Source organism: Ciona robusta, chromosome 2, assembly GCF_009617815.1.
Source record: "Ciona robusta chromosome 2, ASM961781v2".
NCBI lineage: Eukaryota > Metazoa > Chordata > Ascidiacea > Phlebobranchia > Cionidae > Ciona > Ciona robusta.
Window position 1 is genome coordinate 1402276 of NC_143236.1, and position 135981 is coordinate 1538256.

General features: G+C 37.2%; 24 protein-coding genes and 4 non-coding genes across 34 annotated transcripts in view; 16 read left to right on the forward strand and 12 right to left on the reverse strand.

Moving 5' to 3' along the window:
• The first annotated feature begins 634 nt into the window (after positions 1-634).
• LOC149739602 (exostosin-like 3) lies at positions 635-11647 on the forward strand. The gene is made up of 19 exons (XM_089873442.1): positions 635-859; positions 1072-1215; positions 1392-1488; positions 1776-1874; positions 2149-2258; positions 2335-2417; positions 2681-2821; positions 3284-3523; positions 4088-4182; positions 4619-4694; positions 5234-5372; positions 5673-5910; positions 6243-6430; positions 6761-6999; positions 7488-7669; positions 8292-8494; positions 9011-9155; positions 10315-10443; positions 10791-11647. The coding sequence occupies exons 1-19, from the start codon at positions 765-767 to the stop codon at positions 10998-11000; spliced, it is 2853 nt and encodes a 950-aa protein (XP_089729568.1). The 5' UTR covers positions 635-764; the 3' UTR covers positions 11001-11647.
• A 2188-nt stretch (positions 11648-13835) lies between these two features.
• On the reverse strand, positions 13836-17016 carry LOC149739603 (sorting nexin-5-like). Its single transcript, XM_089873443.1, has 9 exons — positions 16876-17016; positions 16539-16643; positions 16380-16478; positions 16098-16304; positions 15673-15862; positions 15533-15614; positions 15180-15396; positions 14556-14690; positions 13836-14424 (listed from the first exon to the last, which is right to left on the reverse strand). Exons 1-9 carry the CDS (start codon positions 16876-16878, stop codon positions 14359-14361), a joined length of 1104 nt encoding a protein of 367 aa, XP_089729569.1. The 5' UTR covers positions 16879-17016; the 3' UTR covers positions 13836-14358.
• Positions 17017-18476: 1460 nt separating this feature from the next.
• Positions 18477-29591, reverse strand: LOC149739604 (protein Wnt-4-like). Its single transcript, XM_089872950.1, has 6 exons — positions 28286-29591; positions 24488-24676; positions 24101-24174; positions 19806-19945; positions 19589-19726; positions 18477-19266 (listed from the first exon to the last, which is right to left on the reverse strand). The coding sequence occupies exons 1-6, from the start codon at positions 28375-28377 to the stop codon at positions 18808-18810; spliced, it is 1092 nt and encodes a 363-aa protein (XP_089729076.1). The 5' UTR covers positions 28378-29591; the 3' UTR covers positions 18477-18807.
• A 2430-nt stretch (positions 29592-32021) lies between these two features.
• Positions 32022-34652, reverse strand: LOC149739605 (vesicle transport protein USE1-like). Its single transcript, XM_089872956.1, has 8 exons — positions 34462-34652; positions 34327-34379; positions 34150-34228; positions 33991-34078; positions 33624-33691; positions 33357-33403; positions 32940-33075; positions 32022-32414 (listed from the first exon to the last, which is right to left on the reverse strand). Exons 1-8 carry the CDS (start codon positions 34564-34566, stop codon positions 32232-32234), a joined length of 759 nt encoding a protein of 252 aa, XP_089729082.1. The 5' UTR covers positions 34567-34652; the 3' UTR covers positions 32022-32231.
• Positions 34653-34658: 6 nt separating this feature from the next.
• LOC149739606 (ubiquitin recognition factor in ER-associated degradation protein 1-like) lies at positions 34659-36209 on the reverse strand. The gene has a single exon (XM_089872951.1). The coding sequence runs from the start codon at positions 35995-35997 to the stop codon at positions 35050-35052; it is 948 nt and encodes a 315-aa protein (XP_089729077.1). The 5' UTR covers positions 35998-36209; the 3' UTR covers positions 34659-35049.
• Positions 36210-36344: 135 nt separating this feature from the next.
• LOC149739607 (UBX domain-containing protein 1-like) lies at positions 36345-39004 on the forward strand. 2 transcript variants are annotated; one of them, XM_089872952.1, is made up of 7 exons: positions 36345-36525; positions 37055-37194; positions 37510-37603; positions 37813-37932; positions 38088-38331; positions 38462-38645; positions 38705-39004. In XM_089872952.1, the coding sequence occupies exons 1-7, from the start codon at positions 36476-36478 to the stop codon at positions 38749-38751; spliced, it is 879 nt and encodes a 292-aa protein (XP_089729078.1). In that variant the 5' UTR covers positions 36345-36475; the 3' UTR covers positions 38752-39004. The 2 variants fall into 2 exon arrangements, with proteins under 2 accessions (XP_089729078.1, XP_089729079.1); XM_089872953.1 differs by lacking the exon at positions 36345-36525 and adding an exon at positions 36623-36929.
• Positions 39005-41058: 2054 nt separating this feature from the next.
• On the forward strand, positions 41059-46299 carry LOC149739608 (sialin-like). The gene is made up of 11 exons (XM_089872938.1): positions 41059-41297; positions 41415-41605; positions 42270-42373; positions 42851-42980; positions 43044-43227; positions 43537-43652; positions 43784-43942; positions 44156-44288; positions 44785-44932; positions 45192-45285; positions 45735-46299. Exons 1-11 carry the CDS (start codon positions 41183-41185, stop codon positions 45891-45893), a joined length of 1533 nt encoding a protein of 510 aa, XP_089729064.1. The 5' UTR covers positions 41059-41182; the 3' UTR covers positions 45894-46299.
• Positions 46300-46533: 234 nt separating this feature from the next.
• LOC149739609 (nucleoporin Nup37-like) lies at positions 46534-53616 on the forward strand. Its single transcript, XM_089872960.1, has 11 exons — positions 46534-46866; positions 47863-47996; positions 48194-48377; positions 48790-48988; positions 49292-49427; positions 51104-51180; positions 51423-51529; positions 51773-51918; positions 52286-52489; positions 52859-52999; positions 53299-53616. The coding sequence occupies exons 1-11, from the start codon at positions 46650-46652 to the stop codon at positions 53410-53412; spliced, it is 1659 nt and encodes a 552-aa protein (XP_089729086.1). The 5' UTR covers positions 46534-46649; the 3' UTR covers positions 53413-53616.
• A 562-nt stretch (positions 53617-54178) lies between these two features.
• Positions 54179-59640, forward strand: LOC149739610 (uncharacterized). Of its 3 annotated transcripts, none has more exons than XM_089872944.1 (13): positions 54179-54284; positions 54439-54523; positions 55254-55374; positions 55551-55678; positions 55742-55791; positions 55872-55975; positions 56273-56361; positions 57635-57746; positions 57811-57920; positions 58075-58127; positions 58213-58322; positions 58548-58606; positions 58946-59640. In XM_089872944.1, exons 2-13 carry the CDS (start codon positions 54446-54448, stop codon positions 59159-59161), a joined length of 1230 nt encoding a protein of 409 aa, XP_089729070.1. In that variant the 5' UTR covers positions 54179-54284; positions 54439-54445; the 3' UTR covers positions 59162-59640. The 3 variants fall into 3 exon arrangements, with proteins under 3 accessions (XP_089729070.1, XP_089729071.1, XP_089729072.1); XM_089872945.1 differs by having other exon boundaries at positions 54273-54291; XM_089872946.1 differs by having other exon boundaries at positions 54273-54523; positions 59007-59640.
• LOC149739611 (purine nucleoside phosphorylase LACC1-like) lies at positions 59635-61916 on the forward strand. The gene has a single exon (XM_089872943.1). It carries the CDS (start codon positions 60205-60207, stop codon positions 61456-61458), a length of 1254 nt encoding a protein of 417 aa, XP_089729069.1. The 5' UTR covers positions 59635-60204; the 3' UTR covers positions 61459-61916.
• On the forward strand, positions 61916-66823 carry LOC149739612 (uncharacterized). Its single transcript, XM_089872936.1, has 13 exons — positions 61916-62154; positions 62238-62415; positions 62518-62602; positions 63390-63548; positions 63769-63855; positions 64064-64211; positions 64563-64828; positions 64922-65010; positions 65136-65312; positions 65570-65775; positions 65913-66040; positions 66217-66336; positions 66492-66823. The coding sequence occupies exons 1-13, from the start codon at positions 61986-61988 to the stop codon at positions 66741-66743; spliced, it is 2064 nt and encodes a 687-aa protein (XP_089729062.1). The 5' UTR covers positions 61916-61985; the 3' UTR covers positions 66744-66823.
• A 447-nt stretch (positions 66824-67270) lies between these two features.
• On the forward strand, positions 67271-72050 carry LOC149739613 (liver carboxylesterase 1F-like). Its single transcript, XM_089872937.1, has 9 exons — positions 67271-68072; positions 68180-68375; positions 68554-68750; positions 69316-69479; positions 69733-69884; positions 70211-70432; positions 70631-70784; positions 71265-71514; positions 71707-72050. The coding sequence occupies exons 1-9, from the start codon at positions 67915-67917 to the stop codon at positions 71867-71869; spliced, it is 1656 nt and encodes a 551-aa protein (XP_089729063.1). The 5' UTR covers positions 67271-67914; the 3' UTR covers positions 71870-72050.
• A 955-nt stretch (positions 72051-73005) lies between these two features.
• Positions 73006-76238, forward strand: LOC149739614 (chemokine-like protein TAFA-2). 2 transcript variants are annotated; one of them, XM_089872959.1, is made up of 5 exons: positions 73006-73345; positions 73613-73781; positions 74041-74190; positions 74560-74675; positions 75301-76238. In XM_089872959.1, the coding sequence occupies exons 2-5, from the start codon at positions 73676-73678 to the stop codon at positions 75325-75327; spliced, it is 399 nt and encodes a 132-aa protein (XP_089729085.1). In that variant the 5' UTR covers positions 73006-73345; positions 73613-73675; the 3' UTR covers positions 75328-76238. The 2 variants fall into 2 exon arrangements, with proteins under 2 accessions (XP_089729085.1, XP_089729084.1); XM_089872958.1 differs by lacking the exon at positions 75301-76238 and having other exon boundaries at positions 73015-73345; positions 74560-74831.
• On the forward strand, positions 74372-74444 carry Trnam-cau (transfer RNA methionine (anticodon CAU)). Its single transcript has one exon. It is a non-coding gene; the product is annotated as a tRNA-Met (tRNA).
• LOC149739616 (uncharacterized) lies at positions 76237-83455 on the reverse strand. The gene is made up of 13 exons (XM_089872939.1): positions 83266-83455; positions 82838-82870; positions 81637-81657; positions 81543-81572; positions 81293-81310; positions 81192-81206; positions 80930-81123; positions 80090-80250; positions 79740-79978; positions 78756-78889; positions 78012-78138; positions 77136-77246; positions 76237-76791 (listed from the first exon to the last, which is right to left on the reverse strand). Exons 1-13 carry the CDS (start codon positions 83384-83386, stop codon positions 76568-76570), a joined length of 1428 nt encoding a protein of 475 aa, XP_089729065.1. The 5' UTR covers positions 83387-83455; the 3' UTR covers positions 76237-76567.
• A 4672-nt stretch (positions 83456-88127) lies between these two features.
• On the forward strand, positions 88128-91232 carry LOC149739617 (uncharacterized). The gene is made up of 6 exons (XM_089872955.1): positions 88128-88298; positions 88375-88521; positions 88750-88884; positions 89342-89548; positions 89932-90036; positions 90450-91232. Exons 1-6 carry the CDS (start codon positions 88215-88217, stop codon positions 90534-90536), a joined length of 765 nt encoding a protein of 254 aa, XP_089729081.1. The 5' UTR covers positions 88128-88214; the 3' UTR covers positions 90537-91232.
• A 587-nt stretch (positions 91233-91819) lies between these two features.
• Positions 91820-94220, forward strand: LOC149739618 (ileal sodium/bile acid cotransporter-like). 3 transcript variants are annotated; one of them, XM_089872949.1, is made up of 10 exons: positions 91820-92156; positions 92228-92315; positions 92592-92710; positions 92768-92948; positions 93022-93137; positions 93214-93302; positions 93369-93492; positions 93648-93795; positions 93848-93941; positions 93988-94220. In XM_089872949.1, exons 1-10 carry the CDS (start codon positions 92096-92098, stop codon positions 93988-93990), a joined length of 1023 nt encoding a protein of 340 aa, XP_089729075.1. In that variant the 5' UTR covers positions 91820-92095; the 3' UTR covers positions 93991-94220. The 3 variants fall into 3 exon arrangements, with proteins under 3 accessions (XP_089729075.1, XP_089729073.1, XP_089729074.1); XM_089872947.1 differs by having other exon boundaries at positions 91826-92156; positions 94007-94220; XM_089872948.1 differs by having other exon boundaries at positions 91843-92156; positions 92783-92948; positions 94007-94220.
• A 384-nt stretch (positions 94221-94604) lies between these two features.
• LOC149739619 (large ribosomal subunit protein eL21-like) lies at positions 94605-97553 on the reverse strand. The gene is made up of 5 exons (XM_089872957.1): positions 97413-97553; positions 95532-95695; positions 95260-95351; positions 94795-94945; positions 94605-94728 (listed from the first exon to the last, which is right to left on the reverse strand). The coding sequence occupies exons 2-5, from the start codon at positions 95679-95681 to the stop codon at positions 94639-94641; spliced, it is 483 nt and encodes a 160-aa protein (XP_089729083.1). The 5' UTR covers positions 95682-95695; positions 97413-97553; the 3' UTR covers positions 94605-94638.
• On the reverse strand, positions 95596-97406 carry LOC149739620 (uncharacterized). Its single transcript, XM_089872940.1, has one exon. The coding sequence runs from the start codon at positions 97157-97159 to the stop codon at positions 95792-95794; it is 1368 nt and encodes a 455-aa protein (XP_089729066.1). The 5' UTR covers positions 97160-97406; the 3' UTR covers positions 95596-95791.
• A 2188-nt stretch (positions 97554-99741) lies between the features above and the next one.
• On the forward strand, positions 99742-110198 carry LOC149739621 (uncharacterized). The gene is made up of 23 exons (XM_089872935.1): positions 99742-100943; positions 101006-101140; positions 102773-102866; positions 103303-103698; positions 103789-104177; positions 104239-104571; positions 104634-104795; positions 105834-105941; positions 106037-106150; positions 106210-106347; positions 106411-106515; positions 106577-106721; positions 106790-106882; positions 107037-107194; positions 107463-107607; positions 107733-107827; positions 108118-108228; positions 108299-108473; positions 108529-108648; positions 108710-108949; positions 109207-109299; positions 109365-109656; positions 109713-110198. The coding sequence occupies exons 1-23, from the start codon at positions 99899-99901 to the stop codon at positions 109881-109883; spliced, it is 4857 nt and encodes a 1618-aa protein (XP_089729061.1). The 5' UTR covers positions 99742-99898; the 3' UTR covers positions 109884-110198.
• Positions 109988-113144, reverse strand: LOC149739622 (uncharacterized). The gene is made up of 10 exons (XM_089872942.1): positions 112804-113144; positions 112428-112557; positions 112087-112233; positions 111759-112003; positions 111575-111701; positions 111382-111516; positions 110963-111069; positions 110727-110847; positions 110580-110668; positions 109988-110512 (listed from the first exon to the last, which is right to left on the reverse strand). Exons 1-10 carry the CDS (start codon positions 112861-112863, stop codon positions 110408-110410), a joined length of 1266 nt encoding a protein of 421 aa, XP_089729068.1. The 5' UTR covers positions 112864-113144; the 3' UTR covers positions 109988-110407.
• A 470-nt stretch (positions 113145-113614) lies between these two features.
• On the forward strand, positions 113615-120679 carry LOC149739623 (cation channel sperm-associated protein 3-like). Its single transcript, XM_089872291.1, has 9 exons — positions 113615-113849; positions 114103-114265; positions 114739-114870; positions 115021-115155; positions 115409-115591; positions 119456-119623; positions 119793-119866; positions 120135-120311; positions 120551-120679. Exons 1-9 carry the CDS (start codon positions 113683-113685, stop codon positions 120630-120632), a joined length of 1281 nt encoding a protein of 426 aa, XP_089728417.1. The 5' UTR covers positions 113615-113682; the 3' UTR covers positions 120633-120679.
• Positions 115717-119315, reverse strand: LOC149739624 (mediator of RNA polymerase II transcription subunit 24-like). Its single transcript, XM_089872265.1, has one exon. The coding sequence runs from the start codon at positions 119196-119198 to the stop codon at positions 116298-116300; it is 2901 nt and encodes a 966-aa protein (XP_089728391.1). The 5' UTR covers positions 119199-119315; the 3' UTR covers positions 115717-116297.
• Positions 119919-119991, forward strand: Trnav-cac (transfer RNA valine (anticodon CAC)). Its single transcript has one exon. It is a non-coding gene; the product is annotated as a tRNA-Val (tRNA).
• Positions 120419-120491, reverse strand: Trnav-aac (transfer RNA valine (anticodon AAC)). The gene has a single exon. It is a non-coding gene; the product is annotated as a tRNA-Val (tRNA).
• Positions 120680-120710: 31 nt separating the features above from the next.
• LOC149739627 (uncharacterized) lies at positions 120711-125468 on the reverse strand. The gene is made up of 8 exons (XM_089872301.1): positions 124564-125468; positions 123969-124092; positions 122520-122679; positions 121893-122003; positions 121732-121821; positions 121547-121661; positions 121311-121391; positions 120711-120973 (listed from the first exon to the last, which is right to left on the reverse strand). Exons 1-8 carry the CDS (start codon positions 124619-124621, stop codon positions 120711-120713), a joined length of 1002 nt encoding a protein of 333 aa, XP_089728427.1. The 5' UTR covers positions 124622-125468.
• Trnal-uaa (transfer RNA leucine (anticodon UAA)) lies at positions 122904-122986 on the forward strand. The gene has a single exon. It is a non-coding gene; the product is annotated as a tRNA-Leu (tRNA).
• A 698-nt stretch (positions 125469-126166) lies between the features above and the next one.
• Positions 126167-135981, reverse strand: part of LOC149739629 (uncharacterized) — an 11457-nt gene continuing 1642 nt past the window's right edge. The window contains exons 1-5 of the mRNA XM_089872266.1: positions 132554-135981; positions 128432-128572; positions 128218-128363; positions 127849-127980; positions 126167-127742 (exon numbers count right to left, since the gene is read on the reverse strand). The exon at positions 132554-135981 is cut by the window's right edge and continues 1642 nt beyond it. Of these exons, the coding sequence (XP_089728392.1) occupies positions 127218-127742; positions 127849-127980; positions 128218-128363; positions 128432-128572; positions 132554-134318 (2709 nt within the window). The 5' untranslated portion in view covers positions 134319-135981 and the 3' untranslated portion in view covers positions 126167-127217. The remainder of the gene's footprint in view (positions 127743-127848; positions 127981-128217; positions 128364-128431; positions 128573-132553) is intronic.

Sequence of the window (135981 nt, forward strand, 5' to 3'; positions counted from 1 at the left end):
CAGCGCTTTAAACAAATAGAAATGTAATCGTTAATTACTCGCTAATTAGGCGATCTTATGCAATATGGTTTATAAAACTATGCTTAGTTCAAAATACTTTATAGAGTACAATCATTTAATTAAAGTTTAAGGTGCATTTTGAATTTGGCGCATTTGATCATTTGATTATGTGGTTTCAATTCTGAAAATTTAGGCTAAAAATTCTAAATATATATTATTATTTGATTTCAATCAAGAGATTAAAGAATAAATGCTAGAATTAAAAATTGAGGTAAGTGTGGAAAAAAGTCGTCCAAAAAACAACAACAAGAACAACTGTTCGACGAAAAAGATCTATATGACCACTAACGTGCTCAATAAATCTTTAGGACTACTAACGTGCTCAACAACTATTTTATGAAAAGGATCTAATGTACTCACGTGCCCAATGAATATTGTGATCGAGAATCGAAAGGAAGTTTAAATTGTGCCCAAGAGTCAAATATACAATAAATTATGCCTGAGAGTTAAATGTATTCAACAGAATATGCCTGAGAGTTACATATTGTAACATATATACAAAAAAATCATGCCCAAGCTTACGTGTTTGGTGTTTTAGTATCTACGTTAAATTATTGGTTTTAATTTTTTAACCGATTTAATTGCCTTAAACAAAGGGTGGTTCTGTCATACTAATGTCAGGAGTCTCAGGATTATGATGCGTGTTCGTGCAATACTTTTTAATCAGATAGTTTGAATTAAATCTGTAAACTTTACCATCTACTATGGTTTTAAACCACAACAAAGACCTTAGCTGGATGAAAATAGCTGGCGCAAATATTTCAACATCATGTTCAAATGTCGGACGAGAATTTAAAAGGTAAGAGCAGATAGCTTCATCTATAAAATAAAATCAATTATATATATATATATATATATATATATATGTGTGTGTGTGTGTAACTATTTGTTAAAAAATAAAATGTTAGTTTTTTATTATTTGTGAAACCAAAGTGTGTAATTACTAATTATTATGGTAGTTTCATATGTCGTCTAATTATATGCTTAAATAAATTACCTCTCAATTTTCAGGTTTCTTGTCAGCGCAAAACCTTCAAGACTTGCGTTTATTTTCATCTTAATATTACTACTGTTTCACTTCATTACAAGCCACCTTAATTCACAACTTGGTCAACTTTATTCGAAGACGGATTCATCACCTGACACTGCGTACAGGTTTAAAAACATTTTGCTTGTGTTTATTTCTTTTAAAATAATCGCCGTAGCACAGTTGGTTGGTGCGTCTGCCTCGAACCAAAGGGTAATGAGTTCAAGGCTTATCATAGGCATATATGACTGCTGCAACTTGCTATAAATAACAAACATATTGTTTTAACTTATTTTATTTCTAGGCTGCGAGATTTAAAACACATTGATGAATTAAAAAGAATCAAACGTTCAATTTCAAATGAGTTGAGAAATTTGGAAAGTAAAAGAAATCGAATGCAGGTTGATTTGGTTTTTTCAACTGTTTTCTCACTAACTGAAATTAATTTTTAGTTCAATACATTTGAAATAAGTTAATTTGGCATACTTTAGTTAATTTGGCATTCCAGGGTTAGATTTCAATAAAACATCTCCCTTTTGAAACAGTGTTAATTTTGCAACTACCCAATTGCCTGGTGCGTAACCACCAGATCTGCTCAGGTTGAACTCAATTTTAAAATAATAAACACAATCCCTTAAACCGATTCAAATGTTGCCCAATTTATTTATAACCAGTTTATCTTGTTAAGGATGAAATTTTATTGCAACAAGAAAGACAGATGTCGTTTGAACAAACTGTTAAAAAAGCTGAAGCTGAAGTGGAATTGTTAAAAAGAAGAATTATACAGGTACACAGGAAAATACCAAGTATACACACTACACTAGATCTATGAACATAAGTGAAATATTAGACAAGAGTTTCCTAAACTATGTGGCACAATTTTATTATTTCAGCATCCTCTCTACACAAGTTTTTTTTTTGTTCGCATGCTCCTTTAACTTTTCATATATGTTTATATATATAGTGGTTTCTTACTTTGTAAAAACATTTGGCATGAGTTGATTTTAAACAAAATGACACATGATTTCACTGTCTTTTGTAAAATTAATTTGTATATTCAGTTAAAAACTGAGCAAAAAGAAGTTGAGAAGCCAAAGATGGCTGCACCAGCTCGTCTGCTGGCATCGGAAGAATCTAATATTGTTCTTACACCTCCTACGATGCATTATAAGTATGATAATTTTTAAAAAATAATTGAAATGTAATCTATATATAATAAGTGTGAGTGTTAATGCTTCATACTGCAGATGCCAAATGCACAACTGTTTCGATTATTCAAGGTGCTCACTTACTTCCCAATTCCCAGTTTATGTTTATTCAGAAAATACAGGTGATTTGCTTACATCTATTTACCTCTTCAACCTAAACCTTTTATTATTTAACGTAAAAAGATATAAAAGTTTACATTCATTTCGCTTTGTTATAATTTGCTTCTTGCATTTTACCGACTGCTTTCCTAGCAGTAGTTTGGTAGTTTTGCATGAATATATAGTTTATAAAAATGGTATATCATCCATCATAGTGTGTTGTTTGCAAGTTCCTTTAAGTTGCCATTTCATAATTTACTGCTTGCATAAGCTCTGTTTAATTTAGGAAATTCTCCATTCGACGTAACTTCGTTTGTCAAAGAATCAACAAGAGTTGCATTCTCTGCGAGTCACTATCTCACAAATGACCCAAACACTGCTTGCTTGTATATCGCTGTGCTTGGTGAGGTTGAAACAATTGCTGGTGGTGAGACGTTAATTTATGTTTCTACTTTGATAAAAAGAAGTCGTAACCCCAAAATTTCGTAGCATTTTGGGGTTTAATCTAGAACAGCGGTTCCCAAACTTTCCTTAAAATTTCGCCTGGTGCACCCTTTGCAATTGTTTTGATTTCACAGCCCTATAAAATCAAAGAATGCTATAGGAAAAATGTAAAAACCACACTAATGAAAGAAAAGGCAAAAACTATCAAATACAGTTAGCTGTTTAATGGGATGGGTGCACTTGTTTTGCTGCAATTAACTCATCAATGTTTGGGTTGGTTTTGAATCACAATCATTGCTTCATTGCCGACCATCTGAAACTGCTGTAGGAACCCCAGTTGGTCCGTGGACCTAAGTTTGGGAACCGCTGATCTAGATCATAAACTTATGTTTCTACTTTGATAAAAAATGAGATCTGTAGCATTTTAAATCATATTTTTCACCAGCAAACGCTAAACCGGGGATTTCAACTGATTCAATCTCCAACTGGTTCAGATCCCTGGCATACTGGCGTGGTGATGGTAGAAACCATCTCCTCGTGTATTTCTCGCACCATTCAACCATCCAAAACCCACTGCTTGGTGCAAATACTGGTCGGGCAATTGTGGCACAAACCAACTTTGAACGGAACCAGTTCCGACCAAGCTTTGATGTTGTGGTTCCCTTCCTTCCATCTGTTAGAACAAGTCAGTATCCTTATCAAGAATGGGTCTTAATTAACTTTGTAAAAAATATTGCATTATCAGTCACATTTCTAAAACCCCCTGAACCTTTTTAAAAGTGCAACTTTACTTAGTGCTTCTGTTCGTTCAACCAGACACCTTCCCAATTTCAAACTGAACAAGACAAACACATTTAATTTGTAATTTACTTTGGTTAATAAGAATGCATGGATGTCCTAAATGACAAACGTATAGGAAAACTCAGGAAAGAATTCCTAAGTAATATAACAACTTTAAGGTGGTGATACAGGAAAAAAGTAGGAAATCAAATTGTTTTATTCTCTTCAGCTCTTAATGCTGTTTTCTGTTGTAATGCCAATTTAACAAAACCTTATCGACAAATTTTAATAAAACCTGGTATTCAAACATGTCCCATGCTGTGGCACAGTGGTTTAGGCCCCTGGACTGTTGGACAAGACACCTAACGGGCGTTGTTTCTAAATCCTTGATAAGGACATCACCCAGAAAGCATAGAGTAGAATAGAAATTCAGTCATTATGTTTAAAAATTGTAATTTTACTCTTTCAGCCATTCCTCCTCTACCACGTGATGCAGAGTCAGATTTTGAGAACAAAGATTTTACAAATTATGATCAAAAGTTAGAAGATGTTTTACCACACATGGTTAGTAATGTACATTGTTAATCTTTATTCTTATCTCATGTCAAATATATATGTATAACAAAAAGTGGATGTTCATTCTCTTCTCCCCAATTTGTTTTAGTAGGAAGTCAGCAGGTATTTTATAAAAAATGTTATTTGTAATTATGTCACATTCTTTTCTCCTCGTATCACTCGCATGTAAAATTTATTATTGATAATTTTTGGTGCAGCAACTAATCTTTAAAAATGTGTCTAGGTGCTGTAATGTGGTAGCACTTTCTCTTTTAATAGCAGGTCTGCATAATGTGCAGAAAAGTAAAAACTAACAAAGTTGGGGCTGACCACAAAATAAAAAACCACTATGTGTAGTAAAGTTAGAGATACTAGAAGTATGAATTCAAGATTTGTGCATTTTATAATCTGCAACCTGTGAACCATAATATTAATATATTCTCAGATTCCAGCTATGAGAGAATATACTTTATCCTTCCAAGGTCAGTGGGCAACAGATTACAATCAAGAAGCTGATGATGGTATGTGCTGTTCATGCTATGTATACATAATCATAACTTTTAATACATATATTTCAACTGCCAATGTACACAGTGAGATAAAGGTGTTTAACCCTAATTATATCATTACCATAACATGCTTGTGTTTTGTTACAGAAATTGTGTGTTTATGTTATAATGAAACAAGCCTATAGTAAGGATCTGGTGCTCCAACATATTGTATAATAAAAAAAATATATATATATATATATTCCGCATAAATTACAATGTCAGTCTCTTTTTCAAATAGAACTATGGGGTATATAAAATATACATACAAACTTATACTAAGGATTTGATCTACGAAAGCGTAACAGACAAAAACCAAGTCCAACCAATTGTAAAATAAAATATATATATATATATATTTCCTAAAATTGGCATCTTCAGTCTCCTATTCATATAGAACTATATATATATATAAATAAATATACAAGTCCATAGTAGTTTAGTTTTGTTCTTGGCAATGCCAAAGCATTTAAACCACCACATTCTTGACACATAATATCAACTTTCCACAGGCTTACCTCCAAGAACTGACAGTGAATTCCACGCACTGTTGATGGAGAATATCAATTTAATGACAGAATCAAAAATTCATGGAACTTTTTTCCTTCAAACTCAATGTTCAGAAGAAAGATTCGTCACTCCTGGTTATAGGTGGGTTGTTACCTTTTTTAGTTTTATTTGTCTTTATGTAATATAGCTGTCATATGTACAAAAATAAATGTATACAATTATATTATTTTAACTTTTGTTTAATGTTTGGTTTATTAAAGTTAAAGAAATGACCATAATATTTGTAAAAATCTTACCATGTTCATATTAAACTTTTGAAACGTTTATAACCCTATTGCAGACTGAAATATCTCATTTTTTATCTGTGATTTACGAATGCTATTGTTTAACCAAAATTCACAAGAAAAACATTAAAATATTTAAATTATTTCTTTCTTAAAGTTCGGAATGGTCTCTCTGTGGCACGACAAGTGATCGTCTTTCTGTCCTATCTCGATCCACGTTTGTCCTCCTCCTCCCTGCGGAAGATCACTCTGTTCTTCTTTCAACATCCATCTTTATGACGAGGCTCTCAGAAGCTCTTCAGTCTGGAGCAATCCCCGTCATCCTCGGGACTCATGTCCTCATGCCACTCCATGAGTTTATATCTTGGGAGAAAGCTGCAATAATCTTACCACAGGTAAGAGATGTAGACCGAACCAAGGATTGTTTAATCAAATGTAACTTAGTTGAACATAAATTATAGAGTTATAAAACAATGTTTGGTTCAGTTCATCATGAATTGAAACATGCCAATTTAATTACATATACAATAGGCAAACATAATGAATCTCTGTTTTGTGTTTATTTACATAATTATATGGAAAAGTGTTTACATTTAAGCTGTAAACAACTATCTTAAACATTATTTTTTTAAATATTATAATCTTTAATTAAGAAAATAGAAAGATTTAAAAACTTGGTCATTTTTTTGATTTTCCGTATTAAATTGCTCACAATCTTATCCCCTAGGCACGAGTTACAGAGCTTCCATTTCTTCTCTCTAACATCCCACATCCGGAAGTCATCTCCCTCCGAAGGCAAGGACGATTTTTGTATGAAACTTACTTCTCAAGTCAAGCACAAGTTGTTGAATCACTGCTGGCTGTTGTTAGGACTCGACTGCAGATTCCACCAATACCTGTTGCAGATGTTATGAGGTAGGAAATGTGCGGAATTGGAGATGCTTTGTAGATAAATTGCTTGATATAGCAGTTTAGAGGCCTTATTTTTTGATCACAGTATTTTATTACATTTAGATCACAGTATTTTGCCGGTCCCTTTAATTAGTGCATATCCGCTATGTTCATTATGTAGTGAATATTGTGAACATAGCGAACATAGTAAATGCTGTGGACATAGTGGACATGCACTAATTAAAGGGACCTGTATTTTACTAATTATAAAACTGCAAGTTTTCTTCTTACTCTACGCCCAGTTAAACGAAGAGAAATTTCGAAAAACTAATACTAAGGATTTCTTTTCACCAGTGATGTGGTGCCTCACTCAAGTTACCCGGTTGAAAACCATGAAGTATCGCCCGGTGACGCTGAAACTGAGTTCGGTATGCCTCCTGTTGAGGAAGCAACCAGTTCACCAAGATTTACACGAAACTACACGTCTGTTACGCTTGATACGCATGAGATGTGGAACAAAATACCTGGACCCTTCCATCTCTATCCATTCACTCCCAATGATCGACTTTTACCAACCGACGCACAGTTTATAGGTGAATTATGGCATTTCTTTATTACTGTCCTAAATTAAAAAGTACATTTTTTGGGGCCGAAGCTTGTATGTGGTTGACATTTTACTGTAGAATAAAAAATGTGTTGTGTCAAACTTTAGCTCTTGTTGTGTGTTTTATTTAAGTTCTAATCAATTTCACTAACCATTGTTAAATATTGTGTCTTGGTTTATATAGAAACGTAACAGTTTTGATATCACATTCCTCCAATGTCCAATCCAAGGGTCACTGGCACTACTTGGTAGTCTAAATTATCAGCCACATAAAAAAATTAAAATTAAAAAATCCTCCAAAAATTATCGCTTACAAAGTAACTTCTTGGTAACTCACAAGCTGGCAAGAGGTGTATGAAACAAAACACCCCTGTTTAACGAATGTCGTTTTCAGGCAACGCAAGGATAAAAAAGTTACATTTATTTATTCACATCAGCGTTTAGTCAACCCAATGTTTATAATAAAATCACATCCAGGTTCCAGCAATGGATTTCGTCCCATTGGTGGTGGGGAAGGTGGTACAGGTAAGGTATATCAGGAATCATTAGGTGGCAACTCACAATGGGAACAATTCACCATTGTAATGTTGACTTACAAACGAGAAGAGGTTTTACTACAAGCAGTGGAAAGGTTGATAGGGTTGCCGCATTTAAACAAAGTAAGATTATGCTCTAACTGCTGCAACTGTTATGTTTTGTTATTTGAAGTTTATACTGTAGTAGTAAGTAGTAACAAAAAGTAGTTTGCAATATGATTTGGTTGTGTCAACTACTACAGTTACAAAATGTTATGTGATACCTAGGTTTAAAAAAAAACAAAATCTAGTTAGGTATAAGACAGCTTGCTGTTATTGCCTAGTTTGAATGTAACTTACTTTATCCTCGCGTGGCCGGAAAACGACAGTCGTTATCACACGGGTTTAACACCTCGTGCCAGCTTACGAGTTACCATGTATGTTACTTTGTGGGTGATTATTTTTTTGGGAATTTTTTCATTTTTTTTATGTATGGCTGATAATTTGGACAACCCATTAGTGACCACTGGGTTGGAGCAATTGTCGTTAAGTGTCTTGCCCACACATACGCCCACAATGGTAGCAGCGACGAGCCTTGAACCCATTACCTAATGGTTACAGGCAGGCGCGCTAACCACTACGCCACGGCGCCGGACTAGTAATCAAAACATTTGCAAATTCGCAAATTTATGTTGTTTTTATACAATCTTTATTATTGTACACTTTCGTTTCGCAAAATAATTTACCATCTACACCCCCTTGTTAGATTGTGGTAGTTTGGAATTCCCCTGAACCCCCGGGGCCAGAACTTCATTGGCCCGACATCGGGGCATCGGTCGTGGTCGTTCATCCAGAGAAAAACTCGCTTAACAATCGATTTGTTCCATGGTCGGAGGTAGAAACAGAGGCGGTCCTCTCCATTGATGACGACGCTCATCTTCGGCATGACGAAATATTATTTGGATTCAGGTGAGGAGGATGAGAATTTATTGGAAGATTGATTTGTATAGATTCAAGTCACTCACACCAACTATTATATTATTGTTTAATTTTTTTCGACCTGCTTTAATCCAGAATGCATAGTTTAATGGGGCATACTATTACTACCTTAAATTGAAAAATTTGTATAGGAGTTGTTCAATGTAGTAATAAAACACACTTTTCTTTGGTCATAAACATTTTTTCTTTTCTTAAGCATTGTCCTTGTTGCACTGAATAAGTTACTTCAGTGCACCAGTTCGTTTTTCAGGCAATTTTTAGAGGTGGTTTCAGTTTTTAAAACTTTGGTGGTACCTTTAGATCACATTTAGGCCCTTTAAAATAACCATGTGGAACATGTTTTATGGTGTTCTTTCCGATATCCTTATTTCACATTAATACAAAGCTTTAGAACGAAATGAACAGCGTTAACTAACTATTCTGTAACAATACCATATTTTTACGGGCTGTTATAACTCTTTACTTTATTCTCATAATTTCCACCAGAGTTTGGAGAGAGTCTCGTGATCGAGTAGTTGGTTTTCCCGGTCGTTTTCACGCATGGGATCCAAGGAGTGGAGGCTGGGCTTACAACTCCAACCACACATGCGAACTATCCATGGTTCTCACGGGAGCTGCTTTCTTCCATAAAGTAAGGTTTGAGATCGCGCCGTGGTTTAGTGGTTTAGGCGCCTGCATCGAAACAAAAGTGTCCATGGTTCGATGCTCGGCAGCGGTACTAAAACTGATCGGTGTATGTATCCCTAGACACTTAACAAACACTGCTCCAACCCAGCGGTCACTAATAGGTTGTCCAAATTATAAGCCATATCAAATAAAAATCATACACAAAGTTAAAAAGTATGGTAACTCGTAGGCACACAAGAATAAAAAATGGTGCCAATATTACGCGTTTGACTGCAACGCGGTGTCATGGCATCGGTCGCAAAAAGGTCTTAAATGGGCTTTCCAGGTGTTGGGGTAATGGGCCAAATATGGCCTAAATCCCAGGTTCTTGAGAAGGACCTCAACCATAAAGAATAAAAAAATAATAAAAAAAAGGTTTAAGATAAACATACATAACTGGTTAATTATCATTTGTGAAAGGCTTTATGTAGGAACTAGTTATGTTGGGAAATTTCATCAAACCTTTTTGGCCTAAAAATTAAATCATCATCAAACTCCATAATTTTTCATTGACCAATGTTGTCCAGCACTAATGCCCACACACCAAACACGGGGTTTTAACAACCATTTTCAAGACTTCTTACTGGTGCCACCAAATTAAGTTTGGACATTCTCCTGTTACGGAAATACAATAAAAAGAAATTGAAATTTAAAAAAGTTTTAATATTTTCAAAGAATGCATGAACGGATACTAAACATGACAAAAAAATTTAAAGCCCCAATCTCACTGAGTATTATAGCAACTAATCTTGAACATAAACTTACAAAGATTATTTTAAGCTTTTACATTATATTTTCATCAAAACATTTTAAAAATTTTAAAAATTATTAACTTTAATAAATAATACTAAGTATAAATATGAATATTCTTCATCAAAATGTAATTAGCTGGCATGGTAGAAGATTGTATAAATGTTTTTAATAACGAACTTATATTTAATATTTTTTAAACTTAAACTTTATGGTAGAAGTAAAATTTACAAAAAACTTCAGCGTTTGTGCATGTAAGTTGTGTTGGATGTGATAAGTCAGCTTTGGTGTCCACGGAAATTGAACCTAATAATACAAAGAAAACGTGAACAAGTGTCATAACCTTAATAAATAATAAAAACACCAAATCTTAGTATTACATGTACTTGTACACAAACTGGATGCCGGCTGCAGTTCGTGCAATCGTGGATGAATATATGAACTGTGAGGATATCGCCATGAACTTCCTTGTTTCTCACATCACGAGAAAACCTCCAGTAAAGGTAGCTTTTTTCATAATCAATAAAATACAAATAACACCCTCTGTATTAAAAATGGACAAAATGTATTTGGACTTCTAATTTGAAATTCAAACTCTGAAACAAAGTGCACTGGAATGCCCAGAGCTGCTTTAATTAGTTGTTTCATTGTATGGACAAATAAAATTATATGCATGGACAAATAAATATTAAAAAAAATAATAACAACTATATGGATAAAAAGCAACCAATCTCTGAATTATGGATCGCAATATTTTGAATCTGTGAAACTGTAAGTCAATTGTGTTTATTCCGTTGCATGTGTTTGATACTTTCTGGTGTAAATCACATTAACTCCAATCAAATCCTAGGTGACATCACGGTGGACTTTTCGGTGTCCAGGTTGTCCAGTAGCGCTCTCACAGTCACAAGAACACTTTGATGAACGGCATCGTTGTATCAACCAGTTTGTTAAAATCTTTGGCTACATGCCGCTGGTGTACACGCAGTTTCGAGTTGATTCTATTCTCTTTAAAACTAGACTGCCGCACGATAAGCAAAAGTGCTTTAAGTTCATATAACCAAAATAGTTCTGCCATTCTTTTTGTATTTATATAATGAGAAGTTAAATGCTGCCTTTGTGACTGGGGCAGTGCAATTGTCAAAAACCAACATCTATAGTATATACTATTATCCCCTGACGAAGCTTTGCCATCTTTCCCCCACTATATACATGCCACTGTGTCATATACACCTCGCAAATCTTTCTTCGCGTATAACTAACATATTGTTTGCACTCATCTTATTTTTCCCAAATCGAAAAACTGAACACACACAGAATTAGTGAAACATTTTATTTTCCTATTTTCTTCTGTAAAATTTCCTTTTAGTTTCAAATGTCCCAATCATCAAATCATTGTTTTTTTTATATCTCGTATAACCTAATCAATGTAGCAGTAACGTCACGCGCTATGTTACGTTTCGTGAGCGCCACAGAGGTTCTACGTTTCAAAGAGAAGTGCTTTTCCTTTTACCGAGTGCTATAGGCTACATCCAGTATTTTTACCAATACTCAAAATATGATGCAACTTTGTAGCAAACTGGTTGTTCCCATTAGTATCGCGTTCTTCCTCGTATGTAAGTATTAGTATTAGCACGAAAATGTATTTGTGCATTCTCTGTATACGATATATATTGCTTTCTTGCATTAAAATGTTTCTACATTTTATTGACGCGTATGCATTACGACGCTCGGCAACCGTAAAGCATTGTACAAACGCCAGCGGAAATGCGTTTGAAACGATGTAAAATTTGTGTTTAGCGTTTCCTGTATTAAGCGATGCGCAGCAGAGACAGCAACAAGAAAATATAATTCAGTACGTAGAATACCGCTGTTGAACAGCAGTTTTAGCAAAAAGATGGACATCGATTCCCCCAAAAGACCTCGCAGGTCTTCATCTGATGAAAACATAAGACCGCCGAGGAAAATACTTAAATATGACGAGACAGATTTAGGAATGAATATTGTGCAAAATCAGTCTGATCAAGACGGAGACGAAAATCTTTTTTTTGAACACGATACTTATCAGTCGTTAGGTGAACACGATAGTGATGCTGACGATTGTTATAACGAAGTAATCGTCCATGATGATGTTCAAGATCAGGGTTCACCTTGGTGCATTGATGTTTCGTTATCAGAAGGCGATGGTTCGAACTCATCTGGGTCGGGAGAAAGCGAAGACGACTCTGACGTCACTATCACCCCGGAAAGTGTTTCTGACGACAACTTGTTAAAATGTTTCGAAGACGCAATCGCCAAGTACTCCACTGACGACAACGACTGCTTACAAAAACCTACCGACGACGAATATACTTTAAACAATGATGCAGTTTGTGGAAGAAGAAGAAGAAAGAAAAAACAAGTCCGTTTCCGTGACCCTTTAGATGACAACGGTGAAAAAGATTATGATAATGAAGTGTTTTATAATTACACCATAGAGGAATCTTTTAGCAACAACAATGATGATTTGATGCTTTCGGACAGCTTGGACGTTACACCGACGACCGAGGAGGAATGCTTCAGATACCTGGATAATGTTATCACGGAGGATTGCGCTCAGGAGCCGATGGACTTAAGTGAGGGGGCAACGGGTCGTGAAAGTGATGAAGAAAACGACACGTTGTCTAGTAATGTGATCTCTATTGAAGATGTGGTGGATGATGCGGGGAATGACGTTATTGATGAAGATGTAGCGAATAACTCTGCGGTGGAAATGGTGAACTATGGGGTTGAACTTGAGAACCTTACGAGCTGCATTGACAAAGTACAAGAAAATAAAGATGCGGATGAGGAATTGTGGAAGGCTAATTTCATTCCTAAGTTTAGACAGAACATCAGGAGTCCACGCCGCCGGATTTCTCCAAAGATGAGAAAACTGTTGGAAGAGGATGCTCTTCATGGGGATGAGGAAGATGGTGCACATCAGGAACCCGGTTTTAGTCCTAGACCACGACCGAGGCGAAAACGTCCATCGTTAGAGCAGTTTATCAGTTTTTACAGCGACCATGCCTACAAGGAGGAAACTGCAGGGCACAGTTTTCATGGTGTGGATAAACATGGAGATCAGGTTCTTATAAAAGACATTAGAGAGGAAGAAGACGTACATGACGTAAATCCAGTTGCCGATGTATCATCTCCTGAAAGCGAAGTTATTGACTTAGTAACGGACGATACGTTTGAGTGCGTTGTTCATGAGAGCGTCCCTGAAAAACAGAGTGTTGAGTTTGACCAAGTGGAAGTTTGTGTATCCAGTGACGATGAAGTGGAAGCGACGAAAGACAAAGAAAATATAAAAGTAAAAGAATCAACCTCTTCGGAGAATATCGAAAACAAAGACTTTACCACCGTTTCTCGTAGCAAAGAAAATAATTCAAAGAATCCGTTTATAAAGTTTCTCAGTACTTTGGCGTGTTGTTTCATGTGCCCATCCTCGTACTTTGTACAGTATAACTAATGCTTCGGCTTGTATTTGTGTTTCGCGGCTGTTTGTAATATAATCTTTATCACCATCGAAAACAATATGCCTGTTCTTATGTATATTTGCTTAGTAGCGTCGTTCACTTTGCGAACGTGCTCCCCTGGGAGTCACAGCTGTGACCATGCACGCAAGTTGTGAATCTTTACGCCTCAACAATCGTAGCTTCGTCGAACTTCGAAACCTATATATGTCGACCACACATAGCTAAATACGGTAATCCACTGGGTAATTTTGACAATTTCATTCACCCACAAAGTAAAGTTGCATTTGGCGCACTCGTGGTCGCAGCAAACTCAAAGCAATCTAACGTTTTAATTCATGGCATGTGCTTCTAATATAGTGAAAAATGCAGTTATCCACAAAATACAAGAAAACATACATAGTGGTATGCGGTTTATTTCAAACGATAGGCACAGATGGATCGTGATATATTGCACGTTGTCAGATCAAGCAGCGAGGTGTTATTATTTATTAAAATTAAACGAAAAACAATCATTCGTTCCGCTGGTAAAATATATACGAAGTTCAGGTGTATGAAATTAAACTGCACGCAAATTTATCACTTTGAAAAATCTGAGTTGTCAGAATTATGAATCAGTGTAAACATAACATATGGTGTGTAATTATGAGGTTGAAATCAGAGCATTTGGTGTAATACTTTATTTATATATGTAATGAAGGCTAAAACATGGATGCATTTTACATTGGGTTACAATTGCATATACAGGTCACTGATTGTCAGTTATGAAGTCATATTTGAGTTATTACAACTACATGCACAATAATAGTTAGCTGGGAAAAGTGCGGTGTAATTTGGTATATATTAAATGAACTGAAAATAGTAAAATTAATAGAATACAGATGAAACTGAAGTAGCAGGGCATATAGGAATATAATGCTGTCAGATTTGCTGAACACGCGAGCAAGATTTGGTGAAGACAGCTACTGCATCACGAGAATTTTTAATCTGTGGTAATGGTAAAGATATGGTCTTATGTAAAAAATGTAGTGTATATATTTTATTTTACCATTTCAAAACTCTGAACCCCCTCAATTAAAATTTGGAAAGGTCGAAGATACAGCACCACATGAACTAACCTCTGAATCTGCAAGAAGAGTTAGACCAGTTTGCATTGCCAACACACGCTGTCTGTTGTAACGCTCAAGTTCTGGTTTAGCCAGTGATGTCATTACTTCCAACTCAGTTGCCAGTTTCTTCATTGCTTCTTCCGCCTGATTTATGTTTGTCTCATTAATCATGTGTCAAAGTGGTTAGCACGTCTGCACTAACCCAGAGGTAATGGGTTCAAGACTCGTCGGTGCTATTATTGTGATCATATGTGTCTTTTGGCAAGACAATTTACAGCAATTGCTTCAACCCAGTGGTCACTAATGGGTTGTCCAAATTATCAGCCATACATAAAATAAAGTAAAATTCCCCCTAAAGTTACATACATAACCCAGGAGGTGGCACGGAGGTGTATGAACATAACTCTTGTGTTTTCTGGCCACACAAGGATAAAGCAAGTTACATTTACCAACAAAAAATTTTTTGTGGATATGAAGTTATGAACTATAGTATAAACGATGAATCAGAAGCAGCACATGAAGTTATGTTTAATATTACATAACTACCAGCTCCTTATTATAAGGATAACTAATGGTTGTCAAGAGTACGGACCAAGGTAAAACAGTTAAAATAATGTATTTTACTTTGCTAACCTGTACTTTTTTAGGAGGTTTTGCTTTTTCATAGATTTTCTTGGAGTTGTCAAGTTCAATAGCTTTATGAACTCGCTTCTGTAGCATATCATGTTGAGATTGAGAATATCCAGCGTACAGATGAAGCGTTGAACCAAGTGTTCGCTGGCTGTTTGTGGCGTTGACGTTATGTAACTCAATGGCGTGTTGTACAGCTTCATTTAGAGGTGTAAGCAACCTGAAAAAGTTGAGTAGTTTGTTTCTTGGCTTGTTTTTACTTTATCACACTGCTGTGATGTATAAATCCTCTTATGAAGCATATATGATAGCATATAAGTTAGACATAACATAGCATAGTAATAAATAAAACTCACGTGGTAGAAAAAACAGGGGCTGCACAATCTGTTGACATCTGTTGCAAAACGGAGTAGATTTCAGCATAGGCGTTCGTTATTCCTAATAAAAGCATTCAATAAAACACAAAATTGACCAAGTGAAAACAAGATTGATTTACTGTACTGAGTATCCACAATCTTCTGAAACGCATGTGCTGCCTGCTTCATGTTCTTGATGTTCTCTGTATTGCTTACTCTGGTTTGCTGGAAGCTCTCATCACTGTCTTTATAGTTTGAAACTTTTATGTCATCCACTACCTTAGTGAGAACTCCAAAAATTCCACGTCGCACCTTAACTCGTGCTGGTGCCTTTAAGTTGGTTGAATATTAAATTTCTGAATGATTGTCATACAAACTAAACAGTTCAACTACAATTATTGAGGAACAGTATTTTAAAACATGAACATTACTAATGGGGGGAACTCGTAAGCTGGCTTGCAGTGTATGAAACAAAACACTTGTGGTATAACGACTGCTGTTTTCCAGCCATGTGAGAGTAAAAATTTACATACATCAGATAGTTAGACATTATTACTATATATACCTCTTTTTCACGAACAAATTTCTGAAGAACTGCTGAATTACCCAGGCGTGGGTGGTTGGTCAAAAGATTTAGAAATTTTTCATAAGATCTGCAATTAATCTCATAATCATCTCCCACTAGAACACTAGTTTTTGAACCAACTTGCTTCTTAGTCTTTTTCTCTGCAGCTTGTAGGCTGGTTATCGGTCGTTCAGGTAATGGCGGAAACTGGTTAAATGTAAAAACATTTTTGGACTTGAACATTGAAAATTGCTTTCAATGTTAAATTTTCATGTTACTTACAATCACACTTGCAACATTTTCCATAGTTTGTAAGCAGTGTAGAAGCCAAACAAAATCCTCATGAACTCGTATTACTACATTAGCTCGCTCTTCTCCATTCTACAATAAAAACAATGTTATTACCTTTCCAACGCATGCCTTACCATTATGACTTTATACCTTTGTGGATTCAACAAAGAACTCCACAACTTCCCCATTCTTGGCAGCACTGATAACCTTTACTGTAAATTGAGGCTGGAACTGTTTGGCAACTCCATTTTCAGTCTGAGTTAAAATGCAAGTTTGTTGATAACTCATAGGCGTTTATTTAATATCTCATAAATGTTAAGTAACATACAACACCAATAGAAAAATGCATTAACAGTAACTCCACATATCGATTTTGTGTATATAACCTGGTTATAACAACCTATGTTTGGTAGCCACTGGAATGGGTGTATTACGAACAAAGAACATAACAGCCCAATGCTTGACAACCATGTAAGTAACTACCTACCATTGCAGTCGTGACTTTATATTTCTTTGCGCTTAAGTTAGTATTGTTCAAATGCTGTTATCACAATGTACACCTTGCTTTTATTTTCCAATATTACAAGAGACCTTTAGAACCGAAACACTCTGCATTCAGTTATCCAATGACAAACTGACGTCATATATTTGTACCTATATATAATCTCGATTTTTAACAAGAAAGCACAGTTCTAATGAATAAGCACGAATTAATAGTGTTTTTTTATTAGTCACCATTTTCTTAAGAGACGAAGTTGTTTTAATACGTACCCCCCTTAAAGGATAATCGTTAGATCGTTCGTGGTTTAGATTAACCACCTAACGCACAGTTGACAGACAATATAAACCTTATTTCTAGACTGCAGTGAGATCTGTAGTCTAGTGGTCTTTATCGTCAGTATATACTATCTTGAAGCTTAATATTGTACCCTTTTTTATTTATACCTGTAAACAAATCCATGGAAACAGTTACTGTGTTGCTAACGGGTTTCTGATGTGTGAAAGTTTACTTTTCCTACGAACTTTGAGATTATACTAATTATTCACTAATTATGCGGTTTGAAATGTAAACATTTTATTCATTGGCACTTCTGAACATATTTTAGTGTATAGGGCAAGATGTGACGGGGTTGGTATAATAGGATAGCCCACCTTTTTAAAATCTTGTTTTACTAAGCTATATGTATTGATAACAAATGTTACATATTGTTCGACAGTATTTTCACGGCACAACAAAGGGCGCGGTAAAGGCTATTAGTGTTGTTAATAATTAAAATTTGGTCTTGAATAAATACATCATTTTCCAATAATTGAATAAAAACATTATAAAGATATGATCGTTTTAAACGCTCTATGAATCATTTTACAACTGCCGAAATTTTGTAGTTTGCGATTTTGAATCACCAGTCCAGTATGCCTATAAAGTTAAATAAAATATGCTGTAATATTTTTTACAGTTTGATTTTTTCTTATAAATTCGTTTTAGCTTCTGTTAAAAAAATTAGATATGTTCATGCAAAAATATCTGCAGGGGTATAAATGGCTTAAATTTGGGATGAAATAAGTTCCCCTCACCCCACCGTTGTTGTCACACCTTACCCCGCTTCGTAGTTTTGTAGATTTGTAGCGACATAATTGATAGTTTTGTTTTTAATTCAATTATTTATACATCAGTGGTAATTCAACGTTAAAATACTGATTTTAAAGAAGTGGCTTGTTTAAACTAAAGTGTAGCAATGCAAAAAATGTATATGCTGCATTCTAAGTTATTGCCAATTTTTGATTACAAATCCATTATCAATTGAACCGTTCAACGCAATAAAAATGATAACACTAACGTGCCCAACAACATCATAAAAACCATTACAAACCATCATAACTTTGTAGAATGCTCAAACTTTGAGTCCACATGAGTAAAGTTTGATATGTGCGTAATTACTTCTTCGATTGGAAATTCTGCGGGTGAACTTAAAAACCTAATCAGTCGTGTAGCCGAAGTAAGCGGTCGCTGTTTGCGAAGCAATTTTATCGCCGGAAGTAATCAACTTGGTATGTGCCTCTCATACACAATTTCTCACAAACGCCAAAGACAGGGAACATAACACATTTTACTACGAACATAAATACTGTTGATGCATATCTATAGACAAACATATAAGAAGCAGTGGAACTATAAAATCAAGAAATGCAAAAATGGCTATCAGAAGAAAGATGGCGCAAGTACAATTGTTTACAGCAATATACGACACTGTTTCAACAGTTATATGTGCATTGACATTCGGGGCTCGTAATATACTTGAATATGTTAATAGAATCTTGCTTGTGAATCTTTGTCGACGTTGACACCTCGAACCTTGTCACCACTGAGTCGTGTGTGGTGATCTTTCAAAACATAACTTATGATGAAAAGAACTTGACGTTAAGAGCAATACGAAAGAGTGACACGTTCCCTACATTCTTGACATTTCACCTGACAGCACCACTCAAACACGCAGTTGCACCCGTAAGGCCTCATAAAGGTCTCGACATGATAGCCTCTATCACAACACATGATGCCGCAGTGATCGTTAGCAATGCTGGACTCGTTGCATACGCGGCCTCTGGTGCCGTAAGAGCCGCGCTTCAAATTCGGTTCGCAAAAGTTGGTTTGACTAGGTTTAGCATAGACGAGGTCAAGAGCGGTCGGGTTCTTGTGCTTTTTGTTTCTTGGGCGCAGAATTCCCTTTCGAATTCTCGCCTGTACGGAGCCGTCGAAACGTTGTTTTATTCTGTGACTGATGAACCTCAAAGTCGGCATCGACCTCCAACAAACAGTTTGTGCGCACGATCCAGTGATGCCGTGGCATTTGCATACCTTTCTCATGTTGCTAGTGACAACCTAGAAAACACATTAGGTAAGCATAATCTCGACATGTTTCTCGTTTACCTTATTTGTACAGCTAAAACAAAGCCGAAGTCTAACAAACGCGGTTATTATAGCAAAATAATAAAAGAGCAGACTAGATAAAATACCACGTAACTCAAGTGTTTTAAAGTCATGTTTATAACATTTGTGTGACTGGCTTTGGCATACGAATAAAGTCCATGAAAGTTGTGGTTAAACAACCGCATGGTGTCGTAGCGGAGTTAGATTCTTGCAGCCCAAACTGTACAAACCCCAAACAAAATCAACTTAAACAACTTATATATGAACCGTTTACCATTCGGCCAGCTTCGCTGTTGTGTTTTCGCAGTTGCTTCTTCATGGACTTGGCCGTGACTATGTCGCCATCCAGGAAGGATCTAGAAATCTCATCTCCAATCTTGACGTCATCGGAGCAACCTCCCCATACAAAGTTCTACATCCAATAAAATGACATTTAAATTTTCTGTGTGAGTGTAGTTTAGGTTGAGTTAAATTAAAAACAACAAATGTACCCCGCCGCGTTTTCTGTCGTGTGGATTAATCTTCGCACATCCACATTCGGATAGCATTGCACCGTTACTGCAGGCTCTTGTTATTTCGTAAGACACAGCTGCTGAAAGGATTGCATAAACGAACGCTTTTTCTCTTCCACCTGAAGAATACAAGCAATTAGGATAAAGGGTATTTACATAATTGTGATTTTATAGAATGGAATCTATACAAGTGGGATACAAAGTTTTTATGCGTCAGTATTTTTAACCAAAAGAGAAATCTAATCGCGTTGATTTGACCACTCGAGTCTGTGGTTTTAATCCGGATATAATCGATGAGCCGTAACAAGTGTGTTATGTACTTGACCCTGGCGGTATAACCACGTCCAAGTAGGAGTTATTCCAAGCAGCCAGGTGGATTACCGCATGCGCACGAGCGGTATTGGCGCTTCTAAAATACACGTCATTCTACGGGTGAATTCCTACGTTTTTCGGGCAGGTGGGAAAATAAGTGGAAGTCGGGCTTATAAGTTTAATTCTCTCTTCAGTCCAGTGTGACTGCGCGCACCCTAACAACGACATAGTTATAACGACCTGCGAGGTGAACTTTAAATTCTACCCGAGTCAAACCACAACCTTAACATTCCTTATTTTGAATTCCAAAGATATCACTCTTATATTGCGTTTAAATATAAATATTATCAAGATCATATGGTTTTGCAACGAGTAAAAGTACATGGTGGGAAATTAGTAAATGTTTCATATAATATCTGTACTCTTTCAGCTGCCGTACCAAGTTTGCACATTGTCACTAGCACTGCTGGCTGCGGTCCATGGGCTTTTAAATGATTGTATATAATGTATAAATGAACCGTTAACTGACCAAACAATTATACCAAATACAGTCATATCCAGGAATATGTACTGATCCGATCACACATAATATCAATCTATATAGCGTGCGTTCTAAAAAGGCAATGTCTTGAGAAAAGTGAAAGCGGTAAATCTAAAGCTTCTTATATGAAATACGAAACTTTTGCTTGCACTACAAAAGGCACGGAAATGCATTATATTGTGTTTAACCAAAGAATGCGAAAAGCGTTAACCCTTACTCGGGACTTGACTTTTGGCACCTGCTGGGAAGTCAAAGGCGATTCCATTAACTTTAAGTGTTGCCATGTAAAAATCCTTATTTTAATGTTTTATACCAAGTCAGTTTTTAGTTTAATGTTTTATAAAACGTAAACCTCCTTATATATGCGTTTACCAGTCTTCATTGAGCGTATGTAAACGGAATTATATTTTCAAAGGTTTGCATTTTTATTGTTACTATATTTTGCGCAACACAAAACCTTGCCGATAAAGGCAAGCTTTGTTAAATACCCGTCTGTCTTCACGTCGCTGGATCGATCTGCCCCCTGACCCTTAGAGGCCGTTAAGGTTTCAGATTTTTGGGACGATAGCCGCCATTTCAAAGAGACCAAATCAAAGTACTTTTGTTGACAGTTTTTAATCGAGCGCCATTTTTTGCGCTGGCCATTCTCTCTTTCAAACCAGAGCAGGGTAACACGACTGGCCTGTTTTTTGGAAAACTCGTGGGTTTTGCAAAAATAACCACGATCTTAAACGAATTTCATACCCCTTGCCTTGTGTGGACATAACGTTATCACGTTACTATATCGCTGGTGAATGTAGTCAGATCAACTCAGATATTCCGTTCGCGTGGCTGTATTGTTTACAAGGATTAATCCGCACTGCAAGTGAACGTGCGTTCAAAGGCGAGGCCGGACGCAAGTTGGCAGCTCGCCACAATGAAATCGAGATCGAAAGAGCGATGGATTCGCTCGTGATTGATTGCGCGGCCACCCGCTCGCGTGTCGCGCCTGACAGCGGAATTATTTGCTCACCATTGCGGCTCTTTGCAAGTGGTCTGGATTGAGGATGTATTATACGCGAGAACCCTGACCAGTGAAAGGCTAAACCCGCATCAGCCTCAAGTAAGCCTGAAGATTGATGGAGCTAATAGGAAAGTGCATGGGTGGGAATAAAAGGCGCTGGCACACCGCCTGACAAAAATCGTTGTATTCCATGTAGTTTATAAAGGCAAGATATTTTTAACACACCGCAACTTAAACATTGATGTTTTGTGATATTTTTAGAAAAAAAGCTGTGGAGTTACCGCAATCTGACAATTACTCTCGGAATAAAGTAAGTCGGTGCTCCTTATTACCAGTATGTGATTATACGCCAAAGATTGATTACATCAAGGCGTCAGCGAACGAGTCAGTAATCTTTGTGCGTCCCGACGTACGATATTTACGTAAGGTTCCTCACGCCGGCCTTTCCAAAACCCACAGTGAGCAAACGCTGTAATTGTATTACGGTTCATTGTGACGTAGTCGGCTTCCGTGTGACGAAACAATGAAACGTGGGAGGGGTTAGGAGGGAAGGAGGAGGTTTTCAGGGAAAGTTTGTGCTGTACTGGTGAACGTACACCTCAAAATCTGGTCGATCCCGATAAACGAAAAGTCACGTCAAGTGCGCGGTTTATTACGGCCGCATTTAAAACGAAACAATAAAAACACGGTTTACATATTTTGTTCCCATTTGCTAAGAATAAAAAGACAAAAAAATGCTGTGTTTTACATTTCAAAATTGCTTGTCAGCTTGAACTAATACTGTCGAAAACAGCCGTTGGGAAAAATATAAATATTGTGCACAAACCTTAACCGTGAAGAGCCGGTTTAAACAATTTTAATTCGAAAAGCGGAAAATACCGATGTGGGCAGCAGTAGTACCAGCCATAAGCAATCCATGGAATTGTTTTTCACGGAGCGGTAGTGACTCGGAAGATAAAGCTGTGACCCGTCACCAAAGATGCGGTTTAGGGGTTTGTAGTGGGTTGCGGCTTACATTAGAGGTCGTGGGTCACAATTAATTTCGGGCAAAATAAAAACCACAGGTTGCGCTACTTTTCCTTTAACGTGTGAAGTTACCGCTGATTAGAATCTAATGAGGGTCGGTTAGACTGCCGATGCCGCAAAATATATACACATATCTGCTTGCCAGGGTTAGACCGCTACTGTTTACAAGAGCAGTTAATTAAAGGCGTTCCACTAGGCGTAGAAATCAAGTTCTTGCCAACGTTCACGCTTGAAATCAGGTCTAATTTTCGTTTATTTAAACCATAATGTCAACCATGCGATCCAAATTAGGAAACGCCTTTTATTTTTGGCCGCCAAATTTGGGGTCTGTACTGTTAGACTAGCAAAGTGAACAATGGGCGACACGCCAATGCAAAATTGATCATTATCGTGAGAAAGTAACGCGCGGTTTTTACGCCACAGTTAATCTAGTACAATATCTAATATATAAGCAACTGCTACCATAAGATATTAATTTTCAGCTACACAAGGTAAGCGTTTTAGGCACTGTCACGCGTTTAAACGTCAGCCGACAGTTTGATTGGTGTAATGTTTCTAGTCTAGTGGCATTGACAAACCCTTGAATTCGAGTGTTATCCTGCAAAACGATACTGTAACGAGTTGGGAACTTACACGGCGAATATTGGGGCGCAGGTGAGACGTTCAAGTGCAGGAAACGGACCTGTGAGCTTTATTCACAGTTTGTAAACATGGGGTCTCTAGTGCCAAAACATTCTTGCGTCACGGAACTGTTCAAACCTAAAGTCATGAATGTTCAAACGCTCGCCTAATATAATCTGCTTTTTTATGGTAACGGGACATCGGTCATAACAATTTGTAATAAGCGAAGACTTTAATCAGACCACAAAATGTTTGTTTTTGATCCCACGGTTCCCGTTTGGTCTGTGTTGACATTCCGTAAAAATTATCGTTCTTTGTGGATGCACTTATGTCATTAATCAGGCAAGGCTGGAAACGCATCTCATACCGTCTGCTACAGCTATGTTAATTAGTCGACTTCCAGAAGAGCACGCAAAGATATGTATGCGTGCCAGCATAGAGCCTTTCTCCTGAAATTACTCGGTCACTGGAGCACTTGGTTTTTGTAATGTGTCATATTTCAAATAGGTGTGAGCTTTAGAACTTCAGGAGTTGCAGCTTCATGAAATGCTATTAATCTTACCGTTACCTGCTACCACACATCCTAAGCCTTTGTTGGTGGTTGGGTGTACCCGTCACCCCTAGACAACTTTCAACAAGCATGAGTTCGCGTGCCATAAAACATTTAATCAACGTTCAAGCGCAAAGTATTTGTTGGCGTTTCGACCACGGTTTGAAATGTTGAAACCACTTTATTCTCTACAGATGAATAAAACACATAAACATACATACGTGCTTTGAGAATCGGATGAAAGGCGTGTCTTCCTGGCGGTCCAGGATAGGTGGAACAATTCCATTTGCTGTTTCTACAAGTAGATTTTGATAAATTACTTAACTAATGGTTAAGAGAAAATGAAACGTTGAAACACTTATTGGTAGTTTATTTAGGTTTAGAGCAAGCACATGTTTAAGGACTTCACGACCGCGAGAATGTCACTTTCGGGCATACAAGGGTGTTGGGTTATAATGGGCAAAATCTGGCCCAAATTTCATAAACCTCACCCACATAGAATAAAATAAAAGCACATGTTATGTTATGTTATAGTGTTTTAAGCACGAGTATGGGTTCACTCATCAGATACCACACTTACAAAAGCATTTTTGTACACCATGGCTCACCTGAATTGGTACTGGCATTCCCTGATTCCCGATTTTATTCCATCACTAATTACTGCCATGAGTGTTGGTTGGCGTAAACAGCGTTGGTACTGGTATGGCTTGAGGTAGCGCAACGAATCGCAATAAACTTTTGCACCTCTTGCGCTCGTGTTCTCGTACCTTTCCGTCATTGGGGGTACCGTTAACAGCCTGAGAAACAGATCATTGCTAAGTAAACATACAGTAGGATGGGGAAAGATGGGACATTTTTAACTCTATTTTCTCGTCCCATTTAGTAGTGAACAAAGAATATTCAAAGAAATATGAAACTATGTCCTCATGACTCTCATAGACCGCTGTTGATTGTTTAAAACACAATCAGAATATCTGGATATTATGTGCTAAAGGTGTCCCATCTTCCCCCACCCTACTATATATTTTACATTGCAAACGCCTACAGTCCCCTTTACACATAGATTTATTTGTAACAGATTTATACGATTTAATGGTAAGTGTACATCGGTAATGCGTATACCCCAACACGGAACGTATATGCATTATGGTAGGATGAGTTCTTTATTTATACGTCCTTCAAAAAAGGTGCAAAAGTTATCTCTCGCGAAACTTTCATAATGATTGCGTCACTTACACGTTCACATTTTAAGGACAGTCTATAGTAATATTTATATACAACAAAAGTTTGTGTTGGTTGAATGTAACATTGTCTTGCACCATCCAATCTATAATGCTAAATTTCAGGGCATTGTCAGCTAGCACTGCCTAAACCATTCCGTTTAAATACCGCGCGTCGATTTGGTTCTGGTATAATAGGCAACCTGCGTTTGCAACTATATATACAAGTTGAAGATTCAATTGCCTATGTGTGTATTTTTACTCTACGGCAAACAATGAAATAGTAGCGTGCGTATACAGTTGGTTTTTCTCGGTCTGAGTCAGTCCGGTGTTCATAAATTCACTCTTCGTTTCCGCCTTTGTAGCTCGAAGCCGTTTGATCTTAACGGGTGTAAATCGCTGCCGGATAAATAAGGCGAATGTATCTCCTGTCACTATGCGCGATCGATTCAGCAAATTACAAGCAGCGCGAGTGTACCCAGCAGTGTCGCGGCGACCACAAAATGTTTCATCTCGCGGCTGGCTCAAAGCAAACGCCGCCAATTAACGACACTCGCCGGGTCTTGCTCCTATTTTTGCTGACGTAACTCAGTTGTCGTTTTAGACCAGCTGGGAAATTACAAACCACAGGAATTCAAATGCGATTCATTTTTTATGAGAAAAAAAAAACAATTTCTAATCGCTCACTGCAAACGACCAATGTCACCAACATAGGTCTAGCAAATTATAGGAATGTTTTTAATATGACATATATATTCCCACTTGTTTATTGCCTTAATAGCAAATTTAATATGCAAATGTTTTATTTTTCCTGGGCAGCGCAGCACGGAAAAATACAAAATCATATTACAATTATAATCTAAGGTTATGAGTATTCGTTGATGAGACAGTTTGTACGTCTGCCAGTTGCCACAAAGAGACGTAAAACTCAAAGCGTTTCATCGTTGTTTATCTCGTGCAATAAAACTTGATTCGATTTCCCACATCACGAGGCGCTGTGTCGCAGTGTGGTTGCTGGTGGTCTTATTTATGGCGGTTGTATAAAATGCGCGTAAGAACACCTTCAACAACGACGGGGGCTCGAATTATTACCTTGTGACAGCCGTAGCTAAATTCCATAACGAAATATGTTTATCTGTTTCTCAAATATTTCTCAAATAAACCAAAGAAGCGACGTTTTCTTAGTTTTTGATATAATTTTTCGTTATAGTAATTACATCACGTGCTATAAAGATCCATCAAACGAAACTACCTCGGTGATTCATTTTTAGGGGCATGAAGTGTATTTAAGGCGATGGCGTCACTTTGGGGTGATGGATTGCCGGTCAGTGCTCTCTATGACGGACATCCTTTTCGTATAATGACGTCAGAGATTGAGAGTTTGTGTGCCGTTACCATAGCAACGCGAATGACGTTTTTGATGCCGTTCTTGAACATGGCCAGATGATCAATCTACGTCACAATTTATGTAAACGCATCAAAAGCGGTCGCGATCGATTATGACGTCATGGTTCAGTATTCTCGGCACAAATTACGAATTAGGACTTGGATGTTTCCTTGCACGGAACCTTGTCTAGGGAAACGCATCACACCCCTCAGTTTGGTTATCTCTATTCCAAGAAGGATTTCGCCACAATTTTATCGACTCGTAAAGTTGCCAGACAGTGGACTCGGTACAGCAAACACTTGGCAGGATATGATGTCTTGGTTAAACACATTATGATACCCTAAAAGCACACCCACGTATAAGATACGTTTTTAACCTCTGCGAAACTCTAAAATTTTACAGTTAAAACTATAAAATGACGCTAAAAGGAGGTGCTGTCGTCGGCCGAAACGGAATTCTGACACCGCTGCCCTCACGTTTACGAGTTGAATGACCGGTGTAGCAAGATGGACGTTTTAATAGAATAATATATTCACCTTATAAAAGCTTTGTTCAGTTTAACTACGATCTGCAAACCAAAATTTCGAAATTACCAGGGCTCTTTGTCGGTAAAAACGAGTTGTTGCTAAGAAATTTAGTCCAACGCAATGGGACAGCTTACACTTACATACGGTTGGGGGTGGTTGTGTTTGGTCGCTTAAGCGGATTTGAGAGGTGATGATAAGAACCGTTTAACGTGCCGCGCATACTTCGCGTATGAGCGAGGCCGAGACACGACGGTGTGACGAGGCGGCGAAAGACGGCCTGAAATCCGGCCACTTGTTTTTCTATCGCCGGCGTAGAGAGGTGGAGTTTGCGGTAATGAGGCGCAACTCTGCGGCACCAAATCTGGATCTTAGAATGTGCAAACGTGTTGACAGTAGGACTTTATGTTCGCGATCCTCGTCTGTGCGACCACGCTGATCAGAATCTAGCATTACCCGTTTTACTAGAAACATTTGAAACTGTATAAAAACTAAATATAAAGAGCGTTGGCTAAACGGTTCTTCAGACGGGATGCCATTAGTCTAATTGCACATGTTGAAGATGTTCTACCCTCGCTTATTAACCCCGCCACACGGGGCAATGGTTTACTAGTAAACAAGCATCCCAAACCCTTAACTCGATTAGGCCGGGCGACCACCGTATTTGGGAGCGTACGACCGAGATTAGACGCCGCTAATGACCGCCTGGGAGGTGGGGACAGCTGGCCGAGACCAGTACGTGCCTTCCCATACTTTCGGGGTCCAAAGAACAAGACATAGAGTCATATCGTCTGTCCAGCAGCAACGCGACCCGACGTTTGCCCGCGTTTTTCGCCTTTGAACTCTTAGTGCTGACCACGTTATAAGGAGCAACGGAAATACAATGGGAAACCAGATCGAGTCTCTGACTTTTGATCCTGGTTATGAGAAAGAATGCGGCGTGTTTGCGGCTCGGAAAAATGCATCGCGAATTGGACTCTCACGAAACGCGTAAAGCTAAATGGTTGGAAAATGTTAAATATACCCCGAAGATTGGCAGGCCATTCATTTTACTCAGTTATAAGTTTTTGTAGTGGTTTGCCCCCGACAAAGCGATGTATACGGGTTATTTATTGCCTATTCAATTCCTTATAACTGATGAGACTGCTTCATTTACTGTTGAACTAACAAGCGATAATAAGGGTGATGTAAATTGCATTGTAAACATACTATACAAATTACTGACCACAGCAATGTGATACAATGATTAACACGTTTACAATATAGGTAACTTACCACCACGCGGCGCTGGCCAGTAGAGCACTCCAACTCCACATAAAATATGCGGTAAGCACGCTGCTGACTCTTGGACGTCTTGAAAACCTCATATTCGAACTTTAATTAAATACAGCAATCCAAAATCATATATTTCGAAAGGAAATTAAAAACCTTAACTGCAATAAATATCTGCATTAATTAAACTATATGACTATACATAAACAAAAAAACTGTAATATTGGCGACGCCTGCATTTTAAAACGATGGGAACTTTTTCTGCAGCTAGCTTCCCCCCCCATGCATGCCGCAAGCATCTATCGTCTCTTCGTCGAATCTCGGCCAGCTGTAAATACGGGAAGCGAAACTGGTGACATTAACGTATACCGCAGCGGCTGGTAAATTTTCGCAGATTTTTTACGCTCTGTCTAGTCGCTGGTAGTTTTTAACTTACAAATCTCAAATTGGATAAAAGATTAACATGGATTTATTTAAATTTAACTACATAATTTAAATAATATGCGAATTCCCCCGTCGTGAAAATACTATCATATTATTTACCGTTTAATTTAGAAAATAATTCAACGTAAAATTTGTATCAGTGAAAAATGCGAACGAAAATTAATACCTTGCTGACATACTCACACAACAGCCGCTTACTTCGCGAGTTAATCAAAACACATTGGTTTGTACGGTAGCCGGTGATATAGCTGATTGTTAATAGCGGGTACATAGCAACTTTGCCGTTTCCTCATATCCATGCACGAACTATTTGGTTAAATAGTGGTACACGCGTTTTCTCATGGCGAGCACATGTATCTGTATAGCTTATACTAGAAAATTCCGGCAACGGTAAACACTTTAAATAAAACCGCATAGCAGACTTGGGAAGCACCCTTGGTACTCATTTGGGTCAACGGAATTTATACATGAAGTATAAAATATGCTATTTAGGAACCTTTCAAAACAAGCCAAAAAGTATATCGCCAGTTAACCAACCATGCACCGAGCTCACTTTAGAAAAAAATATTAGTCATGTATGTCCTGTCTGTTCTGTCTACCCTAACTCGTGAACCCTACCTTGAATATGACAGCGTACTTGATAAAAGCGACTGTTGGATCCATTAAGTGCATAATTTTAATATACAGGATTAATAGCCTCAATCTATTTGCTAAAGTAACTCGTATAAATTGCGAGTCAACCTACGCTCTGACATCGATCAAATAAAACAAATTATAAGCGAGCTTAACTGCATTGCTCTGATAGGACAATAGTCTGTTGTCGGTCGTCTAAATTCCTTTGCTTTTCAAGTCTAAACAGTTATCTACCTATATAGCTCTGACCGTGAGTCTCAGTTTATAAGTTTGTGACTATAGTTAGTATAACATTGGCGAAAAGAGACTATAAACTGCAAATTCAAAACTTTATCGAAAAATAATATCCATACAAAACTATTCCGGCGAACATTATTCGATCTATATAGGCGCTGCTCCCGGAGCCCCGCTGGTCGAACAGACAGTCTTGGCTTTTTGCGACCCCATTAAATATCCTACAAACGTCTTGGCGGAACAGACTTTATGAGGTTAATATTTTTTCTTCGCCATTTTTACATTCGCCGGGCATTTTTCGCCTTTGTTTAAACAGTTGAATGACGGCGTTTGAATTTCGTGTTGCTAATTTCAGAACACAATTGAAAGCCATTGGTAGCTTAAGGGAGTCGATTTGACTATTTGCTTAATACAAATGAACTTTTCAGTGTCAATGTTGTAATAGAATGCTCAGTGTGAGATTATGTGTAATTTGTATGTTTTACAAGTAACTCGCGTTATTTGGTCTCTTTGTACATTTGGTTGTAAAACTTAAGTCATGATAGCTTTGGAGAAGCATGTGCTGAAAATGACTGTATATAATATTTGTTTTTTTACGGCAGTTTGTGATCGTAACGATGAGTTTACTTTGTGTATACCAATCAGAGAAATGACTCGTACACTGCCTTTCTGAAAGGGCGATATCAGAGCGCCAAAGCGCTACATGTGTTTTATTAATCATGTTAATCATCGCCGCCAGATGTCCCCGTTGTAGACATTTTATTTGTGTTAAAAATATTTTTGTCTGTGAAGACGTAAGAAGCTTATAATCATGTCTATATTTGGTTGTCGAGACAAACACTAGCGGTTTAACGGGTTACACTGGATGGTCACGTTTTTGATCTATAAACCATGTTTCCGAAGCTTATGTAAGCCTAAATCGTCACGAACTTGAGATCTCGTTATTAATTCACGCCAATTGTAGACGCCTTGCGTCGACTGTAACGTACGTCTGCCGAGGATTAAGTATATCCTCAATAATGAGCGCGTAACAGCATGTGAACACCGGGACGTACGGATCGACCAGGTGCCATAATGGATAGACAATAGAGCTGAAATATAGTTGGAAAATTGACCCCAAGGTATTCAGTTAAACAAGCACGTTCAAGGTATGGAAATGCCGTAATGGGAAGCACGGTGGATGAATGAGAAGATCCCGACTCACTTGGAACAAATGCTGCGTATTGTAGTCCGCCGACGTTGACGTAATATTGAAACCGATTATGTGGTTTTGGAATACATTAGGAGACGACGAGCGACAAAAGACGGCGCGCGAACTAGCAATTGTGACGTCACGGGTTGCGACTTGGGTCGCGTGCTATGATTGGCGTGGACCTTTCACTTGACATGTGCAGTTCACGCTATGGAAGGGTTATGATGCTTGTAAGTGCCCTAGTGACGTCTTGCTTGCTGCTGCGGTTGCATGGTGAATTACTAATGTACAATAGCGGCGAAGAATGGCAAACTTTCTGACGTATATTTTAGCTGGCTTTAAAACATCGAAGCCCATTCTGAAAATCTTCCATTTGGGTGCTGGAATTCTGACCACTTTAAAAAATCAACGCTCTTCTGTGGTCTTTGTCTGTAGCATAATGTACCACAACAATAAACCGCGAACGGATTTTCCCACGATTTAGTAGAAAGTCAGTCACGAATGACACTGGATTCCTGCCACAGAACCCACGACCCATGTCCCGTGCTTGCTTCTACGTCAATTGTAGGAAAGGGTGACCTATGTAAACGAACAAGGCGACATTGTTGGTAGGTTTCGTAACTGTCGTAGTGAATATGTCGGTTTGCATAACACAGTGGTATTAATCACGACCCAAAACGACGTTAGGTTATAGTTGTTGTTTCAATCGAACTGACGACAAAGCACTTACTTTATACCTTAGGGGTGCTTTCAATCTTGAACGGAAACTAAAAGCTAACCATTGTTCATTGCGTCGTTTGTGGATGACGTATGGTCTTAAAGCTGAAAAATATCTCTCGCGAGATGGTTTTACAATTCATCATCCGTGCCTGTCATTCGGGCAAAATGCTGGAGTGATTTGCACTCTTACTTTGGTCGCATAGTTGCTGTCTATTCATTGCCGATCGGCTGTGGCATCAAAGACAAGAAATCGACATGAGACATAATAACTCTCCACGCAGAAAGCGACCCGTGTTACAACCCACAACAACAGCAGGAAATTCGGATTTCAGCAAACTCGGCAGTTTGAAAACTTCCCACGTCCAAAAGAAAAACATAAACAACACACAGGATCAAAGAGCCAGTACACCGGATGGTGTTGAAAAACAAATAATAACGCGTGTGAGTTGAAAAAAAAAACAGTCGCGAAGAATGCACTGGGGTCCCAGGCAGGATTGTATAATACAAAACACTTAGTTCATCTTCTTTCACATTTTATTCGTCATAGCGAACCCACCAATATCAGATAACCAAATAAACCAATACAAAACATAGATCCACGCAAAGAGTGTTGGTATCTAAATAGAGAACTTTTATTGCACAAAACCAGAGCTTGAATTGCATTTTGTAAAAACCTTCACTGTACAAACAAAGATGAACATCCATCGCTTCCTCTTACACCAGCATTTATCTAGGTTTTGGAAAAAAACGAATAAAAACGATCATCGTAAAGAAAGTGGCGCAAACAATTGCGAGTGATATCCACAGCCACCAGTTGGTGCCCTTGCGCAGGTGAGCTTCCAGACGACTGGACTCGTGTTGTAGTTGACTAATATTAGAGTCAGCATTCTTTGCCGATTGTTGCATCACCTGTAGAAAAAACATTGCTTATGTATATTTGTTCAAACTATGTTTTTATATTCAAACAAATCTTTATTGTTCAAACAAATCAAGTTTTGTTTATGTTAAACAATATATTGCTTCAACCTTTCAATTTTGAATGAATGTAACTTACTTTATCCGCGCATAGCCCGAAAAGGACAGTTGTTATAACACGGGTGTTCATACACCTCAAGCCAGCTTACGAGTTGCCATGTATGTTACTTTGTGGGTGATTATTTTTTTGATACTTTTTATTTTTTTATGTATGGCTGATAATTTGGACAACCCATCAGTGACCACTGGTTTGAAAAACTGCCGTTAAGTGTCTTGACTAAGGACAAATACGTCTATAATGGTAGCAGCGACGAGGCTTGAATCCATTACCTCTGGTTTACAGAAGCTAACCACTTTACCACAGCCCTAACATTTTTAATTTTGTTTAAAAATTACAAAATCACTTGAGCAACAAACAGTGATATTATATAACAGACACCTGTCACACATGGCAAATACCTTTGTATCTTCTCTAATGATGTTTCCTGACACAGTAATGTTATGCCGTAGGTTCCTTGTGAGTGAAATTATTTCTTCTGCTATGTTTTCATGAACCTGCTCATGGTGTTTCAACTCTTCATCTACGTTTCTTATCCTAGGAAAAAAAAAAAAGTCGAGTTACTTGCAATACAAATTTTTATTAAACTTTTGAGGAACTGTAGAACCAGTGTATATAGAGGGGTGAGGAAAGATGGGACACCTTTTCATTCTATTTTCCCATCTTATTTGAAAGTAAACAAAGAACATTCAAAGAATTATAAAACCGTATCCTTACCACTCCCGTGGAACGTTATTAAAGGTGTCCCGTCTTCCCCCATCCCACTAAATATTTAGTTACAATATTAGGAAAACTACTTTGAAGCTTCAATATCTTACTTTCTCTTTCGAAGGTTGTTCTGATCTGAATTTGTACTATCATCACTCTGAAATGGCATGGTTTGTTTAGTAATATATATTCTTTATTGTAAGTTTTTGATATTAGCTAAAACACACGGCCAACCTTTATACTTGGAAAGTGTTCAGTCTTAGTTTAGAAGTATGTTTGTCTAGTCATGTTTAGTCGCAGTTCAGAAGTATGTTTGTCATCTTATTAATTTATATCACTCGTTATGAATCTTACACACTAACATCACCACATATTACCTTGCTGAAGAGTTCTTTTTTCATTTGAGAGCGATATTGAATTGCTGCATTTTGCTTGATCTGTTTACCTGTTTTACAAAAACAGGATAAAGAATATAGTAGGGTGGAAATTTTTTTTAAAATATTTATCAAATCGTATCCTCACGACTCCCATAGACCATTGTTAATTTTTAAAACATGATCAGGATATTTGGGTATTCTGGGCTAAAGGTGTTCCATCTTCCCCCACCCTGTTATATATTACAACGTTACAGTTTATATTTCAAGATATTTTTATAACAAATTGTCAACAATGGCACTTATAATTGTACAACAGAGAACAGACATGCTTGTGGGTAATTAACAACTACATGAACATAATATTTACCAGTTGGAGAAGCTACAAGACTTGGTATTGTTTGTTTGTCCGATGGAATCAGCATTTGGTTGGCGAATGCTTTTTCTGCAGCAGTAGACTAAACGCAAGTGGAATCAGGTATTGTATAAAGTTATTTCTAAAATTTAATCGCTGCAATTTATATCTTACTAAGGTCTTGGTGCTCAGAAAATCCTTCAGAAAAGCTATTTTTTTGCTGTATTCTTTTAACGTTTCTTCACTTGGTTTTCTTTATTTGAGGAACAAAAAAGTCAGTTTTAAAGCATGCTTAGCATTAGTAAAACAAGCTGTATGGTGTGCACTGGGCATAGAATTGCATATTTTTACCTTTGTGTTTCCTTTTGTAGATCTTCCAGGTAAGTTTCCAGGCACTCCACATACTGCAACAATAAAACAAAACATGACACATTAATCTATTGAAGCAATTTTGATAAATAATTTTTTTAACAATATTAACTGTACCTGTTTCAACCTCCAGTCACCTTTCACATTCTCAGCAGCTTTTACTTCGCATCGGGCGAGCAAACGAATCAAGTTGATCTCAGTCTTGCTTCTCAGTGCAGGCATGGTGGGCAGGTAACTATATTTGCATGTTAAATCTACCCTTAATACTGGTGTTCTACAATGACAGTAAAAAACTTGAAGACAAATATGGTAACCTGTAAATTTTAATACAGGAAATAAGAAACCAGAGTAGTTGTAAATAAAACTGTGACATTATGTCAATTTTAGGAAACTAAGAGAGTTAACAAACTATGAAGATAACCACTTAGAACCAGCCATAAGATATAAGCAACTGTTGAAACACAAACATATAGGCAATATTGCAACAAAACACAGAATTTGTACATTTAAAAATGAATTGGAAACTAACTAACCGCTATGTATTTAGATACATTAAAGTACGTTGTTTTTAACCTTAATATACCCATGTTAACATGGTTAAGTGTGTAGATTGCACACCTACTGTTTATTCCATACATGCAGAAGGGTGAATATATAAATTATAGAACTTTCAGGATTTATTCAGTACATATATATTTAAAATATTTAATTGTTTTTGCTTTTCTTTTTTCTTATCTTTTGTCCGGTGCCACTAAAGACTGCAAAATCATTTGACGTATCAGTGTCAGCTGTTTGCTTTTTTGGTTCATTATTACGAATAAAAGTCAATTGTCCGAACTTCCACTTATAATTTGGAACACCACGTTCGATGTTGCTCACATCAATCTCAACTTTCTTCTGCCTCGTCCTTTTCTTCTTCCCATCCAAGCGATTCCCAGTTCCTTCAAATGCAGAGAAGCCACTTGTCTCTTTCATGTACTCCTCTATTGCTTTTTTCATATCTGGTGTCCCAACTATCATATCAGACTCCACCTGTTTTGGCTTTGGTACTGGTGGCTCATAACCAACGGGAGCATCAAACTCCAAACTGATATCACACTCAATGATGCAAACAGCATTCTGGGGCCGAACCTCCTGCACACAAAGTTCATACTGTCGACTATTGTACTGGATCGCAATCATGTCCGATTTAGTCAAACAAGCAAAGTTACGAAGTGCATTTTCCAGTACAGCTTTTGGATTGGAAATATCATGAAAGTCAGTGGATTGTGGTTGAAAGCGAGCGTATGTGGCGACTGGTAAAGTGCAATTTTCCAGCTGAACAAGATCTCCTTCTCCAAGGAGTAAGTTCTGCATCATCCAATAAGGAAGATAAATGACTCCCTCTTCTGCAACAAACTCGAGCACACCACAATGAGTTGATCTACCCTTGGGTGAGTTGGTAAGCTTAAACAACATTGGATAAGAGATATTTAACCGACTCAGTTGATCAAGAGCTGAAGGCGGCATAATAATCTTACCCCCTTTTTGTATATCTTTACTTTTTTGATCTGACAGTGCCCCAAAGCTGCTGGAGTAACATCTGTAGCCATTACTGAAGGTATTTGGCCGTCTGGCCCCCATGTTAAACTCATTTAGAAAGTCTTGCAACATAGTAGTTATACCTTTATTTAACTTAGGTGCTTAATTATTTAACAGCTATTGTATAATTTATCTAAAAACGACACAACAAGAAAAGATAAAGTTTTAAGTCAATCGGACTTACGGCCACGTCAATTATTAAACAATGGAAAATTCCTCACAGTCACACGTATTATGTACAAAAATCTACAAAAGGCACACGGTCGTTTTTAATAGATTATAATATAAACAATAGCAATGGTAATATTAAAAGCCTTATATAGAAACCTCTGTAATGTCTTCTTTGTAGTTACTACGAATATATAACTTCCCTTCGCCATGACTTGATTTTCTCTTAAAACAATAAAAGTGTTGTTTCTATGTAGATAGGTTATTTGCGCTTTAGGGAATTTTATCAACCATATGTACGTATGTTTTGTTTTGTAAGCCCCCAAAGGCCGTGAGAAAAATACAAGTAGGTGTTTTTTAACATATCTGACCAATATAAACAATGTCAGGAGTCGAAACACTTGTGGAAATGGGTTTCTTACGAAACAGAGCGTAAGTAACATGCTTAGAAAATGTTTTGTGTAAATGTTTTAACAATAAACCTTACGGGGGGTTGGGGGCAATTTTTGTGGTGAAAGTACAGGAGTTGTAACGTGTGTATAAATGCGGTGGCACAAAACAACGAAACCTGCTTTGTTTTTTACTTCTTGTTTGCTTTTTTGTGGTACTGTGTTTCTGCAAATAAAACCCCCAACCTCTGACCAATTGCTAAATCTGTAACATAGAAATACACATTCCATTACCTAAGAAAATAAATTAACATTAGTTTTATTCATGATGGCCTGTGTGAAGAATATTTTGACACAGCTTGTTTTATTATAAATACCAGCTGTACAAAATTGTACAGCTGGTATTAAGGAGACATAAGAAACATGTGGAGATCAGAATTTGTACAGGTATATTATTACCAATCTTCCACGCTTTCGTTCGCAAAAAAACAAAATGCCACCTTTTTTACATAATCCCAATTTTCTTATTTTACCTATAACTCATCTGTATTCCGTACAATAACATATTCCAGGGAAAAGGCTTGGTTAAAAATGGGAGATCGTGGAGTTCAAGCAGCAATGGAGTGGTTGTTGGAGCATAATGAAGATCCTGACATCGATGAACCGTATCAACCTCCTCAGGGCCGCACTCTTACATCAGAAAACGAGTCAAGTAATAATAATCAGCATCATAGACAATATACTATTTTGATTTGAACGAAATTTCAAGTGACATTGAAAAGACACAGTTTAACTAGTGGCTGCACTGGTTGGCATATAGTTTATATTAATCCACTGTAAAATTTGTCTGTAAGGACTTGTATTTTAGGCTTATTATAATTAAGACTTATGAGATCCATAGTTTTTTTCATCAAGTTTTAAACAAACTGTTTTATTAATATTTACAGTATAAAATGTATAACCCCTTTTCCCTACAGATGGCTGCAACATTCTTGTTTTATAAGCTAATAAATTTTAACAAACCCAGGTACTTCCTTGGACACACAGCCCTCAAGTCAAGGAGATGTTGCTGAAGCTAAACCAGTTTTAACGGAAGAAGAAAGGGAGGAAAGATTGAAACAGTAATCTTAATGTTTTATATTTTTATAACAACAGAAGCTTCTTTTCTATGTTAATTTCAAATAACTGTTCTATCTAAACTGCTACTTTGTCTCAAGTCATAGATTGATAATTGTTGGCGATCCATAATCTGTACAGTGGAGTATTACTTATGTAAATTGAATGTTTTGATTTTATATGGTGTTAACTTATTTTACTCACTTCTGATTAGAATTCAAGAGAAAATAAAGCAGCGTAGGCAGGAGACTGAAGCTGAAGAGAAGAAACGACAAATTGAAGCTGAAATTCAGCGTCGGAAAAGTGGTCAAGATATCAGCAAAATTAAAGCAGAGTCGGTGTTTTATTTTTTTATATTTGCATTTAAATTAATGTCATTTTCAGTAGTTTGTCTATTAAACATTGGTTTTCTATTATATTTAATTCCGTTGAGGCCCTTAAAGGTATAGTTTGTAAAATTGTATGTACTATGTAACATATGTATCATAGCATACAATGGAAAGAAGCACAAAAACAAGCCGAAGCAAGAAAAAGAGAGAAAAGAGAAGACATGATTGCACGACAGCGAGTAAAGGAGCAAATTGCGATGGATCGCGCTGAGAAGCTGGCTCGAGAAGAAAAGGAGAAACAGGAAAGAATGCAAGCATCACCTGGTGTGTCTGCATCAAATACAGCCACTACTGCCACTTCTGTAACTCATATCAAAAAGGAACACACTCACGCAAGGTTACAGGTAATTTGTGTTAAAAATTTGTGACAAACTTGTGTTAAGAATTTTTTTATGAAACAAATAATAAAGTTTTTACTTTTAACTTTATTTAAAATCTACGCAGCTGAAATAACATTGTTGCCAATTTGTTAAGATACGTCTACCTAATGGAGGTACTCTTGTGGAAAAATTCTCGGCAAAAGAACAATTGTCTGCTGTAAAGTTATACATTGAATTAAACCGGAAAGATGGGGATGTTACTCCTTTCATGTTAATAACAGCATTCCCAAAGAAACGTTTTACTGAGGAAGAAATGAACATGTCCCTTGAAAGTCTTGGTAAGTTGTTTATATTAATAGATTGCACTCAGTTTCTAAGTTTATCTTGTTTTATTCAGATTTGGCGCCATCAGCTGTGTTAACTGTGGTTAATAAAGTTCAATAATAAACTTTATCACATTTTGTACAAAGTTCAGCTACACATATGTTACTTCAATATATAATAAGGAGATTTTCTTTTTAATTGAAAAAGCTATGTTACTTGTGAATTAAACTACAGAATATAAGAGATTTTTTTTAATATTAGACAGTACTAAACTTACTATAAATGTGTTTCGAAAAATTTATTAAACTTAATTGGATGTTTACAAGTTATGTGTGGCTTCCCCATTAAATGTTTTTAATACAGGAAGCACTTACTTTCACTTGACTGGTGGTCAGGGGTGTATCCAGGAATTTTAAAAGAGCGGGTCGGCAAGTTTTTGCTTAGAAAATAGATGCGTATAAAACATTACGCTCTCGATAAAAACATACCCTGACTGATTTAAATAATAACTCACATGGCAGGAACGCGTAAGATTGGTTTTAAACTACAATAATATAATTTCTTTACTATTTTTAGAAGGAGGTTCCTAATTTTACAACAAAAAAAAATTAACTTTTTTTAATTTAAAGGTGATAGGTTCCGTGGGTTATTATCTTTTTTGTGTGTTTTTTATCCCTTTTCTTATGGGTGTCTGATGATTTGGACAACCCATTATAGACCACTAGGTTGAAGCAATTGCTGTTAAGTGACTTGCTCAAGGGCTGGACACATAGGCCCATAATGGTAGCAGTGAGGGACCTTCAATCTATTACCTCTGGGTTACAGGTAGGTGCGTTTTTTTTGCCACGGCGCCGGCCGATTGCTGAATTGACACCTATGCCAACTTTTATGAATGTAGACGAGACAGATATAATGCATAGAACTGCATTTCACACAATGCTTCATTATATTTTTTTTATAGTATCCACAATACTGATGTAGGTGTGCAGTTGAGTAAACAATGGGCAATAAGCTAATATACAAAAACTTTTAAACAGTGTAAAGTATTCTTTGTCAAGCCTGTGTTTTTTTCGTTACAAATCAATTGTATTGCACTGGTCTGATTTTAATAAGCATTCAAAATTCTCTCCAAAAGGTTTATTTGAAATATGACAGAAGTGGCGTAGACTTTATAAGAATGTAGGGTTGCGAGGTTAAAATGTGTTAGCTGGAAGTCGGTTTGTAAAGCACGTAAAATCATGCGTTGTGGTAAAAGTGTCAATTATTACTATACTAATTAGTTTAAGACGTGCTTACTAACTAGATTTTGATCTCCTGTTTTTGAGCACGGTAGTGGTCATATAGATCCTATTTTCCCCTATAACAGTTGTTCTTGGCTTTTTGGGCACGTTATTGGGCACGTTATTGAGCACGTTAGTGACCATATAGATCCTTTTTCGTCGAACAGTTGTTCTTGGCGTTGTTGTTGTTGTTGCTGATAGGGTTATTATTTTCCGCACTTATCTTAATTCTCAATTCTAGCATTTATTCTTTATTCTCTTGATTGAAATCAAATCATAATATATATTTATAATTTTTAGACTGAATTTTCAGATTTAAAACCGCACGATGAGCGATTAATTAACGATTACTTTACTCATGCACTTTACATAGCGGAAACACTCTCTGGTTATTTTTTTGGCGGGGAACGACGGCACGTGTTGTATCCACAGAACGATTCGACTGAATCAAACTATTGGCATTTAAGTGGGGACAGTAAATGCACTACCCTTATACCGTATTATCATTAATCGTAATTGAAACATTATTTTTAATTCAACATTATATGATTAATATTAACTTCTAACATTACCTAATTACTGCGTGATTACAGTTTGTCAAAATTCACGAAAACGTTTTTAAGCGACGACAGCGTTAACTAGTGTAGGTTTACAAGTCAACGCATGGTACAGGAGTTGTACAAAGCGTTTTTACACATATTCTTTACCAATCACTCAATCCTCATACGTCATAAGTTTCATTAGTTATAATACATGTATAAATACATTCTGCCTACTGCTCCACAGTCACCAATGACGATTAGAACCCGTTTTGTTGGTTACTTCAGATTTGTTTTTGATCAAGCCGACCGTTGTAGTAAACGGATTAATTAATATAGCAGGGTGGGGGTAGATGGGATACCTTTTCATTTTGTTTTCTCTTTTCATTTAGTAGTAAACAAAGAACATTGAATGAATTATAAAACCGTATCTTCGCGACTTCCACAGACCGTTGTTAATTGTTTAAAACACGATCAGGCTATTTGGATATTATGTGTTAAAAGTGTCCCATCTTCCCCGACTCTACTATATTATGCTAATTGGTTTAAAACGTGCTCATTCATTAGATCTGTGATCTCTTGTTAAGTTTTTTTGTCAAAATTCAGGTTTAGTGTTTTGGCAGAATGCAGGCAGGATTTTAAAAGGAACCCGTACAGTAAGCAAATGGTGTTTTGCACTTTTGCAGCACGTCGCGAGTTTTTAAAATACGACTAATTACAAATAGTTCAAACATGACAACAATATCAAGTTCTGAAGAAGAGTCAATAAACACGAGTACGAGTACCTCACCTATCTTGAATAGCAATGAGAATAGTAACAAGGAATATTTTAAAAAACCTCCAACGGGTGAGTACTTTATGAGTTGTATAAAAAGACACTGGCTAAATATTCTTTTGATTTTCATTAATAAATTGCTAAGAGCACATGCATTTTGATGTTTAATTTGTGATACTTTTATTTTAGTTAAAACATGGCTATCAACAAGATTCTGTTTGGCGTACCTGGCTTGTTTCGGCTTCATGAATGTATATGCACTGAGGGTGAATCTTAGTGTTGCCATTCTTTCAATGGTCAACTCAAGTTATATGGAGAGTCACACACACAACAATATCAGTGATGCATGTCCTGCATCACCATCTCACAAGAATTCAACGGTCAGCAGTCTAACCAGCCTTTGTGTTTTTAAAAAGGGCAAATATACTCCACTTAAGTTTATTTTGCAACTTCGTATATAACATAGGTGGCTACTAGCAACTTGCTAGTAGTGTATGTCTGTTCTGTTTGTAGGGTTTAGTGGTTTACTGGTTAGTATATTATATTATATTGTAAACGCGTGCTCGGGATCGTAATTTATAGAAAGCTTTTAGTCTGTGGAATATGGGGTATCTAATAAAACTACGGGTTCCAAGCGGTTGCAGATATTTCGGGTATTTCGACCAAAAATGCTACGCGGCCATGTCTAATAGATGTCAAATGACATACGAGTTTAACAAACCCAACTTTTGGCAACCTGTAATTTTATTAGGGACCCAAATGGAAGATGCACATATAATTTTGTTTACAAACTTTTGGTTCTGCACGCCATAAGTTGTCCCATGTAAGCCAATCGGTTAAATAATGAACCAGGTATTAAAACCAAGTAGGATTTGCTAATGTGACTTGAAAATGACATGCTTTGCACACAAATTTTTAATATTAGCACCCGCTCGAAAACATATGATCTTGCTCCTATTAGATTTTCAGTTACTGTCATATTCTGCAGACTGGCCTGGTGGTGTAAAAGTAACTAAACTACTTTGTATTTTTTCCCATAGCTAGACAGGAGAATTTAACTGGGATGCCCACAAAAGATCTTTGGTGTTGGGAGCCTTTTTCTATGGATATATTCTCACTCAGCTACCAGGAGGCTATCTTGCAGGCAGGTGAGTTTGTCAAGTATAATACAGACTGTAAGTGTGTGAAGGTTGACTGTGTTTTAAGCACAGATTTAATGATAAAATTCATTTAAATTTTACTAAAGATTGAATATTAAAGAGCCACTATAACAGCTGGAAGTACTGTGCGTGCTTGCTGTTTTTTCTTTGACCAATCAGATGAACTTAAAGTTTACCATTCTTCCTGTTTGGTATTCATGCGCATGTTTCGCATGCTATAAAAGCTCTCCTATTTCCTGTGTTTGGAGGACAGTCATGTATTGGAGAGCTTGTGCTGTCCCCACCCCAAGCACGAGCGCATGCACAGTATTGCCAGGCTGCCAGCTGTTATGGTGGCACTTCAATATTTTGTCCTAATGCATAAAATTGAATTTAAAAAAAAATGTAAAAAACTATATATTATATATCATTAGTTCTGTGGTGAAGTCACAGTGAATAGCTACATTAATAAGTTTATATTTGTAGGTTTGGTGGAAAGTGGTTGTTTGGTCTTGGTATTTTGTGCACGTCTGTCCTAACACTGCTTACTCCTGTTGCTACTCGAACCAGTTTTGTTCTTCTTATTATTCTGCGTATTTTCGAGGGAATTGGGGAGGTAGGAACCAGTTTAAAGTGTTCACCATGTTTCTTTGTAGTCATATGTTTTTAATGTTTTTAGGGTGTAACCTTTCCAGCCATGCATTCAATGTGGGGGATATGGGCTCCACCAAGCGAGCGTAGCAGGTTAGTCTCCATCACATACGCTGGTTGTCATCTGGGAACTGTGATTGCACAACCTATATCAGGGATTCTGTGTGCATCAACATTTTTGGGCGGTTGGCCATCTGTTTTCTATGTGTTTGGTAAGATTACACTATTTGTTGTTTATTGCTATAAAGGCATTTCTGTATATTTAATATGTGAAAATGGTAAATAAGCTGACAAAATGGGTGGTTGGAAAGTTAGTAAGTTAAATATTACATGCACATTTTGAATGTAACTGAACCATGTGTATATATTATATGTGCGAATACACTCAAACGAAAATAATATAAACATTTAACCTAGCTAACATAAGACATATGGTATGGTTTCCTCTGTAGTATCTGCTAAAGATTAGTCATTAGCCAATACATATATATCTAAAGTAAGGCGTATTTGTTGACATCCAGGTACACTTGGTATTTTATGGTGCATTGTATGGTTCATATTTGCACACAGCAAACCTGCCGACCATCCAAGGATAACAACTTCGGAACTTAATTACATTCAATCCAACCTTGAACCGGTAACTAGTTCCAGTAGTTCGTAAACATTTTTGTACTGTATTTAGTATATATCATTTTAGTAAGCCATAACATAAGGCCATACTATAGGTCCAATCCAACTGTATTTATGAATAAGATTTCATTTCTTTAGAAAGATGACTCAGTGTCAGTTCCATGGTGGGAAATAGCAACCAGCAAAAGAGTATGGGCCATTAGTATAGCTCACTTCTGCAACAACTGGGGCTTTTACACGTTACTTACTTGTCTTCCCACGTACTTGAAAGATGTTTTAAAGTTTGACATACAACAGGTGCCAAACCTTGCTTTTTTGTTTTTTTATTAGGAAAAACTAATTAAGCATAGTATAACCATTGCTTCAAATATTTTTTTAAACCAGCTAACTTGTACTAAGGATTGAGAAATAATATGTAAAGTGCATTCAATTCAAAAAAATCTTTTTGATGGAAATGTGAAACCATATTAACAATATTGACACTATCATTATTTGCAACATTATGTGTAGGATGGATTCATATCAGCGTTGCCTTATCTAGTGATGTGGATCAGTATAAACTTTAACGGAATGTTGGCAGATTATCTGCGTGAAAAAGAAATCCTTAACACAACACAAACAAGGAAAATATTCAATGCAGTTGGTAAGTATAATATATGAACGATCACTTGCCGCATTTGTAACAGTTAAATGCACTACCACAGTCGAATGTGTGTTAACCTTGTTTTCTACATTTATTAGAACTGTAATAACTAATATCTAATAAATGATATATTACATGTAAAATTATCCACTACATATCCATTACAAATAATCCCATTACAGAATGATCCATAACATTACTTTACCATCAAAACAACTTCCAGTTTAAAATGAAGATTAATTGTAAACAAGTAGTACTTGGGGCATCTCATTAATTATTAATCCTAATCACCATTTTTCCAATACTACATTTACAGTGCTGCAGTATCTAGATTGCATGACAGGTTTTATTTTTAATAGCATTCATCTAATTTTTTCATTATTACTTAAATGATATTATTAACAGATTTAATTTACGACCATTTCATGTTTTTGAATAGGTTACATTATATCATAGCTTCCATAATCTTTTCGCTCATTCGTCATTTGTGTTTTAGCTTTCATTGGGCCCGGTATCTTTCTGGTTGCATCTGGGTTTGTGGGTTGCAACAAAGTAGCAGCGGTTAGTTTGATCTGCCTTGCCACTGCATTCAACGGCGCTGGTTTCCCTGGTTTCAATACCAACCATGTAGATATTGGGCCACGGTAAGCAAACACATAAAACTCAATACAAATATTGTGTGCTGGTACTGCAGGAGATATTACATTGAATATTTGTGCGCTTATAGTGTTGTTAATATTGTATGTGAATATTCAAAAATATTTTATATATATATTTTATAATTAAACTGAATTATGCTATTTTATTTACTGATCTTATAATAAAATGAATTATTTATTGTTTAAAATGTATATACAGTACATTAGATTGTTTTGAGGCTAATGTCAGCACATTATTTTTTAGATATGCAGGTATACTGATGGGTATAACCAATACATGGGCTACAATCCCAGGTTTTGCTGCACCAGCTGTGGTTGGCCTTCTTACTGAAAACAATGTAAGTTAATTTAACAAAAACATGATTTATATTAAAACCTAGAAATCAAACTTACATTTGAAAGCATTTAAACTAGGTGTAGTAATTTTTAAACATTAAACTATGTGAAAGAGAATCATGTTACCATGATATGGAATCTTTTTGGTCGGCAACCTACCTGAATGTATGTATGAATATAACTTACTTTATTCTTGTGTAGCCGGAAAACGACAGTTGTTGCAATACGGGTGTTAATACAACTGACCACTGGGTTCGAGCAATTGCTGTTAAGTGTCTTGCCCAAGGACACATTCACCCACAATGGTAGCAGCAACAAGCCTTGAACCCATTGTTTTGGTTACTGGCAGGCGCGCTAACCACTTTGCCACGGCGCCTGACTTACCTATCCACTTGACATGTCTGTTAAACTCTTTTTTAGTTTTGTTTCATATTATGTCATTTATCCTTAGCCCAGCAGAAGTCAATGGCGCATTGTGTTCTACATTGCTGCCGGTGTTTATCTGACTGGAACTATCCTTTACTCACTGATGGCAACTGGTGAGGAGCAAGAATGGAACAGAGGCAAAAAGAAAGTTGAGCTGGATCAAAAGCAGCCTTTACTGCAGTGATTTAATGTTTTTCTTAGTTTAAACAGTGCTATTTGATTGTTTTATTGCTTCCAAGTATTGATTTTGATCATGTGCAATACTCCTTTCTCCCTTTTTTAATTTAGAAGTCCCTCTGTTTTTGTAAGAATAGGCCAAGATTGTTTGATTACCATATATTGCAGTTTGCCTTACTGATATTGATTGATGGAGCCAAAATAGTTTAAAATTTAAGAATCTGTGCCCCATGTGATTTTTAAATGTGCCTTGTTTTATTGATATCTTTAAGATTCGAAAACTTTTCTATTTTGGTGTTTGTTTTAATAATTTTGGGTGATTGTTTTGATTTTGTTCCAATTTAAAAAAAGTTTTTCTCAAAATGTTTTGTATGGCTAGGTGAGTAACTAAATACAGAATTTGTGAAACATTGTTTGTGAACAGTTTGCAACCCTGAGTCAGTTAATGTCCGCCATATTAGATAAAAAATAGCGGATTAGGATTAGGGTAATAAAAAACGCACAATAATAGCACGTGATACCTTTATCCCGGTAAGTAATCGGGAATCCGAAAATTCAAATTTGTGCGGTTTGTTATATAAACAGAATGGTCCCACAAAAATACGCCCGGCGGGGCCTGATGGGAAAAATAGGGTCTTGCAGGTACTTTTTTATGTTCCGTCTCATCGGGCGCCGCCGGGCGTTTTAATCTGATCCCATCAGAACTAAGCGTGTATGGAGAGACGCAGAGTCACGGTGATAGTAGACTCCACCAGGTTTTGAAATGTACGACAATGTAATTCACACAGACGGGTTTGTTTCTGCCATCGAGTTTTGTCCATACGAGTCGGCGACCAAATTATTGGCGTATTCAAGTGCGGAATACCTCCACATTTGCTCTGTGACTTTCCAACATGAAGAACAGAGCAGCCAGCAGGAGAAACAACCCGTTCGTTCAGTTGTAACTCACCATGAACATCTAAAAAAATACAGCCAAGATGGTAAGTAAACTGGCTTGTAGTTTCATATGTATGTGCCTCAAAAAAAAAATTATTCTTCCCGCTGGTGTCAAGTAAAAGTGTTGCTCTAATGTTTCTTAGGTCTCCATACTATCGACTGTAAGTTTGTTTGTTTTTTTTAATTCAGACATTTGTATCTAAAACGGACGCTATACAATTCACATTTTGAATGTTTCCATTTGTAGGACTACAAAGAGATTGGCCAGTCTGCAGAGTATGGCAGTTACTGCCCGGCGCCGTGGTATAGTGGTTAGCGCGCCTGCCTGTAACCCAGAGGTAATAGGTTCAAGGCTCGACGCTGCTACCGTTGTGGGCGTATGTGTCCTTAGGCAAGACACTAAACGGCAATTGCTCCAACCCAGTGGTCACTAATTGGTTGTCTTAATTATCAGCCATAAATAAAAAATTGAAAAAATCCCCCCCAATAAATAATCACCCACGAAGTAACAAACATGGTAACTTGTAAACTGGCACGAGGTATTAAACCTGTGTGATAACGACTGTCGATTTCCGGCCACGCGAGGATAGAGTAAGTTACATTCATTCATTCATACTGAAGAGATCTCGCACATGCAAGACAGTTATTTTTCGCGTGCGAGCGTGCTATCATTAAAAATCTGCGTGCAAAGCATGTACATTTTCAAGCCATGATATTATTAACACACGCTAGGAAATCTTACTTAATTTAATACATAATTTTTCTTTGTTTAATTAATTGGCGTGAGTGAGACAAATTGTGACATGCATCACCAAAAGTCTGTAAAAAAATCGCGCGTGCACCTGCCATACCCTGCAGTCTGGGAGATTGGTGGTGCCGCCTATTATGTTTAGATTAGCTGACCCTTTATCTCTGCACTACAATGTGGAGATAAGGTAGTACAATTGCTTTACTATTTTACTGAATTTTTTTTTCGCAAGGTAAATGCTTTTAATCTTGTTGTTCAGAATTTAAACTTACAGTAAAACCACTGTGCGCAGGTATCACTAGCATCTCATGGTCACCGTCAAGCTCAATGAAATACCTTCCAAGATGCGGCAAACTGGCTCTTGGATTACTTAATTCTAAAGTTATCATTCTAACCACCGACTTTAAAGAAGAAACAACCCATACAGTAAGTAAGTGTGATGTAGTGTTATTATTTTCAGGTACGATACTTTTAGGAAGTAAATAAGTATTCTAGTTTTAATTTGCCTTGGGACTTTATTTGTTCATTTGTGTTGCAGGTTTCCACAGTTTAGCATTATTAATAGTAATGTGTTTTATAAAGTATAATTCAATTAACCTGTTTTGAAATCAAAATGTTTGCAGACGCTTGAAGGCCACAAGAGCGGTGTTAATTCTGTTGCTTTTGAGCCATTGGAGGGCAATAAACTTGCTTCTGTAAGCGATGACAACACATGTAGGATTTGGGATTCCGTAAATGAGAGCATTCTCCATGTATTGTGTTTGCAACACGCTGGAATAAATGTTTGCTGGAACAGACTTGAACCTGGTAAATATTTTTATGATTATAAGTTTTTTTTTTTTTTATCACCTAATATTTTTATTTTCAAGACCAATTTAAGATATATTTAATATATATGTATTTTTACAACCAACCAATAGAATTTTTTTCGCGCTAAACCACAGCGCATACTTCTCACGACCGTTACATCATGAAACGTGATAACTACTAGTTATGACTTGTTGTAAACTATTTGTCCTGTTTGTATGCTCTGGACTAATCGCGTTCATTTGTTGCCCCAGGTTTTGAGTCGCTTGTTTTTGAAAGCTTTCTTTTTTTTTCTGTTGTCTATAGTTTGCGTTGTGTATATTAAATGTTATGTGTACATACAAATTCAGTTTGATAAAGCCTATATTATCCAAACTTGTAATAAAAATACAATATGTCTATTTCATTACAGATGTACTCATGGTAGCGGAACTTTCTGGTAGCATCCGGTTTTATAGTTTGGATGAAGAAAATGAAGCACCATTGCCACTTAAATGGCTGCATTGTGGAAGGGGTAACCTTACAGCCGCTGATTGGTGCCCCATTAACCCCATGAAAGTAGGGGCTGCTGTTGGTACTGAATGGGTGTTGTGGGACTCTACTAAATCTAGGTCAGTTGAAATGTGTAACAGAACCACGTTCTGTCATAAATTAGTGTTCTTTGTTTAACTGATATGAACGCTTAAGTATTATTAAATTACGACGTACATGAGTGGACCAATATTCCGGTGGCCGAATGTGCAGTGGATTATGAAAGTAAACTACGTTCAGTATTCTCTGGTGAATTACGTATTATTAAATTACGACGTACATGAGTGCTAAACCATGATGTATTCAGTACAAATTTCTGCCCAAAAGTATTCTGAAATTCCTGCCTAAAATATCTGATACTATTTCTATTTATTATGTGTCAGTCTTTCGGAGGATACACGGCAATGTCATGTTGGTGGAAGCATCATGTTCCGGTGGTCTCGACAAAATGAAGACGTTTTCCTCACTCAAGGAAGACCAAAACATTCACTTAAAATCCACCATCTGGGTCACAGGGAAGTAAGCATATTTCTTCCCATTCTTAGCTATGTGTTTTAACTTGTTTAAAAGTTGATTTGAGGTGTTACATAACACACCAACGTTCCATGTCCAGTGTAATGGTTTAACTGTGCCCTGCTTTTCCTATATAAAAAAATTTTAAATGTCACTTGACACTTGTTTATTCTAGCACGACCATGGCCTACTCAATACACGGCCTAGGAATACACCGAAACTGCTCAGAAAATAGGAGGCCTATTGACGCGAATAATGCCCATTATAATACATTGTTACGTCACGGTTTTATGAATGGATTTTGCTGTCTGGCTGTAGTTTTTGCATCAAATAACAGTTTATTTACCATTCCCGGTTAAATTACCTTATTTTTCGGGTTATTTTGTCAACATCTTATATTTTTTATAAATGTTTAAGCATGACTGAACAGATAGGAGTTACTTTTAACCACGTGCGGCATACAAGTAAGTTTTACCGACAGTTTAGTTTGGCTCAGTCGCTGAGTGAAAATAGTATTTGGCTTAAAACAGACGTTTTTTAAGACAGCCTATGCATATCTAGCAAAACAACACCGCAGTAACAACAAGTAAGTTAATTGATATGTCCGTTGCGGACTTTTAAAACCGGCCCTTAAAAACAATATAGGATATTGGATAAACACAAGCATTAGCCTTTTGTCTCAAGGTGCTTATGCCTTGATCTGTCCTGCTGCTCATAACTCATTTTCTACCTGAGGTTTTTTTTTGTTAAAGCAGGACAGAGGCTCTTCCTCAAGGTCAAAAAATGGGTCATACACCACATCATAAATTAAGACTGTATAATACAAACAAACTCACGATAGCCTCCCTTCGTACTTAAGTGTTGTGTCTAACTTTAGACCTTTGTCGCTGTTTAAATTTGACTAGTCTTCCTTCCTGAAGATCTTCTTGCCACTTCTTCATGATCATAACATGCACTGATGGTACCCTTATCCAAATATTTTTATCCAACTACGGAACACCTATTGACCATGCTTAAATAGCTTGCTTAATAATTCTGGTGGCTTACAATTTAATCTAAATAAAATTATAAAGGTATGCTGCATTATAAAACTTGCCAAATGCCTGTCTACTAAATTAAATATAATCAAAACGTAGGTTTTCTGTGTTGGTAAACTGAATCTGATTGCTCGTCTCTCTTTATGCTTAATAAACTGATATTTATATACTAATAAACCTTTTGCGCTGCTTTATATGTCTGGTATGATTTTAACTAAACAAGAAATTATCCCGGCGACACGTTCTGTGATAAACTGTAAGTTAAAACAACCTAGAACTGGTATTGAACCTACCAACAACTGCAAACTGCATTCAAAATGAAGGAAATCCATTCATAAAACCGTGACGTAACAATGTATTATAATGGGCATTATTCGCGTCAATAGGCCTCTTATTTTCGGAGCAGTTTCGGTGTATTCCTAGGCCGTGTATTGAGTAGGCCATGGCACGACATGGCAGCGACAGTTATTATAACACGGCTGTTTTGTTTCATACACCGTTTGCCCACTTTCGAGTTTTTGCCTTTGTGTATATTGTATCAATTGATAAATACACTACTAACTTACACATTTAAATTAATACCGATACTTTCACAATTTCTTTTTATTTTTTATATTTGAACCCTTTATGTCCTGTATTTTTCAGTTACTACGCCATGAAACATTACAAGTAGGAAGTGGAGCAACATGGCACGCCATTCACCCTATATGTGCTGTAGCTGGATCGCAACACATCCAATTTTATGATGTTTCCTCAGATCTTTGATTACTTTAGTTGTCACACATGTTAGCGCTGTCATTTCTAACTAAGCGATTGTTTTGTTTTGTGCACCAATGCTGAAAATTGAAATGTTGATATTAATCATTTGTATGATTTTCTATCCACACTGCCAAAATGATATTTCTTTATAGAATAAGGTAGTAGTAGGTAAATTCAACTTAAACATGTCTACTGCCTGTACCACTGAGAAACATGTTTTTCCTACTGTAAAGGAGGTGGCAAATTTTTCTTCAGAGCTAATCACTAAAACTGCAACTGAAGCAATTTCTCAGCGAGGAGTCTTCACCTTGGGTGAGGTTTTTAACTTTTATTTATTCTGAATTCGGTATTATATTCTTTAAATGTTTCTGTGAGATGCATACAATTTGTTACAAATCAGCACTTGATATATCAGAAATAGTGCTTTTCTGGTTCTTTTATTAATACTTTTATAAAAAATAGTGCTTTTCTGGTTCTTTTATTAATACTATTATTAATACTAGAATACGACAGTATGTATAACATAGGGTATTTTTTTAAACACACATTTACCAGGGGTTTCAGGGGGAAGCATAATCGGTATTCTCGCGGACAAGTTGCTTGACAATCCACTTGTTGAATGGGGAAAGTGGAAAGTTTTCTTTTGTGATGAAAGGTTGACTGAGTTTTCAAACAGTGATAGCACATATGGCCAATTTAAGGTATCTTTTGAAATGACATGTTTACATTAAATTTGATTTAGTTTGATTTCTATTTTTACCAATTAAGATATGTCCAATCTTGGCAGCTTTGTAGGGTATAGGTTTTAGAAAAAATATTTTAGCAGCTAATATTATAAAAAAAAGAATGGTTTATCAACCAATTATTTTGCTGAGACTTCATTATTGTTTAGTCTTTCCTTTATTAATGCAATAAACCTTTGTTCAAATATATATTGTTAGATTTGTTACTTTGCAAAACCAGCTTCAAAACTATCTAATGCCTGGCAGCAATATTAGCATTATGTAAACGATTGTTGAAAAATAACTGTTATGTCTATTTTTTTGCTTAAGTTTACACTAATTTTAGGAAAAATTAATTGACAAGGCCAATTGTCACGACTCCTGGTTTCCAATCAACCCCAATCTTCCGGTGGCCGAATGTGCAGTGGATTATGAAAGTAAACTACGTTCAGTATTCTCTGGTGAATTACCTAAGTTTGACTTGCTTCTGTTAGGAATGGGACCAGATGGTCACACCTGTTCATTGTTTCCAGGACATAAACTCCTGAATGTGAGTTTCCATTTGTGTTTTAAGATTGCAACTGATCATAAATTTGATCAGGGCTGTAAACGGAATGTAACATTCTAATTAACAGTCTGAAATGTGTAATGGATACAAATATAAAAGTCATCATAAATAGACCTCAAGAAGGAGTATTATGATAAAAAATTACGGCTAATCGGGCTGCAAGTGGTAAACGCAAAAGACAAACCAAATGAATCTAATTGAGTTGCACAATATATGAAATAAGATTTAAAGGTTGCTCTTCCATGTCAGTCAAGTTTTAAAGTTTGCTGTGCCTAGCTGGTAAATTTTATACACAAAAGTACATGGAAAATGTTTTATTACAAACTTCCAAGTATTTTTTTTTTATTCCAGGAAACAAAAAGTTGGATTGCTCCAATCGATGATTCGCCCAAACCTCCGCCATGTCGAGTTACTATGACTTTTCCAGTACTAAACAACGCTTGCAATGTTGCTTTCATTTCAACAGGAGGAAGCAAGGCGGATACAATTAAAGTGAGACAATTTCTGTTGATTCTCTATGTATGTGTTTTAAAATGTATTTTAAGTCTAAGTCTTAAACAATTTTAGTCTCTACCAAAAGGCTAGAACAAGAATTGCAGTTTTAACTGTTGCTTTTTATAAAAAATACTTTTTTATCTTTTTGTGAGACTACTTTTAATACTTTTAATATCACACCAAATCCAGTCAGATACATGTAAACATTGGTGAAAACTTGTTTGCCGTCTGCATTACCCTATACACCTCATGGCTAATTTAGGTTATATATTTAATATTCTATATGTCTTATCTAGGAAATTTTTGCTTCTCATTCCGATGGAAAACCTCTTCTTCCTGCTGCTCGTGTGCAACCAAAGAATGGTGTTTTGCATTGGATCATGGACCAATCTGCAGCCAGCAAATTGTAGATGGAAGTCTTTTTAAAAAGGAGTGCTAATTTTACTTTCTATCACTATCTGTATATATATGCTTTACAAATTGTCTGTGCAATTTTTAAGCCATATATAAATGACGTTTGTATTGGTTACTATAAAGTAGTTTAACTTAAATCATAGTTGACGTTTTAATGTGTGTTGTATGGCATTTAATTAAATAAATATTATTCGTCTTCATATGAATGTGTATTTAAATTAAGCTGTGGTCTCGATGCTTCGAAATATTTATAATGTATTTTCCAACATGGTTATAGAGTAAGTAGTTCACCATTAATTGATGACAGTTCATTGTAACCTACAGGAAGCATCATATGATGCAAAGGGCATTATTTCTACTGTCCGGACTTGTTTTAGCAACCCTGTATCCATGCAAAATACAAACAAATAAAACTACATTGTTTATAGCGTTATATTATATACTTTTTTTGTGAAATATGGGTTAGAGGCCCAATACGCCTACCAGTGTGGGCGTAGTAGCAATAATGACGTGTGACATTAAACCAACAATATGATTAAATGTAGGTAATGGTTGGTTGTGCTGATCTGTGAATGCAGAATAACACTTGTTTGTTAAAGTGAATGCAGAATAACACCTGTTTGCTGTTTGAAAAGAATGTACTGCGCGGTAAACACGGGGATTTCCCTGTATTTTGGGAAACTCCCATCTGTTAATTTACATACATATACCATAGATATCTAAACATATGTTTAGATATCTATGCATATACTATACTAGGACCGCTAGGTGGTAGGAAGTATGTTAACTTCCTCTTATCGTTATTTCACTCACTCAGCGAAATATAAAGCAGAAGTTCAAAGCAAATTGGCAGTTCTAGTTTCTTCAGGTTAAATGTAACTGTAAATTTCCATATACTATATTTTAAAGAGATTATTTTGTTTAACATTTATGTATATAGTAATGTGGATAACTTTATTACATATAAGTGTGTTTAGACTATAAAAAACCTATAATTTTTATTGAAATTAATTTATTATTAGCATAACCATGGACAATGACACTCTTACAGTTAAGTTTTACAATCAATGTGATGCTGATTTTTGGAATGCAATACCTGGAGATCAGGTAATAAAGAAATAAGACCTACTATTTAAATTTTACCAAATTTTAATGCTTCTTATTAAACCAAAAAAAGTAATGTACTTATGTGTCAAGGAGTTGGATAATTTTAATAGCACAACACAATATATAGATGAAAACCAGTAGGCTATAATGTGTGGGTGTTTAGTCAGTATGTGTGGGCGAATGTAGCGAAATAAGAAAGCCTTATATATTAGGAGGGGTAAGTTGGGACACCTTTAGCACATAATAACCAAATATCCTGATCGTGATAATTCTTTGAATATTCTTTGTTTACCACCGAATGGGACGAGAAAGTAAAATGAAAAGCGTCTCATCTTCCCCACCCTACTATATGTCAGACTTTTTTTCATTACCCAACACCCAGACTGTTTTACATACCACCGTTGTGACTCGGAACTGACTAAGTTTGCTTCTGAACTTCATGTGATATAGCAATACAGGGAAAGACCCCCTTACGAGTTAAACCATATGTGCAACTTTGTAAATAAATGTTTGTCTTTATGGTTTACAAATTGAACAACCCATTAGTGTACTTGTATAAGCACGAGAATCATGTCCTTGGGCAGAACATTCATGACAATTGCCTTAAACCAGTGGTCACTAATTTGTCAGAATTATCAGCCATACAATATAAATAAATATACAAATAAAATTTATTATTTCATTCAAAAGATATGCTTTAGGCAAAAAGACATAACGAATATTTTTACAGAGATACAAGTGTTGGGGTGACATTTGCACAACATTGTCGCGACAATGCTTAGTAAATGAAAAAACAAAAACGCTCATATATGGGTTGTTAAGTGGAGATACTTCTAGGCCTCTGGGTTGTGGTTAGTACTACTTTACTAACAAGATTCTAGAATTTTTAATTTCCAAGAAATACTATATTCCACACTTACTAGAATTAACAATTAACTTATACCATTTAAACATTTAAAGATCATTAGCACTTGTTAACTTTTTTTGACATTTTGTATCATGTATTTGCAACTATTGTTTATTTCAGATCAGGATGTCAGGGAAAGATCAGAGGACAGGAAAAGAAAAAAGATTAGTGAAAGATCTTTCATGCTTTTAACAGCAAGGTTTGGTTCAACTCAACCACGTAAAGATTCATGTTACCTTGTACAACAGGTTATTCAACTTTTACATTTTCTATTTTGAAATTTAAACTATTTTGTGTATTGTTTTTTTTAGGTTCAAAATTTAAGCAATTCCATTGTGAACTATGATGGAGAAACTCTTAGGTTGGTGGAACCTGGGTTTTATTATGTATTATATGCAAATGCTGTTGTTATGTGGCTCAGTTTACATTGTTTTCCGATAGTTGGTTTGGTGGAGAAATGACAATGGATGAAGCAGAAAAACGACTTGAATTCAAACAAGATGGAACATACCTTGTTCGGTTTAGTGAAGGTTATGCTGCTCAAGGTTGGTTTCAACATTAATTTTGATAAAGAATCAAACTTGTATTTGCTATGCATCTGCACAAACATCATGACGAAGAATAAAACTTGTACAGATAAAATGGGCACCACACTACGTGCCTGTGAAAACCAGCTTATGAGTGATATAAGCTTACTGCCTGTGTCCAGTTTCTAAAAATCTTTCCATGAAGCTTACAGAGAAAATCCCCCTCTGTTCAGTAACTTCACAGGTGTTACACAACAGATAAATTATGTACCATCTTTTGTACTGCTATTTGTTTACTGACCCTTTTCCTTTTAGGTGGTTTCGCATTCTCAGTTAAAGGGGTAGTTAAAAAGAAGCCTGCTGAAGGATCACCATCCCACAGCATTTACCATTACAGAATTTTGGTAAAACATATATTTAAATATATAAATAACAAACAATACAATAAAATTAAGTGAAAAAGTATGAAAACTTATACCAAGCACAAATCAAATTATGTTACTGTTTACCCCCCCAGTATTCATTTTGTATATGATTGCTTTTATCTTAATGCTGTATAACTTTTGAATTAAATGTTTCTCTTCGAAAGGGTCATCCTGAGACTGCAAGTAGTAGTAATAAATACGATGCTCAACTGAGACTTGATGTGGGTGGGGAAGAGCACGAACTAACATATCCGAATATAGTTGATTTTGTTAAAAATCGAATTCATGGCCATACATTTGATGGTATTCAGGCAGAGTATGTTTGCCGTAACCTGAAGTTCAATGATATATTGGGTGGTAGATAATAAGATTTTATTATTTCTTTATTTCTCTTTTTATTCTTTAAACAAGCCTTAAGTTTTCAAGTTTAGTAATTTTCATATTAGTTTCTTAGAACCTTTTACATGACTTTATTTGTGATTATTCATGAAGCCACGTGTTACTTCCCTTAATGTGATTTAAAGGTTTACCATTTTTACATGACTTTATATGTGATTATTCATGCAATAACATGTTACTTTCTTTAATGTGATTTTATTCTGTTTACCCAAAAAAACTTTGCAGCTGTGCAGACATCTAGGTTTAACCACATTCCAAATACCGATATTCTAGTGCAAAAACAATTAAAGTTACTTTTTATCTTAAATATTTAAGGTTTTCTCTTTGTTTATTACTTTTGCATTGAATCACAGTTATTTGTTTGCGCAGCTTTATCAAGAAACTGTTAAAAGTATATTACACTTACCAGCTTTATATTGGTTTTATTAGCTGAGTGTATCTATACAATGACAATGTGTTTATAAAGTAGTATCTTCCACACGTTTAAATGCACACAATCATTGCCTTTATATTCATTTCAGATGGATTACATTTTTTTCGTTTCGGTTAAGTAGTGGTTAATGAGTTTTATTTAAATTTATTATACTGTTTCCAAACTCAAGCTAATCTAAGCAACATAAATATGGCGGGTCCTGATGATGAAAAGCAACCTGTAGAGTTCTGTTATGATTGCGACAAACAGTTCTGGGAAAATGTTGAACCAATTGATAAAAAGGTAGTTGTTATTCCTAATACCAACTCCAACAGATGTATCCAATATATACCTTACCATCATTTTATTTACATTTGCTAATATTTTATTAAATTTAAAAAAACAATATCTGGAAGTTGAATTCATAAATATGTATTCTAGGATGAAAAACCCTTAAACAGCATACTTCTAAAGTTTTCAAATGATTTTGGAATGAATGAAAAAGGAAAAGAAGCAAAGACAATTTCTAGACTGTTGAAACCAGAACGAGGAGGTGCAGATAAATTTGTATGTATCTGTTGTGATTTAAATAAATATACATTGTGTATCTTTTAAAGATGGTAATGAAGACCCCGAAGACCTTGTATCAAGAAAATCTTTCTTAAGCTTAACAACAAGATTCAGTTCCACTAAATCTCTCAATGGTTCTTGTTATTTATTGCAGCAAGTAAGTTTTATATTATGTTTTGTTACACTGTGCCATATTTGCTATTTTTTAAAGGCACACAACGGTGTTAGTATAGACCCCAGAACCTTATCCTCTATAGTTAAGAGGCCAGTTCAACAACTGTGGATTTTTTATGCGTAATTTTATTTCTTAGATTGGACAACTGGTGGAGAATTCCATACGTAGAGTTGAGGGAAAAAAATACAGGTAAACTAAATATACAGGTGAAAAAAAAATACAGGTCTTTTTGTTTAAAAGCTTTTTGGACTAATTGGCAAAATAAACACTTAAGTTGGTTTGCTGGTGAAATGGAGAAGGAGGAAGCTGAAAGAAGGCTTGGTTCATCTGTTTGCGATCCAGGAACCTATCTTATTCGGTTTAGTGATAAGGAAGCATCCAAAGGTATAACATTCTAAAAAGTAAACAATGTGCATTACAAAAGTATGATTTTATATTCCAAAACTGGATTCATTTTTATCATTCTAAAAGTTTTTCATGATATAGAGTTTTATTGTGAACATCTTTCATCATCTACAGTGAGGTAAAGTATGTAGAGAAAGAGCAATTTTAAAATTCTATTGAATGACTTTAATTTATTGAATTATAAACTTTAAAATATATTTTAAGGGGGATTTGTTTTTTCAATCAAAGTAACTGAAACAACAATCAGACATTACATGATTGAGGTAAAATTAATTCAATTTTGTTTTAAATTTGTTAACTTGGCTTGCATATTCATTAAACAATGTTGTTTAAGAAATATAGTGTTGTAATATTGTTATTTTAACTTGATTTTTATAAATTAGCAAATTTATTCCATCGACTATACTGTATTTTAATGTTTTTTTTGATTGGAGAAATTACCCTGAATTGATTTATTGTACTTATACAATATATAAACAATCTCAGTAACTTAGGTATTTTTGTAAATTCTTGATTCAATGAGCATTCTAAAAAGTGTTTTTCAATTTTATGTTTGTTTTTGTAAAAAAAATAAGATCATATGTTTTAAATTGTTTTGTTAGGGTAAACCAGATACCGCATGTAATGGAAATGAATACGATGCTAAGTTAGTTTTGTTGCCAGTACAAGAAGGGAAAGAAAATGAAACCTTTCCAAACCTTGTTACACTTGTTGAAGATAGAATTCGCATGCATGCATTTGATGGTGTAAAAGCAAAATATGTTTGTCGTGATCTTCAATTTAATGCTGTGTTTAAGGGTTATAAGAAAACAACATAATAACAAAATTAAAAAGAAAGTGGACGTTCCGAAATAAAATTGTGCAACCAATTTAGAATGCAAAAATTCTTCTTCTTGTTAAAGTCCATCTATTATTGTTGTTGCTTTTAAACATTTCCTAAATTGTAAATATGCTATTTTTCATTTACACCTTCAGTTTGTGTTATATATATTACCATTTGTTTATTGCGCAGTAGTCCGTGTGAACAATTTTTTTTTTTTGTAAAATGAGCTTACCTGTCCATTTTCTTGCTTCTTGGTTAATTTCATTCCCTATTTTATTACTTAACCGTGTTTGTGTATTTTAAACCCAATATTATAAACATATATATTGCTTAAATTTGTTGTAGTTTATCAAAACGTGAACAATTTTGTAAATTCGTGTGTTTTTCCAAAATGTGATCATTTGAATATTTTTAATAACAGCTTTTTTATAACATTGGTGTCTGATTATTAACTTGTACTTTTATAATTACAGAGGTATGTGAGGGATTTAATGTTAAGGTAAATGTGATATTTGTAACATTCCTGTGCTGGGTATTTGTGAAAGAAGAATTTTAAACCAAGTCAAAATTTAAAGATGAATGAGAAGAAGATTCTGTTATTATCAAAATTATCGAACCAAGTTTGTTTATAATGAACACAGGTTGAATTGCTCATACACTAACATAAGATACATTATAATCATATTGCAAAACTAGTAACATAACAAGTAACAACTAGTTTTCCGTACTTAGTATCTCTCAAGCGGGCATGAGATGTGTAAAATAAAACACCTGTGTTATACCTTCAGTTACCCTACCACATGATTATAGGTAATTGATTTATTTTTGTAGTTATACTAGTTCATTTTTATATTAGTTCAGGGAGTAGGTTAATATATACTTGACATCTGCTTTACCACATAATTTAACCTTGCATTCTTATCACAGTATATTTGCTGAATCAGTTCCAGAAACAATGTGTTTGAGTATTTATTTACTTTTTACCTTTATTTTCTTGTAAATCTAAATAAATAAGATTTTTAACTGAACATATAAACCATGAATAACAATGTCATTGCTGTTCTGGGTAAGTTTGACATGGGAGATTTGGAAGCTGTTTTCTGTGATTTCCAAGAAAAATGGAGTGAGGACTTTCCAGAGACCAAGCCAGGATTTTTTCTGACTTACTTTCACGGCGATGTTCAATCTAATTTACTCATCAAACATTTCAACTGCGATGTTCATATTCTAAAATACTGGTGCCAGTCTAATGAATGTAATGATGAATCATTGGTTCATTCAATCTATTCTTTAAAAGCAGCTATTGACAAGCCAAAGTGTTCATCAGGTATGCTGCTGGTACCACCCAATCTGTTCGATCAATGTAGGGATATTGCTTATGTGCTTTTCACACCAATCTATCAGATAAAAGTAAAGTCTTGTTCTTATCTTGAATGGGATATTGTCCAACTGGGGACAGAAACCAATATTCAAGACCATATTGTAAACTATCTCTCCCAGCTAAAAACTTCAGATGAAATAAAGTTTTTACAATCAAGTTTGGTCCCATCACAGTTTTATCATGGATATTCACTCCGGTATGGAGGGTTGTCAACTTTTTCTGACCATGCTTCACTCAATATGTGTTTTTCTTCACGTAAGAAAGACTGTGAGGAAGTGGTTAACGAAAATCGGATCCGACTGGCAAAAGCTGGTAAATTTAGTTCATCTGAATTTTATGTAGCAAAAGCAGTTCATGGCCGGGATGTTTGGGTGTATGAAAAACAGCAACCTGATTCATATGACGGTATTGTTACCAATACGCCAGGTGTAACCGTGGCAGCACCAGGTGCAGATTGCAACATGTTATTATTTGCAGATCCTGTTACTAAATCATGGGGTGCAGCCCATGCAGGGTGGAAAGGCTTATTAGCAGGTATCATTCAAGCAATGGTACAAGCCATGATAAAGGAGTATGGAACGAAACCCAAAGATTTGTTAGTTACAGTTGGTCCTTCACTTGGTGTGTGTTGCTGTGAATTTGGCATTGAAGGTTCAAATCAGTTTCTATCTATCGACAAAGCTTGTGTTGTGTGGAAAGAAAATCACCCAAAGCCCTTTCTTAATTTAAGGTTGGCTGCTTCTATCTTGCTAGTTAAAGAAGGTATTTTAAAATCTAATATAGATGATGGAACATCTGATGGATCTGCTCTTGCTACTTGCACGAAATGTGATCCTGATCGAAAGTTGTTTTCGTTTCGTCGTGATGGACCTCAGTTTGGAAATCAAGTTGGGTTTATTGGAATGAAATAGAGCCAACGTTATAAATGCAGCTTAGTTTGTACTTTGTTGAAACAATAGGCTATTGTATTTGTTTAATAATCCACTGATGCTATGTTGACAGTACATTTATATATCATTATACATGCATTTTAATTTGATTTTAAAGCTTTTATGTTTTTATTCACTTTGAATTTTGGATCAGTTTACACAGTTAGATGTGAATAAAATGTAATTATTAATAATTATTATTGTATCTCGTTTTACAAATATATTTCCATTGTTTGTTGTTAATATTATTCTTTTTATATATTATTTTGTTATAATGCTATTTATACTTTTAAGTTTAAGTTTACAATAATACGGTTTCAGGTTTGCTGTTTATAAGTTCTGTGTTTGTGTCATTCATATTTGTAGTTGTCATTTTATGTTTAATTGCTTTTAGTTGCTTAAAATATATGTTTTATATAATGTAACTTTTCATGTTTAGATTTACTAATTTGACATTCATAGAATTTATATGCATTTTAAACTCCTGTAAATAAGCACGAAAGTCAAAAATGCTGGAACCACTGCAAAGATCATCAACTGATATCTTAAATATGTTAAGAGAAGAAACTGAATCAATAAGGAGTGAACAGGGTGAATCTGTTCGATTTCATGCATTAAACAACATATGTGATAAAATGGAAAGCTTTCGGAGAGATCTGGAAAACCTTATCAATGCTGGTAAAATTAGAATTTTAATTCTATTTTGCTTTACTTTTCAATAGCTAAGGTAGTTATAATATCACTGCTATATCATTGTTCAGAAAAGTCTGAAATTCTTCCTGAAGAAGTTGGCCTTGGCTCTAAAAAGAATGTTAAATTGGGTGGAGGAAGCTTTGGGGTAGTTTATAAATCAAACTATAAAGGAACATCTGTGGCTGTAAAGGTTATGAATGATACCAAGGATGAAAACAACAGAGACAAAGAACTTAACTACTTAAAGTAAGTGTATTTACATGTAAAAGTATAGTAAATTTAATTTCTACTAGCAGAGTAAAAAAATCTTACATTTTGTTTTATTCAAAATTATTCTAATTTTTGCAGGGTCCTCAGACATGATAACATCATTGGGTTTCGTGGTTGTGGAATGTATCAATCCAAACGCTTCATTGTGTTGGAATATATTAAGGTACATATGTAATGAATAATGGTACGTCAATGAATGCAAATATTTATCTACTCCTTTATGTGGCATTTATACACGCCATTTACCAGTTATCAAGTATGCGGCTTTGGGGTTGTTTGTATTTTTTTATGAATGAATGAATGAATGTAACTTACTTTATCCTTGCGTGGCCGGAAAACGACAGTCCTTATCACACGGGTTTAACACCTCCTGTCAGCTTACGAGTTACCATGTATGTTACTTTGTGGGTAATTATTATTTTTTTTTATGTATGGCTGACAATTTAGACAACCCATTAGTGACCACTGGGTTGGAGCAATTGCCGTTAAGTGTCTTGCCCAAGGACACATACGCCCACAATGGTATAATTTTTTGTATGGTCTAAATGGGTGCCGTAGCACAGTTGGTAAGCGCCTGCCTCCAACCCAGAGGTAATGGGTTCAAGGTTCTTCACTCCTACCATTGTGGGCATATGTGTCTTTGGGCAAGACAAGCACTTGCTAGCAATTACTCAAACCCAGTGATGATTAATAGGTTTTCCTAATTATCCGCCACACATAAAAAAACAAAAAAAAAACAAAGAAACAATCACCCACAAAGTAAAATACTTTGTAACTCGTAGGCTGGCATGAGGTGTATGAAACAGAACACTTATTCAACCCATTAGTAACTGGATTGAAGAATTTTCCTTCTTTAGTGGTAGCATCCTCAAATGTTAACGTCTATAAGTTGGTTACCGGAAGAAAACTTTAATTAAAGAATTAAGGTATTGATTTAAACTCTTTTACAGGAAAACTTGTATCTGTTTACAAAGAATTATTCATCAGATGATGGAGAAGGGTTGTCTGCATTCATGGCATGGGGAATCAGCAAACAACTTGCCAATGTAATGAACTACCTTCATTCGCGCCCAATGACTCATGGAGATCTCAAACCAGACAATATTTTGGTACTAAACAAGTTTTCTTTAAATAATATAAAATATATTGAGTAAGAATTTTAGATATTTCAAACTTAGATATTAACTTCCAAAAAATAATTAACATAAAGTAATCAGTAAGAAGTGTTGTATATCTTAGCATTGTTAAAGTATGACCAATATATTTATGTTAAAGCAACAATTAAAATATTGGTACACCACAAACAACTATCAATAATTGTTACTTTAGGTTGATCGATCTACTGTAAACCCAAGAATAAAACTTTGTGATTTTGGTCTTGCTTGTCGCAAAGATGAATACACCGCAGACAAATCGGTATTTTAGATTGTTTTTAATTTAAATTGTTGCAGTCAAGGTACCAAGATTAACAAAACGAAGAAGTTGAATTATTAAAACCTTTATCACTTTATTTACATGAAAAGTTGTTATTACAAACCAAGTAACAATATTTACAATCATTCACCCAGTTCGTGTTGGAGTTTAACTGTAGCAATTGCAGTAATTATTCTTGTATTTGGTTTAGGAGGGTCATGTCAGATACAAAAAGAAAGGTGTTGCAGAAAACTTTGATGGATTGCTTGAGCAAGATGTCTTTTGTTTTGGACTGATTGTTCTTTTTGTCAGAACTGGTAAAAGGCCTTGGAACAAAGTCAACACTTCTGATTTAACAAGTACAAAACAATGTTATTAGTTTTAAAGAATTCACTTATTTTGGCCAACTTTTACATAATGCTCTTTAGTGACACAAGTGTTTGTAACAAAGTAACAAAAATGCAAACAGCTATTTGAAAACAATCCATTACTTTTTAGTCCATAGAAAAATCTTCTTCCAGCATTTGGATTGTGTTGTCATCAGTCTAACTGTTGCTTTCAATAAGTTTTTATAAAATATTACAAAGTTGTTTTGTGGTTAATTTAGAATGCAAGTTTGCATTTTTGTCTCTAAAGAGTCATGCATATTTATCATACATTTATAAATTAGTATAAAATTATATTAGTTAAAAACAAAATTTATTTTTTAGGTCAGAGGAAACAAGATGGTTTAGAAGTAAAAGTAAAACAAGACAAGATTATCATTGGGGATGAGGAAGTTTCAAAAAGTGTTGGGGGAGAATTGGAAGAGATAATCTCCGTCAGTTGTAAAAACGGAACAAGCTTTGAAACAATCGTTACAAAATATTTCTCCAAAGAAAATCCTTTCAAAATGAAGGAAATCAAGGGAGAATTTTTTTCCTGTGGCTTTCTCACTCAAACAAACATATTTGTTGCAGATTCTGTTGTAGCAGAAGTAAGTTTATGCAAATTATAATGTAAAGTAAACTGTCTACTTTTTCCTAGATTTGGTAAATTATAATCTGAACAAGTAAAATATTTTTATAAGGAACATGAAAATGAAGTGAAGTTTCCAACATACCAACCTGTTGACCTGGAATGTGTTGTAGATGTAACATTCGATCCGAAAGATAATGTGTAGGTTATGTCAACTTAGTTTGTTTATTTTTTTGAAGCAGTTTTATCTCTTATTCAAAAACTGTTTTTAAAATTCATTGTGTGATTAGATTTTAACAGCAGTGCATTACTTAATTAAATTGTAGAATGAACGACGTATCCGGGTTAAGAGATGAAAAACTGGAAAACACGTATCTGGAAAATATACAAAAGTATAAGAAACAAGCTCAAGCAAAAATCATTGACAACAACAAAACAATTGCTCTGCGGTCAATCACACCAAGTCGTCCTGGTGATGATGAAAAACAGAGAATGGATTTGAGGTAATAGGTCTCTTGTCGCTTGCCTTGTTAGGAAATCGGCAAGCCTCATAATTCACTGAGATCTATATAATGGCACCTTAGGTGTTGGGGTGATAGGCCACTCATGCCTCCCAACATCTTAGGGGCAGTACCCATTGGAGAATAGAACATTCCGTTTAAACAATGTTTAAGGTAATAGAATTATTGGTATATTCAGTAAACATTGATTTTTTACCAGCAACATAATTTTCTTTATTAAATTTGTTACCTTTTACCAGATTTGTTGAATCAAATTATGTTCACCACCGGGCAATGCGTGACATTTGGCGCGATTTTGATGAGGAAAAGAAAAACAAGATCGTTTCCAGGAAGAGTGATGTTCATCCACATTATAGCACGTCTTTTGGTCTGCATGTTGCAGTGCTCACATGTGAAGATGATGGAACAAGAAAATTTGTTTTTTCTCAAAGATCACAGAAAAAAGGTAAATTGATATTAAGATTTCTTTTCTTCTTTGTAATATAAATCATTTCAAGTGTTTACATATTAAGTGTGTACTAAGTGTTCAAGTGTTTACATATTTAAGTATTGTTTTAATATTGTACATACATATGCACAAAGGTATGGCAAGTCCAGGTGATTACACTTGTGGTGCAGTTGAAAGTTGCTCAGTTGTGGATTATATTCAAAAGACAGACGGAACTGCAACTGTTTCGCTTATCAACACAGCAGCTCGTGGACTTTCTGAAGTAAGTTACCAGTAGTCGTTAACATAATTATATCATTTGTTTTGTCGACAATACATAATGAGTATGTTATAAAACCTTTTTTAATATTTTTCTTCAGTTGACACATTAGTTGTATCCATAACTTCTTCTGAGGTTTTACAAAGTAAGTTCACACTAATGTTTAAAACATTTTTCAGGAGTTGGGTCTTCACCTGCAGGGAGAGGATATAAAAGCTATATGCCTTAATACAATATACCTGAAGTTTGATAACCATGAATGGGGAATGTGTGGATTTGTTGATCTTACTGATAAAAGGGTTAGAATTTTTATTTTTTTGACTTGCAATACTATTTATTTTAATCTGTTTATGTTTTTAAATATTTACTTTCTTCGTATTTGTAAGTGGTAAATAAAACAAAATTCGTATTTATCTTATTATGTTTACACACATGTTAACAGCCGTTTATTTAGATATCTCAGAATAATCGGTTAAACTTCAAAACACTGAATGGGGCATTCACAGCTGGGCCTAAGGATAAGTTTGAGCATGCACTGATCGTTGGTGTGGATTTTAAGTTGGAGACAATGGTAGCGTGGCTGCGTAAAGAGCATCTTAAGCTCGCAAGTTCAACCAAAATTGCGGCGGTAAAGGTCCTGGAGAGCTTCTTTGGAACTTCAGAAGTTATGAAAATTTTCGAAAAATATAATAAATCAGACAAGTGATATAAAATGTGAAGATGTGTAATTGTGCTCTTTTGATTGCTTTAATTTACATGCGTCGCATATTAAAACCTACAACTGAACCTAGTACTTGGGGTAAGATGGAACACCTTTAGCATTTCATTTCCAAATATCGTGTTTTAAACAATTAACAACGGTCTAGTGGAGCCGTGACGATACGGTTTTTATTATTTTTTGGTTATTTCTTTACTACCTGACGAGAAAATCTTCCCCTACCATGTTTGTGCAAATATTGTATTTAAACTGGTATTGAATTGTCAGCGCTAAACTTTATGTAATTAAATTCTTCTAGTGTAAACAGATAATACATCTGTTTACTTTAAGCAGCCCAAGTTGCAGGAAATAGAGCGGAACGGTTAAGTTAAGCGGGCATATAAAAGCAAAGTGTTATATTACGGTTAAGCTAAGTTGGCAATAGGAATTTGTATATAACGGTTAAGCTAAGTGGGCATAAGAGCAAAGTGTTATATTACAGTTAGGCTAAGTTGGCAATAAGAAGGATTTGTTATATTACTACCTGCAGTGGCGCGTTTGAGAGTTGCTGTTCTGGTTGAACAACTTTATTCTGCCATTAATGATTAAGCACGGCCAAAGACTCCATCGGTGATGTTTGTTTTGAAACCAGCAAACAGTGACCTAGCTAGTCATAGGAAATAAGTGAATTTATCTTAACGGAGTCTAGTTGTAACATGAAGTACCCACAAAGTACCATACTCGGTATTGTTGGTAACGCGTTAGCTGACACGAGCTGTATATAAATACCCGTGACCGGAAAACGATTATCGTTTTCCAGCCACGCGAGGATCAAGTAAATTGCAATTAACCAACATCAAGTAGAGTAGCCTATTACGTCAAAAGTATTTGTTTAAACCGTTGCGGGTATCGCTTGTACATTTCATGCAAAATATAGTAGTGTGGGGGGAGATGGGACATCTTTAGCACATAATATCCAAATTTCCCGATTGTGTTTTAAACAATTAACAACGGTCTATGGAAGTCGTGAGGATACGGTTTGATAATTATTTAAATTTTCTTTGTTTACTACCAAATGCGGCGAGAAATAGAATGATAAGGTGTCCCATCTTCCCCCACCCCACTATATCTTAGAAACGCTTCTTTTATAAGCATAGGCTAAGGTAGAACTTGTTTTAAAATGACGGAGTGTCCTACTGTAACAACCGCATATGGAAAGGTACGGGGAAAAGTACTGAAAAGTCTTGGGATCAGTGGTTCAAAGGAAGTTTATAAATTCGCAGGTGTTCCTTTTGCTAAACCACCTGTTGGGGCATTGAGATTTGAACCTCCACAAAAGTAAATCATGTATGCCACTTTAAAAACACTCTCACGAGCGTCAATATTGAGTTAACGCATATTTATCTACGTATTAGCAAAGTTTTTTAACGTTGGTTCCATAACAGACCCGATTCTTGGGATGGTGTGAAAGAAACTACAAAAAGTGGTCCAATACCAATGCAAGATGCAAGGGCGAATGCAAAGCTTCTACCGTATTTAATGGCGCACGTGGATGCGTTGGAAACTGGGTTTGAAAGGAGTGAAGATTGTCTTTATTTGGATGTCTATACTCCTTCGACATCAGACTCTTCTTCTTTACCGGTAGGATCAAAATACAGACGCCTATAAACTTCCATGTCTATACTTATATGCTGTGCAACATTTATTGGTGGCCAAAGGTTGTTTGAGTAACCATTTACACATTTTGTAAATCATTTACTGCCAAAGGAGAATATACACATGGCATTGCTTTAAACAGACCTGTATTATTGTTTTGCAGGTGATGGTTTGGATATATGGCGGTGGGCTGCAGAACGGGTTTGGAAATATTTACCACGCGCATTGCTTATGCGCATTATACGATGTCGTGGTTGTTGTTCCAACATACCGTGTGAATATTTGTGGGTTTTTGACGCTGGGTGCTGATACTAAATGGCCGGGAAACATCGGGATGCTTGATCAAGTAGCGGCACTTAAGTATGTCAATTTGTATTTGGGTAATGTTCGATGCTATACACCTGAGTTTGCTTATTACCCAAGTATACCACACAGTTGTATTCGATGGTTTATAGAGTGGGGAAAGATGGGACACCTTTTCATTCTATTTTCTCTCCCATATGGTAGTAAACAAAGAACATCCAAAGAACTATAAAACCCTATTCTCACAACTCTTATAGGGTTTATTTAAAACACAATCAGGATATTCGGATACCATGTGCTAAAGGTGTCCCATCTTCCCCCGCCCTACTATAACAATTAAAGAAATTTGTAAAACATTTCGCCGTAGTGGCACCGAGTTTAATGCGCTTGTTTTTTAACCAGAGAACATGTGGTGTAAATTTTAATACTGCTACCAGTGCGGGCATGTGTATCTTTGGGCCCAATGTATAACGACAGTTACTTAGCCATGTAGGCAAATTGAAAAAAACTCGTAAACGGCCGCAGGGTAAACAATACCATGTTATAACTGCTGCAGTTCCTGTGGGCGAAGATAGATAAGTGACAGCATCAACCAGTGCTTTATTAATATTTCGACGAAAAGGTGGACACGCGACAACGTGAAAGGTTTCGGTGGCGACCCCTCGAACGTCACAATATTTGGAGAAAGTGCCGGGGCTTTTTCCGTCGGTCTACATGTTGTATCTCCAATGTCAAAGGGGCTCTTTCATCGCGCCATCTCGCACAGTGGAACTGCTCACTTTCCAGGTTAGCCTTTATGCCTACACATATTAAATTTAGTAGAGTGGGGCAAAACGGGACATAGGGTAAAACGGGACTTGTTAAACCTGTATTTACTGGGACCTATTTTTCGATCGTCACGACTCTCATAGAATGCGTTATATGTTTAAAACACAACCAATTTATTTGATTGTTTTCGATCCACACGGCTCGCTAAAAATGTCCCGTCTTACGCTGTTTGTAGCATTTGCTTAATATTGTTTGCGTCAAATATATACAGTGCTGCTATCACGTAGTTCAAAAGATGCGCTTCAATCGTTGTTGGAATTCTTAAACATAAAAGAAACTAAACCTGAGGTAATCGTTGAGAAGCTGAAGCAAGTTCCGATGCAACAACTGCTTGAAGCGCAGTGGAAAATACAAACAGAGAAGGTATCGACATCTAGTAGGCTGGCGGAAGATGGGACACCTTTTTATTTTATTCTCGCGTTCGATTTAGTCGTAACAAAGAATATCGAAAGAATTATAAAGCCGTATACTCACGACTCCCATAGACTTTTTTTAATTGTTTAAAACACGATCAAGATATTTGTATATTATAGTGCTAACGGTGTCACGTCTTCCCTCGCCCTACTATATAATATAATTAACAAAGACGTGCTGCTTACACTGGTCATGCTCATGTTATATCTTTCTTTATACATGTTAATTTTATACATTTTTATCTTATACAGATAAGCTCATTTTATTTTATACAGGGACTATTTCATATATTTTACTCGTGTGTGGATAATAAGTTCATTACGGATGATCCGCTGAACACATGGAAGGCTAAGGGCACCGCACCAGTTCCTTATATGGTAGGATGCAACAATTCTGAAGGTGATGGGATATTAGTCGCGATTGTAACTGATAACGATGCAACCGAAGAAAAAACGCTTCAATTTATTCAAGACAGTCTGCAAGCTATGGAAACCCCGGTAAGAGGTTTTAGGAAAACTTGTAACAAAAAATAGAATATTAAAATTGATACTCACGACAGGCGTTTATAACATATTCGGAATCATCTTAACTGAAAAAATTAAACACCCCCGGTGCAGTGTGTATCATCACAATTAACCGCCTTCTGAAATCCTGATAATATTAAATGAATATACACTGTGTTTTGGAATCCACAGGCAAATAAGATGGAAGAAGCCGTGTCTATAGTTTTACAAAAATATGCCACCGGTTTGGACAACGATAAGGAAAAATGGATGAAAATGTATGGCGCACTCATGAGGGACTTGTGGTTCATTGTGCCTAGTATAATGCAATGTAACGCACATGCTGGTGAGTGGTGGTGTAAATATTTTTATGTATAGTATATATTAAGGTACATACAGGGTGGGTGGAGATGGGACGCCTGTTCATTCTATTTTCTCGTGCCATTTAGTGGTAAAGGCAATTCAAAGCATTATAAAACCGTATTTCACGACTCCAATAGACCGCTGTTAATTGTTTAAAACACGATCAGGATATTTGGATATTATGTGCTAAAGATGCCCCATCTTCCCCACCCTGCTATATGGATAAAGTTGTTCTAGAAAAGATAAAATTGTATTAATATTAAACTCTTTTCCTGTATGTGGCAAATTGTATAAATTTTGTTTTTATTGGACTTTTGGCTTTAAGTTTATACTTATTTCACACGGAACGGGTATTACAAATCAAAATTTAAAATAAGTTGTCTTCGGCCAAAAATTAATATTATAGATTCTTCTCCCCATTTTTTTACTAATAAGTTTAATCATCGATTCGTTTCCATTACAGCGGCAGGGCGCAAAACATTCCTTTATTACATGACACAACAACCACGCCATAACCATACCAACCAATATGGAGCAGAAATTAAAAACAAGCCGGATCATTGTCAGTGTGACCATGCTGATGACATCCTCTACACATTTGGGTTGCCCCTCTTCTCTAAGGATCAGTTCAAACCGGAAGTCGAGTTCAGCGAGGAAGATAAGACGTTTTCCCTCCACTGGATGGCGTATATAACAAACTTCGCGAAATATGGGTAAGCGACAAAATATGGGCTTAGATTAAAAGGTCGCCTGTTGACATACACGTATGGGTTATATATGGTCTGGCTAATACAGGCCAGGTTCGATTTGTTTGCTATACTTTATAAAAAAAATCCAAACCACAATAAAACCTGCAAATTACTTTAAACTACCTTCCAGTTACCCTACTTTTAAATATTTTCCAGAGACCCAAATAAAGGCCACGACGTTCCTGTCAACTGGCCGACATACGACGAGGCAAACGGGTATTTTCTCGAAGCCTCTAACGAGATCAGGGCGCGAAAAAACTTAAAACCAGACACGTTTGAGTTTTGGACCAAAATCATTCCCGCTTTTATAAAGAAATAATGACAAAAAGTTTGTGTTTTAAAAAAACATCTAATAACATACGTTTTTAATTTTGGTTTTTTCAGAGTTAAATAAAATTACCACATTGTGTTAATAGTTGCAATCATGTTAATAATACATTGTTTATTATTATTGAACAAACGTGTACGCATATCATATTAAAATACTATAATTGACAGTATATAGGATTGCTGAACATTTCTATTTTGCTGTTTTAGTTTCGTTTCCACAAAAGTTGCTTTGGATTTATAATCACAAGCATTGATCGGCTTTGATGTGAATTTTTAGCATTAATCCAGGCTGTATTGCTTGTGCAGAAGGTTGTCCATCAAAATTGATTGATTGACGTTCGTATGACGCCCAATCCAAACCTTAAATAGGGAGTTATAATTTATTTAAAACACGGTGCTAGTCGGTGGAGTTAAAATGGCAGTTAATCGATGCAGGAAGGTAAAATAAAACAATCTCCATCGCCGCGATTGCCCTCCACTCCTATTTCTCGCGGCTACAAGTTAAAAGCTCTCGATGTCGGTAGATTGGTATGCGCCCGTATTAGCAGCTTAAAGGGGAAGATTTTAATGGCAGCACGGATCAAGATTTTAATAATTGATTACGCAATCCCTTTGAAGGGATGAATTCCAACTTATGGAGGCAAACATCAAAAACGCATTCCGTGGGGAATGCTTTAACCGCAATGGAAAGATATCCACAACTGGTAGGCTAAATTTTCAATAGCAACGTTGACCTTGTGCCTAAGAAACGAGTCGAGCAGCAGCGTAAACGAAATTCTGTCGCCGTTACAAAGTTGCAGCAGTCAAAAGTTTGAAAGGTGGTATGAAAAATTCATGTAACCGTGTCAAGCAATTATTTTAGCGCATGAAGTAATTAGATTTGATGTAGACAATCTGTCATTTTAAAACTATATAGATAACATGATGTTGTAATATGATCTAAAATTGCCAATACTTTTACTAAGACATAAAGAACAAGTACAGAACAAGCTGAAAGGAATAATTCACCATAAAACTTATCTATTAGTTTTCCATTAGCTGCTGATATGCGTCGCCATACCTTATTCTTTTATGGATTTTACAATATGATGTCATATTCGATGATTCGTTTAGATTGAAATTCGAAAGCATTACGTCACAAGAATAGCACACGGTCGCCAATTTATCGGCATGCCTTGATTAAAAGTTGAAATATTGATATCAGCGAGATTTTAATTTCTTGCAATCGATAGTAAAGCGTAGAAGAAATATTCATAATAATCAATCGAACCTGTACATGGGTATTTCAATACAGCCCCTCGCTGTTTAAATAGTTGTACAGCTTACAGTGCAGGAGAGTACAGTTTGTGTTCTTTATCGACTAACTAAGTGATATCGTATTGACAGCCACAAAAAAACATTTATACAAGATCAAGTAAAAAAGGTACGAAGTCTGCAGGTGTTTTAAAGTTGGTGTTAGATACGGGTAAGTAAAGTAACAAAACACGTGACCTTGTTATAAAAAAATAAAACTTGTCTTGTCGTTGTTGCAGCAGCTCTAACCTGGTATTATTTTTGTCTCGAAGTTACACGTAGGTGTGTATTATAAATTATGAATTATTGAAATCCAGGGAATTCGCATCAATTTGTCGAATTCATTCTGTGGGATAATAATTGCTTAACTTACTTCAAAACTCCTGTTTCGTGTTGACCGTGACATGACTATAGTTGTTTAAAAATTCATTGCGTTTAGGATATAGTGCTTTAGCAATTAGACAAGTTGAGTTCACATTCTACAAAAATAACTGAAACTAAAATGACGAAATTTACGAAGATGCATTTCGTAGTTATTCTCCTTCTTTTAAGCTGCCTGAAGACAGCAAACCCGCGGAGCATTCCCACTACTGCGGAAACTGTGCCAGGTAAAAAGTTAGATAAGTTGTTATATTCCGTATCTCTGACGCTTTTAAAGAATTCAACTTGCGTTGTGTTAAAACATTTAAAATAACGATATTGCTTTTATTTTGTCTCTTAGATTACAGTAGCAAAGCCCAGAAAAAAATTGTCCAAAATATAGGCTACCTTCAACAAAATCGCTGCTTTCTACTTTCAATATCCGTTCAATTTTTGCCAATCGAAAAGTCAAAAAAATTACAAAAATCATTATTTTGTGGTACTCAGAAACAACCTCTGCAATTGAGGATTGTGAAACGATCAGAAAAAAGGTTACAAACCAGGCTGATAAACAAAGTGTTGAAACCAGAGTAAGATGCACTTGCAAAATTGGCAAAGTTGCTGGTACAAGCCGAGAAAATCCCGCCTGTGTTCCAGGTATGCGGCATATTTTATCATTTTTAAAACTTTTATTGGTCTTTTGGTCATGAATTTATTCCATTTGCACGCTAAACGGTTATTATAAAACCAAGATATAAAGCAAGTTGCTTTTAATCAATATAACACGCGGACAGTAGCGTCTGGGTTGTATACCATGTTTCGCTAAGCGGAGTCGCCCGCCTCGATGGCGCAGTAGGCAGCGCGTGAGTCTCATAATCTCAAGGTCGTGAGTTCGATCCTCACTCGGGGCACTTTTTTTTACAAAGTAATTTGGCTGTTTGTTTTTGTCTTTGCTCACGTTTATTTCATTTACGTTGAATATATATTGATTTAATTTTATACAAACGGTATTATTTTTTCCCGCAGAATACGTGTTTCAAGCGGGTTTATGGTGTGACATGGAACCATGCCTCCCAAACGAAGAGTGTCATGTTCTCGAGTCAGAAGTTGGTTGGATTTGCCACGGCGAACAACTATCAAAGGTTACAATAGTCAAGAATTATTCGAATGTTGAAAAGCTACCACAGCTGCCCAAGTGAAGCCAGCGCTATTAATTGGCACGGGCGCCAGAAAACGTGCAAAATATAATCCAACTTTAGAAAACATGCTGACACAATAAACAAAGAACTGACATACGATTACTAATGTCCCTCTTTACTAAACGACTACAAGCTGTAATAAATTGCAAGTATGTTACGCTTTTACAGTCGCTTGTCGCACAGATTTATTTGTTCAGTGCCATTTACGGACTCGACTCTCTGAGAAATGTTTTATGTCGACCGCGGACATTTTATGTCAAGACGAATTTTGTTCGTTGTTGCGACTACTTATTGTCGACTAAAGACATTTTATGTTCGTCACGCACACACAGTTATGTGTATTTTTGTTAAAATTTTACAAATGTAATTTATCTCTTACACAGGCCTTGTTTTTCATGGATTAAAGTAGTAGTGTGGGGAAATGACACCCTTATCCAAGTATTGTTTATAGTCCCAAAGTCGAAGTTTATGACGTTTTTTTTGTGATACTAGGAATTTGTATCATATTCATTTAATAATTAACAACAACTCAAATTAAATTTAAACCTAATAACAAAGTAATATTTAGCATGCAGCAATTCGCAAGGCGGGGTAAATAAATGAAGGACTCCAATGACCTTGAATTTATAAATGAATTTATCATGTATATACGCAAACAACACAAAATGGTAAGTACGTAGAATAAATAAATATATTAATCCGAATTAACAAGAATTTATAACTGTCTCGACTTACCCCGCCTGTTTTCGAAAAATTACACCTGTCAAGCGAACCGCTAAATAACTCGTGTGTTTTATTATATTTTTTGACCAATAGAGTTATCAACTAATAAAGGTATGCTAGTACTAATTCCTAATTCGTGGTATCACCCAAAAAACCGTCACATATTTTGAGTTTAGAAATATAAGGAATTATGTGCTGAAGTGTCTCGTCTCCCCCGATCTACTACATTAGATAATTAAACAAGAAAAAATACTTAATAAATATTCTTGTGTTCACATGGAGTGTGGGTTAGAAAAGAAACTGTAGCATTTTTTTATTAAAGTATAGAGATTGGGGGAAGATGGGACATCTTTCTCATTTTGTTTCCTCGGCCCATTTAGTAGCAAACAATCATCGTTCAAAGAATTATAAAACCGTATTATATCACCTCACGACTCCCATAGACCGTTGTTAATTGTTTAAAACACGATCAGGATACTGGGATATTATGTTCTAAAGGTGCCATCTTCGCCTACGGGACTGTATACTTTTTTGGTAGATTGTTTTGTTTTTCGTGGACATCATTTGGTTTATGATAGATGCTTTCTTCGTCACGTAATATTTGTTTGTTGCGGACACACATTATGCCATTATGAAACTTTTATTTTAGTCACACATTTTATAATTTTTGGGACCATTTTATTTTATATTCGTTCAAAAATTATTTGTGCCGCGGGCATTTTAAGTGTTGCGTGAATTTTATGATTACATGAACATAGATCTGTTGAAAAAAACACGAAAGTAGCGGCCTTGGTACAGTTTTAATTACAGCCTTCATTTACAGTTTACACTGTCAGCATAGCGCACGGATATAGAAGCAAAGCGTTACATGTATAACCTTAATTCTAAAAGTTGGAACATATTTGCAACAACATAGCAGTTTTACAACACATTGTTAAAAACATCATTAAAATCCACATATGCAGAAAAATCGTTGACGATTCGATACACAAAGTGTATAGGCCAAAATACCATGTTGCAAGTTATAAATGACTTCAAAGGCAGTGTTAGTTAATCTCCTACCACGCACAATACATTATAATCTCATAGCCGACACATATATAGCAAGGTCCTTATTGCGTAATACAGTTTCTGCCACACAGAAGCTGATACACATACTTAACATTATTGTCGAGCGCAAGAAAATCCGGAACACGTAGGAAATTTTCAGAACTCGGTGCTGTTACAGCCGATGCAAAGTCAGATGAAGTAGCGTCAGGGCCCACGGCTACAACCGCTAATCTTCCAATATTACGCAACGCTGCAGCTGCGTTTGTGATCGAGTCATCCGGATTACCTTTTTGTGGTAAAAGCGAAAACTCAATTGTTAAATCTCACATTTGAGTTGGTAATGTTAAAATTATTGTCCGCGCCGGATCAAAGTGGATAGCGCGCTTGCCTCTTACCGCAGACGTAATTGGTTAGAGGCTCATCGCTGCTACCATTTTGGGCATATGTGTCGTCATCAAATTATCAGCCATATATATATAAAAGAAGAAATCAAAAAAATATTCACCCCACATACTTGGTACTTTCATTCATAGATAATAATAAAACAATAAAACGTGTTTTAATACTTTACCCATATTATAACAGCTTATATTTCCTGTGATAAACCGTAATTTTGGTTCAGAAATTTACCTGTTGCAATTAATACTATAAGGTTCTCTACAGTTGGTCGGTCACCAAGTCTTCCTTTGAATGCATTGTTAGACACCCAAGTCATTGCTGCACCAGCGTTTCTACCTAAACCTATAAAAACATGGAATATATTATGTTAAAATATTATATAGTAGGGTGGGGGAATATGGGACACCTTTTCGTTTAGTTTTCTCTTTTCATTTGGTAGTAAACAAAGAACATTCAATGAACTATAAAACCGTATCTTCACGACTTCTACAGACCGTTGTTAATTGTTTAAAACACGATCAGGCTATTTGGATATTATATGTTAAAGGTGTCCCATCTTCCCCCACTCTACTATATTTTACACATACCACAAACTGCAGTGTTATTAAACATAAAGATTCGGTAATAGAAAGGCACATTGCATAGGTCTGTATACAATGAAACATTGAATCAAATTATGCTGTAATGTTTTAGTTACCAGAACTAGAACTTCTGCACTGTAACAAAATATAGAATGTATCGCGGCAAAATAAATTAAACTGCCTTTTATTATGTTTTAATATAGGTAACATTAGTAAGTTTTGGCCTGCATTTTACATTGCCATAAGCATAAGATAAACTCAAATTTATAACACTTGTGTTTCATTGCACATTATATGTGGTTTATAGGCCTCGTGCCTGCTTAATAAGTTAACAAGAATGGAACTGTGTTGGGTTGTTATTTGCTTTTTTGTAGGATTACTGACATGAACAGCCCAATAATAGCTACAAAGTTTATTGAATATGTATTTCCTACACACTGATACACAATGGTGGTTCTTTCTAACCACTGTTCTATAGCAGTATAGCACGATGTGCAATACATCGATTTTAAAAACAAAGCCTTACCTTCGTTGGGAAGACGGGATATGGCAAAATCAAGTGTTGCATAACTGTCATGGGCATCCAAGTACCAAGTTTGTTGATCAGTGAACACAATACGATTGTAAGCTGTCACTGCAACTCGTACATTCATCTGAAAAAAGGGGGGAAATTTTAGATGTTAAAATTTAGTGGTAGATATATCTTACATTATACAATAGTTTTCGTTTTATAGGTGATATAAATAAAACAGATGTTATTAAAGCAACAACATGTTGACAAATAAACATATGTGAATTAAACTGAAATTTATGAAAAACAGAGTAAACCAAGTGCAGTCTTAAACAAACAAGAAACCTTGTTACAGTAGATAAATAATTAATTCTATCGTGGCTATAAATGAATCAAACCACACAAAAATGGAAGTGGAATCATGTTGACAATTGATAAACAAGTGTATTTTTAGCGCCGTGGCACAGTAGTTAGCGCACCAGCCAGTGGCAGAGGTTACTGATTTAAGGCTTCTGGCTGCTACCATTGTGGGTGTATGTGTCCTTAGGCAAGACACTTAACAGCAATTGTTTCAACCCGGTGGTAACTTATGGGATACTGAATTATCGGTCATACAGAAATAAAACAATCACACACATAAGTTACTTGCTAACTTGAAGCTAACACGAGCTGTTTGAAACAAAACATCCGTGTTATAACGACTGTCATTTTCCGGACAAGCGTGGGAAAAATAAGCTGCATTGAGTTAAAACATCTTACTTGTGATATAGGAAGGTAGGAAGCAAGTCCCGTGATAAACTTCCTCACATCACTCATTGCTCCAACTCCAACACCAGAGTCGATGTCCACAATAAACCAAATATCATGAGTGAATGTGGTGGGACATCCTTCACCTGAGAAGAGAGAAAAAAATTGTTTAAATGTTAGAGAAATTACTACCAAAAATGAAAATTCGTTAAAAAATCATTTTGGTTGTTTATATTTAGACTTTGCAGGTGAATGTAAAGGAAAAGATAAGTAACCATGCAAATAGCTTAATATTAAAAATCAGGCTTCAGGGAAATAGGAATAATAAGTACAGATATCATGACAGATCAATATAGCAGCTGCCTCCACATCCATACACTACGTGTACATTGCCCCTGGCATAAACTATTATCAACCACCCCTTAGATAAAGTATGACATCATTACATGTACTAGAATAAATAAACAGGTTCGTAAATAATTTGAGATTATTATATTCTACACAGAATATTAAATGAAATAAAGGTAACTAACAGGATAACAAATAAATAGTGTGTGAAAACGATTGTACCACTTTGTTGACAACAGTAGACAGTGGTCCTACATTGCACACAAACATGTTCGCTACGAAAAAAAAGTCAAGCAACAAATGTTAGCCACGAGAAATATCTTAAGGAAATAAATAACATTACTGAGATTTCATTTAAATTGTAACGTTTGTCGGATGTAATTTCATCCCGCAACTAAGGTGCATTAAAACGTCACAAAAGGTTTAACCTTGCCTGCAGGCCTATTTCCGCGTGGCAACCTGACCAAGTAGTGAAGTAGCTTGACTGGTTTGTTTAAATATTACTTAACTAGTGGTACGTCCGCTACAGCATTTACTGGGATTGATTAGTTTAATGCGCATAAACAAAAACATATAAACAAAGACAGTTCAAACTCAAGTACTTGGTGGGAACAGAATAGAATTACATCACTTTAACTAAACACTTACAGCAACTTGCAGGTTGGGTCCATGTCCCAATGGATGAACAAGTCGTTTTCTTGGCTCCACTTATTTTGCTTCCAACTGGACAGACAAAGTCACATTGGAGAGGGTTCTTTTGTTTATTGAAGGTACAGGAGACATCTAGTGGCCGATGCGCCTCAAGGTCGAGGTCACGAACTCGGCAATATGGAATTCGGTTGATCGGATAGCAAAATCTCGTGTTTTCAGGAGTTATATCCAGAACACTGTTTAAAAAAATATTAATGGTATTTTTAATATAAAACAAAAATTTTATTGCATATTTCTACATAACTAGAGAAAAAATGCCTTTTTTTAAAATCAAATGTATTTTTTACAGTTTTTTTGTCAAGCAGCAAAACTTGAGAGTAGAGTTATATGTGACGTTGACACAACATGCTTGTCCTTGGTACACGATGCTTCCTGTTGCTGATCCAGCTGGACAACAACCGATCCTCTGCTGTTTCCACCCAGTAACCAATGTATGGTTTTCATCAACCTAAAAAATATATTGAATGCAGGTTACTTTATCCATGCATGGCTGGAAAAAGAAAAGTTGATATAACACGGGTGTTCATACACCTCGTGCCTGCTTACGGGTTACCATGTAATGTATGTTACTCTGTGGGTGATTATTTTTTTGATAGGATTTTATCATTTTTTATGGCTGATAATTTGGACAACCCATTAATGATGTGGGAAAATAAATTATGCTTTACAATACAACAAACTGGCTATGGCCAACTAATAAACCTACTACATTTCTTAATGGGGAGTTGGGTTAATAGTGGCATAAACATTTTATGTTTGATAATATGCAATGCCATATTATTTCGTCCATATGCACTAGGACGGGGGTGTACAACTGGTAGCAAGCTTTTTACTGAATTTATTTGGCCTGACAATAAGTTTATATAGCAGTTTTATTTAGAAATTTATGCTTCTTAACTTACTATTTCTGCAAGGCGATCTAATAATCCTTTTTATGTTTTTTTATGATCAACAACAAAAACAAATTTCTATTACTATTAGTCCATGCAAGATGCAACTACTAGAAAGCCTTTGTTATATAATGATATGGCCCACAGTTTCACCCAGGAATTAATATCTGGCCCTCCTGTAATAAAGGTTGTACATCTCTGAACTAAAAAACACATTTACAACTTGTAGTAATTTACCCTTGGTGGTGGAGGTGGTCTTGTTTCTGGTCCAATGGTTGCAACTGGTGTGTTGGTGTCTAAAGTTGGAAAGGGTATTTCGGTTCCTGGGAGAACAGTTTCCCCAGGTATGAATGTCTGGGGCGGATCAGTAGCAATGGGTGTTACTGGGTTGACGGGATTCGGTCGTCTTGGTCGTGCACATATTAATTCACCTATACAGAACAAATTAGGTCAAACTAATGATGCATGCGATAATATACATTATAAACACGTCACTTACCTGGTAAAAGCTCTCCTGAAACGAACATTAAATTGATTAGTAAAAGATACAAGGGAGATTGAATTTTTAAACAAACGAAACGTCATTGTTTTAAGACTTACCCGTGCCCGGCGGCAGCTCTGTAAATCAGAAAACATGATGCGTTAAAAAGGTGTCAGTAAGTTTACGTTTAGCATAATTACGCTAGAATCTGGGTTCGTGAGAACTGACTAATGATATTCACAGAAATTTAAATTGAATTAGCCGTGCGCACTCGCGAACTCAGCACTCACACAGTAACACAAGCTATTAATTCATGGGGATTTTAGATAAAAACAAGCCGCCTACGACATAAAAAGCAATCAATTTTACCTGGTTCTCTTGGAAGAAATCCATTAGTACCTAAAATATGCACAGTTAAATAATAAACCTACAAACCCAACGTTTTCTGTACTGTCATATTTACCGGCATCAGGAGGACCGTTTTCTAAAAAAAAAACAAAAAAAATTATTTTGATTTCAGTAAACGAAAGTGGGATTAAATATCAAACTAAAAACGAAAAAACGACATGCAAGCTTAAAACGTGTATATAAAATTACCTTTTAGGATAAAAGGCGTGACCGTGACACTAACCATACGAATCATACAAGACGTAAGGTTAATACAACATACTTGGAAAGATTAAAGTTCCTATATAGTAGGGTGGGGTAAAGAGGGACACGGGGGTAAATCGGGACAATTTTGATGATTCGGGCTTATAGTTTTATAAAAATATACGCTAAAACATTTCGTACTGTTGATTTTTTGTGTTTGGTAATTCAATAATTTAAACCTCATGAAGTATTTGATTACAATATAGTGATAAAATAACAAGACGTAATAAAAATATATTCGAAGTATAGGCTACAGCAGTCACATGCAGCTTATGGGAAATTCAGTGTAGTAATACCAAATTCGTGCCTGTTTTATTTATAATAATAAATTTTACGTATATTCATAATAATAAATCCAATTAAAGGAATTTTGAACCGTCCCAATTTACCCCACCTGCTTGCATATTTCTAAAATAAGGTGTGGAAATCAGTAATCATGCAGCTCCTCGTGTATTCTATTATACTCCCTTTAAGTTTAATATATTTCTTTTTTAATAAAAAAAGCATAATAGCAAATTCTTGGTATCACCAAAGAAACGTCACATAGAAAGGTGTGGGAAGACGGAACAACTTTAGAACATATAATGAAATATCCTGGTCGTGTTTTAAACAATTAACAACGGTCTATATGGAAGTCGTGAGAGACGATTTTATAAATCTTTGAATGTTCTTTGTTTAGCGTCAAAAGGGCGAGAAAATAAAATGTTAAGGTGTCCCATCTTCCTTCACTTTATTATATATTCTGAATATTAAAATATTGAAAAATATGTGTTTAAGTGTCTCAATTTCCCCAATCATATAATAGGGTTGGGAGAAAACGGGACACATTTTTGTTCATTTTTCTCGTCTCTTTTGAAAGTAAACAAAGAACATTTAAAGAATTATAAAAACGTATTCCCACGACTCTAATAGACCATTGTTAATTGTTTAAAACACAATTAGGATATTTGGATATTACGTGCTATAAAGCTGTCCCACCTTTCTCCACCTTACTATATTGTATATTAGTTTACCGTCGAAGCTAGGATCATCTGGTGGTAGTCTGTCTGTAAATAAAACGTAAAAAATGTAAGGAGCCTTAATTGATATTTAATTTTTATTGCCCGTGTAATTATATGACACCTTTGCGCTGTGTTTTGTGAAGTAGCGGTCAGGCTACTATTTTGCAACGTTTTTTTGCGACAAAATTAAACTTTAGTTTTAAACTTTGGAGTATAGACTTTACATGCATTAAAACGTTTTGGAAAGGTCACACAGAGGTACTATCAATTATATCACGGATTATATAAAGCATTTTATTGTATTTGTATGATTTTTAACTTGAATTCAACAAGCATTTTATCGGTTTATTATTCACAAAAAAATTAAACGAATGTACTTCGTGTTAAAAAACATCGTTTTCAAATATGCCGTGAAAACCGATAAGTTTAAATTCACTTACCAACTTCACGTTTCACGATATGATGATATGATTCATCTTGTGATTCGTAACTAAAGTACGTGAGTGTTACAATGGCTATAGTTAGGAAGCCATATATCACTGTCTTAGTTTTTCTCTTCATTCTATTCGAAATAGACCAAACAATTTTTCTACAGAACACGATCCTATTTAAATAAAAAAATAAACATAACTGTTAAATATTACACTAAGAGTGCATATACAGTTTTTCGACGAATACTGAAATAGAAATTTAAACATAAGTATACAGCAACAAGCCGTTTTTTTTTTTATGGAAACTCAATCGTTACGGAGGTTTTAAACAACTTTCGTATGATTCCTAAACCATTTCAACGTTAAAGTAAGCCTATATTCCACCGAGACTGTTGAATCTTAATTACGAATCGTTATTTTTATTTGACCGCATTTTACCAACTATAACTTTAGTAATAGGCCGATGGCTGGGCCTGAGGCAGCAAGTGAGCTTGCGGGCGAGGATAAACTTAATAATGAGAGGTCAATACTTCACTGTCTCTTTTATAAACTGCTTTTGTTTTATACATTTTTCACTAGCTGCTCTGAAACCCATAAACTCACTATACATCCTCACCTGTAACTGACGATAACTAAATAGTTTCAAATCTGCAACTTGTGCGTGTATTTGTTCAAAGCGCATTCCTTTGCAATTTGTATATGCGAAAACCGACTTCAAACCTGAAAAACTAGCGGATAATGTGCTGCTAATGGACAATTATCCGCAGCCAAATATACGTGGCGACGCTCGAATTGTGTCTAAACTGTTTATTGGATTTGACAAACACTAATTGTTTGTTTATGTTGTACAACCGCACACGCCTATATACATTTTTAACATTTTTTAAAACTCTTTTTGTGCCAGCCATAATTTAAATTAGTTTATGCTGCTATTAATGTAATTTGATAAAGTTTATATAAAGTTAGACGCTTCAAACATATCGATGCTCACGAAAAAGTATACGTTAACGCGAATCTTCGTCCGAATGCTTCACTTTGCAGCTGTATAACTGTATGGTTTGATTAAATTTATACGTAATCATTAAGTTCGTGAGCAGGTGTAACGAACTATCAGGATTTAAAATTTAAGCTTGAGTGGCGAGTGTCGACACACGCAGCGTAAATCGACTTGGTGGTCAGATTAAAAAGGCTAATTATGTATTACCAAAATTCGTAACTCGTATCCTGATTATATTCATAGATAAGATATCTTTACGACGATAAATTATTGGCGAACTTACGCACCATTTACATAAATTCTGTAACTCGTATATAAACAAACATCCTTGCAAAAGAAAACTTGTTACATTGTATGAAAACTTATTATCGATTTTTTTTCTAACTGGGACTGTACCACCCAACACCGTTAAGCTAACGCGAACTCCGATACTTTGGGAAGTTTCGTGAAGCCAAGTTCTCACATATAGCGCTCGGGGCGGTGACGTATATACCAAGTTTATATTATAAGCAGACGAAAAGTCAAAAATCAAAAATAAGTTTAAAATTAATTAAAAGTCAATAAAAGTATTAGCAGAAACTTAAAGTCTAATTCATTTTGTCGGATTTCTTAAAAACTCAGTAATAAGTCGTGGTGTAAAACAACTCAAATATCAAATGATACGTCACACGCTGTGTTGTCGGCTCCAATGTTAAAGCCGCAGAAATATCGCAAACCGGTTTCTCTTCTTCGCTATGTTGCATTTCACAAGTCATTAACATAAAGAGGTGATTATTCATGAGCGGTCACGCTAAAATAAAACCAACAAGAGGACGTAATTGCGTGGGATAGTTTTCTAATTGGGTTTATATATGTATGATGACGTACATTACATCAAAGCTAATGTATCTGCGGTATTTAACATCAGGAATGTGCTGACAAATACATTTCTTGTGGAGAAGTACATTATCTAAACAAATTTGAGATAAAAGAGCACATAAACGTTTAATATTTATTATAATGTAAAAAGAGACATCGCGTAATTACGTGTTTCACGAGACGAAGATCCTATACATACAGCCATACATCAATTTTGATGACATTATTACTAAAACAAGTATATTTTCGCTAATTTATAAAGGTATATAGCATCAGGGTAGGGGAAAATGGGACCTATGTTCCTTCTTTTTCTTGTCCCATTTGGTATAGCAAACAAAGATTATTCGAAGAATATAAAACCGCATCCTCACGACTTCCATAGACCTTTGGTAATATTTTAAAACATTGCGGCGCCGTGGTGAAGTGGTTAGCGCGCCTGTTCAAGGCTTGACGCTGCTACCATTGTGGGCGAATGTGTCCTTGGGCAAGACACGTAGCGGCAATTGCTTCACCCTAGTGGGCACTAATGGGTTGTCATATTAACAGCGCTACATAAAAGGATCCCCCCAAAATAATCACCCACAAAGTAACATACATGGTAACTCGTGTTAAACCCGTGTGATAACGACTGTCGTTTTCCGACCCCACGAAAATAAAGTAAGTTGCATCACGGCCTACTAGAGATACGGCCTGATAATTCACATTTTACGTTTGAAATTAGAAGGCCTATTGTACGTCACAAACACCATTATTTTCAATTGTTACGTCATGTATTTTGCTTAAAAAAAGGTAGCAGTAATGGGAAAAACGCATTGAAAAACATACGAATTTAGCAATGAGGTCAATTATTTACGAAAGTATAGCTACATGCAGCGTTAGAAGCGACCAAACAGCACAATAATTATATAAGTAAAGACTTGTAAACATATTAAAGGCGTAAACAAAGTTTACAGCACCAACACGGACTTAAACAAGAAAGTAACAAAGCTTTCATTGAGAAACTCATTGGATGTTTGATTTGGTAACCATATAAGTGTCCAACCAACCAGCAAATAACGTTAAATCATTCACCTAATCATCATTTATATAAAAATGGCTGAATCAAGTGGATTTGAATAGAATCTTGTTTTTGGATTGACCACTGTCCACCAAAGCATGTATTGAAAAGTAAACTACAAAAGTTGGGGTTTCCAGAATACATGGTTGTAAGCAAATTGGCTTTAACGGAATAGTTGGAACTAAGGGTTTTTCGCTTTCCATGCTTTACCAAGTGAGCTTCATCATAATCATTCTCGTAAATTCCACCGTGTAGACCAAGCTGCCAGTCTGCCGTATATAAGCAACTTTGCCGTCAAGTCCGTTCGTCCAGGAGCCAAAAAAACGAAGGTTTCTTCGGACAGGACTGATAACAAGACCAATTTAAACATGCAGCGCACTTGTAGACCATGGTAAACTGTAGTTCAATGTATATAATATAATTTGAATGAACTGTATCAGTATCAAGTAAGTTCAGACCCGCAAGTGGTTCACGTTAAAAATAAAACATCTATACATAGACACAAATAATCATTGAACCTGCAAACCATACGACGATTACTAAAACTATCTTGTTTACTAACTCAATGTGCGCTAGTTAAGTTTAGACACAATCACTGGTTTAGAAACAAATGTTGTTTCAGTAGCGAAATGGATGTAGAGAACTATACTGAATATACTGTCTCGTAATTTTCTTCGACTGAGTGCGAACGGGACTACGTAATCTGTTCTAACCTAAAAGACTACCTGTAGGTTATCTTACAGTTAATTTTAAACACTTTATTAATGCAAAATAATCCTGATAATCTCTTTGCAACTAGCATACACCTTCTATTTTAAATGAATATTTAAATTAAACTGTATACTATGCTGCTATGTTTACACCTAAACAATGAATAACAATGGGAAAATAATGTTGGTTGTGACGTATAATAGGCCTTCTAATTTCAAACGTAAAATGTGAATTATCAGGCCGTATCTCTAGTAGGCCGTGGTTGCATTCATTCAAACACGTACCATCTTCCCCCACAGACTACATATTAGTTACTTGCTATGCAGATGAGGTAAGATAATGAAATCAATTCGCTCATACAATTACTATAGAGAGGTAAGCTATATAATTATTAAGTAAGTTCCATTATATAAAATAATTAACAAACAAAAACACATTTTTTTGTTTGGGAACAGCGAAACTAAACTGCTGGTGAAGGTCTTCGATGCTTAAAAACATTCGTGTTTGTTATTGATGTTGCGGGTCTTGAAATACGATTCCTTCGCGTCCATCTTAACAGCTACCAATATATTTAAGGGTGTGACTACGGTTCATTCTCCCCTTGGCGTGTAGATGGCATAGCTCGCACCCATCATATGATAAAGGACAACTGTTAAAAGAAAAAAGACCCCAAAGGCTGCTAACGTGCCGAATAAAACATCTTTTCGACGAAACACGATGTTATAAGGCCATAGCGCTCCCTATATACAGTAGGGTGGGGAAAGATGGGACACCTTTTAACTCTATTATCTTGTCCCATTTAGAAGTACACAAAGAAAATTCAAAGAATTATAAAACTGTATCCTCATGACTCGCATATACCGTTGTTAACTGTTTAAAATACCATCGGGATATTTGGATATTATGCGCTAAAGGTGACCCAACTTCCCCCCCTACTATATGTTATAGTGGGCGCCATGTATAAGACCATTAACGTGCCCAACAAGTCACGCGTCAACGAATTGGTTACTGGGGAAACCCCGATAACAATACATGAGTTGCCAGTCTGACGTATTTGACAAGTAAACAACTAATGAGTATTTAGTTCCCATTGGTTCCTTAAACTAGTTATTTTAGATTTTGTAAGGTGAAGTAGTACCCTGGGACAGATTTTGATCGTTATTATGTAAATATTTTAATTCAGGGTGCTAGTGAGGAATCCTCCCCCCCTTGCCTATAGAAAAAACGAGAGACTAAAAAAGCACCTAATTCAGTTTAAAGGCAACAATTATTATATGAAAGAATTTTTAGGGTTTGTATCAGTAGTCTATACTCTATATATGGTAACACTTAATTATGAAATCTGCACTTATTGTTGTTGATATGCAAAACGATTTCTTAAGTGGATCATTGGCCCTTAAAGAATGTCCTGCACATGAGGTAAATGTTTAGGATTAATAACATACATTTACAACTTATCATTACAATTACATTGTAATGTTTCAAATATTTTTAGAATGGCGAAGAAATTGTAGAGGTGATAAACTCATTGTTGGAGAATTCAGAGTGGGATTTTATTGCATACACACAAGACTGGCATCCATCTGACCACATTTCTTTTGTTACAAATGCGAAAAAGTTTAAGCAACATGTTGATTCAACTGTAAGTATAAATATATTACACATATTTCATAATGCTATTTCATTCAATGTGTGTGAAGTCTCACAGCGTGACCATTGGTCCTAGGATTTAGGCCAGAAGTTGCCAATTACCCCAGCACAAAGGGTGCTACCGCATAGACCTCACCAGTTTTGTGGGCCTACAACTTTCTCAAAAGTTTGTGTTTTGCTCTGTTTTAATCCAAGTTTTTTCTCTGTTTTAAATCCACAGGTGAATGTAGATGAGGCCGAAGTTTACCAAAAAGTCGTGTTTAGTGTTGATAATGGGATTCGCAGAGAACAAGTTTTATGGCCAGTTCATTGTGTTCAGGAAACTTGGGGAGCTCAACTTCATAAAGATTTGCACGTCAGTTAAAACCTTTGTGAGAATTTTTAAACTTTTTTATGGGAGCTTTAGTTAAACTTTATAATTGGTGTAGCCTACAGATAGTCCTTCTTAAGTTTAAAAAAATATCAATTTTTTCCATTTAAAATGTTACTGTGTTTAAGTTAACAAAACTTGAATTTGCACTGGTGGTTTAAAAACTTCGTTTGGAACCACTGAACCCATAATATGAATTTATTGAAAGATCTTTTGCCGATTTTGGGATATAGAAGAAATTTATTTGCCTGTCGTTTTCCATTGTAAGAGATGCAAATATAAGTTACGTTAACAGGTTAACTTAAAAATGGTATCGATTTGATTATATAGAAAAATTGGAATTGGAATTTGAACTCAATATAGACCTGTACACCAAATATAAAGTTTTGGTTTTTCCTATTTTCCTATTTAACAGTTTTGCCTAATAATATTTGTATGTTAGATTGCAAAAGGGAGTGTGATGATAAAGAAAGGTATCAACAGCAAACTAGATTCGTATTCTGCCTTCTATGACAATGATGAGGTGCATGAAACTAATCTGCGTGGAATACTGAAAGCCAACGGGATACAGAGGGTTTTTGTTTGTGGCGTTGCAACGGATGTTTGCGTTGCATACACAGTTAAAGATAGCAAGAAACTGGGGTTCGAGGTATGTTTGTGCTAGGGATGCACATTACAGAATAATTAGGTATTTTAGGATATCCTAGAATACTTTATTTAGAATCTAGAATTTTGAATCTTTTTATATTATAGGAAAAAATAATTTTACCCACATAAGTCAGTTTATTGACTCTTTCATAGCAGCCTTGTTGGATCATGAGCTGTAAAATGATCAAAAATTGTACTATTGGTATTGGGTAGTTTTTGCATCACAAAACGTATAGCAGGCTATGAAAAGACGAATACCGAATACAAAAGGATTCGAATCTCATGGATTCGATATTATGTAATGTGCATTTCTAGTTTGTGCTGGACTTGACTTATTTTGGAAGTAAAAAACGTTATTAGTAAATGCACATTGTTACACTACAGACATATCTAATAGAAGATGCATGCAGAGGTGTCCATCATGGTGAAATTTCAAAATGCAAGACAAAGATGAAACTTGATGGTGTTCACTGTATTACTAGTCAGGAGGTAGCGCAGTGTTTCATATAACTTGGTGTAGCCTGATAAAGTATTGAATGAGTTAATTAATGTAACTTACTTTATCCTCGCTTTGTCGGGAAACATCAGTCGTTATAACACGGGTGTTCTGTTTCACACACCCTGTGCCAGCTTACAAGTTACCAAGTATGTTACTTTTCGGGTGATTATTTTATCCACTTTTTTATGTGTGGCTGATAACTTGAACAGGTCATTAGTGACCACCGTATTGAAGCAATTGTATTTAGGTGTCTTAAGGGCCCACAGTGGTAGCAACGACGAGCCTTGAACCCATTACCTCTAGTTAGAGACAGGCGCGCTTACCACTTTGACACCTGTCAGTGTATATTGGCATAAATGAACAATTATTAAAAATCATGGTATAATTAGGTTTTGTTCTGCAGGTTCAACTGGCACTAGTCACAGATGGAAAACCAATCAGGAATGTAAAAGGGGTAAACTGTAACGGTGATCGACCAAACACCAACTAAATATTCCTATTCCTGAAATATATCTAACATTTCCACGCCCGGGTCCAAACTATAAATTTAGTTATTGTATTAATTCGTTATGAATCAATGATGCCAATTGTTAATTGACTGTTGCATTGTGACACCTGTAAATTAAGAGTCTTTATATGAACTATATATACACCTTTACTTCAAATTTATCACTTGTACACAACTGTATGTACGCATACTTCCACTCCTTTCCCAATGTTCCAGGATATTTTTTTAAGCTTGATTTGTTTTTCTTTTTATACTTCATAACGGTAAACTTTAAACTACACAATTTTTCTATTTTAAATAAATTGCAAATCGTGCAATGTTTTCCATTTTATAATCTGTATATTCTGTAAAATGCTGTGAATAATGTCAATAACTTTTTGTTTATCTATGATGATGTATGGTGTGGCAAATTGCTCTGAACCATCTATAAAAATCTTACACTTTTAAATCTCACTTGTCGGTTTTAACATGATTGCCCTGTTGATGTTAAACAGAACCTGTAGTGGCATGCATCTAACTTTAACATGTCCGACGGTTGTTATAACAGAGATATTCTGTGCCATACACTTAAATGAATGAATGTAACTGCTTTAATCACGTGGCAAGAAAACGACAGTTGTTATTTCGTTCAATCAATCCAGTATCGTAGATAAATAAAAAAGGAAGAAATATTTTTCACATTTTGATTTTGTCCCATGTAATTAGTTTTATTTTTGTGGAAACAAAAATGAGACACGCGCATGTGAAAAATAGGCAGGGGTGAATGTGACGGAACAGATATACCATTCCACCAGCAGACCACGTGCCGCAGCTAACGAATAACCCTATATGTAATTTTGGGGGGTTTATGGCCAACAATTTAAACGACTCATTGGTGACTACTGGAATGGAGCAATTTTTCCGTTAAGTGTGTTGCCCAAGGACACATAGGTCAAGAGTAGCAGCGATGAACCTTTAACCCATAACCCCTTGTGCTAACCAGCATTGTGCTATGGCACCCAACCTCTGCTCGGGTTTATCGCAAGTTCATGGTTAATTCGCACTAAATAGTGATTTTGTTTCCTTTCGTCGCACCAAAGAGTGATTTTGTTTCCTTCCCTATATAGCAACTAAAACTTTAAGGACGCCAGGTACATTCCTAAAAGCGTTACGTGCTATGCTGTTTCTGTCGATTACGTGTCATGTCTTTACAACGATTTACGACTGTTGTATATGCTGATGTTCATGCCAGTTGAGTTTGCAATTCTCTTACTACAGCTTGATTTCCAAAAAAAGGCAAATCAAGTATATTCTGAGTATATATAAGATAATCGCTGCAAATAAAGTAAGTTAGCAACTTGCATATTATCACTACACATCAAAAACCAAACAGCAGATCAACAAATAGGTGTCAAGTGATTTTGGAGAAAGGTTCCAGGGGAGTTAAACACTTCCCACAGAAAACGTTGCAAAGATAAGAAATCAGTTCGTTAGATAAGAATCTGTAGACTTGAATGCTGCATCAGAGTTATTTGTAACATTGGTTTGCTGAATTGACGAGGATGGTTCACACTACAGTTGCAACAGAAACCATTAAATACTCTGGCTCTGGGGAGGCAGCACGTAAGCGTATTTGTCAGCAGTAAGCCGGTGAGTCACGCTTTAAAAATACTAATACGATTATTTTTTTGTAGTCTCATTTAATTCCTGTTCAACCCTCGACGATGAATCTGCTATGATGAAGCTCCCAGGATGTAGCAGTGCTACGCGTGTCAAGTTCAGGTAAGATATAATAAGGTTGGGGAAAGCGAGACACCTATCATATTTTTGTACTATATTTAAAAAATAAAAGTATATAGGCCTATGACGGTTTTTGGTGTTTCCATGAATTTGTTCTTTTGAGTCTTTTTATGTCTTCGTGAGAATACTCTCGAATAAATCTGAAACATTGTTTAGTTTATCATCAAATGTGGGTTCGTGAAATGCATTTAGGTAAATTGTTTCACCCTACTCTACTATTGTTGCTTAATGTGACGTACAGACACTTATTTACTTTAGTCGTGCCTTGAGCATCACTCTCATAGCTTGTGTGTCGATTGTAATGTTCGCAATGGGCTGCAAAGTTAAAATCGCAAAAATGAAGGAACGGATTACACGACCGTGGGGAATTCTGATTGGTACGTTTATAAACTACCTAATCTAACAACACGATGTGTGTTTAATTATATATATAGCTCCTTTTATTGCAGGTTTCCTTTGTCAATTTGGTATCATGCCACTTTGTGCTTTCGGTCTTGCTAAGTTGTTTAAATTAACAAGGGGTAAAGCATTGGTGGTACTTGTGATGGGGTGCTTGCCTGGAGGAAATACTTCTAATCTTATAACTTATTGGTCAAACGGTGATCTAGATTTAAGGTATAAGATAAACCTAATTCAACTTGCAAAAACTAGGTGGACAATTCTGATTTAAACTGCATCATTCGCGCAGCATCACCATGACTGCCATGTCAACTATATTAGCGTTTGCGATGATGCCTTTGTGTTTGTTTGTATATGGGAGATCGTTCGTACAAGGAGTAATCACAATTCCGTATCTCAGTATTGGTAAGCTCTTCATTCTACAGCCGTTACAGCATTCACCTATATTCTATATGTTATGTTAATTCAATCATTTTCCCAGCCTTGGTACTTGCCATGTTTATTATACCAGTTGGCGTAGGAATGCTATTGAGTTACTTCAAGCCAACATGGGCGGACACCATGGCAAAGGTATTTAACTTTAGAATCCGATGTTGTTTACAAATAAAACTTAGATTCGTAACCGGTTTCTAATAGGTAGGGGCTGTACTTGGTCTATTCGTGATTATAGCAGCTGCGACAGTGGGAATCATTCTGTACCCTGCAGCATACAACATTCCTCTTATATTTTGGGAGATGGGATTTGTTCTGCCATTACTGGGTAAGAAAAATTATGTATAGTATAGGGTGGAGGAAGAAGGGCCACCTTTAGCACATAATATTCAAATATCATGATCGTGTTTCAAAGAAAATCTTACCCCATTCTACCGTAAGATCCTTTTACTTGTTCTAAACCCTGCTATTCTTTCGTTACAGGTTATGTGTTCGGTTACGTCATGTCTGCTGCTTTGTCGGGTTTTGGCCGTAGCACCATCTTGAACGCGAAACAATGGCGAACTATTGCAATCGAAACTGGAACGCAGAACACCCAGCTCTGCACAACTATTGTTCAACTAAATTACGGGTAGTAACGCAATATTTAATAAAAATTATTCCGGCTAAAACATTTTTATCAGATGCACTTGCATGATACTGGAGATGTACGCATACCCGCTTGTGTATTTCCTATTTCAAGTCGCGGTCGCTCTATTATTCTGCCTCTCATTTCAGGTAACTTATCGCAAACTGTTGCATCTATTACACGCTTTAAAAACAGTAATCGGCCCATACAATAGGTGTATTCGCGTTGCCGTGGCAACCAAGAACCAGAACCTCCAGTTGAGATGACACAACCAAATAAACCGCACGAAGATGCGCTTGATGACAACAGCAACCGCTACGCATCACATATGAACAATCTGTAGCATTTGTACTCAACGTTTACACCTTCTTACAAACTTTTGTGCTGCTATACTGGCTTATTCGTTATTAAAATTGCATTTTCACAAACTGCCTTGTAAAAGCAAATATGTGTACGTGGATTGGAGCAGGCTTAATAGAAGTCTTCATACGGCATCGTTTTTAAACATTTAGTAGGGTGGGGGAAGATAAGACACCTGTTTATTCTATTTTTTTTATCCAATTTGGTAGTAAAAAAAGAACATTCAACAAATTATAAAACCATATCCTTAGAACTTTCATAGACCATTGTTTATTCTTTAAAACATGATTAGGTGCTGAAGGTGTCCCATCACCTCCCACAGACTATATATCAAACTATATAAACCTGGTATATCAGTTAAGACAAACAAAAATAACAATGAACACTCGAACACTCAACTGGCTTCAAAACTTATAACACTGCCCTAATATGGAACTTCTGTTAAACCAAAGTTGAAATAGAAACTGGTGTATTTGAAAACCCAGTTTATGCAATGAACCTCCATGGTACGGGCTCTACAAGCTCTGGTTCCACACCGTTTGAACGGACGAAGTGACCAAGACGTGGTTGTTTGGGCTGAAACCAGTTAGAACATAAGCAAAGACAGATTAATATTAGAACAAATAATATATCCACTTTTACCTGTCGTTTCAAGTTACAAGGCACCCCAGTTTGTTTAGCAACTGCACGTTTCCTTTCATTTTCGTGAACTCGCTTCAAGAAAGAGATTCGGGATTTGGAATGCTTGACGTGTTCCACTCTCACGTTGATTCTTTTCGCAAGAATTCGACCTCTGATGAAGCAGCAGAGTTTATGAGAAAAATTAAGATTTAGGAAAAGCAAAAAGCCAGACTTGGAGATCTGTATCTCTCCAAAGTCCAAACAGGACTGTTGAACTCCAGCGTATGGAATTTGAATATATTTCTAAATTATTTGGTTTCTTTCAACTTGAACAGCAAAATTTTAATAAAATCTAGTGGTAAAACACAGATCGCTGCTAATTTTGAATATTCAAAACGAAGGAAAACATAGTTTGTAAAACATTGACTGTTGAAGCTAAAAAATTTAAAAAATCTGAAAACCCACTGTAGATTTCAATCAACTTACTTCACTTGTTTGTTGACAATAACACCAACAGCGTGTTTTGTGACGTTGAACACTCGGCCAGTCTTACCGTGATAAACTTTGTGTGGCATGCCCTGATAGAAAAGTAACGTTAGAAGACTGCACACAAAAAGGAAGCAGCATATAGGCAGCCATGAAGACTCGCATAAAAGTACATCCTCATCATAGACATTTGCAATATATTGCAGTGAAATTGTTTTGTTTAAATAAACCGAACATACGTCACACAAAAGTTACAAATTATGACGTCTCACCTTTTGTACAGCACCATCACCCTTGATATCAACAATATCTCCCTTCTTATACACTGTCAGGTACTTGGTTAATCCAATTACTCCTCTGGTGCGGAATTTCTTAGAGAACATGTACCGTGTACCACGGCGGTAACCCTTTGTGTTCGTCATTTTCTAATCTTTTTCTGAAACAAAAAAGGTATATATATAAAGAGGTAAAAAAAGGTGTTTATATATATATATATATATATAGTGGGAGACAAAATGAAAATATATACACATTAAGGGGGCCTAGAAACAATTTTTTCAACAATGTGCTCAACAGCTGTTTTAATTTCTTCAATTTCTAGGCTGATAGTTTTTAAAAATGCAGAAACAGATGATGAAAGTAAAGTATTTGAAAAACTGGAACTTCTTTGTAATAATTCAAGAATCATGAGGGTGACAACAACAAGTTGATCAGGCTTGAGCATGACATTTTTGCTCGTTAAATTAAAAGTGTCTACTACACATCGAATGTCTTGTAAAATTGCTGGATTGTGCATGGTGGAGTCAATAGTTGAAAGCGATTTAGAAAACTTTTCCATTAATATCCTTTTTCTTATGCTTAACTGGTTCTTTGAATCGACAGTAGGAACAACATGCTGTGAAGTTGTGTCCTCTTCTTCATCACTTTTCTTTTTGTTTGGTTTCATCACATGTCTACCTTGAACTGCAGTGAACTGTCCACGAAAATATTGTTCAACCCGCTGACCATATTCATTCACTTCTTCATAACTTGGAAGTGGTTGCTTTTCCTGGATTTGTTTACCTCCCGCAATCTTATTCATCCTCTCCTCCAGCAACTTCAGCTTGGCTGCTCTTCTTTGTTCATTGGCATCCACAGGAGCAACATCAACATGGGTGTCATCTTCTGGGAGCAATTTAAGTCTTACCAAAGTCTTTCTTGTGACCCACTCCCCAAACAAACCAACCAATTCATCCAAATCAATTTTTAACTTTTCGTCACGTCTGGTAACCAAACCTGGGCTCTTCGTTGGGTCACACAATTTTATACGGGTTGTCTTTTTCCTTGATTCTCTAACTTCCCTACAATTATTATCGGTACTAGAATTATGTGTGGCATCTGCTTGGCTCTCATCCTGAAATTCAGACTCCATTTCAGCATCACTAGGTTGAACAAAATGTAGTAGATCGACTTTTTCACCCTTCGAACCAGATCCAATCTTCAAAAGAGTAATTCTCACTTTATCATCAGATTCCCTCAACCACAATGGGTAGGTTGGAATTTGTTCTTGAATATATTTAGATGATTGGTAACAAAAATTGCTGCAAAACTTCTTTCGCTCTGTGATATCATAAACAACATTGTTCGAAATCTTGTACTGCTGCCTTGGTATATTTTGCAGACTATTCGAACATAAAGGATAACCACATATTTTTGTGATTGATCTTTCTTCCACTACATCAGCATAACGGTCAACGCTCAAGTAATAAACCGACTTTTGGAATAAATCCTCGGAGACATTACTTTCCAGCAACTGTTCAACAATAGCTTGCGCTCGCTTTTCTGCTAATAACTTCTTTCTTGCATCAGCCAACACTTTCTTGTCAAACTTTTGCTTATTTTTGGTAGAAGTATCGCTCATATTTGTAAACTCAAATGAAATCGGAGAATCAGTGGACTGTGCTAAACACAACAAGTGCTATAACTTCGTTATATAAAATAAACGAATGTTGTATACAGAAAGTGCGCAAAACGATAAAGTTATGGTATTTTAGTTGTTTATACATGCATTTAACTGAATAGATACGCCTTTAGTGCTGTGGATTACTCAAAATGTGCATGCGTAATTGTAGATGGTTAATATTATGATAAAATTGGTCAATAAGTTCACTTACCAACAACGATGGGCTAAAAAGAACGTGTAGGTCACGTGATTCCCCAGTCTAGCGGTAGCGCTGTTCGAAGTTATTATATTTTTAGGGGTGCCTAATAGGGTTTAGCACAACAAAACCTTCGTGATTGGCAATACAAATCAAAAAGGTGCAAGATTTTTGTTCCAGTTAAATTACTGTATACAGATTTTCCAGGACTTCCCAAAAAACTGTTCCACGTTCTATTTCTTAGGGTCCGGTTGTTGGCTTTTAATCTGAAATCTTTAACAGCATTCTAAAACTACATTATAGCATAGAAACTTGGTTACAGTTCAAAATGGAAAATACAATTTTACGTTAATACAGTTTTACTCTGACAGATTTTAAATGTTACAACAAAATTTACACTTGACACAAAGAGATAAATGGCTTTAATCTCTTTGCTTGACATCTATAGCGCAGTATTTCTTAGTCAAAAAATGGTTTGGGCACAATATGTGTAATAAATCTGTAACGAAATTATGAGGCGGAGATCATACAATTTTATGTCACTTTATTGATTGGTATAAATTTAAAGAATACTAATTTTTTCTCTTCGGCATTATAACGGCATATAGCGTGCTTCTATCTAAGTTTTCAATCACGGCAAAGTTTAGCTTATTACTTCGCATCGCAGTTTGTTTCCCTGACAGCGACCTGACTAATATTAGGGTATGATCGGTTTTACGTCACGTAACTTTACTCCATTAAAGCAAAAGACAAGAGCAGCCGGTAAGTCCCGCGATTAAAGCGATCGATCTCTTCGCGTTTGTTCCCAAATTTTGTGTCTTCGGCAGCAAACAAAGCGTGACCCTGCAAGTGTAACTGTGAGACGTAATTAATCGCAGTCTCATGAGACGACGTAAAGGCCTATAAACCTAATGGAACCGTTTTCACTGGAGTGAGATTGGCCAGCGGATGTGGGCACAGGAAATCAACGAACGGGTTAATTACAAGGAATCGTATGTTGCCACATATAAGAAGGCTTATGTTTTAGACAGTTATATAGTATACAATAAATATGATTATTGTAAATATCTGTGTCTAAGAGTCAGATCAAATAGTTTGCATTAAAACAAATTTTAAAATGATTATTTAGTAAATAGTTAGGAAAAAAACTTGCGCGTCCTACTAAAATTATTGTAGCATTTGTAAATGACTTAGCACCGGATAGAATACCTCGTACTACAGAAAATGCATAACAAGTAAATTCCGTGTACCATTAAAAAGATATTGTGTAACATAATCCAGCCCAGAATGTCTAATAGGACAGCATATTACCCAGAGAACATTAGACTGAACTTTAGAGCATGAAATTCAAATAATCCCGGTTGATAGTGTAACAAAAAAATACAAGAAGAAAAATTCCGATGATAAGTCGGTCAGGTAAATTTTGCGGTAAAATATTTCTGCAGAAAAGATCAAATATCCTTTATCAGATTGTCGAACCGTGTATGCGATATTAAAAGTCTTGCGCTCATACGGTTTTGTCTGGTTTGCGTATAGTTAAAATGGGCAGTCAAATCAATCACTATCGACAGACATGTTTTCTTAACCGTGAAATTCATTGACCTTAATTTGACCAATTGGTTTTCTTGTAACGTATATTTTTATGCAGCCGACATTGTATTTCTTTAAAAATGTCACTTTTCACAGAAAAACACTTATGTACAAGCCAAATAAATCTGAATGATTATGATTTAAAGGGAAGAAATTAATTTGTCAACTCTGGACTATTTATATATATACCACGACGGAATGTTTGCAAGTTATTTTTATTAAACTTACATTTTTCGGCAAAAAACAATTATTCAAACGTAGTTTATTTTGAACTTGAGCGGAATATTTTTCAGAATAAACGAAAAGTTTTAAATTCCCCCTCCCCACCTTGTTGCCGTCGAACAGCCAAGGTATTGATCTTACAATTGAGTTTGCGCAAAATTGAATGGAAAACTTGGTTGCCGTGGAAACCGGAACGGCCATGAATCATTCACTAGCTTTGACACGAAAAAGAAGTTAATGACTTTGATGTGATACGAGATACACACTGCGTAATATTCATAACCAGCAGCGTATTGATTCTTTATTAGCCGCATAGCTTTAAATATGGTATATGAAGGTAATCTATAAATTCCTACAGTTTATTTCGTGCGTATTAAAATTGATCACGATTAATAATTTATGCCAACCGAACGCATTACTTGGTTGGTATTTGCGTATTAATAATATCTTCGTCTTAAGTTTCCCCATCGATTGGAGTTGGGTGAGGGAAGTCCCGAAGATAGATGTATTAAGACAGGAGGGTCTGACAAATACTACTTTCTATTTTGTAGATTCATACAGCTTCAATATATTGTGTCTGCTATTCGGTACGCCAATGAGTAACACGAAGCAAAGTGGCAAATGGTTTTGACATGATAATGGTCCTGTTTATCTGTTGATGGCCACGAGACATCAGCAGACAAGTGCAGATGCATTCCATGCACCGAACGCGCTCTGAGAGCGCTGACGCTGGTTGTTATGACAATCCGGACATTCGAGGCAAGAAGTATAGACGGAAGGCGTTGGAGCCGCTACCCCCACCCCCACCGCCCCCGCCGGATGCGGACTATGGAAATGGCGAGACTGGGGGCTGGCTACGGAAGACCACAAGTTTCCCAACCCTTGAGAGGGCGACGATGGGACGAGAGTACATGCTAAAGAACCATGACGTAATGATCGGCACTTATGATGTAACTGCTAGCGGTCTTCGATCGAAAGGTGGGGCGAGGAACATGCACGTTAAAGGAGAGAAGGACGGCAAAGAAGGCCAGAAAGGAGAGCGAAGAAATGAGTCAACAAATCGAGAGAAATCGGCAGACGACAGCGAAAGCGACTTATTAACTTTTGTAGCATCAATAGACGAGTCACAACCGACAACAGATGACAGTGATTACAAGTACGACTGCGAGGAAGGAAATAAGCTTGAAATAATCGTGGAAATAAGTTCGCCTGAGTTAAGTGAGGAGACATCAGCGACAACGCAAACCAGTCATTTAGGGTCACCTCCTCTGCAGTCTGTATCTACGTCATCTGTGACGTCACCGGTGACACCGCGGCCTACGTCACTCTTCAAGCCGGGTCAGCCCAAATTGTTTTATCCTGATCACCGGGTGGCGCAATACACAACTATCCGAAGACTTGCAGATTACCACCAGGGACGGTGCAGAGTAGAAATGATACCAACAGCAGCAGCTAGTGGATGTGGGCGTTATGGCTCCTCCGGAAATACGAGAACGAGTGAAAGGCAATCTACAGCCGGGCGTAATAATGTCGAACGTGGATACGGTACGGAGAGACCGAATCGTAAACGTCGTCCTCTTCCACCTCGACCTGCGCGACCTGCTTATGCAACGGCACGGCGAGATGTCGGGGTCATGACCCCTGATTTTGAAGACTACAGATTAGTAACAGACGACGACAGTCCGTTAAATTTCGCCCCAATATCTTACACGTCCACTATATTAACGACTAAAGGTAAGAGGGTGTTGTCCGTTTTAGTAATCAGAAGTCGCACTGGTTCGTTTCTTTATTTTCAGGTGCCGTGAAATACGATTCGAAAGGTTCTCCTAAAACGTGCCCGAAGGTGGGACGCAAATGCAGGTTCTGTCTGATTCTAATACCCACGTTCGTCGCCATCGCAACAACTGCCATCCTTATCATGTTTTTGCTGGGTAAGTGGCAGTAGGGTAATCGTTCACCAAACTTATAATGGTAGTCGTAAACTTTTAAATCAATATCACGTGCCGCAGTGACATTCCACTTAAGCCCCGAATACTTGAGAACCCCTATTATGTTGTTTACGATACAGAGTCGCAGCTTTGCTTTTACATTATTTGGCGTGTGCCCAAACCCTTGTGCTGCTCAGTGCCGAGATTTCGAACAGCGATAGCGGTAATGGTCATTTGTCTAATCTCTTCTGATGTTACGCGACCAATTTTGTATTACCTGCTCTCCATGAATCGTAGCTTATGAAGAAAAACTAACAAAAACAAGAAAATTCATAAAATAACGCGGATTGCCAATCCAACATAATATACTAAAGTTTCCGTGAAATTTATAACAAAACATCACGAGAACCGCATTCCTTTTTCATGGTGACCCAATATAGTGGACATATGCTATGCAATGACGTCATAGACACACAATTGTTATCCCTAAATAAACGCGACCTGGGTACAATTATTTACACAAAAAACAGTGAGGGACGCATTTTCCATTCAATTATTTCTACAACGCTCTACGCATACCTATTGTTTACCGCAGGAATCGGGAAAAACGTTTCGCGATGTTTCAAAATCGATAATTCGCCGTTACTAATCCCCCGTTTGTGACATCATAATTTGAGAAGATCGCGATGCAGCTATGAGTAAAGAAGCGTCTTGTTTAATCTGATAATGTATTCGGAGTGTGCGGGTGATGGCTTATCAGATAGGATAATTCGGCAGAATTTAAACATTTCGGGCGGTTCGACCACCGAGATATCAAAATATCGGTGAAAATATTTTCGCAACATCCTATATACAATACACAAACAACATGTGTAGCGACCAACTCTGAAGTTTGATCAATAATTGAGGCTGGATTGTTATACAGCAAAAGGGGTCGGCAAACGTCACACACATCGGTCGACTTTGTCTCAAACGATGCAGAAGTCCCTAATTTTACTGTCACGTAACAATGCAATCGATTCGAAAGTATCTAATCGAATTTGGCTCGACTGAATTTCGTTTGCCGAGTTGCCCGATCGATCCCGCAATTCAAGGCGGAAAATTTTCCGAAAAACCGGAACTAATGCCAGAGCGGTAAACGGGCGATAATTACAAGGGTACATTCACAACCATTATATCACATACAACCTGACTTCACTTTTACTTTGTTTTGTTGTTTTTCGTTGAAACAAAAGCGAGGACGTGCGACTGGCGCCGCATTGCAACAAACACCGAGCCCGCTTGAAATCAAACCGCTTGTTTGTAAACATTAGCAAGATGCAGACGTTTCAAGTGGAAATTTTTATGACGGCGTCTTCTGTAATGTCGCCAGCTCGAGATTGCTTTAATTGGGCTTACTACCGAGCTACTCATGGCTGCACGGCCCATTGAAAGTATCGTGCGCGTGTAGCTTCAGGCACTGATAAAATGAATTGTTGTCTCATTCTCGTGCAAATATTCATTTTTTATCGAGATTTGTTTAATTAATTTTATTATCTGTTAACCAAATCACATTTAAACATTTTTATACTTAAAATTGACAGATTTTAGATATTTCTAACTTATATTCAAACTAATTCAATTGTGATTTCACAGGGGTGCTTTCAACGTCACAAACGACGAATGAGGTGAAAGGTCAGGTGACACCGGCCCTGATGGAGAGGACACCGATTGTGAAAGGTCAACCGTGGTAAGCAGATGTGCTGCATTAAATTCAGACTCCAAACCAAGACTGCTATATAGACTAAGTAACCCGGAAACATTTAAGCGCGTCTGACATACAATAATTAATGGCTGCATGTGGCGGACAGGTTGTAGAATATTATTTAGGCAACATTGCATACTGAAATACATGTATAGTATTGGGGGGTAAGATAGGACACTTTCAGCACGTAATATCCAAATATTCTGATCGTGTTTTAAACAGTAAACAACCGTCTATGGGAGTCGTGAGGATACAGTTTTATATTTCTTTAGATGGTATTTGTTTACTACCAAATGGGGGGATGTAATCAAAAGGTGCCCCATCTTAATCTACCATACTATATTTATAACGAGATGGGTTGACAAACTAAATAAATCACATTTCCCAAAACAACACTGTAATAATTAAGACAATATCCCAGGACGAGTACAACCCTCAAGGAGAGCTCCATTGTTTCAACGACTGTGGGTTATGGTATAAATGAAAGAAAAGTCACACCGAAGAAGAATTCGCAAAAAGTTGTATTCAGTAACACGGATGATGGCAAAGTATCGACCACGCAACCACCCGTTACTCGCAAGCAAGTAGCAGCAACACCGAGAAACAGATCACCAAAAACAAGCGAGAAGAGCAAACGGCGTAGACGCAAAAAGCATAAGAGGAAAAACGGCGAAAAGAGAAAAAATGATCAGGATCAAAGTCGTTCAGGTCATTTTCGGAATGAAGACGATGACGTCACCAATTCTACGTCAGAGAGAGTGGAAGAGCTATACAGAGGGCCGCATCACACGAGAGTTCGATCGAATTTAAAATACCGGTGTGTTGAAATCTAACATAACTATTTGTATCCATACATATTTCTGTTTTACCAAGTTTGGATTTGTAAACATTTCTTTAAATTATCTAGGAATCCCGCAGATGCAGCTTATGAGGGCAGCGCTTATCCCAACGAAGATGTTTTTTCGGACGATGACGACATCTTCTATGGCCTTGATGACGTCATGGGTACATACTTCCAGCAGAGGCGCCAACACGCGGATAATGACGTCATTGCCGATGACTCGCGTCTCAGCTGCACCTACGTGGAAGATCACGTGTGTGACGCCGTGCTTCCATACATATATACGTCATACGATCGGGTCCAAGACGAGAAACAAGCTGGAGTTACTTCTATCGTTCTCAGCGAGCTATCCGCTGTACTGACGTCATCAAATGTCACGAATGAATGCACACAGAATCCGTCGTCCCTTCTGTTTCTTTGCAACCTTCAGTATCCGATGTGTTCTCCACAGCCAGGTATAAGCGTTTCAAATTCACAATGATAGAATCGATTAACATTAGTTTGATCTCCTTTCAGGTTCACAACCGTTAATCGAGGCTCCTTGCCACTCCTGGTGTGTGAAAGAACTGACGTCATGCCTTCCAACGTCTTCACTTGCTATATTTCAAACCATACGTCATCGTGACGTCATCATTAACTCGAAAAGCGGCCAACTCATAACCGGAAACCGTCGGACATTTAAGCAAAAAGTTCACAAACGTCTAAAGTTTTCCCAAATAAACAGATCGAATAGAAAGCACCAGGATGAGTACGGTAACCGTGACGTCATAAAATATGTATGTGATGTCATATTAGCCCAAGAATCGTCGAGCGAGGATTGTGTGGATCTCTCTCCTCCAGAAAGACCCGGTAAATATTACTGATCAGATAGAGAAAAAAACATTTTAACGGCAGATAACGATATTTTATAGATCGACAAAGAGAAACGACTGAATCCGTGATAACATCTGTAATTGTGGAGTCCAAATGTGGAGTCGGGATGTTTGCTTGTGATGATGATAAATGTATTGACATTAGGTGGCGCTGTGATGGCTACAACGACTGTGGAGGATCGGAAGACGAAAAGGAATGTGGTGAGTGACAAGTGATAAATAAAATAAAAGTTAAAAAGAAACTAGAATTTTAAGAAGAAATTACCAGTGTATACACCCGCATCCAGAAATTAGCAAGAAGATCGGGTTTTTATAAACACATTCACAACGTTAGGCAGTTTGTAAAAAAGGGTTGACGTTAACTTTAACGTTGAATACCCTATGCAACGGGTAATCCGGGAGTTTAACGTTAAGTTGTCCCTTTCTTCCTGCGGTGGAGCTTTGCCCCACTTTAAACGGCAATCCGAGGCTAATCCCTGAATTTCATATCGGTACAACAAAAGCGAGCTTTGTGCGCTTCGTCGATATAATTCGTTTAGTAAACATAGCAGTTTGGTTTTGACCCAGCACGCGGGGAAAATATTAGCTAAAAATAAGGTAAAAACTTCTGAAAGTTGGGTTTGATGGATTGAAATTTCTTGAACAAATTACCAAAAGGAAAAAATATATATGATTCAATATAGAAATTCGTCCCTCAACTTCCCGTCCCTCAAAGGTCAACTTCCCTTTTAGCTTGCAACCGTAGTTTAGCTTGCAACCGGCGTGCAACAGATTAGTGGATTCATAGTTGATTTTCTGTAGCACAGACCAGCGTTGTCTACCAGTTCCATAAATAGCTCATATATAACTGGAGTAAAGTATGTCCCGAAACTACTGTCTAAACCGTTAACAGTCTATGCCTTTTGGTGTTTTGGCTATTTGCCTTATAGTTGCCTAATAGCATTTGACGAAGCGACACGGAGTTTTCGAAATATCTTGCAAATAGGTACCGAATCAACCTCGTTAAATAATTGAACAGCCATATTGTCGCTGTCCCTACTTTAAAACATTCTAAATCAATACCCGGTGATCTCTCTGCTTTGGATAATTACGTCATTAATCCAATGACATCACCACCATTAGAAATACAAATGGGATGTAAGGACGTTGGTAATGGTGTTTTGAAACACAGCAGTCAACATTGTTTTGAACGTCGTAAATTGGGTCGATTTTGTAACAGCGTTTGGTCTTTCCACACAGTTTGCGAATACGACAACTTTCGATGTTCCAATGGTCAATGCGTGGACGGTACCAAGGCGTGTGACGGTTTCTATGATTGCCAAGATCGTTCAGATGAACAGCAGTGTCGTAAGTCAAAAACTCGTTTTAACATTTAGTTTGAAACTTTCTTCTTGTTGCCGTAATAATCTAATTAACATTGTTATAACGAGTACACTTTACAGCAACTTGTGGCAGAAACCTGACATCTTGTGGTGATGACCAGCAATGCGTATTGTCCACTTGGTGGTGCGATGGAGACGTGGACTGCAACAACGGACAGGATGAAGCGAATTGCAGTGAGTGACCTAGTGGTTGAAATGATTAATCAGTAGTTGGAACTAACCACAATTTTAAGGTTGTGAAAGTCAAAGTCTGGTTTCCTGCCGTGGAAATGGAAACCAGCAGTGTATTCCTCCCCGCAATGTCTGTGATGGAAAGTTCGACTGTTTGAACGGTTCAGACGAAGACGATTGCCCACAACCAGCCGGACCACGTACGTACTATCACATAGCTGTTTCACCACCAAACTCACTTTGTCCCTTTCTCAATATTTTAGGTTGTGGGCAGTGGCAAATCTTGTGCGACAATGAATGCGTTTCAGTCACAAAACTATGTGACGGAGTAAGTGATTGCGAAGATGGGAGCGACGAAAGTGATTGTGGTATGTTATATTCACCTGTCACTTGCAGTGGTGTCACTATTTTTACAACAATATTACGCAGGTCGGTGTGAAACTGTCACGTTGCAAACTTGTGGTCAGTTGACCTATAATACGACAATGATGCCAAACTTCTTGGGACACGTGACCCAGTTGAAAACCGCGATGAGTCCGGAGTATGTGATGCTGACAACGGTCGTGCATACAAGGTTAATTAAAACACGAAGAAACGAGATATGTTTGGGTTTTTGTAAAAATAACATTTTTTTAATCTCAGGTGTCATCCACTACTACGAGAACTTGGATGTTTAATACTTGCCCCTTTCAAACAACGAGGCGGATGCGGCGTCTCTACTGATTCACAAATAAGGTATAGAATACCTTATTAGTTTACCTTTTATTTTATTTTTTACTAAGATATACATGGCAGTTGGAAGCTCGACACAATTCGCTTGTTACTCCTTGTCAATTCCCACAAACGAAACTGTCGATTAACATCAACGGTTTTTTAATATTATTTTCAGACAACTTCCCTGTCGTTCGCTCTGTGAAGAAGTGAGAAACTCATGTGCCACTGTCTTGTTTGCTGCTTCCCTTATGTGGCCGAAATTCCTCAGTTGCGAATCCTTTCCATCAAAATCAAATGAAACAAATTGTTACCACCCACTATCTGTAGGCGCAGGTAAATTATATGTTGTATCGCGTCAAACGCTTGACAAGATCGAATATACACTTTAAACAACTGTATTGTCGGTTGGTAGAACTGCAAAACGAAGTTGGTAGAACTGCAAAACCACTTGTCGTGGTACGTGTATTATTATAGCTGTATTATAGCTTTAAAATTTCGTTAACGAAGAACATATATATGTACCAGCCACTTCTTTTAACTCGGTATTTCAATGTTTTTTTTTTTTCTGAAACACGTCTTTTTATAATCCATTTACTCCCAGGTTGCCCTGACGGCCAATTCGAATGTCATAACTCCACTACGTCATCAGGGCCACAGTGTCTGCCTATGACGTCACGGTGCGATGGAGCAAAGCAATGTCTTGACGGTTCGGATGAAGCTGAATGTAACTGCGCTGATTTGAGTCGGTAAGTTACAAGGAACTGTTTAACTTAAACGATACGGAATATTTAAACTTGAAATACTGTATGACCAAAACAACTTTACGGTGATTTTTCTTCAAGAAGAAATACAATACAATGTATATACATAGGTTTCGGTGCAAATCAGGGGGAAAGTGTTTGTCAATGGAGTTTGTATGTGATGGTCATAAAGATTGTTCTGATAACTCCGACGAAGAGTCGTGCAGTGAGTATAAACAATATCGGTGAATTTATATATTCGGGTGGGGGAGATGGGACACCTTTTTAATCTACTTACTCGTATCATTTGATAGTAATGAAAGAACACTTTAAAGATAATAAAAACCGTGTTCTCACGACTCCCATAGACCGTTATTGATTATTGAAAACCCAAAGATTTGGATATTCTGTGCTAGGAGTGCCCCGTCTTCTCCCAGTCTACTATAGTGTACATGAATTTATCTTGAATATATCATGGCCTACTCATGAGTCCTGATACACTATATCTTTCTTCAGATAACTGCACAGCCTCTGAAAGGCCTTGTTTCGACTACACCTGCATTTCCAACACCTCTTGGTGTGACGGGAGCGACGATTGTGCCGACGGCAGTGATGAAGCGAACTGCTGTAAGTGACGAACAAATACTGTTTTGATAAAAACTATTTATCTTTTGTAATTGTTTAAAACGCTATATAGTGAAACTACTTCCCCCGAGCGACGTCGGAAATATAATTGAAGATACCGCACAAAGCTACACAGAAGCAGGAATGTTGACTGGCTTTGACGTTATGACGTCACGGTGGTTGCCAATTTGTGCTGACTCATGGAACTATTTGTTGAGTCATCAAGCGTGCCATCAAATGGGGTTCAGGTAATCTTTCTTATTTACGTAGCTGTATTTTATTTTAAACTGTAATGTTATTCAGCAAAGCAACAGCATTTCATACAGTTGACTACGTCACGATACGTCACAGACGAACTTGTCACGTGTCACTTAGAAATGGTAATCAAAAAATTCGACGCATTCAAGGAGCTCTGCAGTGCGGGTAGGTTTACTTGAAAAGGCGTATCTGAAAAAAAGTATTTTTAAATCGAATTAAATTCAAGATCCCAGCACTGCCGTTCCCGTAGTCACGTGAAAATCACGTGCAAACCTCGCTCATGCGGAAAGAGAAATGATGTCAGCGACGGTAGACGAATATATACACGTATACTTGGCGGCAGAACTTCAAGGGACCGCACTTGGCCTTGGATGACCTCGTTAACGTTGCCTGGCATGAATCACGTTTGTGGTGCAACTCTAGTACGTCCACAGTGGTTGATATCTGCTGCGCATTGCTTCCACGAGTAAGTTAAATGCTCATATAGTCGGGTGGGGACGATAGGGACACAATTTCATTATATGTTATCGTCCCATTTCACTGGTAGTAAAGGTAATCCATTCAAAGAATTATAAAACCGTATCCTCACGACTTATATAGACCGTTGTTAAATTTTTAAAACAAGATATATGAATATTATGTGCTAAAAGTGTCCCATCTTACCCCACAGTACTATACATTTTATAGTTAAACAATTTGCTACATTAATTTTGGGTTTTACAGAAGGGAGGGACTCGGTATCTGGACCGCTAGATTGAGAACAGGCAGCGGTGGGACGATGGAATATAACGTATCCGAAGTTTATATACACCCAAGGTTGATTTACTTTAACAAAATCATTGAAATTATTCGAACATTACGTCATTTAATGTTTGTCATAGGTACAACCCAGAAGCTGTGGATTTTGATATCGCATTGGTGAAACTTAACGGGAGAGTTCGGAGCTTCAATGCAGAGCCTCTATGCCTTCCGACATTTGATATTGACCCAGGCTCGTACTGTGTTATTGCGGGCTGGGGGGTGTCGGGTGAACATCGCGGGGGCGCCCGTAAGCTTCAAGAAGGTTCAGTTCGAGTGATTGAGCGAAGTACCTGCCAGCGGTACTATCCTTACCACGTTATCAGTGATCGAATGATGTGTGCTGGCCGTGGTGGAACCGTTGATGCGTGTAGTGTGAGTATCACGTGACATAAGTATGACGTCATGAGCTTATTGCAAACTAATACCAGGGAGACAGTGGAGGACCGATGATGTGCTGGCATCCCCAGCGCCGCCAGTGGCAGCTCTCTGGCGTCACCAGCTGGGGTTCGTCTTGCAAACCTCATAGCGCACCTGGTGTCTACACTGACGTGAGGTATTTTTCGAAGTGGGCCAAACGACAAATGGACGAACTTGGGTGACTAATAGAACAATAAGAGTCAAAAGTCACGGAATATCACATGCACTACGAAGATGAAACGTTGATTTGTGGATATGGGGTCACAATGGGCATTGAAATCAAATCTTCAACTACGTCAGTAACAGACTGGCGACTTTTAATTGTATTCGTCACATTGACGCAACATTGTTCCAAAAAAGTCTTCCGATTTTACAATAACACTGAAGAGTGTTTATCTGTCGCTTTGTTACTTGATTACGCGGTTGCGTCAGTCAGCCTTAAAACTATTTATAAGCGAACTATATTTAAAGTAAACTTGATAACTATATACAAAAAACGTGTACACTTTAATGGCTCAAAGCAAGAGCAGCGTTTGGCGAAAACTTTGGGAAGCTGTTTTGTAAGTGGGCCCAACATTATCTTGACATTTGACGGAAACAATGTAGCCCATTTTATAGTTAAAGATAATACAGACAAAAGGCCTTGGATAGATTGTCATGAAGTTTGTTTTGCAGCAAGCAGAATCGTTCCGTTTTCAAGTAAACATTATTCGGGTAGTGGGGAACGTTCGCCACATTTAAACAAACTGACTTGACACTTAGTACCACATAAGTCGTTCAAACGCAGAGATTGGACGAAACTTTGTTCGATCTGAGAATACAACATGTGTTTACTCGTATTGCAGATTGTAAGTGATACCATTTTAAATCCGACTTACGTCGTGAATTTGGTCGCGAGTCAAGCTCAAGCAATCATCTGTTTGTAAATACAAAGACTGCGGCCCACCACGCAATGGGGTACGGGGCCCTGAATAATGGTTTTAAGAGGTAAATAAAGTGGTTTGGCGGTTATATAACAATATTACTTGTGCATTTCCCCAACAAAAGTGCGTCCTCGAAGTAACCTCCTGACCAACGGTGCAATGTCACGTGACTGCAGACCTCCCACACTCGATAGTATCTATGGCGGTTGTGGAAATCGTAATTCTGCAAACACACAACATCATAGGGAAGGGCTTTAAAAGTGTATTGGGCTGTTTTAGGACAAAGACTTTTGAAGTTTAAACTTTTAGTATAAGTTTAACTGTTGATGTACACTCACTTGAAGACACATGGGTTTGCAGAATATTGTTTGTTTTGGTCCGGCTTTACCAGCAGATACACACACGATGGCTCCATTAATGGGCGGAGTTGGTGTAGGACAGTAACCTAAAAAAGTATCAATATGAATAACATAAGAAAGAACGCAACGGAATTCAATGCAGACGTAGCTCGGTAGTGCAGAAAAATATCTGACTACAGTAAGCAATGGCAGAGATGTAAATGGTAGGGTGGGCAAAATGAGACACCTTTTCGTTCTACGTTCTCGTCTCATTTGGCAGTAAACAAAGAACATTCAAAGAATTATAAAACCGTATTCTCATGACTCCCATACACCAGTGTTAAAACACGATCAGGATCCTTGGGTATTATGTGCTATTGGTGTCCTATCTTCCCCCATAGTACATTAATTTAACGCACCTATATCCCTACAGTCTCGTTGGCCATGAGAAGCACATACGCATCTCCACCGAATGTTTTCGTGTGATTGATGTACTTTGATCCACGATTGCCCAACGTCGATCACTTCCCCGTCTTCCGTTAGACAATGTGGTTCTACAGCGAAAAAAAGTAACAATGATAAATGATATTGCGTTCGAAATATGAAGCGAACCTCTTCGTCTTGAAATAATATAAGGAATGCAACGAATAATAGCATTTCGGCAGACACATTGCTCAATGGTGTATTGCGTATCCGTGACGTCCCTAGTCTGATTCCATGTGAACCCGCTGGTTACAACCTATCATAAAGAAAAATTTTCATCTGCAACATAGAGATGTGACTATACCGTACTCACCCGATGCCCATTATCGCAAGCTTGTAAAGTGGCAAGACTCGGTCTCAGCACAGTTTTACCGTAGACAATGTAATTATTGACCACTTGCGCTTCTGGGGTCGGAGATGGAACATCCTTACGAACATTAGCATGACAGGTTACCCTTTCCCGTCCAAGACATTGACAGCGCATAACCAGGCCTGTGGCATCATTATACGTCCATTCATCACCACGTTGTCGCGAAATCCCACTTTGGTGACAACGATCTTAATTGGACAAATAGCAATATTATAGACTCTTAACCCACTAAATCTGAACTGAATAAACAATGCTTGAAGATGAAACTTACTTTTGCCTGAGCAAGTTATCTGGTAGTGATGGTTCGTTGGGTTTTCTTGACAAGCGCAATCCAGGGTCCGGTTGTTACGTTGTACCTCCCACCTTTCACCAAGTTCCCTTGACCGTCTTGTCGAATCCAAACATCGACGCACAACAACTGGAAACCATATCAAATTGCATATGCAGAAAACTTATTAATACTTAAAGCAGACAGCTATAAATTAACATCAGCTACGAAGTGTTACTGTATACTTACTTTAATTCCTAATACAAAAGTATATAGCCTACTGCACAAGAATACAGCAGCGTATAGGCTATACAACGATTCCGTAAACAATATTGTCTACCTACCTCTAACAACTGACCATTCGCAATGAGGACTGCCAGTTCTGGTACACCTGCATTCAAAGTTTTTATTTCCGACCTGGAAATCCCAACGCTGATTCGATCTGTAGTAGGTTCCACGAAACCTACACCTTCCCTGCATGTATATGTTGATATATATATCAAATACTCTTATTATAAGATGGCTGCTATGGTACACTAATCAAAGTATGTAATATTTTTGTGCAAGGTTTCAAACAAATGTAATATTTTTGTAGACAACTGCAACCAACTAACATTTCTTGCTCGCTAAAACTACTTCGCTATTAACAAACTTATAGAATTTACGTTCGGTCAAACCAGAACAACATAAAACAGAATAAATGACTTTCAAGCACCTTACCTTTACCTCACTGGCGAAAATGGTCACGAGAAATAGGAAAACTAATAGCAGTCGACGCATCTTGAACGTAACAGTACAGACTTAACAATGATGCCAGACTTCACGTTGTGAATGGCGTGAAATTTCGCGAAAGCCCGTAATAGGTCAAAAAGTCACCGCCGATCTGGGGAAAAAAGAATCTGTGCTACTTCATGCGTGGTGGTCAGCGGTCCGTGTCGGGGTAAACAGTACGTCATAAGTACGCTGGGTAATATTTGGAAATCCTTGGTCTTGTATCATGAAGTTAGAAACTCTGTTCTCGGTTCAAATATGGTCATATACAGCATGACTTCACTATATCGCCATTTTGACGTTTTATATTCTATTAGGACGCCGATTATGACAAAATTTAAATACTATAGCATGGCATGATATTGTGGAAAGTATTGTTACGCTTCTATTATCTTCAGGTACGTAAAAAAACCGTGGTCAGACAGGCCTGCTAAAGATATCTCTAGTAGGCCGTGGGTCGGATAAAATCGAAGCATATCCGATTCTTAACCCAACACAGCATATATACTACGTCTTTAACACCTAGTCCTAGACCACGTCTGCCTTCACGTCACTGCGTTTGAGACTACTAAGAAATTTATTAGCGTGCTGGGAGGGAAATTGAGGAGCAGGAGCAGCGCATGCGGCTCAAGGCGCATAAGGTGCGTTTTAGAGAAAACAAGCGAAAACATTGTAACGGTATGACCTTCATATATTTATGCAGCAAATTGTAGCTTTTACATACGTCAAGGCTGTGGTTTTGAACATACTCAACAATATCTTGTTTGTTTCGTCAAAATCCAAAATGTGAGGATTAATAAACATTATGTCGTCACAGTTTGTAAATTAATGTTTGTAGAGACTGAAAGTGATTTAAATGTATGTGTAAACAACATGGAGAAGAAAAGTCGGAGAGGTGCTGTGATTTCGCACAACGAAGGGGTCGCAGATAACTCCCCGTACATGGCCGACAACGATGTTGAAAGTGAGGAAAACGAGTGGGAAGAAGAACCCGGGTAAAGGAACCTCTTTGTAACAACGTGTTAATACCACGGTATTTCAGAAAGACAACAATATACAAATAAAAATGGTTTGGACGAATTTTTGTCCCGTCCGCAGATTAATTTAATAAACTAACAAAGTCTTTAACCCAATAAATGTGAATAAAAATCACGGTCTACCAGAGATATTTTTTTTTAATAAAAAAAGTGGACGAGAGAAGATTTTCCGAGTTCACCCGTTTCGTGTTCACGTTTTATGTTTTCTCAGGTGCGAAAGCTGGCGGAAGGACAAAGCGATACACGAACTCGCGCAGAAGATTAGCGAAAGCGAAGTTTTTAATGGTCTGATTATGGCGGCAATTTTCGCCAACTCAATAATAATGATGCTTGACGTAAACAACTACTATCCTTCCATGAAACCTTACTTTCCAGTAAGTTTACACATGGCTTATAAGGAAGTGCAGAATACAAGTTTAAATACACATAGCATCAACTCAAGTTTTAAATTCATCTTAGTAACACAGTTTAAAAAAATCAGAATTATTTTAATTGTGTTGTGTTAAGTACATTAGTGCCTGTTATCATATGCATTACCTTGACAAAAGACAACTCGCGTATACCATCACACAGGAAAATAAATCAGATAACCAATAATTTATTTTTAAAACGTTTGGCCGACGATGGCAATATATAGTAGGATGGGGAAAGATGGGACACCTTTTCATTCGATTTTCTCGTACATTTCGGTAGTAAACAAAGAACATTCAAGGAATTATAAAACCTTGTCCTCGCGACTTTCACAGCCCGTTGTTAATTGTTTAAAACACGACCAGGGTATCTATATATATTTTGTGCTAAAGGTGTCCCATCTTTCCCACCGTACTATACATTTATATCTTGGCAGGCAGCAGACATTGCTTTCCTGGCGATCTATTCTATAGAGTTCGTTGTCAAAATCTATGCAGAACCTATTCAGTATTGGACTACGTGGTCGAACCGATTCGATTTTTTTATCCTTCTTATATCGTATATGCAGGTCGGTTAAAGTTTTTCGTTCAAATTAAAACTATACCAGTTGGCATATTTCTTCAGCTCAGTTGTACATTTTGTTTGAATTCGCAGAGAGTTATTTACATATTTTTTTTAAATTCTGACTGAATTGTATCTACCGCCATTTATCCAATAGGTGCTGGTGGATCAGTTTTTCGCCGATGCCTCAAAAGAAGCATCTTGGACTGGTGCTCTGCCAATGCTGAGAACTTTAAAAGCAACGCGCGCCCTGCGTGCAATGAGAGCTGTATCATTTGTTCGTGGTTTACAAGTAATTAAGCTGTATACTTTACCCTTGTACCAACATATGGCGACTATTTATGTCATGTTCGTAAGTAAATAATTATTATTAATATAAGCGGTAAAAACATATGCTCGCGTATTCATTAGACCTAAACTTCTCGAAAATACAGACATTTGATAAACTGCAGTTGCTGTGAAGTCAATGATTAAAACTTATGTTAAAATTAAAATGCTGAGTAAAAGTGTAATTGAACATATTTAACTAATCGTTTAAAATACAGGTTCTATTGACTGCTCTCATAGACACGATGAAAAAGTCCTTTATCAACGTAATGCTCATACTGCTATTTGTGATGTTTCTCTTCGCTATCTTTGGATATTACATGTTTGGTTACAAAGGGGGTGATGAGGAGAATTGGGGGGATCTTGGTTCTGCATTTCTCACGCTCTTCAGCTTCGTTACGGTAACCGAATGAATAAGGACATTGATTACGAATATGCAGTACGGTGGGGGAAGATGGGACATCTTTAGCACAGTATATCCGTATGTCCTGATTGTTTTTTTAAACAATTAACAACGGTATATATATTATACATTTTTTAAATGTTGTTTATTTACCAACTACCAAATGGGACGGGAAAATAGAATCAACAGGTGTCCCATCTTTCCCAACCCTTCTATAAGTAGGAAAATCCGTAAATTTACAAATTAAAAACTGTGTGTTATGGACGATAATGGCCTTATTGAACAGTTTTATTTCGTTTGATGATCGAACTGTGGCAGTGAAAGAACACCTTCAGTGATTAGACCTATGCTCTCTTGTTTAACAAAAATAGGCCTACTCACCAATTAGTATTACTGCAATAACACAGCGTTCATTAAACCACGAAAAATGTTTTATAGATATGAACGCAGTAAATTATTGTTTGAAACGAAATATTATGTAAACAATACGTTTCTACAGAAAAAATGAACTTTAAATCCTACATTTCTATTGTATATTATCTATACACAATCACACAACATGTTGCATTTGATTAAAACTCTTGGTATTGCACCAAAGACCACACATTAGCAAAGCTGTGCATGATTAGATAGATTTTTAAACTTGAACACACAGTTCACAAATCAATTTCACTAAACAAAAACTTTTGCGTAAAGAGAGCCATTTAGGAATCTAACACACAAATTGCATGAGCAGCTAGTTTTCTTATTTCTTCATTTCCCATGTCTGAAGCAGCAAACAAAAGTACATGTGAGTCTTTCGCTAGTGGGTAACGCAACCTGGAAAGCATTGGAACAGGAATGTGAAGTTTCACTGTGCGTGAAAGCAGTGATGAAGATTCTAATGAAAGCTTGATGAACTTAAAGATGAAATCTGCCTGTGGACCTCCTTCATTGGATTCCATTGAGTTCCATAAAAGATCCATGAAGTCGGAAAGGACTTGGATCAGTGGATCCTCTGCAGGAAGTCCAGGAGTGGTTCCAGAAGGAGGAAGATCGTGCTCAGTTTGGCTAAACAGTCTACGAACTTTTTGTTGTTTGTCAAAGACAATGTTTTGCAACATAGGGTTTTGTTTCCTTGACTTGGGAAGAAGAGATTTTTGCTGGAGAGTGATTTCGTTTAAAGCTATATCAAGACTTGCAACTGTTAGCTTTGCGATTGCGCTTCCAATCGGCGCTGCTAATGGGCGTGAATTCGTCTTAAAAAAGGTGGGTAGGCCATATTTTAGCAAGTACATTGTCGTAGAAACTATATCAAACCTCATAACTGCGAATACAATGTCAACTGCATTCGTAATACCACATAGATGAGTTTCTTTCAGAATTTGGTTTAAAGTTTGTCTCATGAACCCACAAACACCAAGCATGTTGTAACAATCTAAGAACTTAGTAATAATTGCATGATTAATCCAACCAACTTGATTCGCTTCGATAAAAGTTTGCTTGAGCAAGGTACAATGAAGTGTTTTATCCAAGTTTAAAGTTTTTGGTTCAAATTCAGGTAATAAATCTGACACAATTGAGGAAGAAACGAATTGGAAGAAGACAAATCGTTCATTATACATCATGTTTGACAGGGACTGTACTTGTGTGGGGCTTTTTTCAGTAAGAGCAGATAAAACTTGAATGTGATCATTGCGACTTACTACAAGTCGAGCACATCGTGCAACGGCTGCCATCACTGACAGTGTAACAGATAGGGGACAACCATCTTTTATTAGAGTACATGCACGCACCACTTCAGTGATTGAAATGATTCCTTTCTGTCGAGCTGTAAGCAACTCTATCATAGATTGCGGAAGGTTCATGCAAATATCATTCCACTTTGTCATGCTTAATTTAAACTCTTGTGAACTTCTTAACACCGGAATTAAATTTTCCACTCTGTTTGGTTCAGATTCAGATTTCACTGTGCTGATTTGAGTAATTTTGTCGGTCCACCAAATATTGATCCATTGTAGTAATATAGGAGTTTCCTCTTTGGATCTTACTATATAGGAACCAACCGTTGTTTCTTTACCATAAAGCTTTATCATATAGCAAACCATAAGAAATGTTATGTCAAATAACACAGCTCGAATTTGGGCATTCTTTGATGTCTCTGCTGGGCATGACTTCATTGCATCATTGCAGTCAATCAAAGCATTGGCAAAAGTTGGCAATTGACCTGTTGTGGTGGCAGCAGCGATCAAAGCACTAAAACTACGAATTGACATCATTCCTGCAAAGGTATTAAGCAGGCGCTCTGGCTCAGAAAAATCAGTGGAGCTTAAAAGTTTCACCAACTGGTCAATATTATTTTCAGCCTTGAGTATGATCACCGGATTTAGGCACCTTTCTTTAACATTGTTTACTGGCATATTTTCTATCATTGAGCATCTAATATTCTGTAAATCTTGATGATAAGCGTCAGTAATCAGCTCTCTCTTTACAAACTGCTCAGTTAAAAGTTTTAAGCAGTTCATTCCATCACATATCTGATCAATAGTGTCTAACAGACTGTCAAGTTTAAGCAACATTTTTATTGCCTCTTGTAAATCAACTCCAAATTGAGCAATTTTCTTGCTTGAGAGTTTGCTTGGAGACTCAAAGTCACTGCCAGTAAGTTGAGCCTTTAACTGGACCATTATTTTTGGCAAACGAAGGAAAACCATTGCACACCACTCTTGCTCTAAATCATTATCCCTTGAATCGAGGTATCCCATGAAACAAGTTTGTATCAGATGGTAGATTAAATTGCTGGTTGAAAGACCATGTATATTAGACAGTAATATTAACTGCTGCACAATCGCTTCAATGTTTGTCAGCTTTCTTTCTTCAACTTCAAGTAGAATGAGTGACATTATAGATTGACATAATGTGCTGGACACCGGCAGCTTGTAAACTGGTTTGGGAGAAATAGAACATTTTGATAACTGAGACACATGATGGCAAGATGCACTTATCTCACTATGAAGAGGATGTTGACCAGATGAGTTTTTGATTACAGCCAAATCAGTCTCAATATGACTCCACACTCCCCCTTCAGCAAACCTGGCTATTATTAAGAGTCCTGATGTGCGTGGTTTTGTAGCAATAAGTTTAAGTATATCACAGTTCAATTTAATTATTTCTTCTGCAGTAGAACCATACATGTCCCATACTCGTTTGAGACATTGTTCAATGTTTTGTAGAAGCCATTTCAAAACCATTCGAAGAGAAAAACATAACTCCATTGCATCTTCCATCAGTCTTGTTTTGCAAACCACCTGAAGACAGTCTTTCAACAGACCATAAACAGCTTTTGTACTTTCAATTTTACTTAAATCCTCATGTTTTGATACAGCAGTAATAACCGACGCATAAGATAACAGTCCGCATTCCAACGCATATGATATGTAACGCAACAAAAGCGCATTGGGGGAACTGCCAATAAAAGATTGTGATACTAATACATCTGACACGTGAAGCATATCCGACGGACTTGTCATCAGTTTCTTTACATGGATGGACCATTTCTTTTCACTCCATCGTTCCTTCCACGACGTAATGACTAGGTGCTTGAGATCGGCGGAGTTTTGCAGCATAATGGGTTACAAATAATTGACAACTACTCAATCACGATTGCAATACAGCTCTAAATAATTAAACAACCAACACAATTAAGGTTGAATTGACAAACAAATTGTATGTACATCTAATAACTACGCAGAAAATACGCAAGAAAAGTTCGAAACTTGTAAGGGGGCATTCCCTTGTGTGGTGCGATGAAAAACGAATGCAACATTTTATGGAAATTGTATTTTTGCGAAATAGTATTTGCTAAATATTAACATAAACACAGGTCGATGGATGGTTTGATGCACAAATTGAAATGGATGAAAGAACAACGCCCTCCTCACGAATTTACACCATACTCTTTATCATTTGTGGACACTTCTTGATATTCAACATATTTGTTGGAGTCAACATCATGAACATTCAGGAGGCAAACGAAAACTACCACGAACAAGTAACTTTTATTGTTAACCTAATAGTCACAGCTAACGTAAATTGTTTTAAGTAGTAAGTATGAAAATGTAATATTCACAGTATAAGCGCACATAGATTTTACGTCGAGTAAAAGGCTTGTGTAACGGCAATTATAAGAATATAGCTTTACAACTGACTTATGTCTATAGGTTATTGCTGAAAAGGAAGCTATTTTAGCCAGAAAGAAGGAAAGTATTCTTCATCGACAGCACGAAGACGTAAGGTACAAACTGCAATCGGGATTAACAGCCAGTTTTCAATAACGCTTCTACGTGGTTTTCGTAGTGTAGTGGTTATCACGTTCGCCTCACACGCGAAAGGTCCCCGGTTCGAACCCGGGCGAAAACAAGTTTTCTTATTAGAATTTTATTAAATAAATCTTATTGGAATTTTATTAAATAAAATACCAATATACATTTCTTTGCACACACATTTTAATATAACTAGACTAGAAAATGACTAAAAAATGTACTATTTTCGATCTGTTGCAGAAAGTTAAAAGAAAAACAAAAAGAGAAAGATTGCGGGAATTTTTATGAGATGGTCAAATCATTTCAAGAATCTTTGCATAATGACGATTACGTCATTCAAGAAGATTTGATCACAAATTTAGATTGGATGGAATTATACATTGAAACTCTTGCCCACATGGATGAGGGAGTTGTAAAGTAAGGTTTAATAAGTTTACTGTTTAAACTAAATATTTAAACATTTAAAAAGTATATGTTTTCAAAAATTTCCAAAACAAAATTAAATAATTAAAATTTCGAAAAATTGTTTCCGCCCGGGCTCGAACCGGGGACCTTTCGCGTGTTAGGCGAACGTGATAACCACTACACTACGGAAACAGTTGGGAAACGTGTCGCGAATGAGCGTATTTAAATGGATTGGCATTGTTGTTTTACAGGATTCGGCAATATCATTATGAGATATCTCATATACTGACGCAAGCTTTTAGCAAAGAAATTTCAAAGCGACTTGGAGAGTAAAACGATGCGTTAGTATTTGTGTGAACAATACAGAATGTCTTTTAAAACTTTCTATTTCTAGTGCGGTGGTGTTTTTGTCTAGTAAACGTATGGACGAGTTACTCCTTTCTTAGTTTTTCCGCTATAGAAGTCGCTAATCATTTGTGGAGCGTATTTTGGATACTGTGCGTACTCTTTAAACATTAACGATTTGGATTTGGGCGTTGGTAACTCTGGGACAATAGCCTTTGCCTCGTCCTCGATTTTGTTTGGGTCTGCTCGTTTTCTTCCGAAAACACGCGAAGTTGTCCGAGCACTAGGTGTAGGTTCCCATGAAGTTGCTTCGATTGCATTAGGACGACCTATAAGAACAAAAACTTTCCTCATGCATTTTTATGGCGGTGTATAAACACATAACGCTAATTAAAACAACTAAACAATACAGCTCTTGACAATAGCGGTTTGACTCGCAGTATAGTCACCATAGTGGAGTCAGGAAAGATGGGACACCTTTAACACATAATATTCAAACATCTTGATCGTATTTAACAGTGTATGAAAGTCGTGAAGATACGGTTTTAAAATTCTTCGAATGTTCTTAAGGTGTACCCCCTTACCCTACTAGCCTATACATATGGTAAACAAGTCGAGACTTGACCTACAATTCTACAAAGTTTAAAAATTAAAGTTTTTACTAACCTTGAACTGGCTTTAGACTTGGTTTATTTAAATCTTTAATTGGAAGATGGGGAAACACTTGTTCAGGGCCAGAAGCATTAGCTGTATTAAATTGCACATGTTGGTTAAAACATTAAACTATGCAAAATAGACTATATGAATGAATGAATGTAACTTATTTTATCCTCGCGTGGCCGGAAAACGACAGTCGTTATCACACGGGTTTATCACCTCGTGCCAGCTTACGAGTTACCTACCTGATAAATGTGGCTGGTGTTTGTTCTTTCTTGGTGTTATAACAGAATTAGTAAGTTCCTGCGCTCTGTCTGCTGTGAGCCTTGAATTTCTCGGTATCACTGGAAACAATTTCGCCTGAAATTAAACAAAGTGTAGGTTAATTTATGGTTGGTGTATACCTATTATATAGTTGGAAAGACTTTACCAGAGCTGGGTCGTCATTTTCGTTGAGTTCTGGGACGATGCCTGAAACCGCAGCCTCGACTTTTCTTGCCGGCTTGGCGCGAACAATTTCCTTCGTAAAATATTAGATAAAATTGATAAACAAAATTACCAGACAAACTTCTATACGAAAACGTATCTCACCGACTGTCTGTATCTTCTATAAACTCTATGAGTGTTGGACTCATAAGGCGAATCCATAGGTTTTCTGTTAAATTCTTCCATGGTCATCCGTGTTCGAACAACTGGGACTTTCTGAAGTAAAATTTAAAATGTTGTTGTTACCGTGCTATGATATAGGGTAGTGTAGGATAGACATGATTCTTTATATTCTCTTGTCTCGTCCCATTTGGTAGTAAATAAAAAATATTTACTTATCTGTATCACCGAAATTAAAAAGCGTTGTTATTTCTAAAAACACGGTAAACACGGGATTTAATTAGTTGCCAACGGTCTCCCATCTAGTACTAAATTAGGTGGAAATACGGGACATCTTTAGCACATAGTATATATATTCAAATATCTTGATCATGTTAAACAATTACCAACGGAGTCGTTAGGATATACACTTTGATAATTTTTTGAATATTTTTTATTTACTTCCAAATGGAACGATAAAATAGAATAAAAAGGTGTCCCATCTTCCTTTACCCTGCTATATATAAGAATATTTTGCCGAGTCGGCAGCAGACCATTACCTGCGCCATCTGATTGCAAATATGTTTCAAATATCAACTTAGAAGAGAACGCGTATTATCTTATTAAATTTACCTGGTTTAACATGTGTTTTACGTGAAACGCTAGATTTGGATGGGGGTTATTTCGCCTGTTTAATGAGGATGGTCTGTAATCTGGATGAATTCGTTGCATTTGAATGAAATCCGACTTGTACTGGCTTCTGTCATTCGGTGTTAGTACATTGGTAGAAGCACTATGAAAAAAAATATACAAAATTTAATTTGGTAATTGAACAGTGAGTAATGCGCCTAAATTAGCATTTTATTGTTCCCTTTTATTGACTCAAACACGATAAGCATAGTCGGTAGCAGCAAACGTTTATCTGATTCGCTAACATAAGCCGGACACGCCCACAACACACCACTCGGCACTTCTTCCCTAGTTGAGATACCGTGTCTCGCGCAGCTTCTCTCGTCAACTGGGTTGGCCGAGTGGTTAAGGCGTTGGACTTAAGTTCCAATGGACGAATGTCCGCGTGGGTTCGAACCCCACACCCAGTACTAAAAGTTGATTTTGATATTATTGTTTATATTTTCCGAATTGCTAGTAGAACTTGGTTTAAAAAGATCAAGCCTTTTTTTAAAATGAAATCGGCCAATTATAAACAGCTATACTAAGGTAAATGACGACAAGTTTTATATCCGAATACACTTTAGACGGGGTTGGCATTGTACTTTCAATGCTTTACAGATGTTTATTTCAAGACGTTTCGCAAGTTTAATTATGAAATGGCTCATAACACCATTAAACCGGAAAGTTAGTATAATACCAATAAACGTTGTAGCTTTTCAAACAATAATACTGGGCAGAGTGGTAATCCTAGCTGGTGGCCAGCAAAAATTGTGCTTCAAAATGGGAGTTCCTTAGGCCTCACTAATGTCTAATATATTAGTTTTTGAAAGTCGATAAAAGTGCGCAAAAAACTGCCTGGTGAACGTAATTCGCCTGCGTTGCGTTATATTCGCGGAACAATAATGACATATAGCGGCGTGTTGCGTATGATACCCTAACTAACTAGGTCGCATTTCGCACTGATTTTTTCGCATTAAATGCCATTCATTGTTTTGTTTGTAGTAAATGCTACAAAAGTAGCCCGATGGTGCGTGGGCCTGACCCGCCAACGATTTTTAGGCGAAATACGCATAAACGATGATGCAGCACATCTAACAGATAACGATGTCACGAACTGTAGCCTATTTGTTTTTAATCTAAACGTAGTAAACGCGTTGGAAGGGTTATAACATTGTATGCTGGCATCAGAGCATGACGACTCGCTGGGAAAATAAAGTGGTGACGCAGCACTTTATACAAATTTTAATTTTTAGGATAAGTTTGAATACACTTTTTCGTAAAAAAGTGCAAAATCAGTAAAAACTACAAGGAGAACTTGGTAACAAAATTCACACCGGTCAGCAACTAAAGGATTACTGTACCAGAAACAATAATAAGAAAGACTGCCTATAGTATAAATCAAATCCCAACCTTTTTGCTTCGTTAAACGGATAAACCCGAGGCCGGTGTTGCCAGTGTAAAGCGCCATCAGTGATTCGACGGTGATTACGGTGCTCATCTACTGAGCGACGTGGGTCAACATATCCGGCTGCAACTAATTTAATTACATGCTTTAATGAAACTGTTTGAATTTAACCACTGTTGTTAAGCACCTGCTTAAATATGCTCAGACACATACATAGAATAATTGGTTGAACATATATATAGGCTACCTTACCAAAAGTGTCAGATGGTCAGTACGACACAAACGGTTTACCGTTTATTAAAACATCGAAAATAATTAAACGTTTATTATGAATCAAGGAGTTTCGCAATATAACTCGATTGGAAGGAAACAATTTAGATATAGTGGGGTGGGGGAAGATGGGACACTTTTTCGTTTAGTTTTCTTTTTCCATTTGGTAGTAAACAAAGAACATTCATAGAATTATAAAACCGTACCTTCACGACTCCCATAGACCGTTGATAATTGTTTAAAACACGATCAGGCTATTTGGATAATTTTGTATTAAAGGTGTCCCATCTTCCCCCACCCTACTATATAATAATCGAATAATATACTCACCAACGGACCAACTGTCGTATGATGAACTTGACAGGTTTTCCTTTGCCTGATCTCCCATCGTTGTCTTGGGATACTATCGCACAAGTAAATATATCTCAGAAGTTCAACTATATGACTATAAATGTTCTGCTTATCGGTATAGCTATGCCTCGCCTGTTTGCGCAGAGCAAAAATATTTGTACCAGTATTTGCGCAACCACCACGATACCATTTAATGCACTATATGGTAACTCTTCTCTATTTGATCAATAAGTTTCGAACTTGGTGTAATTAAGCAAACAGATCAACCTGAGTGCTCCTGCGCACCTGGAAACACTCACGCGGCGTGCCCTTTAAATTCTAAAGCGCCGCGCGAGGCCCTGTTGAAAGAACAAGGCATTGAGGCAGGTTATTGTGTATCGGTCACGCCAAATTGCACGTGAAACGATTTCGGCTCATCATCGAGTCGACATTTCGATCCGCCCCGTAATTTTTGATGTAACTTCCCGCTGTGCGTTCAGTTGGCGTCGCGACGGGTGACGACTTGGAAATGTAAATAAATCCGGACGCCAAACGCCTCTAGCAAAGAAACGCGACACGAATCAGTGCTTTGTAAAACCGATTAGACTAATAGTCTAATAAAGGCGAAATATTTTGATTAGAGCGTAGTCGGAATGAACGCCCGATATATTTCGTGTAGAATAACTAGAAAAACCTGGCTGACAATATCATGATACAAGAGCAATCGCAGAGTTAATGCAACAATACACCATATCTATAATTAGTCTGTATATTATACTAGGGTGGGGACAGACGGGACACCTTTAGAACATACTATCTAAATATCCTGATCGTATTTTAAATAATTAGCAACAGTCTATAGGATTTGTGAAGATGTGCGATTTTTTAATTCTGTGAATTTGTTCCATGTTTACTAACCATATGGGACGATAAAAGAGAATGGAATTAAGGTGTCCCATCTCTCTCATCCTGCCATATATCATTTATAGCGCTTATATTTGCTATCAGTTGTAATGTATAGTAGGGTGGGGAAAGATGGGACACCTTTTTACTCCATTTTCTCGTCGGATTTGGTAGTAAACATGGAACATTCAAAGAATTATAAAACCATATCCTCACGACTCCCATAGACCACTGTTATTGTTTAAAACACGATCAGGATATTTGGATATTGTGTTCTAAAGGTGTCCCGTCTTCCCCCACCCTACTATATATATATATTACTTTTTACTAGATACTGTTTCAAAACCCCCCCGTAACTAAAACTTGGGCAAACCGTTTGCTTTAAATATTGTTAAATGGGTACTTTTATCTCTGTATTAACAATTATTTTTTCAAGCACTGGGTGGCGATGTTGTTTTGTATGGATAGGTTGGTGCCTGAATAAACTTAACTGAAGAACACATTTTGATTGGTGACATAGCACACACTGGGTGAAATTCTAACTGGGTGAAATTCTAGCTTTTAATAGAAATAAAAAATAGACGGTTTTAAATATCACCTTATATAACTAGAGTACTAGACCGTGGTGTAAACTATAGAGACTAGGAAATTCTGACTGATTGCGATTCTTGTATGTTATTTACAATTTATTACAACAAAATTTCGTCATGTTTTTTATTTATCTCAATTGTTATACTAAGATGCCGCAACAGCGGGTAACAGGAACGCTGGTGGAAATACAATCGGCCAAAAAGTAAGAGGCAAGCGAGCTGATGTGGTGGCCGTAAAAGTAAATTTCATTTGAAGAAGCAGCGCCCAGAAACCAAGGGAGTTTCGCGATGTACCGCGATGTTTGGACCACAGAAGGGTCTGGGGTGTGTATGGGGGGGGGGCACAGTGGAGAGTTTGGTAGAGTGGTTCACTAACTTATACACGTGAAGTGAAGGTTCGGTTGCATTGTGTTGGATTAAAATCACAGTGAGATGTTCGCTATTACCGATCGTGGACTCGGGATTAAAAGTTTGTGCCCGGTTTGATACGGACACCATATGACCCGATATTGACCATTTTAAGCTCGCGGTGAAAATGAGGTAGAAACCTTGGTGCCATTTGGCGAAAGCGGTCGTGCCAGGGAAGGAGGAAGAATTCTAAATTGAGTTGAGTTTGCCCGGCATTAACACACAATAAATATAAATACTTCCCAAATTGGAAGCAACGCAAAATGCTCCATCAACAGCGCTGGCATTAATCAAAAAATGGGTGCCAAATTTACTAGCGAAAAGTTTCATAAAAAGGTTTAAAAAGGTATGATTTACACAGGGTTGGATCGCGAGAATGCCATCGCGATAAAAGTTACAAAAAAGCTTACGGGGCCAATGGGCGACGTCACAGCAAAGAAATGTGGTTAATTTAACATGGCGCTGCTAGAATCTCACTTGCCAAGTACGAAAATGAAAACAAGAGTTTAGAGTACGTTTGAAGACCAGGCCCGATTCAAATAGAAACGAAACAACGACAACAACATTGTGGAAGAAAAAGCAACGTTCATTTAGGATAAATGAAGATCAGAGATAGCATAACTTATTTAGAATAATATATCGGAGGTTACATAATTAATAATAAATACTTTCGTAGTAACATACATTACCTATAAATACGGAGAAATTATTGGCGAGGATACAGATGCGGATGTGCGGGCAAGATGACTATTTTTATGATCGGACAGCGCACTCAGTCACGGAGACTGGAGAGCCTGGGACTGGATGCGCGTGATAAGCTTGACTTGTTTGAGGAGTGAAGACAGGTGATTGGTGGTGCGCTTGTGTGCCACGCATGTTGCTTGGTGGACTGGTGGGAGTAGCGGGTATTGGAGCCACGTACAGGTCACGAGTGCTCATCACGCCGTTACTGATGCTCTTGGATGGCTGTTCTGAGCTTGTCAACCACGGATGGTGAAGGATTTCATCCAAGGAAGGTCGCTTGTTCTGATCCTTCTGTAGCATGAGTGCAATGAGGTGACGACAAGCTTTCGAGGTGGTTTGTTGAGCGCGTTTGTGTCGCAGCTCACATGCGATAATGTCTTTTTCCTTCTGGAAGGGAACTTCTGCTTCGATCATGGTGTACAGTAGAACGCCCAGTGACCATGCGTCCACTTTTTTGCCCATGTATCGGCGTTCGATAAACCACTCTGGTGGGTAGAACTCGGGAGTACCAGCGAACTCTGTGTATGCGGTTTCCTGTAAAGTACAAGAAGGTTTAGCGAAGTTCTATGTTGTCTCAGATAACCGAGTAGAAATTCGAACCGCATTGAATTTCAAACGTAGACTTGAAATGTGTAACTACCTTAAGCATGGTCCCACAGCCAAAGTCAATCAGTTTTGCTTCTGACGTATGAAGATTGAGCAGTACGTTTTCATCCTTGATGTCTCGGTGGACCACGCCGTTTGCGTGGCAGTGAAGAACTGCCTCGACAATCTGAAAAGCGCAAACAACCGATAAAAATCAATACCAGTGTCACGGGTATCCAAATGAGCACGTGGGGTATAGAAGAATACCTTGTATTCGGAAAGCGAAAACAATTTCAATATACCTAATTGGAACGAATCTGAGAAATTTATTTTCCCCATACGTTTTAAAACAAAAACCAAGCCAGCAAATTTAACCACAAACACAGTTTAGTTTAGTTTTTTAAGTTGACAAAAGTGGTTGTACCTGCTTGAAAATATTTTTTGCGACTTTTTCAGGAAGTGCTCCATGTTGATTTAAGTAGTCAAAGAGATCAATAACCGGCTGAGGGCGCTCCATGACAAGGATGTAACTGTTACGACGTTCGTACCAATCCATCATTGCTATTACACCTGAACCAAAACAGCTTTAAATATTTGCTCACGTTAGCGGTATAACAGGCGAGGAAAGTTGTATTTACCTCTGTTGCCAGAGAATGCTGCTCGGTGCAGCAGTTCGAACTCAATTGGTACAACTCGACCGTCCAATTTGCCCCAACGCTTCACCTTAGCTTTTGGTACTTGCTTGATAGCGACTTGCACATTATCGGCCTTCCTGGTTCCTGTAGAATAGCGCAGTTTGAGAAATCAATATCCAGTCTGGTTGGCGGAGGCTACAAGCTACCCGTTCGCCTGATAGGACCGCATTATCTTGGGTGCCATCAGGTCACATTTTCCAGCTCGTAAAACTACCCGCCATCATGAATATTTCAGTAATTTTTTGCAAGCGCCGCAGCACGAATTTCAAATCGAAAGTTCCACATTCCGCGTAAGGAATTTGCTTTTACATCATATCTCGTGTTGTTGCATAACTGCACGTCAGCACTATACACGGAACAACCCGTATGAGACTCTAAGTGTGGAATTTCCAAAAGGCGCGCAAAGCTACAACGCCGGATTTAAAACCGGTTGTGAGTGTGCTTACGCAAACAAGCACTCGACCACGTTGCTCAACGGTAGTTCGCTGTATCCGAATTTATTATTAGTCTACCCCTCTTTATAGCCAAGGAGATTGACGCAGGTACACGAAATGGGTTCGGGAAGCTATATTAGTACATGGACGTCATTGAAACGTTAATGGGGTTAGTCGTATGCGAAGCAGGTTATTACAAGACCAGCTGTAATTGCAAAATATCCCATGCGCCGAATCGGCCAATATGAAAATGTAATGTTAAAAGAAATAAACAGGACTATCACACATGTATAGTGTGTTTCATTACAGTGCAACTGAGTAACGATTTTGTTACAGCCATATAACTGCAACCCCTTTCGGTCTCCATAAACGTTTGAATCTCATCAAGAAATTCGGAAAGTCATCGATTGCCACGGACTTTAGGTCAACCAAGCACAGGGATCGATGTTTGCAGGCAGCATATGGCCCACCATTTAATGTGGTTGAAGATCGTTATCGAGCGATCATTGCGAACCTTTTTGTTTTAGGGGCTTGGACGACGTCGTCCTAAAAGCCTCGTTCTTACGTGTCGCCAAGACTCATTATTTTCACTAAGTACAGATTCGTGAAAGCGCCGATTAAGACTACATATGCGCCGTTTATTCCAGTAACTACAAACACGAAACACGCCGAAGTTAAAATGATTTCATACCGGAAGGATGCGTCGCACTTTATTCAACTTTGAAAAAGCCAGACAGATCAAAACGCGGATATTATTACCCGGGAATTGCGCTAAGCCAGCAGCCAATCCGGATGCGTTGCGTCCGTTCGCATGGTTATGACGTCAGCGGCTTACAGCAACGAATGGAAGAGTGGATTATAATTGGTATTATAGGACGAGTGTTAATGTATACGCCCGTACCACGCGACTCGTAGTTTGAGCTAAGCGTTTTATGGATGGCTTTATCTCATGCTGCAGGTGACACGCCCGCGCGGCAACCAGGGCGGTTTTTAAATTCCATTCCTCAATAAATCGTTTTTCGTGACCGCTAGGTCGACCGAGTTCGCATATGCGATTTTAGAAGCATCCATCAATTGCACTTTGCCGGCCGATGGCGGGTCCAGTGGACGAGGGGCGAACGTAATGACGATCTAAACCGACAAACAAACATTAGGCCGCGTTGGACTTGGTTCAATCGTTTGAAAAACTCGCGGCTTCTTAACTTCTATTGAGCACTTACGCCAACAACGAAAAGCAAATGGAAAGTTCTAATTCTAATCGACCATTTCATGCGGTATAGCCAAAACAATTGTTTTGACATATTTATCGTTTATTCGATTTGGGGGGAACCTGTTCAGTTAGACAGAGTTTCGACAGTTGGCAAATATTGCAACTTCGAAGTAGCTTGTAGTCGATACGAGGTAACTGTTTACTTAAATCGATATTAAACAAACCGTGGTTTGCAATCCGCTTTAAGCAGCAATATTGGCGATTACCCTAGTTAATGTACGTGGAAAGTGGAGGCGAACAAATAAACGTAAGCTCATTGACGCCGTACTAATGTTCTAGTGGCACCGATTGGAGACTGTGGGACCAATGTGTTGATTGACAGACGGTCAAAGTGAGGCCTGGGTTCCTGATACAGTAAGCAGCAAACGACTAACCAAGATCTTCGGCTACTACTGGATCGATTATCAAGCAGTCTACATCTGTCTCGCCCCACGTCGTTATTTAATACCAACAACAAAGAGAGAGAGCAGTTCGGCGTCGCTAACATTCCTGCTCGATTGGGGAACTCACTTGTTGTGATAATGGCCTATTTTACAGGTGCAACCGCCCGCCTCAAGTCTTTCCCACCTTTTTTACTGCCATAAACGACTTCCTCGTTGAGCGCCGATGTGCTTTGATGCCTGGGACCCAGTTGTTATTGGCTGACTGTACCGCGAACTCGCCCGTGAGTCGACTCCGGCGCGTTTGATGTTCGGGTCGTGCCTCTTTCGTGATTAAAGTCGCTGTATTCGCGTATCGACAATCACGTGACGAATAAGTGACGCGGACCAAATGACGGCGCGACCCTTTGTTTTCAAACAAATGGTAAGAATCAAGTAGCTGCTTGCACAAAGAGCGTGGCGAATCATTGAAGATCTCCTTAATGACAGCAATGCAGACCAGTGAAACGTATATTTACACAACAATACGTTGTTCTTTCCGTAGTCCGCGGTATACCTCGCGTGATGGACGGAACACCTCGAGGAAGCGTTTAGAATATGAAAACACAAACAATACAAAACGTCGCAAGTCATACGTCATTTAACAACAAAGATAGCTGTTAACACACGATACTAAGAACCGATGTTTTAAATGTAAACTAGTTTTACACACGCAAGATTTAAAACAAGTGATACAAACATTTACAACCATTACATGGCAGATGATGCGTTTTTAAGGCTGTTTATGTTCGCCTGGCTCGACTACTGGAAACCTCTTATGTTGTCCGCGAACCTTTGTCCGTCTGCAATCGATGTTTGCGGTGGTACGGCTATAGCTTGTTTACTGGGTCATGCTACCGCGAAGGCGACAGCTGTGACGCGAAAAGCAAACATACGCCAACGTAGGGAGCAGGTTTTTAAAGCGAATTTCTAATTTTGTCGAAATAATATCTTGGGTGAAACCACATGGGCGGAAACTGCCGTTTTCAAGGTGTGGTATGAGGCAGTGAAAGCGATAACACTCGCGTGTGGCACTACCAGTCCAGACAAGCCGCACCACAAGAGCTACGAAGCAAACGGCTGCCGGGGCACTGCTCGAACGGCGGTTGCGGAATTCCAAACACGCGCGGTACAGCGAGCGGGTGACAAAGCGCCGCGACCTCCACACCGAAGGGACGAGTAGCGTATCCAAGCACTACACGCCCGACTAATAGTGGAGTCAGGCTACACCTGCCATTGCCCCACAGTGGGCGAGGTTCGGGACAATGAATTCACATCCGCCCTCTCTTTCACCTAAGCAACAATTCGAAACACGGGCCGCATTGTGATTAAGGAAGTCCAATTGTATCGCAGCCCTACGTTACGTGTTATGGATGATTGTACTTTAAACGCGGTGCGTACCTAGACTGGTTGGTGAACAACGGCCACTGATTCACCAGCTTAACGTTTTAAAGTCATCGTAGACATATTCAACAACGAGAAACAGTTTGCTTAGTGAGGCAACTGGGTTGGTACTCGGCTGTGACGGCACCTGACCTTTGACAACCTTAACCGATTTTCTCAGTCTACACGCGTTGGGCGGGTTGTATGAGACTGTAAAGTGTTACAGTAATGTAAAGGCAATATAAGACCGACTTATGATTAGAGAAAAGCAAACAACTGGTTAGAACCACGCGCAGGTTGAACCCATTTCTTGCTCTTCTAAAAATAAAAGCGCTGCTTGTGACGTAACTAGGGGAGCGGCGCTAGAGTTTGTTTTGCAATAATCGCTACCGCCGTCGCTAAAGCAGACGACACCGCGCTGGGTCCGATTGTGGTTGTGACGTAGCAGCACTCGAATCGAAAACATGTTTACCGAGCTTGCGCCATAACCACATACTAAACGGTTCGCTTAAATAAGAATCACAAATTGCAGAGTATAAAAATAAAACAAACCACAAACCTGCATAGACAGTTCCACCTCCTCCAACGCCAATGATGCCTCGGATGTCGTAGATCTTCTTGAAAGCTGCCGAAGACCTCTGTTGTCCGTCGGGAATGCCTCCAGTTGCTCCTTGACTTATTGGAGTAGAAGGAACCGAGGTTTGGGGTTGGGATTGAACTGGCAATGGCGCAGGGCGAGGGGTGGGCACTGATGGTTGTTGGGTGTACGTCATTTCCTGTTGGGGGTGATGGTTGGCTACATGAGAAGTCGAAGCAAGATCTTTCCTCTTCTGCTGGCTCCGTGTGTGGTAACGGGCGCCGCTTTGATGTTGATCGCGTGAGTAACTGGTAGATGGTACATGAAGGTTGTTGTTTTCATCGACTATCTTTTTCCCACCACGTCCTGATACGGTGGAACGAAGGAAGTAACCCTTTGAGCCTTGGACCTCGCTCACATTGTAGTAGCTTGGTTTGGTGTTTGCATAGGAAGGAGGTGCAACAAACATTGGCTGCTGAAGTTGGTAAGTACTCGGTGGGAAGGAAGCAGGAATGGCGAAGTTAACTGGAGATGCGGACGTTGAAGGGGATGGTCGTGATGCTTTCTTTGTTGCGGGAGTCTTCTTTGATCGGCGTGGTTTAGATGTTTGTTTTTGTGGGGCTACAGCGAATGGATTTTGAAAAACTGTTTCACATAAGCGTTGTTTAGGCAATGTGGGAGCCGTTTCCATGGATACAAAGACGACGTCGTCATCCTCTTCGTTGTCATTCTTGGAACGTTTGAGGCGGTGCTGGTCGTCCGGCCAATGGTCACGGCGAGCTAGTTGATCGACGGGGCTAACGCTTCCGTTGCTGGGTCGATCACATAACCTTACACAATCAACGCCCGCTGTTACGTCGCTGGTGCTGCAGAAATGGCAGGAACCTCCTTGGCAGCCATTATGAGAGCAATTTTTTTCATCAGCTCTTCTCTTTCGGGGAGAAACACCAGTAAGGGAAGGCGTCGAAGAGAGAGATGACGAAGAGTACGATGAAAGCGTTGACGACGTGGACATGTCTGACGCTTTCTTGGCAGCGGAGAAGTAAGCTCCTCTGGGGTGAACGATGCCATAACACTGTCCTTGTGTGATAGGGTTCAAGCGAGATAAATTGCTTCCGAGACTTCCTCCCGCTGAACCGGCGCTTGGGGAAGGAGGTGCAGACGACAGCGACATCTTACTGTCTCGTATGACAGTACAGTCAACTGTGGCACCAGTAGCGCTAAATCGATTCTTGCAAACCGATGAAGGATCGGGGTGGTGGCGCTGATGGTAATAGGCCTGGCGCCGGGCTACGTTCTCGGAAGTTGGTGGTTGAGATGCCAGCAGAGGCATGGTTGGCGCTTGCATCTGTAATCCTCCAGCTTGGCTAGAAGTGACCACCTGGTTGAGCGATTTGAGGCATTCGGCGTAGGTCGTCTGATGAAAGGCAGTTTGGCTTCCGATGTTGAATTCGTTCCGTGATGAATCATCGTTCGCAACCGTAACAAACTTTCCAACGCTCGCACCGCGGAACCCGTCACCGTTGTAGCTGAAGCCGTTTGAATCAGACATGGCAGCAACCTCTAAAGGGACGGGGGCGGTTCCGGAAGCCGTCGGGGCGAACCAAAGTGATGTGGAGTCGGTTCCGCGGAAGCAGTTAAAGTTAGTGCAAGTTGGATTGGTGATTAGGTTACAAACGTTATTGTTTGGTGGTACGAACGGGTTGAATGCGGAATTCAGTTTGTATAAGCCTTCTCCGGTGGACATTCTATTACAATGTCGACGCGAGTTGGTAACGTAGATCTTGGTGTGGAAAGAACAACAGTTTGTTCCGCTTTTTGTGAACTAACAACTTTCGTAGTTCACGTCCCGTGCTCAAGGAGATTTTGTCAAGCAAGAAACATGGCAACTTAGTAAGCTTATAGTAAGAAGCTTAGAAACAGGCAGCTGAATGATCACTATTTCCTGTAAAACAATAAGAAGATTATTAGTAACATAAACCCAAGCAGGAACTTATCCCAAATCTGTTCAAACAATCCCTTGCTCTCTCACGTAAGTTAAAATCGTGCTCTTTGTGAACAGCAGCTCCACACTTCCACAGCACGTCTCACTTCACTAAAAGGACCGCGATATTCGCTACCATCAATCAACAACGCAAGATCACACGAAGTACCAACACATGACACACGGTACACTAGATTACATAAACAGCTACAGATTGTGCAAAACAACTGAATCATACGACGGAGGCGGCGACTCGCATTGTTGACACCACATTTGTTTTGCACTGACTCAAACTATGACCATCTATCTATCGCTTATTGAATGTCCAAACGGCGAATAAACAGTTTAAATTTCAACAAAGTTAATTATAATATCCACAACTGTACTCTTCGTGTCCTTTAACTTTAAAACAACTTTAAGTAAGCTAAAATATGAACAGTGGCTAATCAAAGTCATATAGTACATCAGTGAAGTATCTATTAAGTTGTTCTAACATTCCTTAATGCTCACAATTGACATGAACTGTGCCTCTTATACTAACACATTCTGGCATAAAGCTGACAACGGATGGTGACACACTGAGTTTCCTACTCGCTAAAAATGGATCTATATCTGGCTTCTTTGTTCTCGACAACACGAGACGAAACGTACAACCTGTCTGAATGAGTGTTCGACCCAGACTGTAGCTCGCCACCCGGTCACCGTTTCTAAATCATGCGTCTGCGCGAAGCGAGAGAAAAAAAATCGTCGATTTCCCCAACGCGTTCTAACCGATGGAGCGAAGGGAGAGAATTAGAAGCGATCTCTCGCAACCGGGCCAGTTGCTCGCTTCTCTGACGGCCTCTCACTAACGACGACAAAGAAACTAGCTGCTGGGAAATCGAACCAGTCTATTCACAGCTCCGCGGGAATGTGTGAGGGCAATTAGCGCTCACGACAAAACTTGTTTCATGGTACCGCCCTCGCTTACAGCAGACAGCCCCGCTGATTATACCAGGTACCAAAGCGTTTACGACCCGGCCGCGAATTTCTTTGCGCAGCTCGAAACATTTCAACCGCACTAACGGGTGATAAATCGATATTACGACATCCTTTAACCGCCCGGAGTGAAGACTCACACACACAAGCCAAAACTGGAAACAGTGAAGGCCCCGGGTTTTTCTTAGTTTCGAACACCGATACTGTGGGCAAATATTAGTGGAAACCCCGATCGAATTTCCAGTCGATCAACCGCCTTCTTCAGTTTCATTCCCCAGCCACCGTGTCGTTCGAACTTCCCTCTCCAGCCTGTTTACCCGAAAGCGATGTAGCTAGAAAAGGTCGCAAACACGCAACTGGTCGAAAAAGAGCTGCTGGAAACAGCCACGTAGTGGAATGAATGAGAAATCGACGGAAACAGCCCATAGCCCGAAGTACAGAAGCTGAA

Excerpts from the sequence above, each read along its gene's own strand:
- LOC149739602 (XM_089873442.1), top strand. The coding sequence starts at position 765 with ATGGTTTTAAACCACAACAAAGACCTTAGCTGGATGAAAATAGCTGGC. Across the intron at positions 860-1,071 it reads GTCGGACGAGAATTTAAAAG|GTTTCTTGTCAGCGCAAAAC; the intron begins GTAAGAGCAGAT and ends CTCAATTTTCAG. Across the intron at positions 2,822-3,283 it reads GGTTGAAACAATTGCTGGTG|CAAACGCTAAACCGGGGATT; the intron begins GTGAGACGTTAA and ends ATTTTTCACCAG.
- LOC149739608 (XM_089872938.1), top strand. The coding sequence starts at position 41,183 with ATGACAACAATATCAAGTTCTGAAGAAGAGTCAATAAACACGAGTACG. Across the intron at positions 42,374-42,850 it reads GGAGGCTATCTTGCAGGCAG|GTTTGGTGGAAAGTGGTTGT; the intron begins GTGAGTTTGTCA and ends TTATATTTGTAG. Across the intron at positions 45,286-45,734 it reads GCCTTCTTACTGAAAACAAT|CCCAGCAGAAGTCAATGGCG; the intron begins GTAAGTTAATTT and ends ATTTATCCTTAG.
- LOC149739616 (XM_089872939.1), bottom strand. The coding sequence starts at position 83,386 with ATGAAGAGAAAAACTAAGACAGTGATATATGGCTTCCTAACTATAGCC. Across the intron at positions 82,871-83,265 it reads TATCGTGAAACGTGAAGTTG|ACAGACTACCACCAGATGAT; the intron begins GTAAGTGAATTT and ends TTTTATTTACAG. Across the intron at positions 78,890-79,739 it reads GACCCAACCTGCAAGTTGCT|GTGAAGGATGTCCCACCACA; the intron begins GTAAGTGTTTAG and ends CTCTCTTCTCAG.
- LOC149739612 (XM_089872936.1), top strand. The coding sequence starts at position 61,986 with ATGCTGGAACCACTGCAAAGATCATCAACTGATATCTTAAATATGTTA. Across the intron at positions 62,155-62,237 it reads GGAAAACCTTATCAATGCTG|AAAAGTCTGAAATTCTTCCT; the intron begins GTAAAATTAGAA and ends ATCATTGTTCAG. Across the intron at positions 66,337-66,491 it reads TTGATCTTACTGATAAAAGG|ATATCTCAGAATAATCGGTT; the intron begins GTTAGAATTTTT and ends CCGTTTATTTAG.
- LOC149739603 (XM_089873443.1), bottom strand. Across the intron at positions 15,615-15,672 it reads GATTGTGGATACTCAGTACA|GAATAACGAACGCCTATGCT; the intron begins GTAAATCAATCT and ends TGCTTTTATTAG. Across the intron at positions 14,691-15,179 it reads AACCTCCTAAAAAAGTACAG|GCGGAAGAAGCAATGAAGAA; the intron begins GTTAGCAAAGTA and ends AACATAAATCAG.
- LOC149739604 (XM_089872950.1), bottom strand. The coding sequence starts at position 28,377 with ATGAGGTTTTCAAGACGTCCAAGAGTCAGCAGCGTGCTTACCGCATAT. Across the intron at positions 19,946-24,100 it reads TCATCCGATTCTCAAAGCAC|GTGGAAGAGAAAAAGCGTTC; the intron begins GTATGTATGTTT and ends TGTATTCTTCAG. Across the intron at positions 19,727-19,805 it reads ACGACAGAAAACGCGGCGGG|AACTTTGTATGGGGAGGTTG; the intron begins GTACATTTGTTG and ends TATTGGATGTAG.
- LOC149739609 (XM_089872960.1), top strand. The coding sequence starts at position 46,650 with ATGTACGACAATGTAATTCACACAGACGGGTTTGTTTCTGCCATCGAG. Across the intron at positions 46,867-47,862 it reads AAAAAAATACAGCCAAGATG|GTATCACTAGCATCTCATGG; the intron begins GTAAGTAAACTG and ends CACTGTGCGCAG. Across the intron at positions 48,378-48,789 it reads CTGGAACAGACTTGAACCTG|ATGTACTCATGGTAGCGGAA; the intron begins GTAAATATTTTT and ends ATTTCATTACAG.
- LOC149739606 (XM_089872951.1), bottom strand. The coding sequence starts at position 35,997 with ATGTTGCAAGACTTTCTAAATGAGTTTAACATGGGGGCCAGACGGCCA.
- LOC149739605 (XM_089872956.1), bottom strand. The coding sequence starts at position 34,566 with ATGCCTGCACTGAGAAGCAAGACTGAGATCAACTTGATTCGTTTGCTC. Across the intron at positions 34,229-34,326 it reads CTACAAAAGGAAACACAAAG|AAAACCAAGTGAAGAAACGT; the intron begins GTAAAAATATGC and ends CCTCAAATAAAG. Across the intron at positions 34,079-34,149 it reads TTCTGAGCACCAAGACCTTA|TCTACTGCTGCAGAAAAAGC; the intron begins GTAAGATATAAA and ends ACTTGCGTTTAG.
- LOC149739619 (XM_089872957.1), bottom strand. The coding sequence starts at position 95,681 with ATGACGAACACAAAGGGTTACCGCCGTGGTACACGGTACATGTTCTCT. Across the intron at positions 95,352-95,531 it reads GTGATGGTGCTGTACAAAAG|GGCATGCCACACAAAGTTTA; the intron begins GTGAGACGTCAT and ends CTTTTCTATCAG. Across the intron at positions 94,729-94,794 it reads CTTGTAACTTGAAACGACAG|CCCAAACAACCACGTCTTGG; the intron begins GTAAAAGTGGAT and ends AACTGGTTTCAG.
- LOC149739627 (XM_089872301.1), bottom strand. The coding sequence starts at position 124,621 with ATGGGAGATCAGGCAAAGGAAAACCTGTCAAGTTCATCATACGACAGT. Across the intron at positions 122,680-123,968 it reads CCGTTTAACGAAGCAAAAAG|TGCTTCTACCAATGTACTAA; the intron begins GTTGGGATTTGA and ends TTTTTTTCATAG. Across the intron at positions 121,662-121,731 it reads AAAATGACGACCCAGCTCTG|GCGAAATTGTTTCCAGTGAT; the intron begins GTAAAGTCTTTC and ends GTTTAATTTCAG.
- LOC149739611 (XM_089872943.1), top strand. The coding sequence starts at position 60,205 with ATGAATAACAATGTCATTGCTGTTCTGGGTAAGTTTGACATGGGAGAT.
- LOC149739624 (XM_089872265.1), bottom strand. The coding sequence starts at position 119,198 with ATGCTGCAAAACTCCGCCGATCTCAAGCACCTAGTCATTACGTCGTGG.
- LOC149739610 (XM_089872944.1), top strand. The coding sequence starts at position 54,446 with ATGGACAATGACACTCTTACAGTTAAGTTTTACAATCAATGTGATGCT. Across the intron at positions 56,362-57,634 it reads TTTACCATTACAGAATTTTG|GATGAAAAACCCTTAAACAG; the intron begins GTAAAACATATA and ends TATGTATTCTAG. Across the intron at positions 58,128-58,212 it reads GTTGAGGGAAAAAAATACAG|TTGGTTTGCTGGTGAAATGG; the intron begins GTAAACTAAATA and ends TAAACACTTAAG.
- LOC149739618 (XM_089872947.1), top strand. The coding sequence starts at position 92,096 with ATGGTTCACACTACAGTTGCAACAGAAACCATTAAATACTCTGGCTCT. Across the intron at positions 92,157-92,227 it reads TGGCTCTGGGGAGGCAGCAC|TCTCATTTAATTCCTGTTCA; the intron begins GTAAGCGTATTT and ends ATTTTTTTGTAG. Across the intron at positions 93,138-93,213 it reads AATTCCGTATCTCAGTATTG|CCTTGGTACTTGCCATGTTT; the intron begins GTAAGCTCTTCA and ends TCATTTTCCCAG.
- LOC149739617 (XM_089872955.1), top strand. The coding sequence starts at position 88,215 with ATGAAATCTGCACTTATTGTTGTTGATATGCAAAACGATTTCTTAAGT. Across the intron at positions 88,299-88,374 it reads AAGAATGTCCTGCACATGAG|AATGGCGAAGAAATTGTAGA; the intron begins GTAAATGTTTAG and ends AAATATTTTTAG. Across the intron at positions 89,549-89,931 it reads GCAAGAAACTGGGGTTCGAG|ACATATCTAATAGAAGATGC; the intron begins GTATGTTTGTGC and ends GTTACACTACAG.
- LOC149739620 (XM_089872940.1), bottom strand. The coding sequence starts at position 97,159 with ATGAGCGATACTTCTACCAAAAATAAGCAAAAGTTTGACAAGAAAGTG.
- LOC149739614 (XM_089872958.1), top strand. The coding sequence starts at position 73,676 with ATGACGAAATTTACGAAGATGCATTTCGTAGTTATTCTCCTTCTTTTA. Across the intron at positions 73,782-74,040 it reads TACTGCGGAAACTGTGCCAG|AAACAACCTCTGCAATTGAG; the intron begins GTAAAAAGTTAG and ends TGTGGTACTCAG. Across the intron at positions 74,191-74,559 it reads AAATCCCGCCTGTGTTCCAG|AATACGTGTTTCAAGCGGGT; the intron begins GTATGCGGCATA and ends TTTTTCCCGCAG.
- LOC149739623 (XM_089872291.1), top strand. The coding sequence starts at position 113,683 with ATGTTTGTAGAGACTGAAAGTGATTTAAATGTATGTGTAAACAACATG. Across the intron at positions 115,156-115,408 it reads CATTTGTTCGTGGTTTACAA|GTTCTATTGACTGCTCTCAT; the intron begins GTAATTAAGCTG and ends TTTAAAATACAG. Across the intron at positions 119,867-120,134 it reads CGACAGCACGAAGACGTAAG|AAAGTTAAAAGAAAAACAAA; the intron begins GTACAAACTGCA and ends GATCTGTTGCAG.
- LOC149739607 (XM_089872952.1), top strand. The coding sequence starts at position 36,476 with ATGTCAGGAGTCGAAACACTTGTGGAAATGGGTTTCTTACGAAACAGA. Across the intron at positions 36,526-37,054 it reads GGTTTCTTACGAAACAGAGC|GGAAAAGGCTTGGTTAAAAA; the intron begins GTAAGTAACATG and ends AACATATTCCAG. Across the intron at positions 37,933-38,087 it reads ATCAGCAAAATTAAAGCAGA|CATACAATGGAAAGAAGCAC; the intron begins GTCGGTGTTTTA and ends TATGTATCATAG.
- LOC149739622 (XM_089872942.1), bottom strand. The coding sequence starts at position 112,863 with ATGCGTCGACTGCTATTAGTTTTCCTATTTCTCGTGACCATTTTCGCC. Across the intron at positions 111,070-111,381 it reads ACGAGACTGTAGGGATATAG|GTTACTGTCCTACACCAACT; the intron begins GTGCGTTAAATT and ends ATACTTTTTTAG. Across the intron at positions 110,669-110,726 it reads TTTGTTGGGGAAATGCACAA|GGCCCCGTACCCCATTGCGT; the intron begins GTAATATTGTTA and ends ACCATTATTCAG.
- LOC149739621 (XM_089872935.1), top strand. The coding sequence starts at position 99,899 with ATGCATTCCATGCACCGAACGCGCTCTGAGAGCGCTGACGCTGGTTGT. Across the intron at positions 106,722-106,789 it reads ACAACGGTCGTGCATACAAG|GTGTCATCCACTACTACGAG; the intron begins GTTAATTAAAAC and ends TTTTAATCTCAG. Across the intron at positions 108,229-108,298 it reads CAGTGATGAAGCGAACTGCT|TGAAACTACTTCCCCCGAGC; the intron begins GTAAGTGACGAA and ends AACGCTATATAG.
- LOC149739613 (XM_089872937.1), top strand. The coding sequence starts at position 67,915 with ATGACGGAGTGTCCTACTGTAACAACCGCATATGGAAAGGTACGGGGA. Across the intron at positions 68,376-68,553 it reads CAGACTCTTCTTCTTTACCG|GTGATGGTTTGGATATATGG; the intron begins GTAGGATCAAAA and ends ATTGTTTTGCAG. Across the intron at positions 71,515-71,706 it reads ACAAACTTCGCGAAATATGG|AGACCCAAATAAAGGCCACG; the intron begins GTAAGCGACAAA and ends AATATTTTCCAG.